Raw genomic sequence first — 144,179 nt, forward strand, 5'->3', positions numbered from 1 at the left:
ATAGCAGGGGACTATTTTATGGTCTCTTTGTGCTGTCAGTGGTGCTGAACGGGCAGCATGCAAATTAAATCCAGCAGGTTTTCATTTTATTTCATAATCATGCACCAGTGGTGTGCTGCAAATATTCCTCTATGAGAGGGGGGGTTGATAACTGTTTAAATATTTTAAAGCAACATAACAGGGGAAGGTGGGTTTCTGGGAGGGAAAGGAAATATACTCTCTATATTTGTGTATATTTGCTGACATTTTCTAAAAATCCCCTAAAGAAATTGTTGAAGAAAAAACAGCAACATAACAAAAAAAGGCCAATAAATACAAATTTAAAACTGAGCATATGCATTTGCATCAAAATAAACTTCAAAATTCATCTTAAAATCAAATCTTCAACCCAAACCAGTTTGAATATTTTACAGAGATAGTTCCCCCTCTACACCCTGCTGCTGAAGCGAGGGGTGTGGTTAGCTGTTAGTCAGTGCGCATCAGGTATCCATCCCACACTATATAACCCTGTGAACCGAGAGGGGAGCCGCAGCAAGACAGGCGCACCATCGGGGTGACTACATCAGCAGACAACTATCCAAAAGTAAGTTCTCTTACTTTTTTGTTACTTTAGAAAAGAAAGGTTTATACGTTTAAATCCATGCCAATGGATGTATTTTCATATAATATTAGAAATAAAGTATTTATGCGTAATTGGACAGAGTCCTTAAACATCCCCAAAATATTTTGGCTTCAACAAAAGTTAATACAAGAGGTTTTTTTAATCAGGGAAAAACTTAAAATGTTCAAACACAATCATACCCTGTTGTTTGTCCTTCTCCTCAGATGGCCAACATGCTGAGATCGTGGATGATGTTTGCAGCGCTCGTCGTCTGCCTCCTCGTGTGTTTGAGCAGCTTCGCGGACGCCTACCCACCCAAACCGGAGAGCCCGGGGAGCAACGCCTCACCGGAGGACTGGGCCAAATACCACGCAGCTGTCAGGCATTATGTTAACCTCATCACCAGACAGAGGTGAGTCAGGTTTTTATTTTATTCATTTAAACCAGACAATGCAGGAATGCCTACAGCGTTAGAAACCACCAGATTCCAAGAGCACACATAGATGAGTTTATTTAAATCAGCAACCTCAGGGAAATATCAGATTTGTGAATATAATCAACTCCTTTATCTGCAAAACATCTCAGGTTTTATTTATTTCACTCCAAGGAATATCAATTAAACTGGTGTATGATAGGATATTTTTAATACTCATGAATATTTGTTTTAGTCTGTAGGGCAATATAATCCAAATTGGTGTTTTTGCAAACAAACTCCTTACACATATCACTTGAAAAAAAAAATAGACTAATGAATGCAGGAAAAGTTGCAGTGATTAAACCCAACCAGACCTGGTTGGGTCAAAGGTAGTCCACCTCCCTTGATGTGAGGGATTAAGTCTCTAACTCAAGGACAAGATGGCAAGGATAGCCACATGGGGTATTGGACCCTCACAGTCGTTGTGTGACTTTGCTCTATATGGGCCTGTTTTCCACCCTAAACAAGACTTTTCAGATACTGTTCAACTTCTTCTTCTATAGTAAGCCAAGGAGGACTCCTCTTCCAATTATACTAACGTTACATTGCTGTGCTTGTTATAAGAAATAATGAGGCAGAGAACAGCAGTCTGGTTTTCCCTCAGATGGGATATAAGCTTCAGACCAGATGTAATGGCTGTAATGGCTCCGTTGTGACCCCAAATCTTGTAATAGGCTGCAACACCAGACATCCTAAACATTTTGCTTTGTTTCTTGCTAGGTGAATATCAAGATTGGATCATGACAGAATATTTAATACTTTAATGGTTGTAGGTTTTCTTTAAGCTTTAAATGCAGCATAGAAGTTTTTTTTTGTTTTGTCTATAATAAAATGTCTTGATTCTTGAATCTTTACTGTTTTCTTATCTGTTACACCTAAAATATATCAAATATTATAACACTGGTTGCAGTGTTTATCAGATAAATAGCGACTGTTACTGAATAGGCTTACAGCATGTATATTTAACAAGGAATTATGTCGTTTCATTGAGGCTCGTGATCTGTAATTACAGAGGCTGTATCTATCATTGAACTCAAAGGATTCACGGTGTAGCCCCTTGTGCCTCAGACAAAGGGAGGTTTACTTCAGTGACCAGGACATTGATTTTAGTAAAGAGACTTCAAAAGACAAAGTCGGAGGACTGTTGTTGTGTTTGTCTTGCCGGATTCTGGGCTGTGAACCTGAAAATTCTCCTTTTCTCTCAGATAATTGCTTGGCTGATCTGTGATTGGACTCTAGAGAGAGACTGAACAGAGAAGCTGTACTGATAAAAACCCAACACGCCCTGTGTGTAGCAGCTAACTTGACTTGTTCACAGCTTGAAAGGAAAAGATGTCCCACGGTTGAAATTCATCACAAGTCTGATGAGGGTCGTACCATCAGAGCCAATGAAGCAGAGAGAGGGGTTTCTCATGCATGAGAGTTCCCAAATGATAGTATTTAGTAATTAGATGCAGTCGTCTCATGCTGGTGTTTGATTTTCCTCAGGTACGGGAAGAGGTCGAACCCTGAGCAGGCGGTCGCGTGGCTCCTGTTTGGGGCTGATTCCAGCCAAGACAATGAACCACGGTGAGACAAACTTTAATCACTTTGGGCTTGTAAAGACTGACATACTAACGATTTTATACAAAAGTTGACAATTGACATTTGTGTTCCTAAAATTAAAAATAATGGAAAAGCCCCATAAATAACTGAGCAAAGAATAATGCCAGTGTTGAATACTTAGCAGTGTGGTATAATCTGTTCTGCCATCTCTATGATTTGAAATATGAGAGGTAACTGGCATCATTACAAATAAAGAAGGAACATGCAGTTTAATGAGAGTGCACTCGAAAATGAAACGAGTGTTTCATCTTCCAATAACAGTTTGAAGTTAACACATTATTATTGCTCTGTCTGCTGTCTATGCCAATTCTTCAGAGTGTAAAAAACATTCCTTGAAAATGCATCTGCCTTATAAGCGAGTCTGTGTGCCTCATTAAAAATATTTACAACACAACCCTGCCAATAATGGTCCAATATACTTTATTGCTGTTTATGTTGCTGTCCCAGAGCTCCTTGTTAATATCACTTCACTCTTCAAATATTAGTATATTGATCATCTTTTTACCTCACTGTGGATTTACACAGAATTTTGACATCATGCTCATAAAAACAATTGTATGTTCCTACTGTTTTTCCTGTCATCGCCGGTAGAGCAGGTGTGTATTTTTAATTAATTAACCTGTTTTTTCTCTTTTCATACAGCTCCGACTATGGCGATCAGTGGTAAATGAACCCAGTGTTAACCCACGCCTCCCTCCAATCCTTCAATTCAGCAACAATCAGAACACAATGAGATTCTCAAGTGACAGCCTGCACTAGACCGTGTGACTCTCCATGTTAATTATTTAATGTGCATGCAAATATCCCCCCCTCCCCTCTCCCTCTCTCTCTCTCTCTCTCTCTCTCTCTCTCTGTTTGTCTTCCTCTCTCAGTAAGCCTAAATCTATTTGCTCTTGGGCCAAAAAATGTAAATAATTTGTAAAATCAATCTTTACAATACAGAATTAAATGAAATAAAAGTATTAAAATACACACAGACAACACATGCTTTAGCATTTCATCATTTATGTTTTAATAAAGCCAACTGTACGTGCTCTGCTTGCCACTAGGTGTCACTATATCACCAGGAAACGGTCATTTGCAAGTTATGTATCTTATTGCTGCTCCTCTACGGGGTTCATATCGACGGCAGCGAACACGCTTCAACTTCACACCCGGGTACCACAGCAAAAAAAAAAAAAAGATAGAGAGAGAGAGAGAGAAAAGACGCATTTGTTATCATAAAAACCTTCCAAGACATCCTTTGGTTAACAGGACCAGTGCTAACATAGCAAGTCAACTGGCTTTAAATCAATGGCGTTATTTGTAAGAGCGCGGGAGCCGTTTTAGGTAAGGTCTCGTTAAAGATAGCAGTTTGTGGGGGTTGTGTTGGCTTCGGTCTTGTTAAAGTGACTGCACAGATTAAACAAAACCTGCCGCCGTGCTTCAACAACTGCGAGCAGACCAGACCGGTGGAGATATTTCAAACCTCTCGCTGCATCTCTCACCGAGGAGGCATCCGGATAAAAGGTGACCAGGCGGGCAGGTGAGCACTTTTCGTTGTTTTTTCACCGACAGTAGGAGGCTGGTGTTCAGGTTTTTTAAATTTATGTATTTTTTTAGGTTGGTGGTTGGTAGCATTAACATCATTTACAGGCAAAGCTTTTCCACAGACGAAGCCCACCTCCGCCACTCGCCAGGTAGATGCTGGCACACGCAGTTAGATACTATAGTGAGAGCTCCTGACAAGATGAAGTCTTATAAATGACGTTATTATGAAACCTCCTGTGACATTTTTCTTCCTTTGACAACGAAGGGACGCACGTTTAGCACGAGACAGCTGCGTGTTACCTTCGCCACGGGCTCGTGCACCGTATATTTGCCTCAATTAAACATTCATTTATTAAACAAGACTAATTGACCTCACGCTATTTGTACTCGATCAACGGCCGCAATTGAAAACAGTCATCGCTGGCAGCCTAAATCCAGACATGATGTACACTTAAACTGAGTGAAATCAAACAAGAATGTTGATAACAACGACGGGACGCACGTCATGTACCTGTTCATGGCCATTGCGCATGCCCACACGTTCGAGGACGTGCACAGATGTTTGAACGCGCATGTGGATCAATAGGGCAGGTGATATGTTGGATAAAAGAAATAGATCCACCCCACGTTACAGTTGTACAGATTAATGAAAGTTTGGGCCAAATAGTCATATTCAGTTAATCAAGTAATCAATTAAATCATTTGAGATTGTCTAAACAAGATTTTCTCACCATTTGTGCACACATTTCCATCCATAGAAATTAAATTGTTTTCTTGTTTGCATCATCTTTTCTATACTGACACTTTTTTAAATAGTCTTTTTCATCTATATGTTATATTCCAGCAAACATAGTTCCATCCTCTGTAACACATCTCTGAATACTATATAAGCAACAGAATGTGACATGGTGCCAATAAGCTGTGTAAATCCACAGTGAGATGAAATGCTAATCAATACTCTCTGGAAGAGTGAAATGATATTAACAAGGAGCTCCAGTACAGCAACATAAACAGCAATGTAAACGCGTCTTCAGCTTACAGCAACAAACGAATTTAACAATGTATTGGACCAATATTGACAGGGCTGTGTTGTAAATATTTTTAATGAGGCACAAACTCTGTATGAGGCAGATGCATTGGTCAGATAGTATAGATAATTCCCAACGTCACTGTGTCTTAAATAATGGTTAAAATGGTTTCCAGATTGACTTTGCCTCTAAAACACTTCTTCTAGGTTCATGTGCAGTATGCAGCCACCATTGTAAGGACTATATTGTCACATTAAACTTATCTTAGATTTAGCCTAGACTAAATCAATTCATGTTTTCTGACAGTTTTGAAACAAAGACAATAAAATATCTGAGACTTTTTGATTTGTGTTGATCCTGATAACTTGGTTTCCATCAATTTTAGTGATTGCAGATTGTTGAATGATCATATTGTCCATGATCTTTCTGTTTTGTGCTTTACTGTTACACCGAGGACATTTTATTGCTGCAGAGAAAGTATTCAAATGTCCTCTGCCAGCAGGAAATTGTATTTTGGGTGGTAATAGAGATGTACTGTCCATTTGTGACCACTCAGGCAGATAACTAGAGAACTAGAGAGCAATGTGAGGTCCATGCTGTGCTGTTTGTTGTCGTGGGGAGGAGATTGGTGGGCCGTTACAGTAATATCTTCAGTTTACGTGCAAATTTATTTAATAACTTCAAGCATTAGACCTCATCAACAAGCTACTTTGAGGTTTAGAATTTGGGGCCAACCTTTGAGAAATTGGGAGGAAATTAATTTTGTCTGTTCAATAAAAAAACAAAAACAAAAACCTCTTACTAGATTGTGTGCAAGACAGCAGCACAGCCATGAATAATATTAAACACAATATGGACTGAGGGAAAATGTTTTCAAATATTGTCAAAGACTGTGCCCTTCATAAAGAGTTTATCTTTTCTTACCATATTGTATCTTTCAGGCAAAAGCATGTCTGCAATAACTCTTTTCATACTGGTATAGTATATATATGTACTGCATATACAGTCCCACTGCGGGATTTACATATCAAACCACAGTCAGATAGGTCTCATTTCAAAGAGCCCTTGACTGGGATTAAGTAAAACCAATCTTCTTATCAGTTTCTGTTTTGGGAGTGAGAGGTTTACCATAATTTACCCTGCTTTTGACAGCTTTGTGGATTGGCTACAAGATCAGCAGGTCTGGTTTCACTTCAACAGAATCACTGTCTAAGCACTTCTTTAAAAATTTAAGAACTCAGCTTGAAGTCAGAATATTTAAACTTCAAAAATGTGTCCTTCACTCTAAATTCTCTCTGGAAGATTTGAATATATTTTGTACGAGACATTCAATTGGATCAAATCAGAGCACAAGTACCAGTGTGGTGTAGACAATGTGACCATGACATGTCTGAGCCTCATAGTAATGCATACTTGACACTTAGTTAATACAAATCCTTTAATATTGGTCACACATTCTGAAAAAATTCAACGAGCTATCCCTATGTGAGCCCTCACCCAGAACTCAATATATTAAATAAGTGAGAAGGCATCCTGGTTATTTGTCACCGCATACTGTTAGTAAGTAGGGATGCACGATACATACCTGAGTGATAGATAGCTTTATTCTTGATGTACTAGACAAAATAAATGGACATTTTAAGTTTGTGTGAAGGCAATTCTGAGATTTCTTTCAAAATATATTAAATATAAAACATAAAATGTGTGAAAAGAACGATATATTACTGGAATGTGGAGTTAGAGGTTAAAACAGCTTTTCGACAGTTTTCAGTCCGGGATTTTTTGGGCGGTCCTAAATGGTGGCTCGATGACACACTGAGGCCACCCTGAGCGTACTCCTGCACCCCTAGCAGAGAGATAGAGGTTAATTAATTTCAAAGTTAGTCATTTCGTTTTCAATAATGCTCATTTTTACCCATTTTTGACACCTAATTTCATAAACATGTCAGTATTTTTAATTATTCAAATTTAGCTGGGTGGTTAATAACACTTTCCTCTTTGGTCGACAAACTCAGAACACATATTTATTCTTACTTTACACAGACGGTCAGAATGGTTCTTAGTTTTTCTTGTGATAACCATAGTCACGTCCGTAAGATTTGCTTAGATCAGAGCTATAAAATATTAAATTATCCATCTTTGCTAACTATATTTTTACATTTCTTATTACTTATTAGCTGAATCATCCATCCCTATTAAGAACACCTTCAGGGGAACCTGACTATGACACTGTGCACTTTTACTGCTCTGACGGACTGAGTGATTAATTACTGCATCAAACAGGAATTCTAATCATCTGTAGCTGGCAGACAGAAAAGCTTCAGAAGTAGGACCCATCCGCACTCAGCTCCACAGGGACATTGTCTGGAGCAGTTCACATAGCCTCAGCATCTTTTTCTCAACCTCTCTGGTGTCATTCATAAAAAATGATCTGCTCATTTACTCTCACACCTGCCACCTCACCCCCCTCGGCACAGATCTCCACATATAGAGACTGTGACGACTGCAGCCTCCCATTTTTATCATTTTGTTTATGGATTTTTAATGGCCACATATTTTTAGCCATGCTAGCAGCGTGACTGACGGCATAGTCGGTCTTTTGGAAATATCTTGACAAGTATCGGATAGATAGGCAAGAAACTTGGTACTGACATCACTTGTGATAACGGACTGCAGTTTAGCCTAGTAGCCTCCTGATTTACAGGTGGGAGCTTTTATAACATTCTGTATACTGATTCTGTGACCCCCATCAGGAGATGTCTTATCGGTCATGCTGACCAGCAGGATTCCTGCTATGCTGAGAAGTGTTGCAATCTTGATGGCTCACGAAATTGATCTTTTCAAGAACCTACCAGTCAACAGAGTGAGCCCGCATGCTTCATACAGCTTTCTCTATCTCTTCCACGTGTCAGTGAGCTCTGAACTTTGATTTACTGTTGGTATATATATATAAAATGGTGTGCTCTCTCTTTGGAATAGCTGTCTGGAAGAAACATTTTCAACACGCCTGGCCACACCAGTTGGCATCATGTTATTACTTTGATTATGACAGACAGTCAGACAGCCGATGTCATACACAACATCATCCTATCTAATTAGTATTTATTTTTCTTCGGCAGTTATCAAATTTGGTGGCTGTAAAACGTAAAATGAAGGGGTGGCTTTAAATTATAGATAATAAATTGTTTATTTAATAAATGCCAATAAATTCATGGGTAAACCAATGTGTCAGTGGTGGCCTAAAATAACATCTAGGCTTTTAACCTTCAGAGTTTCCCTCAAGAGAGATTTGACTGACATTGAACCGGTGACATTCATTTTTCATACTCCATCATGGCAGCTTCTTCAGAAAGCTGTGGACCTTTAATGAAATCCTGGCAGGGTGGTGATTGTAAATGCTCCCCCTAGTTGGCTCTCAGCACTTTGCCTGAGTCCTTTAGCCTCTCAGTGGTATGTGCATGACATTTAATTCTAATTACACTAATTACAATCTCTATCAGCTGAGGGAAAAGGAAGGCCCACAACACTAAGTTTATCCGGTTTTATTAGATGTGTGGTAGGCAGTGATATCTATTGATGGTGCCATTGCAAAGAGAAATAGTTGCTCTTTAGTAATATAATCATACATCCCAAAATACTAATAATTACACAGGAGATAATGAATTAAACTCTTGATTTCTTTCTGTTTGAGTAGCTCATGGGACTGAGGTGGCTAGTGAGTCCCAAATCTGTTAGCTGGTGGTTGATCGTTTACGATTAGGCGGTTCAAGGCACGTTAAGTTTTATTGTTCAATCTGTGCTTTTCAGTGCTATTCTCTCATGCTGTGTGTGTTTATTAATATGCATGCAGGGACTATGATGCATATTTCATTTTCAAAGTAATTCAACCATGCAGCACATGGGTTCAAACTACTATACACTTGAATTAATCCTCTCCTTCAAAAGACCTCCACACTTTGTTTTGATTTGTTCAGGCATCTGTAGTGTATTGGGTGTTGATATGAGCCCCAGAAGGCAAGATTGAATGAACTGCTCTGTCGAGAAAGAGTTTAGTCTGGAATTTAGTTTTCCAACAAGGAAGCAAAAACACACTGATACTTTCTTTAAAGACTTGAGGGCATATACTCAAAAGAAGCTCTTATTGTATTTTTCATGAAGCCTTTTAAGTGACAGTCCCCAATATTTTTATGAGAATAGTATTATTCATTGAATAAGATTAATCTACATCGTTATTCTTCAGTTTTTCTAGCAGCAAAAATGACATTTGAGTCACCTCCATCATCTCGAGATGGCAGCAAAGGTTACTTGTGTGATACGTGTCTTTGTGGTTTGGGTGAACTGACTTCTTTAGTTTAAATTGAATTTGTCACATCCATTCATTTTTATTGTATTTTAATAAGAAACAGAAATTTTACATTTTGATATGAACGAACTTTTCCGATCCTTCGCTTTTCACTAGAAGGAAAAATGTTTAAAATTTTCTTCAGGACATTGTTCACCCTGTTTTGGTAAAGTTGTTCAGGTAAGTGTTGTCGGGTAATGTTTATTTATGTGCTGCACTCAGGTTTGAAATCAAAATTGAAAAAAAATGCTCAACTTCATTATAGACCTCAACTCTGAAATGCCATTAAAGCTTTCGTTTTGGCTGGTGAACACTGTCAAATTGATTTCATGTCTATAGTGTATATGCTACACTCTTTTTTTTTTTTCAACTATGACTCTGATTTTCACATATAGAGCAACTGATTACTGAAGCGTAGCTCAAACCATTTATTGGACCCAGTTTTAGCTCCAGCTTATTATTATTTTACGCATTTTCCCTTGTTGCCATGGCAAAGCGCCGGGGAAAAAGGCGAAGAGCTGCCCATGGTTGTCTTGGATACAACAGTTTTCCCTTGTAAAGTAATGAGAGGAGCTGAACCTGTGGGAGCACAGGGTTATTTTTAGGCCTGACGCCAGCCTGCATGTGTGGATTAAGATTTGTTTGGTTGCTGGTGCGTGTGTGTGTGTGTGTGTGTGTGTGTGTGATGTGAGGTGTGTGTTCGTGCATGTGTGTGAGAGCATGTTTACAGGCTTTAATGCAGCCTCACTGTGGGAACAGCTCAAGGCGTTTCACACTTGGCATAAAAAACACCTGGGTCACCACTTGTGACATTGCTCAAGACCTAAATGTGCTGGAGGAGGCAATTTAAAAAAAAAATTGCATCATCAGATGCAGACTTTATTTGTTGTTATCTGCAAGTACTACTTTGAACTACCCTGAAGGAAACAGGCACATTCCTCAACCACTACTAGTGGGGATCCTTGCTGATATAAGAATATGTGTGATGAAAACGTTTACAACACTACATTGTTTTCAGGCTGTAGTCTCGCATACCACAGATAAAATCATTCTTGAGCAAAGGAGACGAAATTTGAAACCAATAACAATAACAGTAGTGCGTATTCCCTTCTATTTTGGGATATAAACAGGGTCTCAAAGCACTGACCTTTGCCCTCATTACTGGTTATGTAAGACTTGAATGATGCAGGAATTTAAAAGTAGTCTTGTTACTCTGGAAAGGATTCTTTGGTAAGAAACATGAAACTGTCTAAAAATGTGATCATACATCTTTGTGCACGAAACTACACTCACACAAACACAGATACACACACACACACACACGTACACACACACACACACACACACACACACACACACACACACACACACACAAAATACACAAAATACACCCAGCTGGCCTCTTGTTTGAATAGATTGGGGCAGTGTTGAGATGATAGCAGGTTTGTAAATGTGATGTCATGGCAGCTGTGCTATTGAGCTGCTCTCTTCATGCAGCACAATGAGGAAGATGGAGATCTGTGTGTTTGTGTGTGTGTGTGTGTGTGTGTGTATGTGTGTGTGTGTGTGTGTGTGTGTGTGTGTGTGTGTGTGTGTGTGTGTGTGTGTGTGTGTGTGTGTGTGTGTGTGTGAGTGAGGTGACTGAGAGAGAGAGCTTAGGCAGTTGACATACACATGATATTATTGTAGAGACAGACAACTTGGACAGCAAGTGTGAAAAGTTTGACCTCATTAAAGAATAATTTATTTACTTACTTTACTTACTTATCACTTTTAATTAAGGAGACATATTTTAGTCTTGATTGTAGACTAGGTTGTAAACTGTATTGTTTACTGGTTTCAGTAGTTATCCAGGCTGTTCTGCAAAAAATGCTACCAATTACCAAGAAAATGCTGATGAATGCACCATTATTATATCTTAGCCAATTATCCTCCATCAGTAACATAAAATAAGAGCCAGGCAGACTGAGAGCGCCTCCCCACTCCTCCCCCAAACCCCCCAGTGCATCAGCCCACCTCCTGCATGGCCAAGCTCTACTGCAATCGGCTTTGACTTCTTAGCGGCTTTGTGGTTTCTGCATACTTTTAACAAGCTCAAGTCATTTCACAGTGCAAACATGGAATGCCATGGATAAGCCTAGGGGACTGGTATGCGGTATTAAGGACCTAAACCCGTATAGGTCAGACTTTTGCAAAAGCGCTTGGTCCTTTGGCAGCTAGCAATTATAGCTGTTAATCAAGTAAACACATTGTTGCAGAAGGCACTGCTTGGCTTCTGTGTATGTATAAACCACCCTGCCACCTGCCCATCCCCAGCCACATATACATACATACACACACCACTCAATTTGCCCAGTGCCGCCCTCCTTCAAGTCCAAAAAAAGAGTGAAATGGAAGCATTTAACTTATTTAACTTAACTTATAGATGAAGGTAAAAAAAAAAACCCTGAACAATTATTAACCTCAAAAACATAATGAAGTCGCCTACACTCAACCAAAATTGATACACATAGAGAAAGGCACTTGAAAAATGTGACAGCTTTTCTCTGTGAGTCAGTTACACTGAGCTGAAGTGGTGCTATTCTAAATATGATATGACATGTCCGTGGGTAAGGAGAAGTAGATTTATTACATAATGCAAATAGAGGGAATTAAATATAGGAGGCTAGAAGACATGAGCGGGATCAAAACATATGGCTGAGTAAACCAGGTTATTGCAAGAGTTAATGGATGGTGGATAATAGATTTAATGTAACCTGTCATTAGGGTAATGAAGTATTTGAAATATCTTCAGACGGACTCTTCTAACCGATTCAGATGGAAGTACGAGAAGCAATAATACAGGTGTCCTAGATCTTTAGTCCCAATGCATCCCAGGCTTATTTTGGTGGATCAGTATAGATGGATTAATGAAATATGCCCCTCTACAGTGAGTTGACACGTGCCCTGGGGTGTGTTGATGACATGACACAAAACCTGCAGATATCTGAACATATATTGTATTTGCTTATAATTTAATCTCTGCACAGAGAATCAAAAGACATACCACCGGGCTTGAAGGCACCTTCATATTTGGGTTCATTGACAGCTGAGATGCTAGAAAAAAAAGTGATGAAAGTATCTTTTTTATTGAAAGTTGTCACCCAGTAAGCCAGTTTAGAAATATTAGCTGCTCGGTAGTAGAAGAGAAATATGATTCCCTCTGAAGAACGAATTAATTTTTTTATTCAATTTCTTAAATAAATAATGTCAGAAGTCAGACTGCAGCAATCTTTTCTGATGGTGCCCCCATTTGGCCATTTCATGTCATTCCTTCAATTCTGGCACTTTATGTGAAGATTAATTTGATTTATGATGAGGCTGAAACAAGATTTTTTTTATGTTAACACATGCACACATGCACACACAGTGACCCTGTGGTGACATTGCTAGGTTTTAGCCACCACAACACTGGTTTCACCATGGATAGCTATCGCCATGGCAACCAGGAATTAGCATCCTTGGATACCATGGTCTCGTCCTCATCAGCTGCACTCCTTTCTTACTCACCATTGTTCTTGTTTGATCCCCCCTCCTCTCTCTCTCTCTCTCTCTCTCTCTCTCTCTCTGTCTCTCTGTCTCTCTCTCTCTCTCTCTCATGTTCTCCCTCCTGCACCTCCTCTCTTTCTCTCTGATCCCCCACCTTATGTCTCCACCCAGCCTTCCTGCCTGACAATTCCCTCCTCAACCTCAACCTTCTTCTTTTTTTCTCCTGTCTGTTCCTCCTCGCCCTCGTGACTATTGATTCTGTTTATCTCTCCCACTACACCCTCCCTCCTTTAACTCCTAATTGCTATGCACTGTGTGTATTTCACACATTCCACATTACCTGACATGTTTTGAATCACAGGACAACAGATACTCAGTCTCCCAGTCTTCTGTCTGTGATCCTTTTGCCTTTTCGTTCTGCCTGATGTTAAACAGATCAATTAGAATCAATAGAGATCCTGACTAAGCTAATGTTAGCCCGCCATCCCACTCACTCACCCACTCGCTCACTCAACCTTTCCAACTGTTGCTTGTAGTAATCTCCACGGACATGATGGCTAAAACTGTTTAGGGTGTTACCAGAGCAACTGGCTATTCTATTTATAGGTATTAAACAAAGTTATGTACCAGTTGTCGTGTGGGAGCTTGTTAGGCCAAATTAGGAATGAGCTGTATACAAGTTCATTGACTGTAATGTCATGGCTGAATTTTGTGTGTTGAACTTGAAGGGCAACAACAGTTTATAGCTATAACATTTTTTGTTTTTCAAAAAAACAAGCTGTTACATATACAAAACTCTGCTCTTTATAGACGAGCTTCTTCATTCCTTCCCTTGTTTCAGCCTTAATTCAGCCTCAGCGACTAAGGGATTTTACATTTATATTCTCTATCAATACTTCATTAGTGTTTTCAATGCATCTCCCTTCTCTCTCTTTGCACTTTCTTTCATTGCAGTTGACCTGACAAGTTTTGTGGAGGATACTGGGAGGAACTAATTTTCAAAATGCCTGTGGCGACATCCAGCTCCGACTCCGGTAAGTGGCTTGGTCTTGAGACGAGAGTGTGTGTGCGTGTGTGTGTGTGTGTGTGTGTGTGTATGTGTATGTGTGTGTGTCTGTCAGTGAGTGAGAGAGATATCAAGAGAGAGAGAAGAGGGAGGAGATAGTGAACGGTTCGTAGTTATTCTGGCGCTCAGGACATGTATCTCATCTCTCAAGTTCTAATGTGACTTAATGAGCTGGCTAATGGAGCGCTAAAGCTCCAGCCTTAGATCACTCATGCCTCGAAGGATTTGCTGTTGTATCCTTCACGACCCTCCACTCATATACACATGCACGTCATATCTAGTACTAGTAACACAAATGTGCATGCACAATGTCATGTACATTTTTCTTTAAAGGCATTAAGTGAGTCTTTTATTATGGACTGATGACTGATTATAGTACAGTGTGAAACCCAGGGGGTTAACTGCTTTGCAATCATCTTTTGAGTGTCTTGCATGGGTCAGACCTTTTTTTTAACCAACTTTTTGGAAATAAAGATATAAAAAATAGATCTAAAGATTAAAGTGAAGAAGGCTGTGTGTTTTCTATTAAATGTTTTAAACAATTTGCTAATGTTTTTCGTGGTTTTAGACAGTTTGGTACAACTTAAAGGCTGCTGTGAAAGATTCATTTTAAAGTAAAGATTTTGTAAAGACATTCAGTCTGGCACTTGACAACAGACAGCAGGAGTCAGTGCAGTATCTGCAAAAACCGCTCCAAACAGTGCACCATGCCTTGGGCTGTACCCCAGGCAGTCTAAGCTGGTTAATAAACTGATCCAACTGATCAAAATATGACTATGTTTTCCTAAAATAACAAAAGTATTGTACACTTGTGCAAAACTTTCCACAGAATCGCTGGAATCTTAGTCAAATTTTGTGTCACATTGATGGTCTCTTTTTTTGGCTTTGTATCAAAGTGAATTTTTAGATGTATGCCTTGGCATTGATGTCGGAGTTGAAAATGTAGCACAGTGACAGCAGAAGAATTATATTTCCTAGTTTGAGAGCCAAAAAAGGTGCCCACATTAAACTCTAAACTGGCAGATAGCCATGCTTGCTTCCATACATTTTGTCTTCACTCAGTGCTGAGGGCACTTGATCCTGACATATGAAAGATTGAAAAGCCACAGCCAGATGTTTGGGAAATTAAGAGTCTCTAGAGCAAATCTAGAACTCAAAGCTTTATAGCATTTTATGGTAATAAATTGCAGCAGTCAGCTGGCAGATAGAGGGAGAAAAGCGGTTGCACAGAGAGTTAAAATGCATGTGGAGTTTCTGCTTTTTTGCAATGGGCTGTCAGTCAGTCTTGATTTGTACACTAGCCGAGGGCTGAATCTGGATGACTGGCGTTTTTAGTAACACACGGTAAATTCTTTCTCCAAACCAATTCATGTCATGTTTTTAATTTTAAAAAGCAGCATTCTCAGCAAGGCTATTTTCTGCACAGCAGGGTTAGAGAAGGGTCAGTTTTATTTTTATTATTCAGATATTCAGATATTTTTCACCTCCTGTCAGAGAAGGAACTCAGATATAAATTTGCTGGATTCATGAGGAGAAAGCACAAGTATGTATTTCTCAATAAGCACCAATTACTTCCAGCGCATCTACAACCCTGGCTGTGTTTGTACCTGACATGTTAGTAATGGAGGGTCATCACTTATATATGTGTTATCTCTCCACACACCGCCTCCTTTACCGATCCTCCTTCCTACAAGCCAAGCTCCTGCTGCTCTTTCCCCCGTTTAACCCCCACTGGGAAACCTTGAGGGAAAAATAGTCCTGCCTCCTTTTCTCCATCCTCCTAGAGAAAACATCATTCCCTCCCTCTTTCTCCCCCCACCCCACCCCTTCCTTTGCTCATGCACACACACTCTCTCGTTTCCATCCATTCATGCGAAGGGGAAGACGCTCAGCCAGGCATAGCTCATACACATTCACATCAAGAGCAGGTGAAGAGGGAGGAAAGAGCAAGGAGCTGTTTTGGCAGAAAGAGGAGCGAATCAGGGACAGATAAGGAGAGAGAGGAAGACAGAGAGAGGAGATCTCTCAGATACAGTATTGGGTGTGTTACTGTTAGTGTGTGCATTGTGGAGAGAGGTGTTGTTCACCATGGCTGGCACCGTGTTTGGAAGGCTGTCCCTGGAGGAGGGGGACTCGGCTAACTCCCTGGAGGGCCTGGAAATCAAGCTGGGGGGAGAAGGTAAGAACACATCCTTACCTGCTGTTTGTGTGTTTGTGAGGGATGCAGGATGGTTTAGTTCTCCCGCCATGTGTTTTGTCACAGGTTAGGGAAGATAAACTGGATCGAAACTGAGGGGAAGCCAAGATCTAAGGTAGCCCAAATGCAACTCAGCAGGCGATAGTATGCTTATGTACATATTGGCGCTTGAGGACTAGTCGGTGTGTTTTAAATTCGCATTGCACCTGCTCCTGATGCGCTGGTTCAAACCTCCAGAGTGTGATGAAGATGAGCAGAGACAGATTAGAACCCAGGGCAGCATGTGATGTACAGGAATCCGAGGCAGCACACTACAAAGACAGGGAGGGAGAAAAGAAAACAGACAGCAAAGCACAGTGCAAATATAACACATTTTCTTTTATTTAACTTAGAGTGAGAAGCTTTATTGTAAAGCGAGAGCAGCAGAGAGTGAGAGACGGAGGAATGCACTTTGAGATAAGTAAAGAGACTAAAAAGATAAGAAGTGATTGCAAGAGGAACAGTCTGCATTGAAGCAAGTATGTATTTGTTGTTGGAATGATAATGCACAAGGAATGTTTGCTCACACAGCATGAAGTGGGACCATACATCCTATTCATAATTGATGCAGTTTATTAATATTACATGGGAGTTCATACTACACAGTAATATGTTCTGAGTGTGTGTCCATACCTATTTATGAACTGTAATTTGCTTCCCAATTTGATGTTGCCTTGTTAAATTAGTCAAGGCTAGAAGCATCATTACATCATTGCCAAGTCTATCGCGTGTCACACAGTATACCGTGTTGCAAGATATCCTCTGCTCAGTAATGGAGCTTGACAAGACAGCAGTGACAGCCATAATGAATCACATTTTCTGTCAAAGCATTCACATCCTGTCTATCAGTTCAGAGTGCATGTGAGAACAGTGTGTGTGTGTGTGTGTGAGAGAGAGAGAGACAGAGCTAGAGGGATAAAGATAAAGAGAGACCTCTAGTGCATTGTACATTCATGGTGAGTCAGTAGGGGGTCATTCATATGCAACTGTGTTCTGATCAGAGACAGCATGCCTGAAAGTGTCAGACTCACAACCTTCAAATACTCGTGGCTCCCTCACTTTCACTCCCTCTACACACATACACACACACACACACACACACTCCACACATACGCTGTATAACACACAGATCGCTCGCAGTATCAGCGGAATATTCTGTGTGCCTACTGGACTAATGAAGCAGTATTCAAACACAGATGATGGATCACTGAGAACAGTGCGTCGGAAGGATTAGGCTGTCAAAAATAATCGTAGGGTTTCAAGAGAATGGGACAATTTAATTCTGTTCTGGCTGAGGGTATTCGATAATGTAGTGACACTGGCAATTATTTCATCCGTATCACACCCTGATGATCTCTGTTAGCTCTTTCAGTAACTGCCTCAGGGAAAACAGATGTACGGTCAAAGTCAAAATGTTTGCTTCCAAGTGTTCAGTCGATGATTTTTTTTCTGTTAGTTTCCCCCCGAAACGTACGCATAAAACGGTCCCTCACACAGACTCTCTGCAGCCAGCAGGGTGAGGTGTAATGGGAGATGCTGTCCATTCGCAAAATGTCAACAAATATCACAAGTGTTGTCTCCAGTGGTGACCTTCAGCCAGCTAATAAGGCGATCCTGCTCACACTTGTGTCGTGCCAGCTTGGAACAAGCATCACCATGGCGATGTGGTGGCTTAAATGGCAGCTTTAAAGTCCCTTGTTTCTGCTGATTGGCTGCCCAAGATAGAGAGGGGGTCAGGATTACAGTGTTTCCTCTTCAAATATTATCATGCACATGTCATAGGACAGACACATTTTTGCAATGGTTAGAACACGTGAACATACAAAACTCAAGTGAATAGTAGACTAATGAGGATACATTAGGATCACCATTAACCTGACAACATACTTTTACAATATAGTGATGAATGCTACATTAGAATCTGCAGATGATCAGCAGTGCATGTAGGGTATCTTGCATAAGTCAAATGCCCCGAACATGCTGGTGTTTTCAATGATTTCAATTATTTTGATTGCTGATGAGATGTCCTCTAATGACTGTGGGCGTGTACACACTGTGGTTGATTGCATCCTCTCACTCTCACACTCTTGTTAGCTTTATTGAACCTATTAGGGCGGTAAAGTGACCTTCATCATTCTTACGCTGTGTTCACGCCATTGACCGTAATTACAAGCAACAAGTCGAAACAGGAAAAAATGTTCACGTCAGTCCCACTTGGTGAAAGAACTACAGAAGTGTTAACAAATCACACAGTGGACAGTTTTTCACCAAATACAATTTGGGTACTTTTAAAGGGGGTATACATATGTTTTTATTTATTCTGTAACAAACCAGCAATTTAAATGAGAGTCAGGATAACAGTTTTAGTTAACGTTTAATAGCGTTTTCTGTTTTTTCCTTGCCTGGCATTGCCAGACATTCACAGACTTTCACAAATGCAAATTAGTCTGGAACCTCTTAGTTCATTTTCGATCTCCCAGGAGATATTATTAGCAGGCACAGTCAAAAGTGCCTCTGAATGCGATGCACCTACAACCAATCGGAGCACGAAACCTGTGACGTAACATGAAACAACACGCGCATGTTGGGCAAATTGCAGCTAAACAATACTCTAAAAATGTGTTTCCGAAAACATTTGAAAGCAACAGAATCTTTTCATTCATATTTGACCAGCACTGCCCAGCCTGATTTGAGTTTCATGAGACTGGTGCATTGCACTAGATGGACCTGCAGACTCACATCAACCAATCAGAGCAAGAAGAGTGACTTTTCAAATCTTGACTGGTGACCCATCTCAGTCAATCATCATATAAAACCCACCCCATCTTGAATAAACTGTGTGATGCTAGTAGAAGGCTGGTGGAATTCTGTTCGACTGGAAGGATGACCAAGCGTGTCTTCCAGAGCAAATGAAACATGAGCTCACAGACTTATCTGCACTAAGACTGCCAACGTTGCTTGAAATGTTGATCATGATCAGTGCAGAGAGTTCGATTGAGTTCGATCGTTTGTTTGTTTTTTTACAATATTTTTTATAAATCTTTTACTTTTTACAAGTACAGGATGGTTACATGATATGGTTCACAGAAATAAAAAGCAAAACAAACAAATCAAAAACACAATACCAGCTCAAATCCATATAAATAATATCCGGGGTTACAGTAATAATGTGCGGTATGAGCAGTCAATAAAATCCCTGCAGCATGATATTAGAGACACCAGGCTCTACATAGTTTAATAGGGTTCCCAAACTTTATAGAATTGGTCTGTTTTTGAATGTAATATACAAGTAAGGTACTCTAATGGCGTAGTGCACAGAGTTTGTTAACCTCACATAATTCCCAACATTTGGGGTGAGTGACTGTAAACTGTCTACAAAAGCACTTGCACGGTAAATAAATAACGTAATTTCCTGCTGATTGCTAATTATGCTGGGAAATGAGGAAATCTATTTATTTGAAGGCAAGCCCGTTCAAGTTGCACATACACACATATTGACCACACAAGTATATTACACAATGGATATGCCCACACATGCTTCACACAACGTTCTCTGAACTAGTCATGATGAGGCAGCTTGTCAGTGACGCTCCACCAGGAGGATGTTGACTTAATTAAATGTGCAGACATAAACCTGCAGCGTTCTTTAGCTGTAATAGTTGGATTCTGTGTGCTGTCTGAATAGGAGAAGAGAACACTGAGACAGACTGATTGCAGTTTGCAAAGATGTCAAGGTGGAAAAAAATGAATCATGTACCGTAAGCACCAATTAATCCCATACTTCAGTCATAAATGATGAATCTGTTCTGGTACACACAATGGAATATACTCTGATCCAATATCATTCTCCACCACTGTCTTAGACATTCATCTTTTGCTACCTGGGGGAGTGATAGTAATTATATTTTGCTGGAGAGCAGGGAGCAGAATCAAATCTGAGAGCAACCTTAAAGTATTTAATAATGTCTGTCGAGACCCAAGAGTATTTTATTATATAGAGGTGACTTTGGCAATTTGACATAGTTTTGTTGTCGTCAGCAACATGATCTTCTGTCATTTTAACAGAGGGACATAGAAATAAGGCTGCAGTACTTCCAGCAGCGTGTTCAGGAAACAATGAGAATAACAATGAGTTTTTGAGGAGAAAGCTGCCCAGAAATCTGTCCGTATTTTCACAGGACAAGTCACACTGCATGCTGAAAAGCTTAACATTGACCCTATCCATTGACAATACCCTGATTAATCACCACCAGGTCTTTGCCGCAACTGACTTTCCATGTCCCTTCAGTGTAATTCAGAGTGTACAATGAATTTTAAGCACATTTTCCAGGCTGAAATATGTTTTGTAGTAGAATCATGATAACACAGATTTGGTATTAGGTCAATATAGTGTTCCTTGTCGTTTTGTGAGAAGCTTTCTAATGTAGGACCTCTAAAACAACCATTTTGTTTGTGATGAAAATGGTTGAGCTAATCAAGTTTACCGACACTGTTTCAATAAAATACATGCCGCTCTGGTGTCTTCCTCCTTCAGATGTTTACTTCTCATCTAATTATTCAGAATTTGTTTTTATTTAAAGAATGTATATGATAAGAATAAAAAAAAGGTCTAATATAAAAGGATACGTTTGATTATTAAAAGGTCCAGGTTTGAAATTGACAATGTAGCAATTCAGTCCTGGCTGAAAAAACAACTTAATGTTCCACCATGGTAGAAAAGGTCTTTAGAGACATAAAGAGATACATTTTCAGAGCTACTGTCCACTCAATTTATTGTCTCATAACAACATGACACCAGTTACACACATCAAAATAGAATTATGTTATAATAAATTAGAAAGGAAAGCTATAATCAATATTGTAATAAATGTATCAAATGACAGTTTGAAAATGGTCACTCATAGTGTTGAAACTACAGATAATTATAACCTGAACCCTGGACCTAGAAAGCTTTCCTTCTCATCTTTATTGTTTTGGTTCACTATTACCGTCTCATAGTATCATTTTCAGCTGCTGCAGGAATTTTGGAGGCCACTGTAGTACACTACCTGCTCAGCAACATGACAGATAGACACCATTAGCAACTAGCTGCTAAAGAGTCCCTCAGGAGTTGGTGAAAACAGACAACTATGCTGCTCGTTCATGGTTTGTTGATATGTAATTGTAAATTCTTCTTTAAAATACCATGGTTCTTCTAGGAAGAGCATTTACTGTATTTGCAGGTTTTTGTTTATCTCAACAAATTTGAGAAGGCTGCTGTTTTTATTGCCCTATTACACTGGAAATATTCAGCTGCACACTCCTCCGTGTTTAAGATCCTCAGAGGAATCAGCACAGAGAAACACAAACACAATTGCATGTCCCACATCTCTTCCTCCATGCTTCCCCCTCCCTCTGCTCCCTTCTGCATCCTCCTTTCTGTTTCCCTAACCACTGCTCCTTAGCAACAGAGCAACCTTCACTAAGTGCCGGCTAAGAGGTTCATGTTCCCCCCGCTGTACTTTAACCACAACAACAATAACAGCCCAGATTGTTTGTCTGCCTACATGACATTGAGTTTAATTGCAACTCTTCTCTGAGGTGAAGTCACGCCTGGTTTTTAAGAGACAAAAGCCTTTACCTTTAATTTGGCTTCCTTGTGATTACATGTGCTCTGTGCTGTCACCATGGCAAGGAAGCTGTTATTCTGGTAATCATTGCTAAGAGGTGATGTAGGAGGCCACCGGAGTGTATTATTATTGTACTTTGTATTAACTTAAGGACACATTACAGACAAAGTAGCATTTTACCTTTTTTCTAAAGCCATAGTGAAGCTAAATAAATCACTTAAATTACAGCTTTTTTCTCTAGTTGCTAAGCTGCTAAATTTTGTATGCACCACCTGAGTCTCTTGGGAAATTTTGATTTTTGACAGAATTATTTATATACTGTACTGGGACTCCTTTCAGGAGTTTCCCACCTAAATGTAGTAGATGCACAGTAATGAAATCGTGTAAGAACAAGATCTACTGAAGCATGAAAAGAGCTTTACAATTTTTAACATTTCCCTGGAAGAGCGAGTCCTGTAGAGTACATGACGCACATGTAACCTGGGTTAGCCTGTCTTTGCACCCGAGGCCCATTTATGTACTCTTAAGCCTTCACCTGCTAAATGGAGTTTTCTAATGGTATCAAGTTACTGTGTGTAGCTAAGGTCACTGAAGCGGAAAATGACTTTCGCCTGAGTTCTCACCTGTGAAGGCTCAGAGTATGGAGGGAAAAAGTACATTATTAAGTAAATGTCTAAGTACAACTTTGAAGCTGATATGAGACATGAGCAGAAGAAAGATCAATACGGTTAATCATAAAAAGAAATGCAGTTCGGTCCTGGCTGTGCAGTTTTATATGAAGTTTATGCAAGGGAGGATGGCTTTGACAGAGCGGTACACAAGATAAAATACTCCACCTGAATGCTAAAGAGAAAATTATTTTTCAAAAGAAAGTTACAGTTTAAATAGAAAATAAATTCTGCCACTGTTCTAACTTCGATAAAGACACTGCACAAACCCGAAGTGTACATAGGATCATTTTTAATGGAGACTTACATTTCTGGGACCATATTTAACAGATGGAAGCTGTCCTTTACAAGAAAGAATGAATACTTCTGTATCTTAGTCTGACATTAAGACCTTCTCCTGTGTAAACTTTTCTGATCTGCACGGCCTCTGTTGTCCTCTGTTGTCTTTGCTTCATTTCTGCCAGTGAAAATGAATGAAGCAACCCTAATTTATCTATGTGTGTAGAGAGAAGAAGAGGAGCCAGATACAAGAAGGAGGACAAGTTGGATTTTTAATAATTCGTATGAATAATAGAACAAGCCCAAACATTCTCAGCGCTAAGAAAATGGCTATTATTCTCTATTATTACTCTCCTTTCACACCTTGTGATTTCTATGCATTGTCCAAGCTGTTCTAATTACATATGGATATAAGAACTTAAAATTCAAAACTCAAACTCAAAACTGTGAAAAGTAGTGAAACAATGAGAAAAAGTAAAAAAAAAAACAAAAAAAACTCCACACACATCTCGGCAAAGCAGAGTCAGGCTAACATTGGGAAAAGTGCCGATGTGGCAACAACACTGCCGTACAGTTGCGGTGATTAAAGAGAATTATGCAGGACCTGTAAGCCGAGCCTGCTGGTCTGATATTCGGTGCCAGGCGCGAATCTGGCAACTCTCCTGCTGGAGCAGAGCTTCTGTTCAGTAAAATAGAAGAAAAACAAGACTTCACTGCGGAAGACATGTGTAATTATGTATTTAATTAACTTATCAAATTATTCAGAGAGAGGGCGGAAGGACAGAGTAATCATCAAGGTCGTCTTCCTCTGGCCTTTATGGCTTTCTCTCTTTTAGGCTTTTCTCCTTAGTGAAAGCAAAGAAGAGTGTAGCTTCTCATCTTAATAACATACAGTAAGTGTTTATGTGTCTGAATACTTCCAAAACACCACAGAAGAAGAACTAGTTTTCTGTTCATTCTCAAAATATCTATTACCTCATTGCTCCCACTGTGCTCTGCTGAGCAATAGAAGCATAAATCATCTTCCAGTTTCTTGACATACCTTAAATGTTTAGCATCAGTGAACACATTTTTTTATCAGTTTTACTTCCCTGACTTGTGTTTTCTTTTTACTTTTACATAAAAACAAATAGATCTCTCGTTTCACAAGAAAAAGTGATATTCTGTGGCTCGCTGAAAACTTTTATTTACTGTGTGATGTCAGTTAATTGGTTTTTAGTAACGCTAATGGAATGGCTTGGTATATCTTAACAACTGTTGGGTAGATTGCTATAAAATTTTGTACAGACTATAGACTATGATACAGACAGTCATGGTCCCTGGAGGATACTGACTGGTGATTGAGTTTTCTTCTTTGGCCACCCACGGGTTGACATTTCTAGTTTTTAGTCATGCGTCTTTTACAGTTGTTCACACACGTCTTTACAATTGTCATGGATTTTCATGAAACTTGGTTCAAACTGCTTATTACTTTGATGAATCTTTATCTTTTCCTGTCGCACCTTCATCACGTTTATGTACAAATACTTCTCCTCTGCTTTAGCTGTACTTTTTGTTTAGTGTTAATGCCAGCATGCTAAGCATAGATGTTGTATGTGGTAAACAATATACCTTGTAAACATCAGCATGGTATAATTGTAAGCATGTTGCCATGTTAGCGTTTAGCTCAAAGCACTGCTGTGCCTAAGTAATATCCTCACAGAACCCCCTAGAATGGCTGTAGACTCTTGGTTTTTATTGGCTTTTGTGCCATTAGTCACTTTAAATGCATAACTATCTGTATCAAAGTACCCGGACCTGACCATCAATCTCATTTTTCCTGTAATCATGCACATGGGACTGGGATCTTTAAATATGCTAGCTTGATAGCTGGCTCCTATAACTCAGCTTAATAGAAATGAAATGAAATGCTTTTCATATTGGAATAAGCTGTTTCATACATCCATAGAATAAATACTTAGCATGCACCACTAACGGGTATCAGTTCACTTAACATTATTGCCAATTACAAAAAAACTAGTGTTTGTCAGTCATACTATCAATTTACAGCTGTGTATCGCCCCTTGTTGCAGATTGCATTATGCATATTATGCATACTGGGTGTCCGGAGTATACTTCATCCTGTCACTTTCCTTTGCAAAGGCGCTACATGTTTAAAACATGCATAGAATTAGTCCATTGAAAGCAATGGGGACACCGTCTTCTATCACAAAACTAATTAGCAGCCATCTAATTGGGCTAATCACCTCCTTAATGCTTTATTATGCCCTTATTAGGCCATGAGACCTATGAAGTGGGTCGTGCAGGATCTGTGATGGACCATCAATCTGCCTGCTCTGTGAAAATGAATAGCCAGTGTTGTATTTTTAGCTTTGGAAAACAAAAGCGTCTGTGTCTGTTGAGTGAATTACAGCAGGCAAATGTTCCCTGTGAATAAAAATGCCCACTCTTCTGACAGACTTGTCTCCAGTGATTAATGCCCGCTGGTAGGTGATGTAAGTGTGTTTGGTACCTTAATGCATCACACTCCAAGTCAGCAGAGACGCTTTGAAGCTAGACCTTCCCCGACCTTCATCAAACTGTTGACGTCACCTTGCGTCTGCTGATTGATTGGTCATCTTATTGAGTGACGTCTGTGGTTTAGCAGTTGGATTTTACATCTTTGAGATAAGGCTGTGTGTGTGTTTGTGTGTGTGTGTATTTCCTTTTATGGTCTTATCATCAAGGGAGCACCTTGAACAAGAAAAAATGATCTCATACCATTTCAGCCTCTCAAACTATGTACTGAAGTTGATGACTACAAAAAATATTGTGCAAACTGTTAAAAATGTTTATATTCTCTCAGCAACTTTGTTCCTTGTGTGTGTGTGTGTGTGTGTGTGTGAGAGAGAGAGAGTGTATGAACATGTGTGTAGGAGGGAAAGGGAGTTGGGAGTTCTGGGAAAAAATACTGTCACAGAACTAAGAGGAGGGTGACTGACAGAAGAGAAATTGCTTGGGAAAGGATGTGAGACAGCTTGCGTCTCCCTTCCTACTCCCTTTCCCGCTTAGTTTTGCTCCACCTTCCTAGCGTTCAGCCATGTAGTGTGAACCACTGTAAATATGCTCTATCTTTCTCTCTCTCTCTCTCTCTCTCTCTCTCTCTCTCTCTCTCTCTCCCTTACTCTTTCTCTTTCTTCAGTCTATTTCCCATGGGTAACTATATGGAGGGGAGTGGAGGGAAATAAACTTTATAAAACTTTTTTTTTTCTGTGTGTGTGTGTGTGTCTGTTTGTGTAGCCATGCATCAGGCCCTGGACACACTGAGTGACAGCACAAGCTCCACAACTGCCAATGACCTGGACCTCATTTTTCTCAAAGGCATCATGGAGAGCCCAGTGGTGAGAGGAACTTTATATTGTACAATATTAAATGTATGAGAAGTGTTGTGTATGTGTGTGTGTGACATGCACGCTTTAAATTTGACTATATCCAGAGATGGACACACAAATAAGTCAGTAAGAAGGGACTTCAACGTGAACGTAACCAAATCACAGTTACATCCCCAGAGCACAGGCTAGTTATGTTAGGTTGGTGTCAGCGAATCTACAAAATTATGGTTATTTTATGCATGCTAATTTACAATTTGAATACATAAATGTTAAATGTCTATGCTTCTCACTGCATTTTACACACTTCCCTTAACATTAAAGTTTCAGTATCATCATTTGGAAACTGTAATCTGTTTCCTGCATATAACACATAACAAAATGATTATGTTTACACAGAGATTTGCATGCGTTATGAGAAGATTTATTGAAATGTTGTTGCAAAATGGACATTTAATATTCACATTATTACATTAAAAAATTTAATTTCAGCTTGCAATAATTATCCTGAAAAGACGGCTTAAATTCATCAAGTGCGATCACATCACCATGTTAATGGTCTTGCTTCATTGTTTTCTCATAAATTGGAAATTAGTTAAAAGAGAAGTCTGGCATTTTATTTTCAATCACTCAGCACAGGCAGAGAAATTCAGATGAAAACACAAACGTGAGTCAAATAATGGCTCTTTGTTGTTTAGTCCTATTACTGGTACTGCATTCATATCTGGCAATACTAATTCTTTAAGTTGTTTTCTCAGTGATGTGATGTATCTGAAAGAAGGTGTTGGGATAGGAACTAACATTAAATATGCAACTGTAAAGAGGGTCGGTCACTGAAAACATCGGAAAGCACTTTGAATCAAAAAATACTTGGAAATGTATTTTTGGTGTGTGTTTGGCTTATAACAATATTTAGCTGCACTACACAGAAAAACTTTCTTTCTGAGGCACTGTTAACATTTCCACTGTCAGTCATTTTAACAAGGTAATACAATATTTCTAAGGATTGAAGCAGCAATCAGGGAGCAGCGGAGATGACATGTCTGACATCTTGACAAGTGCAGGTGGAGCAGCAGCCTCTGTGATCATGTGAGGATCCAGGAAAGAATGGCAACCATTACGTTTTACGCCTTTTTGAATGCTTTAGTCGAGGATCTTTATTTAGTTCTGTAATAATTCAAATGAAAATGACTCACTTACAAGGATTCAGCCAAATACACACGCCAATAACGCCCCTTTAGTCTACTCAAGGTGGATTAAAAGGGTTGCCATTCTACTTGTCTACATACAATGTCCGTGTCCACAGTCTGTATATCTGTAAGGAGGAACAAGATAAAAGCTCAAATTTCATGTTGAATTTGTACAGATTTCTTTTGAGTAGTTGCCCAGACGATTAAAGCTCATTCTGGATGGAAGTTATTCCAAGGACGTGTTCCCTTCTTCTGGAAAAAGTCTTTTGTTGTTTTAACTCGTTTTGACTGCCTCCCCATATTTTATAGTTTATAATGTGTGCAATCAATTAGAAATTCAGTATTCTCTTGCAGAGCCAATTTAAGTCTGAACTTAAAAATGCTTCAGTTATTTTAATTTAGACTCACTTGTGTATCAGATTGCTTCACTCAATTACAATTAACCATCAGCAGATTTGATGCAAAACTGCGTTAACCTACTAAATGCAATGGCTGCTTTTTTTTTTCTTTATGAGCAGTGACATCCACCACCTGCTATTTCCCCAGTATTTCAGTTTCTGCAGTGTCATGAGCAGTCAGTGTACCTTGGTACTATGTTTATTTCAGTTGGATATTCAAGATAATGAGGACCAAACATGCTGCATGTGTTTTTCTCACACTGAAGACTTGATGAGACTCCAGCTGACTCCCAAAAATGCCACAAAACTACAGTTTCTGCCTTGAAACAAGTATTCGAATACATTTCTCTGTGCAAAATCCTTTTGATGAAACCAATCTCGCCTAGTTCTCTATTTCTACACGGAGGAGAGTGAAGTCACTCCTCCGGATACAGCCTTTTGTAGTGATGGGAGATTGAAAGAGCCAGTCTTTTCAGAGATTCATCGTACTGTATCTCACACTGGTGTCAAAGTATTCCTTGTCTACTTCTCAACAACAGCACAATTTCACAGATGTTTTAAAAGAGTGGAAGACCAGGAAAAAATATACTGCTGCACATTGCAAACGTACACAAGGGGAAAGTGCAGATGCAGATTCACATCATGTACTAAAATGCTGTCAACAGTCATCAGTATGGATTACCACATTTTTCCTCCTAGCATTGCACAAGCACTGCCAGCTGATTTGAACTGAAGTGGAAGATGTTTGTGGCTGTGAGGTTCTTCTGAACAGGGAGATGCAATTGAGCTACTTCTCAGAATCAGACAAAGCCGGAGGTAAAAAGCTGTGTGGTCTCGTTCAGTAAATCAGAGACAGTTGTGTTCAGGAAATTTAGAGATAAACTAGCCACAGGGAGCAGCGGGGAGTACTGCATCAAAAGCCTCCAATACTTCTGAAAACAGAGCCTCTCGTGCTCGCTTCCATCTCTGTTTCTCTCTCTAGCTCTTTGTTTTTGATTTTTTTTTTTCCCCCACTAAAGACTTATTGATTACTTCTGCAGAAAAAATGTGTGTGTGGGTGTGTAATGGCATGTCAAAACTTGACACTGGGGTTGTTTGATCTTGGTGGTTCTTGGTGGTAGACTCCTCGCTGAAGTATGTGAAAAGGATTTCCAAGATAATAGTTCCTCTTGACCCCATGATGGATCTATAAACCTTTAACAAGCTATCACTTAATAGGGTCTCGCTCATGTGTGCATGGCCTGGTGACTTCAGTGAATTGTGCTGATTGCGCCACACTCACTACAGAATGATGCAATCAGCACAACCTGCATTTCTATAATGAATCTGAATGATGATTGGAGCCACAATGAGCAGATATTGACAACAGGAGCTCTCATCATGCAAAAGAGCCTCCGCAGGGCTTGATCATTATCAGCTATGACTGTGGCATTGACTCAGTGCTTGGCTCTGTATCTAACTGAGCAATCAGGAATATTGAGACATTTAGGACATGTAAATGAGCTCACACTTCCTTTTAGACTTTCAGGTATGTACCTTGTGCTTTTAATTTCCAAGCTACCACTTGGTCAGACTGTAAATGAGACTTCAAGGTCTTTGTACATTAACACCACGTGGCTTCCAAAAACAATGACTCCTGGCGCTCCACAAAAGAGCTTGTGCAAAACAATTTAGCGATTATATGACAAGCACAATCCTGTAAATTATCACCCTGTTTCCTACCAGCTATTGACGTTTTAACTGAAAGTGCGTAAACAGGAAATCATGCATAAAAGCTTAAGCACTAATGTAGCACTTAAATCCTGAATCTTCGTTTGGGACATTGACGTGAATTAAGATGCACAAAAAACAAACCAATGAGAAATATTACTGAATGATCACAGCCAAAGCTGGTGTGAGAATTATCTGTACTGTACATTATTTACTGTGTCATTAAAGCAAGCCTTTCTAATTCCCTGCAATGACATCAACTGTCATACAGTTAGTAACCTCATTCACTGATGTCATTTACACTGCAGTATCTGTTTAAAGTAACAGCTAGCATGATAAGCCACTGGTCATAACAGTCCAAGTAAGCTTGTAGCAGCCTCGGTGTATTGGAGCACAGGTGCCTTTTACTGTATTGCTGTTAAATTCAGGTTTTTTATTTAAGATGAGGAATATACTTTTATTTCAGAAGTCACAGTTTTCTATTCATCAGTTGCTATTGATCAACATTAATTGATCAAATATACAGTAGCTATAGTAGCAAGCTGTGTTACATTTTCACATTGGAGACGAGGAGGCTAGCTCACTAAACCAGAGATCCTTCAGGAATGTCTCATACAGATGCAAAATACAATTATAACACTGCTTTGTCAATTTTCTGTTTTGCCTGGAGAACATCAGTGCTCATTAGCCTTTATAGCTGAATTGTCTAGGTGGAGAGAAGGAAGATTAGCAGCATCTTTTGTGGATTTTCAGCAGAGTAATTGTTGAAGTACTGAAAAATGCACAGTATAATAAGACAGTATAAAAACATGCTTATTTTAGCCAGCAAATTTTGTGACTCATGTCCATGGCTCATGTCTCAAAAATCATATAACATAGTGTCCATGCTGGCATGTTGTCTGAGGGCCAGACTCGCTTCATCAGGTTTAAAGAATTCTGCCAAAATAGCAAATGAGCGAAGTCCTGCTGTCGAATCACTGAACAGGACTGAAAAGCTGCATGTGTGTTTGTTTTTTAGTCCGGGTGTGTTTGCTGTGCACGTGATTTGTGTTTATGCATGCAGGCATTTGTGACTCTCTGTGCATCTGTTTGTGTGTACATGCGCACCATATCCTGTCTCTCGGCAGGGGTTCTTCCTCTCACAAGCAACGTGGCTGCCAGACTCGTCGTCTGTCCCTCCAGAGAAATCCTCTGTGGAATGTCGAATTTTCAAATACAGAATGACCTGGCATGCAGTTACAAGTAGCTCTTCTGTATATGAATTAATATTTATGTTTATGTTCTTGGTATTTGTGAGAGATTTTAACTTGTTTTTTAGATTTGATACAAAATGCAGTAGATAAGATAAATTAGTTAATTTCATATCTCTGACACTGGATCAGAGGTTTGGAAGCCATGTCCAATAACCACTGAACCTTGTGTCCTTGGCAGCAGAGGAGGAGAAAATGAAAAATGAATGCTCCCTGAAATATTGATGTTTCACAGCAACACACTGAAAAAAACCCCACAGGGCACAAGATTTGACTCATGTTTGTGCTTAGTTTTCATGGTTTTTGTATCTTTCAGATTAATCTCAGTAGGGGTTAGCTTCAGGTTGCTGTTTTAGTTGTTATCGTGCCCTTTTCTGTATTTGCTGAATCAAACAAACAAACAGTCCGGCAGAACTCTGAAAACCTTTCATCATAACTCAGCAAGGTGCATTAACTGCTCACTGAGAAGCAGCGCTATTACAACTAAATGTTATAAATTCCCTCTCAGAGACTGGACTGGTTTTCTATTCATTAAATCCTAGGCTCACGAGCAGTTTGAGGAACCCAAGCTCGAGGCGGTGAGGGAGAACAATGTGGAGCTGGTCCAGGACATCCTCAAGGAGCTCGGCCCGCTCTCACACAGAAGCCAGGCAGCCGATGAACTGGTCCGCATATTGAAGGAGCCGCACTTCCAGGTTTGAGAGAGGTTTACAGCTCACAGCACGCTTTGATTAACAGGCACTCTGGCTAAACCTTTGATTACTTTTCAAAGTGATGTTCATGCTTAATGATGCATGTTGTGCTGACATGGATTAAATTGATTTTGAGCAGCTACAGTGGTTACTGTGTTTCAGTCCATGCAGTGTCTAACAAAGCTCTGCACAGACTAGAGCAAGAACACCTGATTTGTGCAGTATAGCATGTTCCTGATGTGGAAAAATCCTCAGTCATCAGTGTGTGTGTGTAACTTTGTTTTGCTTACAGTCCCTCCTAGAGACCCATGATTCTGTGGCATCCAAAAACTATGAGACCCCTCCTCCCAGCCCCTGTTCCTTTATGGACGCAGCCCTGAATAACCAGCCTGTTCCCCCAGACGCAGTTAGGATGGTGGGAATCCGTAAGGTGTCTGGCGAGCATCTGGTAAGTCTGTTCACTTAAGGAGGAGGCTATTGGCACCACTGAGGAAGGATAGAGCCCTTCTGTAGACTGTAAAGAGATAAAGCTCCTCAATAAATGATATGATTTGTGTTTTGGGAGCAGCTCATGCACTCAGTATAATGAGTTCTTTTTGTAGCATTGTTAAAAAGAGAAACAAGTCAGATTTATACTGCTCTGAAGCATAAAAGAGAGGTTATTTATGTGCCGTAAGTTGTCATGTTGTTAATTAATACCCAGGACTCAGCGATACCTTTGCCAGATCCTCTGTTGTCTCGCTTATTGTTCTCTACAGTACCTACAAACTCTTACTATAATTGTGTTGCCAACATGTGTCACTAAAGTCTAAATGAGATATATAATAATCACAGACCAACTATATTTTTAATCTTAAATATCTTCTTAATGGAAAAGTTGTATATTGTGTTTTTTGCAACTGGCATCTAGTGGCCATTACAGTAATCGCAGCTTAAGCGTCCATTCAGACAGGGACAAGGAAACTGGACAACATTTTTTCAGTTCATTTCAGTGAGGGTCCTTCGTTAATCAGCTAAATAAAAAGTTATTTCCTGATTGTTTCACAGTGGTTACTTTCAGCAGGTATAGCACACCCACGGCAACCCACCTCAGCTCCCCCCACCGCTGTTTGCTGGTTTCCCTGTTCCTGTCTGAATACGCACTAAGATATATCTGCATTAGCTTTACCAATCAGCCATAGCAGGTTGCTACTTGTTCATACCACACTCACCCTCACTGCCACCTTCTTTTTTTTTGAACTGCTGAGTAACAAAAGATGTTGCGAGACCCTTAATAAAAGTTAGACTCTAATTGTGCTGAGCCCACTTAACAAATGATTATTATATTTCTTGAACTGTCTGTTTGTGTAGGGAGTAACTTTTCGAGTGGAGAGCGGCGAGCTGGTGATCGCCAGGATTCTCCACGGTGGCATGATTGACCAGCAAGGTCTACTCCATGTGGGTGACATCATCAAGGAGGTGAACGGCAAAGAGGTGGGGAACGACCCCAAAGTGCTCCAGGAGATGCTGAAGGAGGCGAGCGGCAGTGTGGTGCTTAAGATCCTGCCCAGCTACCAGGAGCCACACACAGCAAGACAGGTCAGCTGAGGGGAGGGGATACACAAACCAAATACGTACAGTGATTCACATTTGTACACTTAAACACAGTGTTTTAACTCCAACTAACCACCCAGTAAATGAATAAACCCGTCGACCAATCATGCCTGCATATTATTTATACAGATTTTAGTGAGTTGATTCCAGTGGTAAAACAAATATTCAGATCCTTTATTCAGGTAACAGTTCTAATACTCAAGTATTACACAACACAACACAAGTAAACAGATAAAGATAATTCATAACCTTACTTGAATGTGTACTATACTTCACCACTGGTTGATTCTTTATACAACTGCAGTATGCATTACAAACAGTAATGCCAATATATTATGATGACACTGTAACACCTGAGTATGTCAAATCAGTTCACGGCATTCAGAACATACAGCTCATATTTGTGCTTGTTTAGGCGGTTTAGGCACTGACACTCCTTGTGGTTAAAACATTTTCTCCTTGCTTCCCAAATGACCCCTCCTGATCTACAAAAAGTACAAAAAGTTCTGATTAGTATGAAAGGATAGTGTCATTTTCATCACTGTCCTTTCTGGCATTCTCCCAGCTGTCTGCAACCTTGTATGCTGTGCCAAGAATCATATATCAAACTCTACAGCGGGACTTTGTAGATGACATTGGCTATTTGGCTATAATACCTGCATTACAGTTTTGTCACTTATCCAAATGCAGAGTAGTTTTCCGCTCATACATAATGGATCAATAATTTTTGCGAACAAGACAGAAAAAGAGTGATCTCACAGACAGCTCATGACACTGGAGTCCTTGTTTCCCCCCCGAAAGACATCCTTTTGATTTTGTACTTTCCTCCCATGGTGGTAACATCAGAAAGATTACTTCAGTTACATATTAATTAGTCAAGACAGTGTTTTGTAAAATATGGATTTTTTTTTCTTCTTTGTGTTGTCGTGTCTTTCCTTGAGTTATGCCAGCTAATGAACACTAGCTTTCTAAGAGGCAGAGGAGGCGAGTCACACTGAGAAATGTGACCCAGTTTAGATTGAAGGGAAATAGAAGGGTTATCTTGAAGCCTGGTGATGTATTGCCAATAGCACGGGAGGATAGAGTGTATCAGAGGATGCAGCATATACAGCAAGAGATGAGTTAGGCACACGTCTCTGTGACTGATTGGTTTCAACAGTAAAGTAGAGGAACACTAGAGATTGAAGGAGCCGTGCCAAATTCATTCCTTCTGTCTGAAATATACTAAAAAATAATCTACAAGAAAATGATGTGGAGAGGGTTTATGTGCTGGGATTATTCAATTAGACACACAAGTATTTGACTGGATGAGAGTTCATTTTTAGTCATTCAGTCAGTCAGTCCAACGGTTTGTCCAGACTGATGTATCTCTAACTGTAGGATGAATTACCATGACATTTCGTTCAGACATTCATAGCACCCAGAGGATGTCTTCTACTAACTTTTCCTCCAGCAGAAGCTAGGTTGACATTTGTGGTTTTGAGTGAAAATGTCACAACTCTTGGATGGATTGTCATGAAATTTTGTACAGAAATTCACAGACTGAATTGGTTACTCCTGGTTACTTAAAACTTTTTTCCTAGCACCAATGATGTAAAACTTCAACATAGACATTTCTATAAACTATATTAATTGATAATTAGTATATGCTAACATGCTACCATGTTAAATGAAACAATACTAACATACTGATGTTTAGCAGGTATAACTTAGCCCTCTCATTGTGAGCATGCTGCCATATTAACTTTTGCATTTAGCTCAACGTACAACCTCACAGAGTTGCTAGCTCTGCTGTTGAGTCTCACTACATTATCTTTTTGTTGAAGTATTGAAATGAAATGAAAACATGCAAATTACCCAAACTGAAATTGTCAGCTTTACATATGACAGCAGTTGTACAGTAGTTGTTGAGTGCAGCAGCTAAATCTGGCAGAAATACTTATTTTCATGTAATTTTCACTGAAAACAGTGTCCTCTGACTCAGCCTTCTCTTTCGATCATTTCCAAAGTATGAAGACATTTCTACAGGAAATCATCTTAAGACCTTCCCTTTGCTAAAACCAAGGCGTACAAGTGTGCTGTTTTGTTGGCTGTGCTCTCACTGTGAAAAGCTGTGGAGGTGGATGTTGTACTGCACGAGGAGTTGCGATGATTAGAGCTGTTCCCAAAAAGTTCTCTTTGAATGTAATCCAGCTGTCTGTCTTTCACGCCTCTAGCTTGGTCATCGCATGGTGACTAAACTCAACTGACAGCTCCCGTTGGCCAGTTGAGACTGAGTGTGTGTGCGTGAGTGTGTGTGTGTGTTCATTGTGTCCTTACAGGGAGACAAGACAGACACACACACACAAGTACAGTACGGGCTGGCAGCCTTTTTTTTATGTTCATGCATCAGTTCAGTACGAGAAAAGGCGTCAAGTGCAGAGGGGGGAGGGGATGGTTGCCATGGCTACTGATTTTGTCTCCTTCTCTCTCTCTCTTTATTTCTGTGTTTCTCTCTAGCGTGCTCTGTCTGTCTGTCTCTCAGACTCCTTGTCCTGTCAGTGGGGGTTTGGATACAGGGTTTGGTTTATGAGCTGAATCCTGTAGCCTTGAGATGTCAGGAAAGTGAGCTGGGAGATGGAGTAGGCTTTAAGTGTTCAAGGCTATTTCATAGTGATGGACACCCACCCAATCCGTCTACCACAGATCACTAATACAGCACAACAGAGCATTACTGTATTACTGTATTTCCAGGCTGTTTATTCAATTAAATGTGTATTTCAGTCCATTATAGCAGTTTTACAGACATGTTCCCTCTTTTCTTAACATCTTTATCCATTTAGGCGTTTGTAAAGTGTCACTTTGACTACGACCCATCCCATGATAACCTGATTCCCTGTAAGGAAGCGGGGCTTAGCTTCAGCAGCGGAGACATCTTGCAGATTTTCAACCAGGAGGATCTCAACTGGTGGCAGGTCAGTACCGCCCCAAGAATATTTCAACCACATCCAGAGATATTTGACATCATGTGCTCGAGCTAAGACGAGACATTCTTCATGTGTGCACGTGTGTTTCCCTGACAGGCCTGTCACATAGAGGGAGGCAGTGCAGGCCTAATTCCCAGCCAGTTACTAGAGGAGAAGAGGAAAGCGTTTGTGAAGAGAGATCTGGAGCTGGCTACCACAGGTACGCCTCTCAGCAGCACGCAGCAGAGCAGAGAAGCACTTCTCATTATGCAGATTCAACACAGACTCCTCACTGCACAAACACACCAGCAACAAAGACAACATCTGCTCCTCTCCATATCATACAAGCATTTTATCTGGTGCTGGGGCAGCCTCACCCTCCCCTCACCTCTCCTTTCTGTTACTCTGTCGGAGAGCACTGGAGAACTGGTAATGAGCATCAGCGTGACTCAGGCGGCCTGGTCCAATCTGCTGGTTATTAAGCCGCAGGGTCTGACATTCACAGACAGCCCTTGCCGAGAAGGAGCGTTGATTAAGGAGTGGTGATAAGACCTCTAGTAAATACGACCCTGATCAATAGTAACATCTTCTCTTATGAGATGCAGAGTGAAAAGAGGCTGTGTGTTCCTTTAGATTTATCTGCTCCGGAGTCCTCAACAGCAACAAACCAGGTGGTGCGTCACAGCCAGCCACATGCCCTTTACTTGTGGAGGAGAGGAAGATGACAGTCCAACTGTACTGCCCTTGGAACCTGGGAAGGACACATCTGTCTTCTAGCACATTTTTCACATATTATCACAACCGAGAGCATGATTTGAATAAAAAAAACTCTGGTTATTTTTGGGTAGGGTGATCTGAAATTGTTGATAATGAGTAGTGTTTGCTTTGATGTACATCTCTGTTCATTGGCTATATAATCTGCCATGTTGAACAGCCGCTCAGCAGATCGCCTAGTCACAGGTGTCCTCTGGCAGCAGACTGGCTGCATAGACTGTTCAATATTAGTGCACAGTGCCACCTAGTGGTTGTATATGCCTATAACCTTCTAAGACTTTTGATTTATGACCCAGCAATGCTTTCAAAGACATTTCACCTTGATAATACATCATTTTAACAGGGATTTTGTTAAAGTAGCTGTCAGACACAACCACCAAGGTCAGAGGTTTTATCGTGTTTGTGTGTTTCTGTCTGTCTCAGGTCCTTTATGTGCTGGAATGGGTGGGAAGAAGAAAAAAAAGATGATGTATTTAACTACCAAAAATGCAGGTACTTAAAATTCACCACACAAAGTACCAACATCAGTGTCTGTGCTGCAATAGGTGAACAACCCGTTCATTGCGTTTTATTGTCTTCATCTCGTCTTGTTTCTGACTAGAATTTGATCGCCACGAGCTGCGGATATATGAAGAGGTTGCTAAGGTCCCACCCTTCAGGAGGAAGACACTGGTTCTGATTGGTGCGCAGGGGGTCGGCCGTCGCAGTTTGAAAAACAAGCTGCTGGTGTCGGATCCTCAGCGGTATGGCACCACCATTCCCTGTGAGTGCAGCCATTCATCATCACTCTGAAACTACATTCAGTGATACAAAATCCATCTGTCATTTTGTACTGTGCCGCGTTTTTTATTTATTTATTTTTTATTGTTTGTTTTTTTTGTTGCAGACTGTGTTCACGTCAGTTTTGTTGGATGTGTTTCACTGTAGTTTATTTCATTCTGTCATCTTTGTTTCCATTCTCTCAATGTCTCAAAATCTTTTTATCCTTCAGTCACCTCCAGAAAACCAAAGGTGGATGAGAGGGATGGCCAGATGTACTCCTTCATGACCCGCAGCGAAATGGAGTGTGACATCAAAAATGCCCGTTTCTTGGAGCACGGCGAATATGATGGGAACCTGTATGGCACTAAGATCAACTCTATACACGAGGTGATAGAAACAGGAAAGATCTGCATCCTGGACGTCAACCCACAGGTAGAGGAAGCTCACATATGTATGCTTACCGTTCCCTTTTCTCCCATCTAAACTTCTATGCATTATTAGTTTAGTTGCTTGTAGCATTTTCAGACTGAGCACATCATCAATATTTATCAAACAGGATCTCCTAATGATCAGCATTACTTGCTGGAAACATTTGGCTAATTTTATTTACACACATTAGCTTGATAAATTTGTTAGATGAGGATGCCGCGGCGTGTTTTTCACAATCATATTCTCAGTTTCATAATTGCGTGTTAGTTTCAGCTATTCCCATTGCTTATTGTGCTTCAATGCAGCGATTGTAAAAATGACTCATACGTTTGTTTATCTCTCGAGGCTCTTAAAATCCTGCGGACTTCAGAGTTCCTGCCCTATGTTGTGTTCATTGAAGCTCCTGATTTTGAGGTTCTCAAAGCTATGAATAGATCAGCAATTGAGTCTGGAGTGGTTACAAAACAGTTAACGGTGAGTGTGTGTTTTTTTCATTCATCTACTACTGTGACAAAAAGCATCCAACACATACATTTCTATCAAAGTTGGAACAGTTTTTGGTTATTTCACATTAGAGATAATTGTTTCTGCCCTATTGGCTGTGCTCTTGGACTAGTTTGATGTAATGTTTCTAACATGTTTGTAACAACATTTGAATAAAAAATGTAATATTAGTTGGTGGCTTATTTGCTCAAGCTTCTAGGCCACTTTTGATTTTTCTTTAACTTGCTTTTGATTCACATATACTGGATATTACTGAGAGATACTTAAGATTTATACCAAATTTTCAGGGGCAGTAATCCTACCTGTAGAATCAACCTAAATGTTGCATGTTGTACCCTGAATAGTTTACTGAAATGCATCACAAGTAAGTGCCTTGCATTTGTAATTAGATAATCTAATACGTTTAATTTCCGCAGCATAGAGGAACGTTGTTAACAATAAAGTTTCTACCATTTAAATTATGTAAACTAATTTAGCTTTAGTTGTGCTTCAATTTCACTGTTTACTCTGTTCTTTCATCCAAGTAATTGCCTGCTCATTGCCTTTATTTCCACTTAATCGCCTCACTCTCATTTCACTCCCTACAGGACTCTGAACTAAAGAGGACGGTGGACGAGAGCGAGCGCATTAAGCGGGCCTATGGACATTACTTTGACCTCTGCATCATAAACGACGGCCTGGAAGCAGCATTCCGAAGTCTACGGTTGGCGCTGGAGAAACTGTCAACGGAGCAGCAGTGGGTGCCCGTCAGCTGGGTCTTCTGAAAGTCACCAAAGGCTCACCCGCCTCAGGTCGGAGGACGATTTAACATTGGTAGCTCCAGGAGGGGCTCCATGCAGTCATTGGTGGTGAAGGTCGGTGAAGGGCCAAGCGTCATGAATGACCAGCTTCATGTAGAGCGTTTTTGTACAAACTTAGTGTTCCTCTGTTGAGCCTAATGTCAAGTTGTATTTTATTTGTCCGAATTGGAATCCTTTTACTGATATTTGCTGAGAAGGATTTAGAGTTGATTACGAGGTTTAGTGCAATAGTGTGAGTGAGTGTGTGTATGTTATCATAAACGTGGAAATAGACTTAGAGTAAAGAATACGTTTGCAGCTAACAGTGCTCAGTTCAAGGTTTTTGTTGAAGGATATTAAACTTTTTAGCCTTTCCTACTTTATGTAGTGTAATGTTTACATTGGATTGGTAGGACAGACTGGTGAAGGAAAGATACCAAATGTCACATTTGTATTAAATTCTCTATATTTTACCATTTGATTATACAGTATGATTGTATGTGTTCAGAAACGTGCTTTATCTTGTCTGTCTCCACTAATTTGAAAAATGAACAGCAATAGACGATTGAAACAGAAACATATACATGCAATACATTTACTCACACACAGATGAACACACACTGATATACTGTATATGTAAACACAGTGAGAGCAGCTTTTGTTGAGACATTTTGCATTAATCTTGAAGTCTCAATTTGGTTTGTTTCATTTTTTAATGTTGATTACATTGTACATTTGTTGTGTTATGCCGGTAAATCGTCTGGTTTAAGATGATCCAGCTAATAGATCACAGTGCCCGACTATTGCCTGCTTGATTCTGTTGGAGTTGTATTTGTAGCACTGAGAACACTTAAACCCTCAAAGAAAAAAAAGAAAAAAAAGAAACACTGAAACAGTAGCCTACAATATGCACTGATTGTACAACCAAGGCAAATATAATACTTAACATTACAGGGTGGACAATAGATGGTTAGAAGTATCACATTTTGTTATTTTTGATGTACAAACAGCAAAATATTTATCAGTGGCTTCAAATTCATACTTACTTTTGCCTTAACATGGTTCAAAAGCCAAGGAAACACTATCACTGTTCCTTCTTTGAAAACACGAAAAAATAATACTGGCAACTTATTTACTATTTATTTTATTTTCCCTCAAACTTGTAAGTACTGTATTGTAATAAAGAGTATATAGTATAACCTAGAGAAACACTTGGTGCTCTGATGATTCTGCTGGTGTGTGGATGCAGCTGGACTAACTACACTGTAGTTTTGATGTTCATATAAAAAATAAAAATAAAATTGAAAATGTTGAGAATATTGCATCACTGTCTACAGTTAATATTAATGCTAATTATTCTTAAGTTAAAATCAAGATATTGTATAAATTAAATGACAATACTATTTTTCAAAACACACAGAAATGACACAAAGTGCGTCCTCAGAGTTTGTTGTCAGTTAAAATGGAGTTTAGCTGCTAGAAGCCTGGCCTAACCTCTGTGGCTGTGGGTGGTTACAGGTGGTGGGTGAAGATGGTGGGGTCGGAGGTCCTGTGGATGTGCTCCAGTGGGGTGCCAGAGGCAGCGTTATTGGATACATCTCGTAGGCAGGTGGCGCGCCCCCTGGCCATACACAAGTCAGCTTGGGGTCAAACTGCATGAAAGTAAAGTAAAATTATACTACAGTGTATTTCAGAATAGTTTTACAGTGTGTACTTGGTATTTTAAATCGTATATAGTATATAAGTACATATGAGCCTGAATCTCTAGATTACTAACTTTAGAAACAGGTGATTTTGGTAAAGCATGCTCCTCCTACATGTTAGGAGTAATTAATAGACAAATTGTTTGAATCTATGTTTTGATTTGTTTGTAGTGATCCATGACTGTAGTGAGGGCTCACGCACCAGTGAGTATGGTGGTGGGAGATCCACAGTGCTGTACCGAGGAGGGAATCTGTCGTAATATCTGCCCTCTTCTGCCTGATCCTCAGGCAAAGATATTGTATGGACTACTGAAGATGTGCTGCCATGTTGCGTCGTTGGCATGGTGATGTCACGTGTTCCTCTTGTCTTTTTTGTTTTCAGATATAAGCAGAAGAGTACCACAGCTATGGCCATCCCCAAGACTGGGAATCTAGGAACACATTTCCATAATTTCAATGCTTAATCGTTTTGTGTTTCAAGTCAGCAATTCCCCTCCTGAAATGTATGACTTTGACTTTATTTGATTACTTACAGGTATCCAAAGACAGTCCCAAGCACACTCATGGCTGCAATTATGTCAACCTGCTGACATTACTGTGAGGAAAGGAAGACATGGCAGCAGATACAACAATACAATTATGTGAAATATGGACTTTTATTGGCAGTATGATATGAAAACTTATGAGGCAAACCAAGCAATCACCCACAATTGCAAAAGCAATTGATTGTTTTGTTGTCATGGAGAAGCTAGCAATACATAAAATATCAGATTTAACAGTATACAGAATAACAGAATCATACAAAAACAGATAAGCAGTCTTTTCTGAATAGAAACAAAGTCTTTGGACATGTAGACCGAAATCAACAAGTGGGTGTGCGATTACATCACAGGATATGATAATGTGTCAGCCTTTACATCTTAGTTTACGAGAACAATAATGAGACTTTGATTGTTCCAGTGACCCTGCAGCTGTTCGCTAACCATAATGTTGTTGTTTTTTTAACTGAAAATGACTTAGAAGTGTACAACTAGAAATCTTAAATCAAGATGTAAGGAGCTCATGAAGTAGCAGGAAAGGCCGGCATATTGTTTGACTTTGACTATACTGTCTGAGTTCAACAACTGACCATGGACCTTCATCCTGTAAATCTGCTCATTACAGGTGTAAGTAAAACAAATTTGAAACACATAGTTCTAACTTTCGTTACCCCGATGACACAGAATCAGAGGCCAAACAGATTTTATTTAATCATTATATTACAATGAGATGAGTCCTTACCTTATTTAAGAATCCAAAACATACAGAAACTGTCCTGATCTATGGGTTGCTATCAAAAGATAATGTGTCACTTGGGGAAGTAGACAACGTGAAGAGCTTTTACAGCATTATTGTCTTTTTTAAAGACACAGGACTTAGAGGTGTGTTCGGTTCACATTTCTTGTGCATGTTAAACAAAGTCATTCATAAAACAATTTAATTCTTTGTTTACTATAGCAAACCGTTTAAAACGGCATTCCTCAGGGGTCAGTTATTAGACCACTCTTGCTCTGCACTGGCCAAATTCTGGTAAAACATACAAGTGGTTGGTAGATTTGCTTCACTGAGCAATAAAAACAAAAACAATGATCTCCAAATAGGGAATTCTGAATTCATAGCACTGTGCAGCACAAAACTCTCTATCTTTCTACTTTGTTATTGACAAAACAAAACTGAACACTTGTTTGGGTACATTTTATTTGTACTTATTTTATTTAGTAAATTATATACACTAAAAAGTAATGTGAGTAATGAGTGTTATTCAAACATGTAAACAATAAGCAGCTAAATGTGGCTCTTGTTCAAACTGTGACCACAGGCATGCTGTACATATGGAGTGTTTAGTCATTAGTGAGTTTTTTACTGGGTTGTGTTTGTTAGTTGTAGTTGTAATAGTTGTATCAATCAAATAAAGATTCTCCTTCAACATAGTGTATTGTACACATATGTCCCAAATGAAACATATAACCATTAAATGTATGGCAAATGAAACAATCGATCAGAAAACTAGTGTTTGAAAATAATTTCACAACATAATTGCAACGTCAAAATCTGAAAGAAGAAAAAAAAAGAAGAGTATATTTAGGATAACAGGGTATTTGAAGTGGAGGTGGAGGAAGATGAAGCAGAATCAGGGTTGCTCTGAGTACGCTGGGGGGTCTGTGTATGATGGTGGTGGGTCTAGACAGGATGATGGTTCAAGCTGGAATAAAGAGAAGAGGAGATATTTAATTACAGAGAAGAATGATTCAATTTAGATGCCAATGACAACATCTTTGACACATTGTAGAAGATTTTCAAAATTAAGTTGAGCAGAAATAAATTACATATTAAATGTAATACAGTGCTGTACCCTGTATGGAGGAGGTGGGCTGGAATTTCTTGAGGAGTACATTAGAGGATCTCTGTGATGACTTTGAAAATATGCTTCATATATGTCCATTACTTCCTCATCCTCCTGCTCCTCCCCATATATGGGGATGACATATACAGATGGAGAGTTATTGGACCTCAGGGACCAGCCTTCTGCTTCTCTGCGTTTCTTTGCATAACGGCAGCATAAAATCCACAGAACGATACAAAAACACAACAAGGGAATCCTGAAATAAAGGACAGCTTATCTGTACCACAGCATATATATAATGAGGTATAAAAACAAATGTTAACATGCTGAGAACAGCGGAAATAACTTACTCAATCATAAGATAAAACATGACCATGACAGGTATATTTTCACCTGAGGAAAATGAAAGAAGCAAACGATGAGGCCTTGTCATTCAAGAGGACAGATCTGATTTTAAACTGAGGACTCTAACTCTAGCTTATTGTTTGTCATGCAATTTTATGTTGTGTTTTACAATACATTTATACATGGAGAGTTCAAAGGTAGCTCTTTATCTTGTTATCTATCCTGAAATCACAGAGACATAAAAAAGAAGACAGATGTAATGACTGCAGAAAGCTGCACAATCCTATAATTTATACAAAACACAGTAGATTTAGATCTTACTCGCACAGTCAACTTTGTCTACATAACACTATAATTAGTTAAAGTTAAAGTTAAAACTGCACAGGATGCATGTTTTATGAGATGTTGCAACATAACAGGTTATAGACTTGAGTTCGGCTCGACAAACATTTCTATTTTTGATGTACGATGAAGCTGTTCCTCTAGCTTTAGGCCAAGACTGGACAAACATAACAACAAAGAACATGATTAAACAAGTTTGGATATACTGCCCCTGACTAATTTAATATTTTCCATGCTGAAAATAAATCTTACCTTCAAGTACAAGTCATGTGGTGCAGGTTAAGTAGAGTGTAGACTTGAAACAGAATTTTTTATAGCCTCATTGACCTGTTTAAAGTAGCAGAACTTACTGAGGTTACAGTCGGTGACGTAAACAACTTATCATCACTTACCACACAGCAGAATGGGCTAAAGGCCACTCGCTGTTAGGGCAGCTCTTACTGACACATTGTAATAAACAACACAAAGATGTAATAAAAAATAGAAATCACAAAGCAGGACAAAAAAAGAGGATAACAAGGAAACCTGAGTCCTTGTTGCAGCTTGTTACTTAGGAATGCAGTTGAAGTGTTGTTGGAACATGTTGGAAGCATCTCTGTTGCAGCTCTGTTTTACTTTGAAGAAGGAATTTCTGTCCCAGAAAAAAAAACATTTGAGGCTCACACTGTGCCATTCAACAAAAATGAAACAGCTCAAGGTTAAACCACGACACATGCTTTTTTAAGCTTTTATTTATGCTGAGCTATGATCTCACAACAGGCCCGAAAATGTTTCCCATGCGGCACATGTTTCACGTTGTCACCTAGCGCCCTGCTTACATTGTTAACTTCCAGTTATATAAAACACCTGAGTTACACTAGGTAGAATAAAATCATCCAATAATGGGAGCTATAAGGTTACCATAGAGGTGGAGGTGGAGGAGCTGGTGGCACAACACCAGAGGTGCCACTGTGAAGGGGTGGTGGTGGAGGTGGAGGAGGAGGCGGAGAACCAGCTCCTGATACCGATAGAGGGGGAGGAGGAGGAGGACCAGCTCCAGATACTGGAGGAGGTGGAGGAGGAAGAGGGGAACCTCCCACTGCAGGAGGAGGTGGAGGTGGCGGCGGGTACATGCCATTTGACGGAGAGATTGGTGGTGGTGGTGGGGGGAGACATGTGGGTGAGGTCAAGTTGGGTGGAGGAGGGAGGCCAGTGTCCATGGAGGAAGGGGGAGGTGGTGGCGGTGGAGGAGAAGCAGCCATATTGGGGTCTAAATTGGCAGTAGTAGGGAAAGGAGGAGGCAGGTTGTCACTGGAGGGGTTGGAGACAGTTTGCAAGGTGGGGACTGAAGGTGGAGGCACCGCGATCCCAAGATTGGATCTGCATTTTAAGACAAAAGGAAAATATACCATCAGCTACTATCATGACATCCTGATTGATACAACTTAACAAATCAAATATTATATATTAATTAGTGAGCTTTTTTTGACAGAGCCAGGCTAGGTGTTTCCCCCTGTTTCAAGTCTTTATGCTAAGCTAAGCTAACTGGCTGCTGGCTGGGTGGTATGAATCTTTTTGTCTAAGTAAGAAAAAGATTTCACCCAAAAAATATGAAACAATTCCTCTAAAGAAATTCACATTTTGTAATTCTCCTTCTCATTCAATGTAAAGATTGAACACAATTCCTTAGGTTAAGATAGAATATTGCAACATAATGTTGGATATATATAATGCTGTAGGGAGATCTGGACAGAGCGAGGCTAGCTTTTTCCCCTTGTTTCCAGTCGTTATGCTGCTGCTTAATATTTAATAATCAGACGTGATCACGGCATTAATCTTCTCATTTAACTCTCAGCAGAAAAGCAAATGAGTATGTTCCTAAAATGCTGAATCCAAAATAAAGAAACATTCAGACCATCAGACATGATCATAAAGTGTAGTGATGTTAGACATTTTTCCCATGTTAACATAATAATTTGTAGTGTTGTGTGTTTGAACATAATAACAGTATGTGACAAAAAGGACAAAGGAGAACTTTGTCTACATACACAGAGATGTCTCCAATGCTCTGTAAGCTGTCTGCGGTCCCTGCTCTCTTTCTGGGCTCCGGCTCAACAACCTGTTGTGAAAAGATAGATGAAGGTAAAAAAGATGGCATAAGCACATATCTACACCACAGTCAGCCATACCGTACATCACCCTGGATTACACTGGCAATACACAATAGAAAAAGGGGGAATTGTATTATACATCCTTAATCTAATAGCAAATAATGAAAGGTGTGTGGATTCAAACTCTGTTTCCAATTAATCTCCAATTTACCTGGAAACAATGTCCAATGGAGTCCAAGATGGAGAATGATATTGGCACTCTGGCATAGCTTTTCTCTGGCTCCTTGCCTGAAGGTGGTGGGGTCAAAAGCTTGGCACGGATCCTGTTTTTGGTAGTAGTGAAAGCGCCAATCTCTCTCCTGGATACTTTCTCGAAGTGGATAGCTGCAGCCTGAATTAGAGCACAGCATGCGTGAACAGCCTCCATCAACATTAGAAGAACAAGAACTCCATTTTCACATGATTCGTTCCCCTTGAGAGTCTCTTATAAAGATATGGCAAGGAGACAACAAATGGAGCATAGCAACCAAAGTGACCAAAGATAAAAGGTACAACAGATGACCTGCAACTGCAACAAATATAGCAACCGGTTACAGTTAAAGTTAAATACTGTTGTTCAGTAAACAAAGACACAAATCATTTTGTACAAACAACAGAATCTAGTTTCGTTGCCTACAGCAATGACTTTGGTGAAATCAGAAACAAAAATAGCTGGATTTCTTGGATGTCATTCTGTTATTTTATCACTTTTGCTTTAGATATTTTGAGTCACTGTCTTGGGTGATAGGTATTTCTCACCAATGACAGCAGGTTGACTGAGGACTCCATATCTTTTATCTGCATGGCCTGCGTGTCCAGCAGCCTCAGCATGGTGCTGGCCAGACTGTTGATCTGGTAGGTGACACTGGCCAGTGACTGGGCAGCCAAAGCTTTGGACTCTTCAACAGCCTTCGTTGGATCCTCTGCCTGCAGGATTTTATTTATTTATTTACCAAGTTAGGTTATTCAGAAGAAGTACTGAGATCGTTTACTGAATTAGAAGCAGTAATTATATATCTGACTCAAGTAAAAATGTTAACTTTAAAATGTACTTAGCATTAAACATAAAAGGACTCCTTCTGCAAAATATCTACGCTCGTTTTATATATATATATATATATATATATGTGTGTGTGTGTGTGTGTGTGTGTGTGTATGTATGTATTTAATTTAAAGGAATGCATCATATTTTTACACATATCATATGTGTACATGTTAATTTTTATTACCTGATTAAAAGCTATCAACTAAAGCTGATGAATGTAGTGGAGTTAAACTGTTCACTCTGATATGAAATTGAGTTGAAGTGTAGCAGAAAATGGAAATACCCAAGTAAAGTGCAAGTACCTGAACTGTACTCAGAACTCTACTTATGTGCAGTGCAGATGTTACATTCCACCTCTGGTAAAATGCTGATGAAAATCTAAATTTCTCGAAAATATCAAACTATCATAAAGTTGAGCTTTTAGAGGACAACTGTGTTTTATATGAGCATTACTCACCTGAAGGTAATTGTTTTCGCAGTAATCTGCCACTCGGAGGAGGTTGCTGTGGTTATCAACAAGACCCTTCCTGGCAGCTGGAGCCTCTTGTAATATCTGAGAAATAACTTCAGAAAAGTTCTTTTGCTCCGTCATTTCTCCCATTTTTGGTGCCGCTTTCAAACCCTTTAACGATTTACTTGCACAACCTGTGGAGGATGTGGAAGAATTTTCCAAGAGTCTGTCGAGGCAGGGAGGTGTTTGGACGGCGATGAACGCGGAATTACCGCAGGGTAAAGATTTTCACCGCCTCACAGCAGCTGGTTCCAGGGCAGGGCTACAGTAGCTGTAAGACATCCACTGAAGCTGATCAGGTACCATCTGTCTCTTGAGGAAAGATCATTTATTATTAAAATATACTGTTTACATAGACAATAACATACATGATAAATTATAAGATATGATACCAGATGTATATCACATCTCATGAGCGTCCATGACACTTGCATTATTCATAAATACCACCAGGGGTCAGTGCGCTCTAGAGAAAGAACCTTTTTTAAGGCCTGCTGTGTAGCTGAAGCTTATTATACTCTGGATTGTGAATGTTGATGATGAAAGACAGTAGTGTAGCCAACCAGTGAGAGGTTCATAAATAAATTGTAGTGTTTAGATGAACTCAGCTGCACTTGGATTATGTGGAACATTGTTATACATTTACAAAGTGTTGAGGATATTTTGTATAAACAATTTGAATTCCACCATCCTTGATTGTGTCTGTGTGAGGGCAAAGGTTCACCATGGCCTGACTCCAATTTTTAAAGAGGATTTTGTTGGCCATATGCGTAAGCGCACGTGAATGGTCTGGTTGAATGTAATAAATGTGTTGTGCACATGTTTGGCCATGTGTCAGTTTATCAGGAGGCATTTCAGGCTGTCTAGCACTCACTGAATTCAGTCATGTGAGAAACCAAAATAAAATGGTATCTTCTGGATATGGCCCAGTAGTTATACAGGACTATAAAGTAATAAAAGAATATGACTAAGGATCACAGTGGAAACTCTTTCGGGGGGGCATTTTATTCCTCTGTATGTAAGCTGACAGTAAGCAGATGACAGAAAACATGTAGTCAGAGAGGGGCAACAGCAACAAAGGGACAATATTGCAGTTCATGGTTGGCACCATATGGATCACTTGGGCAACCCCTTTTTTCTACCTTTTTAGCCTGGTTTGTGGTGCAGCTCTGACAATAGCAATATTAATCTTTAGTTTATTTGAAATAGCTCAACAATTGGATGGCCATGAAACCTTGCACAGACATTATTGATCCCCAGAGGATGAATACTAAAATATCTTAGCAACTATTGAGTGAATTAAATAAAATTGAGTGTAGGCATGCCCACTATATGTTTAATTGTAGCACTGGTAATCATTTAACTCATCTAGCACCATCACCAGGTCAAAATGTTTACGTGTCCAAAGCTAATAAACTTATAACATCCCCATCAGCCTCAGTAGCACTTGGAGTTTAGTGCTAATTAGCAAATGTTAGCATGCTAACTCGCTAATCTAAGAAAGTGTGCATGGTAAACATTGTACATAATATATAATTCTCATTGTGAGCATTAAGCTTAGAGTAGCACTGTGTGAAAAATAAGAAGCTAAATCTTAACTTAGACACGGCAAGAAGATAACCACTTCAGTAGACTTTTTCAAATGTTTTGCATTTTTTGGAGAAACTTTTTTTATTTCTTCTTACTCCATTAAATGTGGGCACCAAATCTCACTAAGCTTACACCCTAATGATGAAGAAGAAAATAATTAGCTAATGTTCTTTTTAAATGATCTGATAATTGTTCCCTTGAGCCACAGTCCTTCTTTGAAAGTAATCCAAACTTTATCAGGTTTGACATGATTGATAGTATAATCAATGAATCACTGGAAATGGCTGGTTAACAGCACTGTTATCAGCTTATGTGACTTATATTACACAATCATCAGGATCATTATGTACTGAGATTACTTTCCTCTTTCTTTTAGTTCTTTATTGGACATTAATGTTCTCTTTGCTCTGCACAATCTGGAATTATAACTATAATAATAAGATAAGATACAAATAATTAAGCTTTTTACAATATTAATAATGCTGATGTTATAATTATGCCCTTTTGCTACCTTTTGCTTAAGTTGTACAAACCCTTCATTACTGGATTGACTCACATTTATTTTTGTGCATGTCGACACAATTTACGCATCTAGTGTCTTGTATTGTGCAGAAATATACATTCTCTGACAATGACAAATAGCTGTAATTCTGTCCATTGCTTATGTTGTTCTGCATGATTTAATGCAGCTGGTAATATATACTCACTAACATGATTCAACACTCTGTACCCAGAAAACAGACATGGCCTAATGATATAATATACTGTAGAGACACCTACTGTAGAACAATCTATACTTACCTCCCTGTCATCTCACTGACCTCAGACATTATGTCATTTTCTTCCTGAACCTCAAACGTGCCACCAAAGTTTTGTAACCCTCAATCACCTGTTTAATCATCATTCCTCACTCATGTAAACCTATTCCTTTCTTGTGATGCATTATTTATCCCTTGGAATCTCAGTATTGGAGAGGTTACATTTATGGAAAGTCTTTGTTAATCAACAAATTCATTGTGTTTATCCCGGATCGTTTTATCACTTTATCCCTGCTATAGATTAGCGGCATTGAAATCCAATGTGCATGAGTCAGGAAAGCACGAACAGCACGCTGCTGTTTTATGGTCTTGTTTACACAGCCACACTATCCAAGTGTGATACTGTCTGGAAATGCCTGTTGCGAAACATGACTTTTACCCTGAAATAAAGTTATTATTTAGACAAAGGTGTGAAAGACTCTCTCAGATGAAATATCAAACAAGCAGGGTTGTTTTCTTTGTAACCATAGTAAAGACGAAAATATTCTCTTTTATATCTAATTTAACAGATGAACTATCTCACATTTTTAAAAATGGCAGACTCCAGGCCAGACTTATGATATTAAAAATCTCCCTCCAATATAAATGTTGTATGGAGGAGGCTTCATAGATTTTTATTTGTCTTGTCTCGTAAAACCAACCAACCATATTTCCCTTCATTGTCACTGACCAAAGCGCAACACAAAAAACCCCACAGGGTACTTCAAACAAACCCTGTTTTAATATTCTTGGGAATCACATTATTAATTTGAACAAACACAAAGACAGAACAATAATTTATATGTATTATCTTAACTATGGCGAAAAAAGAGAGCATTACACAGGTTCTTGTTAAAGGATAGATGTGTACAGTTTGATTACAGCCTCTGATCTGCTACCAAGATTCACTATTGACTGTCAATGGTCAGGTCAGGTAAATTATGTTTACATTTTGAAATTTATATATCATAAACAGAGCCTATAGGGTGAGTACTGAGAAGCTTTGAATTAACAGTTTGTTGTTACTCCTTAAATCCTGATCCTAAATAGATTAAAGGTCCAGTGTGTACGATTTAGGAGTATCTATTAGCAGGAATTGAATAAAATATTAATTTGTATTTTTTCATCTGTGTATAATCACCTGAAAGTAAGAATTATTGTTTTATAATGAGTCCTTTATATCTACAGTGAGAGCAGGTCCTCTTCCACGCAGTCTGCCATGTTGAACGGCCATTTTGATACAGTAGCCCTGAAACCAAACCAAACCAAACACTGATCTAAATATGACATTTTACCTTTAATGTGAATTGTTCCTACATGCTTAGAAGAAAAACTCTGGCTGGTTGCAATTTGCAGTTTCACTTATAGGTGCCACTAAATCCTACACACTGGACCTGGACCTGAAAAAAATAAATTGAAAACTATCTACCAATCTAATCACTTCTTACTGACTATGGGAATAACTGCTGGTTCTTTTAGAATTATAAACTTGATATATTAAGGGCAGGGCATATATATTATAAATGTATAAATGAATGAATCTAAATTGGAATGTTAGTTGTGTACATGCAGATGAAGTTATTCGAAATGTATGTGAAGAAACTGGACACTGCAAGAGTTAACATGTCATCTTCTATTCTACAGTACACAAACACACACAACCATGTCCAATGATGTGCAACATATGCCTGTTTGTGAAGATTGGATGTTCAGGGCCATCACAGCTTCTCCACACTTCACAGATTTCCATTAAAGGAAAAGCCAGATTCAATTATTGTGCTGGAGACTGCAGGAAAACTACATTGTCAGGCAAACTCACACAGACACGCACACAGGCACACACAGATACAATAAGGAATCAGTTAACACTTTTTGTGGCCAGCTTTATTGTCTCTGGTCTCACACAACTGTGAACTCAATTCCAGTTAGTCTTCAGGCACTTGCTGCCCTTATCGCAAACTTTTATCAGTTTTTAAACCACCAGCTCTGAAAAACATAATAAAAATATCCTATTTCTTTTCTCATCAAAGGTATGAAATTATTTTTGGCATAAGATTATCAATCTGACCTGACACTATCGTGACAAGGCTCGTGTGTCAAGTCAGCAACTTTTCACACTTACCATTACTTGATCACTTCATCACAACACTCCATCCACCCCCATCAGCCCAGCTAGGATATAATCTGTCAATAAGTAGCTAACTCACACAATGGCGTTTCACAGGTCAAGCATGTGCCTTGCGTTTCCACAGAAATCAGCATGTGTGCATATATAAACCTTGGAGATATGTTGGAGATATCCATTATCTCTCTTATGATACGTGGTACATGCTTCGTGAATATCTAAGGTGACTTATCTCAGCTTGATTGAAGCAGATCTCAGATCACAGGGCGTCAGCTGCTGGACAGTGTGGTGTGATGTTAATCTGGTGATCCAAAGCCGTACTCACCGTGACCCTGAACCACTCATGTAATAGGTATCACTGTTTCATTGGGAGGTGATGATGACTCCCCTTGCCTTGACCTGACAAACACCACTCAGTTGAACAAATTGAATCTCAGTTCTGATCAAGCAGAAACTTCAAACTTTAAAGAGATCACATGACAGTCAGTATTTTCGTGTTAATTCACTTCTTTTACTTGTGGAATTTAACTTTAGCATCAAACGTGTTGCAAGGAATCATAATAGGCTAAAGGCTCAACCTTGTGTTAGTTAGACCAAGTTCTCTCGAGTTCAATTACCTCAAAAGTAAAATGTCAGCATCATTAAAATGTCTTTATCTGTTCCAGATAGTCTATTGAACCTTATTAAACCATAAGTATTAAAATACTGCAATCACACAAATAGTTTATCAGTTTATCATTGAAAGCTATAAATCAACATAGCTGCTGATTGATCGAGCTGCAGCTATGAATTTAACTGTCAAACAATTAGACATGTCTGATGTAATGGCTGCCCAATTGTTAGGAAAAAAAAGAAATGCACACTTCAAAGTTATACTGAAAAGGTAAATCAAACTCTCAAGATGAATGTTTTTCACTTTTTTTTAGTCATTAAGATTTATGATCCCCTCCTCATAAAATATAAGATCACTCATTTGAACTAAATGTTTTATGGCCTCATTTAGTCATTCTGAATTACCTTACTCAGTAGCTTAAAGACACATTCATTGGTTTCGTAACAGTGCTAAAAACTGGCAGCTAACTGGCTGTTTTCAAAGTCATCATGGTTCACACTTGAGAATACTTGAATTTCAATATCAGCTGGGAGTTGAAAGGAAAATTTGGTTTTGGCTGTAACAAAATCAGAGAGGAAACTCCAGTGGATTGTTTAACAATGAAGTCACCACAGGAAGTTTACATGTGGAATGATTGAATGGGTATTTGAGGGCTACAAAACCACTGAGAAATAAATAATATAAATACTTTTGTAATTGTTATAAAAATTAGGATTATACTGGGCTACAGATGCTTTAACTCTTATAGAGAGTGTGTGTGTATTCTGTCTTTTGCATATCTCATGTACTTCCCTTATCTGGGACGTGCTCTTCCTTAGAAATTCTCATAACAGTAATTACTCAGAAACATAAATTCTCATTAGTAGTATTATTCCAGGAAAATGTTGTGAGACAAAAATGTCGAACAAGGGGGTAAAAAAACCTTTTTTTTCTGTCATTTGTTTAACTCTTGTTTAAAGTTTAACTCATTCTGCTAATTATAAGCTGATTCAGTCAGAGTCAGGTGAATGATCAGCTGGTTCGCAGTCACAGATTTTAACAGTGTGTGAACATGGTGTCATAAAGGATAAATGGGGTTAGAAGATAAATGTGACGGGAAACAAAACAGATTTTAATCCTTTAAAATCAAAAGTGCCAGTGCTCAGCTAGTCACACTGAGGCTAGACTCACTTGCTCTGAACACAGTATTTGTTATAATGACTGACACCTATAGGATTGGTGGAGCTAACCATGTCCCAGGATCACACTCATGGCTCTGTAGCTCCACAGAATTAGAGAGACATCTGTCATACTGAAACCTTTGACACGTCTGCCAATGACAAAACAGTGTGTAACAATGCCTTCATGTTGTAGAAATTCTAAAAACGCTGTAACAATGGAACAATATATATATGGTAGGGGTTGCTTGTATTGACGAACACGCAGAGAATCATCATCAACTTGTTCATTGTTTTAGTTTTACAGCATGCGATTTTAATGTCACCACTCTCAGTGTTATTTTCAGCTGCAGAACACACAGGTTTCACAGAAATAGCTCTTTAGTCTTTGTAAAGGACCTTTTTCAGTCCTGGGTGATTTGGCAACACCTGTCACCCGTGGCAACAGAAAGTGCAGTGTAATATTACACAACAGGCTACGCAATCTAATTTCTTGTATTTCTCAAGTAGACTAGTTAGGCAATCTGAATCCCACATAGAAAGGGCATACAGGTAAAGCAGAATGGCTGCAGAAAAACCATAAATAAGAAAACACAATGGGATATAATTTTATTATCATCAATCAGTTTGAATGATTATACCTTCAAAAGGTCATAAAGTAATACAGGTTTGAGTATGCCAAAACATACTATATTATGTACAGAATATGATTTATTATTCCTTCATTAAATTTGCTATACCCTCATATAACTGCCCTCAGAGTATTCCAGGAAAATGAGCTAGTGTAACAGCCCAATTTGGGATTAAGAGCGACTCAGTAAATTTGGTTTGTTTACTCAGTAATTATGGCAAGGAAGTGCACACATGATTCTTATTCCCTAAAGTGGAGGAAAAAAACAGCTCAGTGGAATATTTTCCGCCTTACTTTAATGAATACTCCAGTGCTAATCTGCATGTGCAATACACTGTCACTCAGACTGATATAAGATGCGCTATTTGCCCTGACAGTTGTTGTGCAACAGCCAGAGGAATACGCCTATTACATGCTATAGTACAGTGAGTGTCTCTACACTATAGATTTTTACTCTAATGATGCCAAGAATGGAGACAACTTGAAAATCCCTTCAATCCTTGTTCTAAAAAACATTTTGGGGAGGTTTTATTGCATATTTTTGATTCACAATGTAATGCTTTGTAAATTTAATAAAGTGCTGATCTCATGAGAAATACACTGTAATAATTTGATGCACGTTTTCTTGCTTCTGATTAGAGAGAGGCAGATGTGTATAAAAACTGAATAAAAGGCACATGAGCCCCTATCATTGTTTTGTGACTCTATCTCACTTTTTCTTCTAATCTTCTTCTTTCTTCTAATACTATCACAACCTGCATTCCCCTATTGCCTCTCTCTTTCATTTCCCCAGTCTTCATAACCCCCCCTCCTCTCGGTTGTCACTAAGCTGAAGGAGGGAACTGAGAGCAAAGTATGTGGAGTCCCTCCCAGACTCTTCAGTGCTGATTATTGAAGATCCGCTACTCTACAGGCAGGCAGGCAGGCAGGCAGGCAGGCTGTACTCGTGTGTCATATCTTACCTCTTATCTCGTACAGTTATATAAACTTCCATATCATCAAAGATACTGCCAGACATCTGAATCCTGATAGGCTTGTAAACTGAAAAAAGGATGGAGGGGGGATATAGTTGTAGTTAACTGTAGAGAAATATGTCCAGTGCTGTAAAGTGGTAAGAGGGAAGGCTGCAGAGTAAGTGTGGGCTGGGTTAAACTGGCACTTAAAAAGAAGCTCACTTCTGCTGCTGTGCATTTACCCAGCAGCCAGGCTATGAGGCAAAGAAAGGATCAGTGAATGAGTGGATGAGACAAACAGCTCCAGGGGGAAGGTGTACTCTCACTCCATTGGAGCAAGTGTATTTTTAGCTCCCAACTATTTCACTTCACAGTTTTTCTCTTCCAGTCTTTCCTTGGCAGAGGCTAGCCATGGGCACCGGTGTGGACAGGTTTCTGTGGACAGTCCTGCTGCTGTTGCCAGTCTTGGGACACTCTGAGGCTTTGACAGCAAGCTGGATGCCAGGGAATTATGATAACACCACGGCAGAGGCATTAAGGTTTCTAAATGACTACAACAGCACTGCCGAGGAGGTGTTATTCTTCAGCGTCTCTGCCAGCTGGAACTACAACACCAACATAACAAGCCACAACTCTGAGCTTCAGGTAAGACAATTCCTGGAGATCTTAGAGTCTGACACGTTAGCTGAACCTTTCTCTCACAGCTTGCATGAAATTGACCCATTTGGATTACTTCTTGCTGGCACCTCATCACCATAGATGCATGCATGGTCAAGGGTTTCTGTGGAGCTGAGCCCTGCTTGACTTGGAGATCCCCCCTATTCAACTCTCTCCAGAAATACATGCTCAGTTTCCTCCCAGTGCAGCCAACTCAGCTTGTGTGTTACTGAAAATATAAAACAGAGCTGAGTGCCTGTGGTGCGACCGTCCTCAAGTTTTGAATACATTTCTAGGGAGTCTTACGTGCTATTATGTTGGCTATTTATTAGTAAGCCTGCTTTGTGATATTTTCTGCTTAATACAGTTACTCCAGATTGACTCACGCTGCAGGGGGCAGTTTAACACACACTGATAGTCTTTATGGACCGATATGGCAATATTTACAGACAATAAAATACCTTACCTTTACAGGATTTTCAATTGAGCTATTCAGAGTCAAGCTATGACACACTACATTAATAGCAGACTGCAGTGTTTTTCCAGTTTCATCTCACCATATGCCTGAGAAACATTTCAACATTGGAGACAGGGTAGACAGGATACCGGCAATAAAGCAGGAGAAACGTGCAGCCAGGCAGGGCGTTGCAGGAGCCAGTGAAACTGTAGATGTGTGAAAGACTATTGACTTTCCTTTAGGCATGACAGTATACACATTTATATTAACGGATGCATGCAAATAATACAAGGCAAAGCAAAGCAAATTATCCAAATGACGCTCTCAGGGCTGTGTTTATGGTTTCTCCATCTCTTTTTTTTTTGTGTGTGCTTGGACAGCTGCACAAACAGGATTTCAGCGCATTATCCACCCTGTGAACACATTCTCTCCTCATTGAACAGGTGGTAAATGTGACCCCCATTACATGTCAATAGGGTCATGCTACAGTATGTGTACAGGTTATTAAGGTGAAAGATGTGCAGCCTTGTAGTTGCCATGTATGAGTGTATTTTTTTCTGGGCAGTTCAAAAATGGGATCAAAGTGTATCAGAGCACTGTGCTCCATCTGATCTGGCAGCCAGGGAGAGCATGGCAACTCAGCCTGACACAGAAATCTTTGTAATGTTGGCATTCTGCTTACACTGCAGTGTAAATGCACTGTATCCACTGAAATTACAAAATGTACACTCCGCTCATGCATATAAGGCAAAGATGTAAATGCATGCACACGCTTCCTTCTCAGCCCATTCAGCTTCAGAGTGAGGGTGATTTGGTGCAAATGAGACGTGTAGAGGATCAAACAGAACAAGGATCAGCTCACAAGCGTCTAATCATGCTGAATAAAAAGCGATGAGAGTGGATGTCAGTGACTGATGAACCCCAGAATGAAATACTAGCTGCCGTCAAGGGTCACAATCAGACCTGAGGTTCATTCATTCATCTTTCCAGTTTTTTCTAGAAACTTGAATGTGAGGTTTCTACTTACGCTGCAGTGATTTTATTTAAAAAAAATATAAATCCATTTTGGAAACATGTCAGCCAAGCAAATTGTTCAGTATCTCAGATATAAATATCATCAAGTGACTCTTTACATAAATGCTGCATTTAATGTATTTACTTTAACAATCAAAGAGAATCTCATTTTTATGTCTTACACTCATGTTGGATTCAAGTTAGGTATTCAAAGAGTAAATGGGTATGAAGATTTGTTATTGGAAAAGTTACTGTAAAACCTTCCCTCTTTACAAATTACTACACTTAAAAAAAAGACAGCCATAGAGGCCTTATCTTTAGTGTTTCTGTGGTTAAAAAACGATTGTGAAGAAGAGCACAAAGGTCAGAGTTGATACTTCAACTCACTGTCATCACTTTTCTGTAAAGGCTTTAAGGAAGACAGATAAGAAAGGCTTGACTGAAAACAGGAATGACTACTCTAATGTTGGTTTGATCAAGATGTGTCTTGAGCAACTAAGGCGCTGTGAGCGCTAAGTAATCACTCTGTTGTGACATACACATCAGTGTCTGTGCAAACATTTTCTATTTACACAAGTATGACTAACCTGGCTCAATTTATAATAACTTATCATGACACAACGTTTAGAGATACAACACATTAAAACTGTGCACGGGTCACAATGCTGTGACAATACAGCTGGAGTTCATCATATTAAATAGGTACAAATCAATGTGAAACATATGTACCGCTCATGCAATGCACCACAGCAGCCTTGACTCCGTCCATTCTTCCCGCACTGTCATTATATACTGAGAATGCCGGCAGTGTGTCCGTGACCTTCCAGAGTGCCATAAAAAAAGCTACAGAGATTCAGCAAGGACATATATGTGTGTGTACATGAGTGACAAAGGGATTTTTAAGAAAACAACCTTGAGCTAGGGTTCGTCTTCTGTTCTGTCCTTGCTCCCGACAGACAGATAGAGCACTTTATTGCTCCTAGAGGGAGGCAATTTTGTTAAAGCTGTCAAGTGACATATTAAGTTACAGATGAAGACATGTTGTAGGTATAAGAGAGGAATAACAAGTGTGGAACCATGCTGGCGTCTCTACTGTATGAAGCCGTATTGGACATGATTAAGAAAACCAAACTATTAGGTGGTTTAGTTTGTCCAAAATGTTGAATTCATTAAAATTTTGACTGGATGATGTGTGACATTGTGTGGCATCAAAAAACTTTCATTCATGGAATGCATGCACCAAATTTCATTGTAATCAACAATTGTTTAGACATTTCACTGTGAGCTACAAGTGTCAACCTGTTGGAGGAGCTAGAGGAGAAGTCAGTTAATCCCAGTAGGATTGATCCTCTGGGGATCATGAATGTCAACAAAGGTGTCCACCATGTCCCAGTACTCTCATCACTACCCACCTCCTACTCCTGAAACACATCAATATTGCAAAATAATGATCGATGACACAAGAAAAAAATGTTCTTCATCTCTGTGGACCTTGCTTGGTCGTATAAACAAATAAGATTTAAGAGCAAGCTAAATGAAAGACACTAGATATTTATTACCCCTTCTTTGCAGGCCTTTAAATTTTAGATTACTGTTTCTGAGTAATTCCACATTTGAAGAGTTTCAGTGTATCGTTATCACTTCTTTCTCCTCTCTGCTTTAGGTAAATGCATCTCTTGACGAGCAGGCCTTTGCATATGCATGGGGGCTAAAAGCCAGAGCATTCCCTCAGTCCATTCTCAGCACTCTTGAACCCAGTGACAAGAAACTGATGAAAAAGATCACGCTTCTGGGAGCTGCCAACCTGGCTCCAAAAGAAAGAGAGGAGGTTTGTTTCTGTTTCACATTTTCTTTTTAGGAAATTTCTGGTTCAAAGACTGACTTGAAGTCTCTTTTTCTGGCAGTACAACACAATTCTGAGCACCATGGACAATATTTATTCAACAGCCAAAGTGCATCCACAGCCAAACATAAGCTGGAGCCTGGAACCTGGTGAGTAAATATACTATAAATGCTTAATGTAAGGCTAGAAATGCATGAATTATGTGTTACAGATGTTTTGTTATTAGAAAGAAAAAACAAGGACGGAGCAAAGTTGAGGAATATGAAACAAAGCAAACAACATTCTGTGGCGGAAGTCTAGAAAGAAAACAGTTGTAAGTGCTTTCACTCTTATCTGATCTTGTGAAAGTTAACAGGATGGGCAAATGACTTCAGAGGGCTCTCCAAAGGAAGTGTTATGGATGTGCCCATGAACGCTGAGTAAAAAGCTATAGAAACAGCATGTCAGAGGCTTTTAAAGCTGCCGGCATGTTTTGTGAACAATGGCTCTGTGTTTTGCTGCCAAAAGCAATTGTGAGAAATCCTTGCTAACACACACAGCTACAGAGCAATTATTTCTACCTAAAATGAATACTCGTAAACATAAATAAGGTTATTTACTGTTGTTAGGGTGTAGCCCCCATAATGATTTTCGGTTTCTTGATTTTGGAAACATTCAAGTGGAACAGGGTTATTCAAAATATGTGCGCTACATCCCCTCATAAAGAACATGGTGTCATTGCAATAATAACTAACTTTTCCACCATTCATTCATTCATCATGGAATTGTCATAACTCAAAGCTAATCTCCTGGATAATGTGTCTGTTTCCTGCTGAGAGAGCATGAGGTCGTCCTAAACGCCAATACAGCTTGATTGCTTCTAGGAAAAAAGGTGTTTTTTTTGTGTGTTTGTGCAAAGAAAATTCCATCCTTTTCTCTATGGCTGAGGTTGTCTTGTATATTTTCATTTTGCAGAACTCACAGATATCATGGCCAACTCCAGGAGCTACAAGAGGCTGCTTTATGCATGGGAGGGCTGGCACAATTCATCAGGGGTACCTCTCAAGAAGTACTACCCCAGGTTTGTGGAGCTCAGCAACAGTGCCTCTCGAAGTGATGGTAAGAACTTCCCCTTGACCTTTGACATTGAGAACACAAGGTTCATAATTTTCCAAATATGTAATTAATTTAATGACAACATAAAAAACGAAGAACAGCAACAGCAACAACAGAGGACTGATAGAGGAGGGGAAAGAGTAAGAAATAGAGTGAAATAGAGAGAAAGAACACTAACATTTTATCCTGTTTAGGTTTTACAGACACTGGAGATGACTGGCGCTCTTGGTATGAGACGCAGACCTTTGAGGAAGATCTTGAGGAACTGTACAGGACCATTCAACCTCTGTACCAGCACCTGCATGCCTTTGTACGCCGCAAGCTCTACAACCAGTACGGTCCCAAGTACATCAACCTTAAAGGACCCATCCCTGCTCACCTGCTTGGTACAGTGGAACATTTATATTTTGCTAACATACACTATCGGCTAATATGAAACTTAGGACAAAAGTCATGACCTTTATTTTCTAAAAGCTGGAGGATAGATAGATAAGTTTTTCCGTAAATTTATTCTGTATTATTACCAGCATGAGAGCTATGTTTAAGTTTAATGTATCATGCAATTTAAAATGGGATTCTGTAGCATTTATCACATCTGAAGCCAGTTCTCAATCTGTTTATTGATCCCTTTGAACCTGACACTGAATCTTTTTAGGTTGTTATTTAGGTGAATTTTACAGTTATTTCATTTACTTTGTTGAACTGTACACTTAGGAACATTTAATTTAAGGCTGTTCATTGAGATAGCGCAGGTTCATATACATCACAAGTTCATTTGTCTTTCCGGATGCCTGCCAAACTACCTAAGAGAGATTGTGAATGAAAGATTTGTTTAGGGAAATGCTGGCTGCAGAGCTTATCATATCCATGTATTATGTATTACTCATTATTTAATAAAAGCTTGGAATATCATCCATGATTAGGAGACAATACAAGCTCAGTGTATTAAGGTACAGACACACCATGGGATGTCGCTTTGTGTGCTTATATTAGTACTGACTGAATGAGGTATTTCCTACAGTGCCTCTGAGCGGAGTATCACGTAACAAGTTAGAATTGTTGCCTAAGTATGTTTTCTTCCTTACCCTCAGGAAATATGTGGGCCCAGACCTGGAACAATATTTATGGTCTAATGATCCCATTTCCTGAGAAACCCAACTTGGATGTGACTAATGAAATGATCAACCAAGTAAGTATGGGGAAAAGATTTTGTGCCATTGGATCAGATTGATCTCGGTGATATCAGCAATGCAAGAAAAATGCCAACACAAATCTGAAATCTCAGAAATTCAACTTTCTCTGGCTTTAGATTATAGATTGTGACTTGTGTGATTCTTTCCTCTTCACAGCGCTATAATGCCTCGCACATGTTCCGTGTGTCTGAGGAGTTCTTCACTTCTCTGGGATTAGAAAAGATGCCTGATGAATTCTGGGAGGGATCAATGCTGGTGAAGCCTGAAGGTCGAGAGGTGGTGTGCCATGCATCCGCCTGGGACTTTTACAACCGCAAAGACTTCAGGTAAAATGAATTAATTTAGATACAAGTGAGATGTTTAGTAAGTTAAACTCATTTATGACTTAATTCATTGATAATTTATAAGCAAAAGAGAATACAAGTCATTCATTTTACTGATGTTTCATCCTCTGCAGGATCAAGCAGTGCACTACAGTAACAATGGAGCAGCTCTTTACTGTACACCATGAGATGGGACACATCCAGTATTACCTGCAATACAAGGACCAGCCTGTGGGCTATCGTCGTGGAGCCAACCCTGGTTTCCACGAAGCTATTGGCGATGTTTTGTCTCTCTCAGTTTCTACACCCAAACATCTGAAAGAAATTAATCTGCTGGAATCTGCGACATCTGATATTCGTAAGACAAAAACAAATAAAATCCAATCCACTGAAAACAGATATAGATGATTTGCCAGCATTAGTCAGTTAAATGAAGTCTTGAATAACTTATTCATCATCAGATGCTTCATTGTGTTTGTCCAGAAACTGATACCAACTACCTGTTAAAGATGGCTTTGGAGAAGATAGCCTTCCTTCCCTTTGGTTACCTCATCGACCAGTGGAGATGGAGTGTGTTCAGTGGACGCACACCTCCAGAGCGGTACAATGCTGACTGGTGGCACCTCAGGTTGGCTTTTATCCACAAGCTTGAAATAGTTCACATTAAAAGAATAGTTTGACATTTTTGGGAAACTAAAAGCTAACCAGCTAGGAAAACAGCACTGTTTGAATGTTCAGATATGTTGAGAGAATGATTTAAACATGCAATATCTGATTTTTTTATTTCTTTTTGGCCACTTGGGGCAGCAGAAACAAGTTATTACCTAGTTTATATAGCAAACTTTCTAGCAAACATTTGCAGTTGTCAGCAGTTGTAACAATTAGCATTTGCTTGGAGCTGTGTTTCTCCCCACTTGATGAATCAAAGTCCAATATTCATTCATTCATTTTAGCTCTATTTTTGGTCTCCACCATATTCTGGCATGTGGTAATTGTTAAATGCTCCAACTGTTTGGTGCTAAGTAGGTAGTGTAGCTGTGGTTTTAAAGTTTTATAGTTATAAATAAGAATTCTCTCAAGTGCTGCGAGTCACTGTTTTCATATTGTCACATTGTTTTCACATCATCATTTAATATACTGTTATTACAAAAAAAAAGCTGTAGCTGTTTGTATGTAAAATTCATCATTACTGATATTTCATAACTCCTGTACACCTGGTGACTGAACACATTCCATCCCTAAAAGATTAAGTCGAGCTGCCCTACAGTAACAGTAGAAGACTGTGGTGTAATGGCTGGCGTTCACATTTAGTGAGGTGCTGCTGGAAAAAGAGCACACATGCCTAAAAATCAAAGCAGGCTGTATAACTTTCCAGAACTCATGTCTTTGTTATGTAACTCATGCAGGTGTGCTCTAAATCTGTCTCTGTGTTTCATTTTAAAGGACAAAATATCAAGGTATCTGCCCACCGACCAGGCGTACAGAGGAGCACTTTGATCCTGGGGCAAAATACCACATCCCTGGAAACACCCCATACATTAGGTAGCGTTTACACACAGGAGATGAAGACAATCAGCTTGGGCTTTTAATATTTTTATAACATGTATTTTTCTAGCTGTCAGATTGATGTTTTACTCACAAGTTCTTAAAAGAAAGAACACCAAACATATAACAGCTGTAAAGTTTTTAATTACTTAAAATGGGGCCAACACGTGAACCACCGTTTTCATTGCACAAATGAGAGTGTGCACATACATATGAGGGTACCAGGGATATTATAATAAGGTAATAAGTGTATGAACACTCAAGAAGGGCCGGTGAGTGGGGAATTAAGGTATTGTGTGCTGTAATCTGGAGTGAATTACTGGCACTGGTTTGAAACAATACAGAAACCCTACAATCACAGGAAGTTGTTGCAGAGGCAGGAGGCTCTACAAGAAAATCCTCTCACCCCAACTAGTTTCTTTTCTAACAATGTGAGGAATGACGATTAGTTAAACATACACTTGAACAGACAAACACTTTCTACAGCATTTTGTAGTATTGTAGTCAATATGTTTAAGTATGAAAGATTTTAAATAAAATTTTAATAAATTGCCAAAAAGTAGAGAATATACATCTCATTATGATTTCTGTCTTTTTACACTTGAAATGAAATGTTTTAAAAAATTAATAAAAGTAGTCGTGCAAATTCAACTCTTTCTGTCCCCTTGCAGGTATTTTGTCAGCTTCATCCTGCAGTTCCAGCTTCATGAAAAACTGTGCGCCGCAGCCAATCAAACCGGCCCCTTGCACACATGTGACATATACCGTTCCGCAGCGGCAGGGGCCATTTTAAAGTAAGTGGTCTAATTGGGCCTTTATTGTTAATTACACAGAGCCTGAATAATGGTTTAAGGAAGCAGTGAAGGTGTAACTGTTTACATTCATTCTACTTATTACAGGAAAATTCTTCAGGCTGGCTCCTCTAAGCCATGGCCTGACGTGCTCCAGGAAGCTATAGGCACCAGGAAGTTGGATGCTAACTCACTGATGAAGTACTTTGAGCCCATTATTGAGTGGCTGAAAAAACAAAATGTGAATGAGACCTTGGGATGGCCTGATTTTAACTGGGTCCCACCCATCCCTGAGGGCTACCCTGGGGATATTGGTAAGAGAAGACTTGTGAGAGAGCTGATAAATATGTAACAAGAGAAGTATGTAACAAACAAATTGTGGCTATGCAGGATGGATTAGATGTGGTGCAGTGGTGCAAACCATTTTCTTTTGCCTTGGTAAAATATGTCACTGTCTGTTACAAGATTTTCTCTGCAGGCTCACAAACAGAAAAGCACAGTTTTCTTTTCCATTTGAAGCAAACGCCTAAATAAATGAGTAGCCTGTGGTGTTTACGCATTGTCACACATTGTAATTCTGCTTAAGTGTGATAGCATATTTCAGACATAATGACATGGATCTTTATTTACAGTATGCATCCTGCATTCCAACTGACTTGTCCTTCTCCTTGTTTACTCAGACAAGAATACAGACGAGCTTGATGCAAAGGCATTTCTGGCTGAGTACAACAGTACAGCTGAGACGGTGTGGAATGCCTACACTGAGGCCTCCTGGAAGTACAACACCGATATCAATGAACAAAATAAGCAGGCGATGGTGAGACCCTCTGATCGACCGACTCCTCTGAGATCACCTTAACTTTGTTCAAGCACCTCGTATCAGTCAAATACAGTGTAAAAGACTGTTAATGGTGATTTTGTTCATTAAGTCAGAAAATCAATAAAATGACTGGTTAATCAAAAATGTGTCAATGAATCAACAGTTGATTGAATTGCTGAGTCAATAATCAACCCATGTATACATGTTTCTATCTGTCATCCATCCATCCAATCATCCTGCTTCCACTGACCTATAACGTACACAAAATTAAAGAGTATTCATTATTCTTCTTTAGCTTGACAAAAATCTGGAGATGTCAGCCCACACTCTAAAGTATGGACAGAAGGCCCGTCTGTACGACACCACTGACTTCCAGGATGCCTCGACCAAACGCATCATCAAAAAACTCAGCGACATCGAGAGGGCCGCACTATCCTCAGAAGAACTGAAAGAGGTGTGGAGGAAATGGTTGCTTCCAATATTTTAAATTAACTAACTAGCTAACATTAGTTAGTTAGTGAGTAGGTAACCAGAATTTACAGCTAATAATGACACTAATCCAGAGAAGACAAAGTTTGATACTGCATGTAGTGAATTATGAAAACTGTGTGCTTCCCACACAAATAACAGGCAGCACAAGCTGACCTCAGACTATTAATTTTATGATGCATGAAATTCCTGCTGATTGCATTCAAAATGTAACAGGCACAGGACATTTAATGTCTTACATGATAAACTCAGACACGTGCAATGTATGCAAGCAAAACTTTAATCATGGAAGAAGTTACTTATCAGCTACAGGGGTCATGAAAATAGACACATAATGTTTTTGTTTCTCTCTCTCTGAAGCTTTTGAAGCTCTCAGTCTGATACCCCTATCAGCTTAAAACATACAGATTAAATGCTTTGGGTTTGTTTTCAAACCTGTTTTACTTCTAGGAAGGAGCAAGAGTCCGTTTGCAGCTCCACGCCTGTGTTTTTGCAAACTGGTGTTGTTATAGTGAACAGGGAAGGCTCTTATTGGACCAGACACAGAGCTCCAGGCGCTGGGCACAAAAGAAAACATTTGTCAAATCAGCCGACTGATGGCTGGCAAACTCAAAAACAGCCAGTAACTGCAGCCATTGTCAGTTTGTAAATTCAGCATATTTTGCTCAGTGATTCTCCCTTTTACTCATTTCACATGCTCATACCTGAACGTCCTTTATAGAGCTGGCGTATTTATTTACCAAATATCAAAACTAGTTGATTGCTGATGGTTTCAGTTGTATCTCATTCTCGATGCATGTCTTTTCAGTACAACAATCTCCTATCCAACATGGAGACCGAGTACAGTGTGGCTCAGGTCTGCAGACCTGACAAGACGTGCCATCCACTGGATCCAGGTAAGTCTGTGGAACATATACCAATGCTAATATGAAGAGATTGACTCAGTGGCAAATTACTTTTTATTTATTGGTAATTAATACTGTAAAAATAAATACAATAAATTAGCCCTAACTCTAATAACAATGTAAGAGCAATACATACGTGTGCAGTACACAATAGGTAATGTTAATGTAATAAAAATGTTGTGCTGTGTTTCAGATCTCCAAAAGATCATGGCAGAGTCCAGGGATTATGATGAATTGTTGTTTGCCTGGAAAGGATGGAGAGATGCTGCTGGCAAAGTGATTCGCCAAGATTACAAGAGATATGTTGAACTGGCCAACAAAGCTGCCACACTCAATGGTATGACCTTTAAGAGTAATTTTACATCCATTTTCTTTTTACTTTTTAGTTGATCTTAGCACAAAGACTGGAAACGGGGTGTAACAGCAAGTCTGGCTCTGTTCAACAATAACAAAATCCACCTCTAAAGCGAGTGATATCTTGTTTGTTCAATCGATACAAGAGATGAAGCGCAAAAATATTATTTCTTGGTTGACACCAGTAGCTTCCTGTTAGTGTGATACATAGCCACTTAGGATATTTTTGCTTTAGAATCAGCTTTGCTCAAAAGACATGTTTGCATAAAACTCTCTGCATCCTACATTACAGAATTAAAAAGTACACCTCACTGATGTTTTTTATCTCTTGTACTGTCGGTAGGACACTCTGACAATGGGGCTTTCTGGCGTTCCCTGTATGAAACCCCTACCTTTGAAGAAGACCTGGAGACTCTGTGGAAAGAGCTGGAGCCACTCTATCAGAATGTGCATGCATATGTTCGCAGAGCTTTGTACAAAAAGTATGGCCCAGAGCGCATTAACCTGAAGGGACCAATTCCTGCTCATTTGCTCGGTGAGTAACACAAAGGAACTTTTGAACTTCTAGGAGTTGATGCAAAGGTCACCATTCAGCATTTCACTATGGAATTTAAAGTATTTTAACACTCGAGCCCAAACCTTTTATGTAGAAGCACACCACATCGATATTCTGCCGGTGGCTGTAGACACATTTGGGTTTAGGTGAGATTTAATTTGCTTTCAGAGGCACCAAGTGTGAGATTGAATGTGACAGTTCCACACGGTTAGGGATTGGACTGACTCACAGGCAGAACTCCTCCTTGGCTTAACACAGGCAGAGTAGAGGATAAGCTGCCCCCATAACTTTTTAAATATTGAGATATGATATATGCTTGCTGTCTTCTTCTTTCAGGCAACATGTGGGCACAGACGTGGTCTGGCATAATGGATTTGGTCATGCCTTACCCAGATGCCACGCAGGTTGACGCCACTCCAGCTATGGTTGCACAGGTGAATGAACAAACCAGCTTTTGCTTGAACCAGCTGTTGCATAATGATTGCCACATCATGAACAATGAATATCTCAAACTGTTGATACACACAGACTCATAAATTCACTTTTTCTTTTTCCGTTCAGGGCTGGAACCCCATCAGAATGTTCCAGGAGTCAGACAGGTTTTTCACCTCTTTGGGTCTTCTGCCAATGCCACCAGAGTTTTGGAACAAGTCGATGCTTGAGAAGCCGTCTGATGGGCGACAGGTGGTGTGCCACGCCTCTGCATGGGACTTCTATAACAGAAAAGACTTCAGGTAAAATATATTTATCAGCTGATTGGTAGGCTGTTATCCGTGTTTTTACACTGTGGCAGTCTCGCCTAGATTTGACACATAAACATTACTCATAGTTTTTGAAAGAAATAAGAACAGAGACACAGAACAGTCACACATATACAAGCACATACATGTACTATCAGAACCCGTCACAGATTAATACAGATGAAGGTCCAAAATTAAAGATATAAAGATTCAATTCAGACAATGAAATGAGACAACGTTCACAGTCAAGCACATACATGACTGTTGATTGCACAAGTTTTTCTGTGCTTAATTCTGGTAGAAGAAACCTGTTTGGTCCCAGTTGCTCATAAAGTTTAAGAGGTATAAGACTCCTAATCAGTTTCCCAGATACATAAATATAAGATTTAAAGGTACAGTGTGTAAGATTTAGTGGACTGCAGTTTCTCCTTCATGCAGGAAGGACAGGCAGGGATGAGGGGGCTGTAATCAGCAATTCAACTTTGGATGGCAGGAGGACATAATATTTCTGGGCTCTTTGCTGTAATTCTGACCATGTTTCTGTCTACAGGATCAAACAGTGTACTGTTGTGACTATGGATGACCTGATCACAGTTCACCATGAGATGGGCCATGTGCAGTACTTCTTACAGTACAAAGACCAGCCTGTGTCCTTCCGCGATGGAGCCAACCCTGGCTTCCATGAGGCCATCGGGGATGTTTTAGCCCTGTCTGTTTCTACGCCCAAACATCTGCAGAGCATCGGCCTCCTGGACAAAGTAGAAAGCAACCATGGTGAGTAATCATGACACAGTTTGGGTAAAACATAGAGCATTCAGCTCATGATTTCTGATGTTTCTGTCCCTTCCCCTAGAGAGTGATATCAACTTCCTGATGAACATGGCGCTTGACAAGATTGCCTTCCTTCCTTTTGGCTACTTGATGGATCAGTGGAGATGGAAGGTGTTTGATGGACGCATCCCATCGACTGAGTACAACAAAGAATGGTGGAACCTCAGGTAAAGTTCACCAGCACTCTTACATTTACAAAGTAGCAATGTTTATCAAAGTTAAGATAATCATTAAGTGCTGAATTGATTGCATGATAAATCACTGTATTTCTAAACGATTTATGAGATTATAATTTATTGCACTGCAGAATGAAGTACCAAGGACTGTGTCCACCTGTAACCCGTACTGAGGATGACTTCGACCCAGGTGCAAAGTTCCACATCCCTGCTAACGTGCCCTATGTGAGGTAAATATTCATGATTCAGCAGGGTAATTAGGGCACCAGATAACTGAGGACAGAAAGATTGATATGGTAACTGCTTTGGCATACTTAATGAACTAAGAATTGATGAGTATGTGACAGTTCTGATAACAGCACACGTTTAATGTTCTTCAACCAGGTACTTCGTCAGTTTCATCATCCAATTTCAGTTCCACAAGGCTCTGTGTGAAGCTGCTAACCATGTGGGCCCTCTTCATACCTGCGACATCTACAAATCTAAGGAAGCCGGGAAACTGCTGGGGTTAGTACACGCACCTACACACACACAGACACACACACCCACACTGGTGTATTCACACACAACTACTGATATGTATGATTCATATCCTGTGGTGCATTGGTGACATAAAGAACATCAATATAATTAGAAGTTAATCTCTGTCCTCTTCAACAAACAGTAAACAATGCATTAGATTAGATAATGTGTTTTTTTTTTTTTCATAGAAAACATGACTGTAGAACTGATGATGGCAGCTGGTGAAAACATCATGCCATCTGTGTAATTATCTCTAGAACACGCTGTTGCTACTGATCCTCATCTCAACTGACCATCCACTCTGACATGTGTTAATGTTTGCAGTGATGTGATGAAGCTTGGCTTCAGTAAGCCCTGGCCCGAGGCTATGGCCATGATCACTGGCCAGCCCAAAATGACTGCCCAGCCACTCATGCAGTATTTCAAACCTCTCATTGACTGGCTGGAGACAGAAAACAACAAGAACAATGAGGTCCGCGGGTGGCCCGAATACGACTGGAAACCTTTAAGCTCCGGTATGTCTATACACATTCACATACTTTGATACTTCCACAGAAACATGAATAAAAACATGTGCATGTAGGCAGGCCATATTGTTGGAAATGCGTTAAGTTTTCCAGTCTCCAAGCCAAATGTTTCTTGATTTCCTTCCCAGAAAAAAAGGCACAATGCCTTCACACAGAAGCATTCATTTTGTTTTTCTCCTGCTGCGGCTTACAGTGAAATTAATCTCCTGCTCCCCTTGTTGTACTGATGAGATCCTGCTGAAAGCATGTATACAGATTAGATTGATGAGATTCTTAGTAACAGTGGAAGGGAGTGCTTAGGAAGAGATAGTGGGGAAAAAGAGAAGACAGCTGTTCTCATGCAGATCAAGAGGGAAATACAGACTATAGATGCAAAGAAGAATAACATGAGCGTGAAAAGAATATAAACAAGGTGAAAGAAAGTGACTTTGTTTCTTCAGACTACACTGCATCACAAGGGATTAAGTTAGAGTAAGCCTTTTCTTCAGTGTCAATATCATCCAGTTACACAGCTGCACCAGCTGCACTTTCAGACCTATCCAGTCCAAATTGCGCAACAGATCTAAAGAAACATAACAGACAACAGCAGTTTAGAGATTAAGGCATGATGATGTGCACCATCTGTAAGTAGGAAGAGTAATATTTTTGTAGTAGTATCGCAGCTTCACTTTGTTTTCAACTGTTCATTTGGTTGAGGTTTTAGATAAAGCTGCAGCTTGTTAAATATGATAAATACAATCCCTGCATTGTACTTACTTTTCATTTCATCTTTGTATCCAGATCCAGATCCAATTAAGGATAATAAAGTGGACTTCCTTGGCATGAATGTGGATGGCTCAGCTGCCACAGCTGGCCAGTGGATACTGTTGGTCCTTGGCATAGTCCTCTTGGTGGCCACCATCCTATTGGGCTACAAGTATAGGAAGACAAAAAAGCGTGAAAAGTCCTCATCCATGATGGAGCTTAAGTAAAGAAGGACTGGACATCAGTGATGGCTAAAGTAAGGCCTGACTTACTGCAGCTAGCACAGTGCCAACCTCAATGTGAACATCTGTGTTTTTGTGTACTGTACAATGCATCTGATCAAATTTGCTTTTTGTTTTGGTCTGCCTCCTTGTCTAGTCTTGTATATTTATTATATACACTTTGAGTCCAATAATTTTTTTGCCTATGCAAAAGAACAATACAATTTTGTAATTTATTTGCAATATTTGATGGGTTTTTTTAATGAATGTGTGTAGAGTTATTGACTGCATAAGCATTTTTTAAATATTTGATTTTGTTGCTTTTTTGTTGGATTCTTTGCATTTCTACAATAAAGACATTAAAGATGTATTCTGCCTATTTGTTCAAACAAGATATGCAAAGTAAGTTTTACCTGGGCACCTGGTGATTGAGCACCGGCAGTGAACTAGTTTCAAACACTGTAGGACCTGATGTCCTTTATTCACATGGCCACAAATTTTGGCAAAAAATTGTAACCTCCATAAAAAAATAGACTTTATGTATCATCTGGTAGTGTGGAGGTAATGAGGACAGCAATTAAACTGCAACAGTTGTTTTAAAAACAATTTAATTACATTGAAACTGCACAGTAAAGAACAACACCACCACAGAGAACAGAGTTTGTGCATTGGTTTCAGCCTTTCCCTCTATACCCAGAGTCAATAGAGTCTCTGTAGCAGCCACAGTCACAACCTGTGGGCTCTCAGGTAACACAGACTAGAGTGGTAATGCAACACTCAGTCCCACCAGAGACAGCTCAATAACTGTTTTCTTCTGGTCCAGTCTACTTTCAGTGCTGGAGGTTGACCTCAATGGGGGCCACAATGGCTTGGAAACAATCCAAGTGTCGGCTTACTGTCTCGTACAAAAATACAAAGCTCCAGGACAGTGAAACATACAAAGGCTAATGACGTATGCATTCATTCAGTCAATCCAACGTAACTCGTTACTATGTACAATTCATAACGTAATTATCTATGAGCTTACAAGCTCCGGACATATATAACATCATGTATTATTTCATCCAGTGTCATGACTCCCTGTATGTGATATTCTTTTAAAGATAACCAGATAGGCTCTTTGCTGTAATAACACAAGAAAGTATAATAAATAATAATCAAGTGTGCCTCTATCATATCATCAACACATGTTGGCTTATTTTACATACAGACTATTGCTTTTCAACTTGTAGCAGAGGTGATTGGACAACATAAAACTAGCTGGGCTATAAAATGTATCTATAAAAATAATTTTCAGGGACATCATTTACGTATCATATGACGTCAGTGCCATAACTAAAACAGCATTTGAGATGCTAGTCTATGTAATGCTTGCCAAACACTGACATTCATAAAAAGGCACACAGAGTGGATGCTGGTCAGCATATTCCAAGCACACTTTGAAATGATCTCAAAAATGACTGCTGTAGGTTTCAAACCCTTATATTGACTACAACCACTGACCACAAAGTGTTGCCTGGGGATAGACATACACAATCACAGAAAAAATCAATAGACTCATTCCTCTGATTAGAGAGGAAAAGAGACATGGTAGCAATAAACATGATGAATGACCAGTAAGTTGTCTCAGAGGATTCAGAATGGAAAAAAAGAACTGAAAACATACATGCAAACACCAAGTTCAGTACATAAAAACCTGCAATGTAATCAAAAAAATGTACAATTTACTCTTGAATGCAGCCCCGATTCCAATGTACAACACTGCATTCATCAAAAATACTTAACAAATCACAATCTCTGAAACAAAGTGTTCAGTATATTGCACTGAAAAAGTTGAAATCTACTGAAATAAAAAAAAAGTGTTGAATGCACTATCCATAGTTGGTCCATGCATCACAAAGTCCATGTGGCTCAACTGAGCTCAATGTTTTTTGTTTGGCCCGTGTCAACCAGCGTGACGGTGAGTGGCTCAGGGTCCAAAGTAAAGCCTCAGTAGTAGTAATGCTGCATCTCTGTCCAGTTGGTGATCCAGTACTTTTTCTGTGGTTCCTCAGGCTGAAATCCCAGATTGAACTGATAACGTTCAGCCTTGCGAATTTTCACCCCCTGGTGCTTTGGCATTATCCGGTAGTACATGGCTCGCTTGAAGAATCCAAGCTAGTGGGGAAAGAGAGAGAGAAAGAGGAGGTGACATTAAAGAGGATAAAATTACACAGTGGGAGAGCTGGGATTAATGACGGGGTGAGAAGGAGATTCAGGCTAAGAAAAATCTAGTTAGGTAAAAGATAAACCCACACTGAGTAAGATGGAGATGAATAAAGTAGTGAAGACAGACATGAAATGAATATCAGCAGCACAATGTGCAGTAAAAGCCTGAAAGAGAAGTAGAAGTAGTGTTAAGTACAGACAAGTAGTAGAGGAAAGAGAAAGTGGTAAGCTTAAGAACACCCCAAGCTTAGCAGTTTAATTAATAGCATCCAAAAAGGTCCATTTGTAGGGGTGTTGTTACCCAAAAGCCCCACTGGTGTGTGCTGTTTGGGGACCAATGAGGCCCCTCAGTAGTCCTCAGTCAGCCTCTCTGTCTCAGAGGGCTGGATCTTCATCTCAGCCTTCTGGGCTTTGGCTTCATACATCTCCCTTGTGCTGGCCCTCTGGAAGAAGCCACACTAGAGGTGGAGGAGGAGGAGGGTGCATAGGAGGAGGGGGGGGGGGGGGGGGGTAAGTCAAAGGTTAGACTAATGGTTTGATATATAGGTTATAGATCAGTCCGATGAATGACAACAGCTATCATATAATCCAGAGAAGATTGCTGGTGCGAGATTAAAAAAAAAAAAAAAAGTACACATGTCTCCACACGTCTTTGTCTGCAGAGACACACAAGAGTGTAATCAGTGCAGTAATGATTTCTAGTCTCACCTTCCATAGTATTAGAATGATTATTCCCAGAAGTACAATGCCCGCTACAGCTGCAGAGATGATGATCCATAGCTGGAGCTCATAAGGTGCCTCCAATGTCTCCACTGGCTCAATTTCTACTGCGAACTACAAGAAAAGGGGATAGAGTCAAGTAAATTATCATCATCATCATCATCATCATCATCATCACCATCATCATCATCATCATCATCACGCACCGTAGTGATCTGGTTTTCCATCTTGATAGTTGGTTTATCTGTAATGAGCTTTAGTGTGGCTTGACCTTTGACCTGAACAATCAGAGCGTTCAAATAGTCCTGCAGGGACACACACACACACACACACAACATCAATCAACAACATTTTCAAAAAGAAGTCCAGAACTCAGATATTCTCTGATAAACTGCAAAAAACTCACTGACACTATTATATATAAGATTATGCAGAAACATTTTGATGGAGCTGAGCAATAACCGGAGATGCAACAATAAAATATAATAGACGGCTTATTTTTACTTATGAACTTGATGAAATGGCAACAATGCTTGGAAAGGAAAGCGCACGGAAGATGAATACAATAGTTGGCCAATAGGAGGTTTATCCCAGTAGTGCACATCTGCTAAACAAGGCTGTTACTGCAGTGAATGGATCAGGACACAATATCCTGCTTGTAACTCTGATAACATGAAAACACACCACTGCTAAACATTGCTTGGTAATAAATATGCCTATATTTATATATTACTATTGTTGCTCTTAATGCAAAGCAGAAAAAAAGCATGGGCAAGTTTATTACATTTCTAATAACAGAGTGAGCTGACCTCTAGCATTGTGCTGTTCCACAAACGTGACCGGACATAAATCTTGGCTGAATTTGTCATGTTGAGCAGTGGACAGGTAAATGTCACGCACCGTGCTGTCCCCTTGGAGCATTCCTATTAAACACACAATGAGAAAGAACAATTACTATACAAGTAAACAAACACAAACAATTACACCATTTTGCTTTTGCTTTTTTGATGGACGTACACAGTGTTGAAAAGGATTTGACCGTTTAAAAATTGTACTGTGCACTGTAAAGTCTAGGAGCTGTAATGGTTAAAGTCAGTTGTACTGTTATAGGAGTTGAAGGTTTTCATAGACAGACGGTACAGTAGTAGATTCACTTCTGCACTCAGTGATAATATTTTATATTACAGTATGTTGAGAAAAAATAGGGTGGTGATAGTGGTTTCTAGTCACAACAGCAGCGTGACACTACGGATGTTGGTCTGTTGGTTGGTCAGTTGGTCCACCAGACTGAAATACCTCAGCAGCTATTAGAAAGTTTGCCATGACATTTGGTTCAGGTATAAATCATCCTGAGAGGATGAATCGTGCTGACTTTGGTGATGCCCTGACTTTTCTTCAGGCTCCAATGGCAGGTTGACATGTGTGCTTTAGAGTGAAAAGTCTGTACAACTGCATATGATCTTTGTGAACATAGATGACCCTTTTTTTTAGAGCGTTTGATAGGACAAATCCATTTCTTACCAGCAAGTAGCTCTCCTTGCGATGACTGAGCAGCGTGATGGCTGCCTGTGGCTCAATAATATGTGGCTTGGTCGTATCATCAGCATCATCCACCACAATCTGCCGTTTAGTGCGCTTTCGTCCGCTCTCTGACAACTGCAAGACAAGGGAGGGGAAAGGAAAATGAAAGGAGGATACAGAGGAGACAGAGACATGACATCAGAGGTCTCGTGGTAATTACTGGTTTTGATAAAGACATTACTAAATTCTCCTCAGAATAGAACTGTCATTTCCACTGTCTATATCTGGGTCGCACGCATTTGTGACTTTCTATTTGGGGCTCTGTGAGGTTTGTATATGGCGACAGATGTTTTTTCCAAAATGTATTTCTGAACAGCTGTGGTTTGGCTTTGAGACCATTTTCACACAACTTTTCTACCACTCACATTTACTCATGCTGCTCTGCTTCAGTTCATGTCATAATGAATTACAGCACATACAACAACAGGCCTGTGAAGTGCACAATACACTAAAGCAGCAGCAAAGTCAAAGTACATTTAATCTTAATAGCAATCTAGTTTTATTTTTGCACTGGTAGGAAACATCACCCAAAGGTGAGGGCTGCTAAATCAACAAATTAAACTCTTAAGTAACTGTTAGACATGCTGGCAGCATGGCAAAATTGTGTTTAGTACTAACTAGAAGAAATCAGCATGCTATCACGCTAAAATAACAGTGAACATGGAAAACAATAAATAATATTAATATTATGTAATATTTTGTGTCAGCATTATAGAGACTTTGCATTAGCATGTATCTTAAGCTTTGCTGTGCCTCTGTAGCTGCTAGCATGACTGTAGACTCTTAGTCTTCTTTTTTTGTTGTTGTTGGAGGCCTTTCATCAAAGTCAGTCCCATATGTAACCATGTTTGTGGCTTTTCAGTAATGGGACATTTTGGGACGTGCGTATGTCGTGGGTGTGGGCAGAAGTACGTTGTAAAATAAAATAAAAAAATAAAAAAATGAAAGAACAAAAAAGCTTTTGCATAGTTGACAGTACACAGAGATAGGAAAGATTAGATGAGAACAGCATGACATACATGAAATGTCACAGGCTGAATATGAACCCAGGGTGTTTTCATGTGGTTCAGAGAAAGCTGACTCACTGGAATAGTTTCTGCATTTTCACAGTGTTCACAATCTGCACTTTCAGTATCTGTTTCGTGTTTATAGGTTGCCTCAGTCTCAGATATTTAGGCCTAAACTTGACTTGAATGAGGGTATTAAATACACTTCAGTTGGCTCTTTAGGAAAAGAAGTACTGTGGGTCTAAACCAAAGCCTGAAAAAAGAGCCTTACACTTAAATTGAGCAGATTGACAACTTCTCCAGGAGGGTTACATTCCATCTCTGATTCCCCTTTAACAACAATCCTCGTGAGGTACAGCAGCCACTTGCCATTGGCTACCTCAAAGGGCCATTCAAATTCAACAGCCAAGGTCCCCATATCTCCCAGGGGCTGTCCATTGATGTTCACCTAGAAAAGTCAGCAGCACAAAAAAGGAAAACTTCAGTAGAAATCAAACAGATGGTGTGAAATAACAGCCAGGGCCTGACTGTGACTTTGTAGATCCTAAATTTATCCACCACTGGCCATGCTTACACCACAAACCATAGCTCACATAACAATCCCTGCCCCACGCAATATTAAACGTCTGAAGAATAGAAGTTTTGGCTTCAAAGGCAGGGTGGAGATGAGGGAAATGTGGGTGAGTAGCACACAAAGTGTAGATGAAATATACAATCCTGGAGGTCTAATATAGTCTGAGTGGCAGAGGTGACTCACGTTGAAGGTGAACTCCACCAGACTGCCCACGTCACTGGTGTTGACCATGGCTGACTCGCCCATCACTTCCCCACCGAATTGTGTTCGCACCACCGGTTTTGCCCTGGATGAGGAAGATAATAAGAGGTGACACTACCTCAGTATCCATGGGATTTCTGTGCTCTTTACTGTATATACAGTGCGTCATGGGTTGTTAGGTAATGGGACTCACAAGGAGAAGGAGGGGAGAATGGTATTCTCAATCAGCAAGGCCACAGGAAAAGGCTTCAGGTCATCCTGCTCACTAAGACTAAAGATACAACCTTTATTACAACATTGTGTGCCAGTGTAGTATGTTAGAGTCTCTATAACCACTGACAATTAAAATGTAAACTAAATTTAAAAAGGCACAGTTACAAAATGCTACAATGCTACATTGTAGATTCAAAACTGGGACCCAAGTCTTAGATATGAAAGAAATACAATCATGCATCCATCACTGTAAAGCACTTACGTTGACAGAAGCAGCTGGGACTCAATCTCTTGTGTGTACAAATCAATCCCTGACGTCTCAAACTTGATAATGAGTGACACCTGATAATGAAAATATCAAACCAATCTCAACAGAGGAGAAAAAAAATCTAGAAGAGAAAATTGACAAAAACTATTTAAACTTACCTTTTCATTGCCTTTAAGTGGATTCCCCAGGTCACAAATCACTGTGCCATCAAAAGTGCATGCACCCTGGTATAAAAGGAGAGTGAACAAAATCATTTTAGAGTGTCAAGTGTCTAAAGATGCATGTGCAAGACAGAGAATTGAAACAATGCTACCTTTACATATTGATGACAAACAAATAGATAAAAATAATAATTATAATAATAATAAATGGCATGAGGAAATAACTAATTAATGGACATTTCTCAGTCATCTGCTGCCCTCCAGTGGACGTACCACTGGTCTGACGCTGGAGTATCTCAGTGCGTCAGGAATGGTGACATTGAGCGTGGCCTCGTGGGCGTCTTCAGCCAGCTTCCCCTGACCAGGAAAGTTGGTCACCTCCACCATCAGACTTAATCTCTTTATGTTGCTGTTGAACTGAAGTACCTGGAGTTTATCCACCCTGCACACAAGAATACATGGACAACTATATTTATTCACCTATTTTTCATTTATTAATTTCAGCTAATTTATACATCTAATTCATACATCTACTGCCTTATAGTAACTACTACTGCCAAGAAAAGCCACTATGTATTCACATTAAAGAACCATTTCACTGTCTTGCAGAGAGTTAAATGAGAAGCTCAGTACTTGAGGTTGTACTTAAAGGTTGGATGGACTAAACAAACAAGATATAATATGCTATATGTTCTTATAGGTATGATATGATATATTTGATATGCTGATGCTAAGCTTACAGAGAGGCCAAGCTGAAGCTTTATATTTACAGTAAAAGATGAGAGCAGTACCAGTCTTCTCATTAGCAATTTTCAGCTCGAGAACAAATAAGTGCATTTCTTCTTCCTAACTGTTCTTTCACATTAAAAATAGTGTTTGTGACATTTGTCTAAAAGTTTCTGTAGCAGCTTCAAATCCTCTTATCAGTCAGAAATGGATTCATTATTTAGAATTTACCTGGGGTAAGGCTTTTCCTCATTGTCAACAAACTGGGCTGTCACCTTCAGGTTACTGCTACATTTGTTGTCGTCACCACACTCCTTCTGAAAGTGAATCTGCAGGAACAGGAACAAATAATGTGACTATCACATACTCACAAGCTTCACTGCGTATAGTTATGTATGAATGTAATATTGACACCACTCCATACCTCTCTTCTTTTAGAGAGTTTACGTCCCTGGCTGAGAATTGGGAAAGAGTCGAGGTTCTGCAGGGAACGTCTGGATTTAGGTTTTTGTTCATGTAAAGACATGTTGAGAGAAAAGACCACCGGCTCCAGTTTGTCCCTCACAGACTCCTGTAGAATCATCCAAGAATATTATATTTGTCTTAATAAGCATGTCGTTGTTGGACAATAGCACCATCTCAAATAAAACAATTTAAATATCCAAAGCAGTAAACAAAACACACATATGAATTTATAGACACACACGCACACACAATATTGTAGAGAGTCCTTACCACTACAATCAACTTCATTTCATGACATGTGCGTTTGGAAGATGGCAGGCTCAGTAAGTTGGTATATGTGTCACTTTTGTCCTGAAAAAGAACACGTGGGCTTCTTCTCCTGTCCATGTCGGCCTCCACAGTGAAGTTCACCGCTGTACAAATTAGACAAACATACAGTACATTACAAAGCACTGCAGCAGTTTATGTGTTTAGTAATAATACAGCAGCAAGCCAGTATTTCCATACTTTGTAACTACAGATACACAACAGATCCAAAATTACAGCCTTTATTTTATACAATTTGAAATTATTATTTATTTACACATTTCAAAACTATTTTATTTCTACAGTCACTTTATATTTTTAACATAGTTTTCTAACATTTTTATTTCTACAGTTGCTTTCTACTTTTATATAGTTTATGTATAGAAGTTATTTATCTATTTTCTATGCAAATGTTTAATTTCTCTGCACATTTTTTTTACTTTGCTACAAATGTTTAATTTCTCTGTGCATATTTAAATTCAGATTTATCTCAGGTCAACTTTAACATATGGATACTGTGTTATAGGTTAATTCCAATGTATGTTAAATGTAAGTATGTATATATCTATCTTCATGGTTAGTTATTGAAAAAATCAGCAATTTAATAATGGAAGACTACTTACTGATATTTTTCTTGAAGTCTTTGTTTCCATTGCTCAGAGTAAAGGTCATACAGACAGTCGCTGTAATGCTGTAAAACACAAACACAAGAAAAGTGAATCTCTTTTCAAACAAAAATGAATGAGATAATTTCATAATTAGATATTCTGTGGAGACATGTCACCATGGTGTATCCCCAGGACACGTATTAGGGTCCACGATGCGTGGCTCGACCTCGAAGGTGTTAGTTAATTGGATGACAGGCCGAGCCCTGAAAGCAGATAAAAGGAGGCACAAAATGTACCAAAGTTATACAGTTGTATTAAAACATTGTACATATGTATGTATGTACATTTACAATTGAGACACACACCATCAACTGCACAACTGCATCAAAAGTTTCTAATATCTTACATATAATGTAATATTTTGACTCCTGCCAGGTGATTTTCAATTTTCTGGACTTTCTCAACATACAGAGCCTATGGTAATATTTCAGTTTAACAACAACAAATAAGTCAGGTTTGGCATGTTTGTTTAGCCTCTCTCTTATTTCTACCTGAGCAGGGCTATGCGATCATCCAGAGAGCCGACTAAGATGTCAGGATAACTGTTGTCGTCCATGTCCATCCCTCCATTGATGGAGTAGCCAAAAGTATGGAAGCCTCCATTTCCCACTGACTTACCCTCAATCACCTACAGAGGGCAGCAATGACACATGGTAGATCAACACAAAATACATGAAAACTCTTTCAGATAGTCTCAGAAGTCAATCCATGACATAAAGTCAGATGTTACCTGACTGGGTTGTGTTGATATTTTGTTTTGATTTCCCATCCATATGTAAACCTTTCCTGAGTCGTGGAATGGAGCTCCCACTGCAAAGTCTGTAGACAGAGTGAAAGATTGAAAGGAGACAAAGGCAGGCTGCTGAAAAGGAGACAAGGGAGGTCTGTGTGTGGTATGTTTGTCCTCTAGGTGGCAACATAGCACTATTTAATGATTAGTTAAATAACAGCAGTAGAATTTTATACAGCTTTAAGTTGTCCCAAATGTAACAGTAGACAGGAGTAGACTTAACACTATCGATATATCCATAAAATGGACTAAAAGTACCTACAAAGCTTTTCACAAAACACATCATTTTGTAGTTGCTGTAGTCAATGAATCTGCAGTTTTTACTTTGGAAGCTGTATTTTAGTTGCTTTTCCATGAGGTGCTTACTTTCATTCTTCTGTCCGATGGCAGCGTAAAACAAACCTTTTAGTCTTACCTTGGAATCCGTCTAGGTTGACATCACCAATGGCGGCCACTGCAAAGCCGAATCCAGACGTCGATGGACCGTTCAGCATCTTAGTGGCATCCTTTCGGAAAGATCCATTCTCATTCATGAATATATAAACTGCTCCTCCCTTATCCTTCATACGGTCAAAGTAAAATGGGGCACCCACGATCAGGTCATTCCACCTGTAATCGGCAATGAAAATATCCCATGGTATACTTTAATATCCAAATACATGTACACACACAAATGCCAGAAGAGGACATCCTAAATATGACTAAACATTAGTCATAATCATTATTGTGTTTCAGATGTATATTCCTTAAAAGGGTTTCCCTCATGCATTAAGGGAGACACATGATTTCACCATGATGTCACAAGGAACACCTTATCTCAGCTGCTGAAAGCACACTTCATCTCAGCTCATACATACATCAGTGTCATGCATTCTCCACATAACAGGGTAGATCATAGCCACAGAGTATTCGAGCATGAGGCGGCTCAAGAGATACAGTTACAGACAATCCATTGACACATGCAAGCATAACACTTCTGTGAAGTTTGAATTAATAACAGCTTGTGCTTGAAATGTGGCATTACATGGAGAATTATTTACAAAAGAACAGACTGCCAACCATTTATTTTGCTCCACTGTAATGAAATTTTAAATTAATTTGGAGGACATTGTTAAGATTTTAATTTAAAATGACTTCCAATCTGTGTTTGTTCTCAAAGCAAGGACATAATAGATTTTTAAAAAAGTATCTTTGAATGTCAGCATGGAAAAGACAGATTATACTTTCAACTTAATCCTCAGCAGAAGTCTAATGAAGCACAGTGGAGAGCCCTTATTCTAAATGTACTGCATAAGAAAGAAAAAGCTAAAGACAGTATCAATTCTCAGTGCAGTGTTCGGAGACGCACCCGTCATTGTTGAGGTCGGTGACAGCCAGGCTATTCCCAAAGTACGAGCCCACTTGTTCCCCAGGGATGATAAGCGCTGGCTTGAGGTTTTTGTCAGCCTGTGTCGCGATCATCACTGAGCCCTTGGCCTCATCCCTGGGAGACCCTGTCACCACTGTGTAGTCGTCACGGCTCAGCAGATTTTTTGACTCAAGAACTGAATAACCTGTGGGAGAAAAAATTTGAGATTCACCGTTAAGCTGTTTGATCATAAAGACAAAACAGTCTTTTTGATTTAGATGTTCATCCCCCATCACTATGGGGGACTAATTGTCATAAACACATGAATTTGATTTTATAATTCAACATAGTGCATATTTACCCATATAACTGTATCGTCTTTTCAACTGTCCAAAGTCTTTGCCTACAGAGTCCCAGGCATTCGCTGGATCTGGATCTCTCCATGTCACATGAACATTTCCTTTAAAACAATGCAGAATTAGATAACAATGTTATGTCTGCTTCGTGCACAATGAACAGGTTTCCCAGACAGAGAATAATCCCAGTGTTAGACTGACACTAGAATTTAGCAGACTTGCACAGGGTTTAATCCCTGTCTGTGAAACCAGCCCATTATTTCAATGTTAAGTAGCAAAACACTCTTTTCGGTGTTAACTCCTCAGTGCCCACCTTGCCACATGAAGCTGCCTGAGGCGCCAATGTAGACGTCAGTGTCTGTCATGCCGCCTGAGATGCCCATGTTGCACATGCCCTCAAGCTCGTAGTCGTAGTTGGGGTTGCAGGCCTCGTAACTGAAAATCTGCCACTCATCGTTGGGGTCAAAGGTCAGGTCGTTACTTCTGACAAAGCACTTTCCTATCATCCGCCGCTGCTCCTCATTGGTGCCGGCTGAGGTGATCTTCACATAGCGATGCCCGCATGCCTGGACACCACAGGAGAGGGTGTTTTCTAACTTATAAGATGTAAAATCTGGCAACCTCAACCTCTACACAAAAAGATTAATGTCTTACTTTGTACTCTATATATATATATATATCAAAAATAAACAACAGCTAAGAGGGTAAATGAAATGAAATTAAATTACAGTGGTTTTGCCCCTTTTTACTGTTTTTGTGAACCAGATATTGTTTTTTGTTTTTTGTTAGCACAATGCTCCCATATACTAGGATATAAATACACAAATAATATATTATCATCTACTGTATCTATAAAAATGACAACATCCAATTTTGTAAAAAAATCTAACAATGTATAAAAAATCAGTCACTCTTCCCTGGGTGTACATGTGGTAATGTGTAACATCCGTCTGGTGTATGTTTCAGTAAATGTTGCAACAAGCACACAGCGTCATCTGTGACACTAAATATTGAAATATGAAGGGTTTTATCCCACCGTGCCTCCCCTCGGTACTGCAATAAATACAGTTATAAATAAAGTTACCCTGTATTTAATAAGCCACCTGTGACACTGACAAATAGAGTAAAACAGGATGTCATCTCACCAGCACGCGTCCCGCCGGCTGCTCTCTCTGGCTGGCCACTGTCACACCGAGCCACATGCCCTCCACCATCTCAGATGGGCTTGCTGTGGATGGGTCAGATTTCACTCACATTAAAGTTTTTAAAAGGTTGCTATCAAGAAAACAAATTCTACAAAATACAGTTTAAATGGTGAATTATTGAAATATTTTATATTTGAAATCTTAAAAGCCACCTCTTTCTTATTTAACCAAACAAACCAGTATACTGTCCATTGTCAGCCAGGTGCAATTATTCATTATATACTGAATTAAAAAAAAAATGAGGAAAACCCAAACAGTAGAGTTTTATTCAGCCCGGATCATGCCCTAACAAATATGAACCACAAAAATGCAGCAACACTCACTCCAACCTCAACATCAAAAGTGACGAGGAATCCTTTTATTATGGTTCTTACTTTTAGCCTCTGTGGGGCCTTTTTACCTGCAGGTAGAAGAATGCTAAGTCTATCAGTTAATAACCTTAAATTAAAAATGGGTTTGCTTTCATAGGTGCAAGTTTCTTATCCTGGGGCTGATTGTGTAGGTGCAGAAAATGATAGTGAATGAGCATGGAGAGAATTAGACTTGACGTGATTGTTTGACACACTACGTGTCCTTGGTGAATAAAGAGGAAACTACCTGATTATAATCCTGATTATAATTTTTGGGTTATTATTTACAGTTGCTCTCTTACCAATCAGGGAAATCCTCTACAGTAACCTGCACATGTTTAAGGGAAACTCCACTGATTTTACACATAAAGGTCAGTTTACTCATCGTGGCGAGTCAAATTAAGTCTGTAAAAAAAACCCTGTATATTGTCTTCTGTGGCTGTGAGGAAAATTTGATGTGTGTGATGATGATGTGATCAGAGGTATCTTGGCTTGGACTCAGGACCAGAATCATGTGTATGCATCAGGAGGAAGACAGGTGACAGGACGCATGTGCGGAGCGGCCGGGGGGGGTGCCGGCCGGAGAGGAGAAGCGCGACTTCGGGTGAAGCAGCTGGAGGAAGGTTAAGGGCGAAAAAAAGCAAGCAAGCGCGAGCGCCGCTCTCGCGCTCGCGCGTCGCCCAGAGAGAGAGAGATATAGCTCGACTCACACACACACACCACACACAGACACACACACACACACACAATCAACACCACACCACACACACCAATATATATAGATTATATAATATTATATATTATATATATATATATATATATATTATATATATATACACACACACACACACACACACATCATATATTATGGAGAGAGAGAGAGAGAGAGAGAGAGAGGAGAGAGACTACAAACTATCTGCAGGCGGACTACCCAAACAAAGTTTTACCCAAATCACTAAATGGACCTGCGCAGAAACTCTAATACTGCAACTTCGCACCCCTCTGTTAAATACCAAAATGACTAATCACATCCCACATCTTTGCACCATACTTACTTGTGCTGACCAGGTCCATTCTGGAGCAGTCACTGGTGTGTGTTGTAATGGGACAGGAGTAGACAGCACCTGTTTCATTGACATTTCGTAGAGATATGGGTTTCTCTTTGGGTGCTCCTGCAAGAAGCCTGTATGCAAAGAGACAGACGGAAAGAAAGAGATTTTTTAGATTATATCAGTGCTTTGTTATAGTGTTAGACAATACAACATAGTAGACAGTATCAGCAACATAAAAAATCTGGATTATTTCACAGATAATCCTTCTAGTCTAAACATAGATAGGTCTAAAGGTTTAAGTTGTAGTCTATTTGAATGTGATCTTACTTCCATCCAGCATTTAGCAGGAGAATACTTTGCCCAAATAAAGTTATTGAGGATAACACCTAAGATACTGAGTAAGTACTCGGCTCTAAGTGCACACACACACAAAGACTGAGCCAGTTCACATGACCTGTGAACTAAAAAGTGGAAAGAGTGCATGACCCATGACAAGTCTGGGCACCACACACACACACACACACACACACACACACACACACACACACACAAACACAAAGACACACAAACTGTCCTCTTGGTGATGGACCTGATCTTTTTGTCCACTCACCCAGACACTCCCTACATCAGCACCTTTTAACACACCACAGATCTTTGAAGTAGAGGGATCACTCCTTCTACAAGGCTCTGTGCTGGGACACACTGTTTACTGTCAGCAAAAGATTTATTAGCTCCACTTTGTAGGCGAGAGGTGCCGACAAGCTTGTTTACAGTGTGTGTGAGACACATGGCCTGCTGGACTATGGGAACCAAAAGCACGTAGTAGTGTCGTCAAAGTGCAGAATTTTTTTGCTTGTTTTCATTCAAACTTTCAATTTCTGGTTGTATGCTGGCTTGTTACCGGCAGTGGTGAAAGGTGAGTCAAGGTGTTAGTCAAGCTTGTGGGCATAGTCACTGCAAGAGGCAGAGTTCACCTTCATGCACTGATAAGTGAGAATAAACACAGATAATGGGTTAAGACATAAAATTACACTTTTACAGGAAGCTCATTGCGCCTTCAAATGAAATGTCTTTCATGAGTCAACCCTTTATTGTTCTAACCTGAGCAAAGATCATCATGACAGTGTGACACATAGTAAACTAGTATTTCATAGATTTAAAAGTTGAAATATTGCTGCCTGCTCACACATTACTCACAGGTTATGTTGTGGGTTTACACGCTACACAAACACAGTGAAACTGTGTACCAGGCTGTACCACTCCACTGCAGCTTTCTGTATTTATACACACACTTACATAATGCCAGAGACAGACAGACACAATACCACCATTGCAAGCAATCTAATCATGACAACATCTCAGGAGCTCAGACAGAAATATTTTTTATATGTACAATGTGTCACCTGAACATGAACAGTTGCAGAAAGTTTGTCTTTTCTTGAAATCAGTCATGTGAGGTTCATGGGAAACTTGAGAGATGTGAAATGATAAAGTTTCTAATATTTTTTGTTATTGGACTACTATTAATGGGATTTTTTAAAATTTTAGATTAAGGTTGTTTTTACCTGGTCTCCTCAGCTGCCGTTTGTTATTTTGTGTTAAATTGCCTTTCCGTAAGTTCCTATTCTACCTACCTGTCTGCATTTCGGTTCACTCTTTGAACTAAACCATAACACATTTTTTTCTGTTTTCACAACTACAGCTATTTTTCACTGAATATTTTCCACTGATGCATAAAAAACAGACATCCGCCAGCTATGTCTGCATCATTTACTACAGAAAGTGCAATTATCCCTTCTTTCTGCTACAAGATGGGCATTATCACCAACAAATCAATTATCTTGCAACAATGATGACAACCAGGAAGAGCCAAGGTGGCCTCTACGGGCCAGTGGACTAGGAGGAAGAGGCCTAGCTCGGATCAGGTAATCATTCAGTAATGTAGACAGCATCTGAGAATTCCACAGAGGTTTGTAGTAGTTAGTGGGGCTGACAGATTTGTGATGTGAGAATCAGGGTCACGGAGTCTCACTGACTGTGGAGGCCATTTCTGTAATCTACAATATGAGATGTACGTGAGATATACAGAACATGTTTCTGCATACATGAGTTGTCTTCCTACTTCCATAACCATTAAATCAGAACTCATGGCCACCCAAAATGTTTTTCAGCTGTAAACAGTGCGTCTCAAAACAGTCAAGGTTAGCTGCTAGTTCTTGTGGGAAAACCAAGCCAGAGTTTTAAAGCGTTTAAAAAGACCAAAAAGAAATGGACTAACCCAGACAATAACCAAGATTGTTACAAAACACTTGGAGTTGAACTTTGCTCACACAGTAAAAGCAATTATTAAGAACTGGGGCACAGTGCTGATCACATGTGTTGTTATGGAGGCCTTGGTAACCTTGGCTGTCAGAGTGCTTGTTGCAGTAAACATGAGGAAAAGACCTAGTCCAACCCAACGTCATAAACACACTAACTGTCGGCACACTGTCTCATCAGAGCCACATGGTTCACCTGTGTTTGTTGTGGAAATTCAACACCGCATATTGATGCCATTGGGTTTGACATACAGTGATGACACAGCTTTAAACTGGGAAGTGGTGCAAGTGTTATAATTCATAAAGGTAACACTTTGAAGACTGGAAACAGGGGAAAACTGTTCGATTAGCTTTGTTCAAAGGTAAATTCTGCCTATTGGCTTTTTTAAAGCAACATTATGTAAGATATAGACACAGTCTGACACAAAATCTACCATAAAGTGTTTGTTTCTTTTTCATTTTGGTTTTAAAAGGATAAGGACTAGCTATTTCCCCCCTTTTTCAGTTGTTATGCTACAGCCAGCAGCTACCGTACAGACATGAAAGTGTCATCTGGCACTCAGAAAGAAAGCAAATTAGTGTTAAAATTAAAGTTTCCAAGATGTTGAACCATTATTAGGGGACCCTTAACATATCCTGCTCTCCTTGCTATAATAATGAAAGATACTAGCCATTCCTTCATATCATTATCAGGTGAAAACCTCTCTCCAAATGTCAACAAAAAGCAGTTTTTTAAATGAATGACCTCAAGTTTGAAGGGATCTTCTAAGCCTTCTCGATTTATACATAAAAACAACCTAAACTTCAAGATGACTTAGCCATGACAGCACACCTCATATCCTGTCCTGGTCCAACTGCAACAATGTGTGCTCTCCTCCTATCTCCCTCCCTGCTCATCACCTCCTCATAAACAGCCTGTCAAATGCCCAGGAAAGGGAAGAGGGGGGCAACCGGCAGCTGCATTCCTACTCTGAGGACATGTTGAAATTCGCCCCCTCTGCCTAACAAGTGATCAGAACGGCTGGCTAAACCAAACATTTACTGTGGCAAACACGCCCAGCCAAGGTGAGTGTAGCTGCATTCTTGCCATCTGGGAGTAAGAAACTCTCAGAATAAGGGAGTTGGATCAGCTAATAAATATACAGTAGCTCATCTAATATCAGTGGTGTTTAGTTAAACAGCAGGGGTCAACTCATCCAGTCATTTTTATCACTACTGCCCACTATATCTCCTGACAGCTCCAAAAAACAGAGGAGGAGGAAGAGGCTTTGAAAAAGCGAGGGAGTGATTGAAGGGAGGCTAGGAAAAAGAGTTCTTGTCTCACAGGAGTGAAAAAAAGGGAAAACGCTTCAAGGTCTTTTCAGTTTACCAAACAGACATCTGACTCTATGAGACACTCAACACAACACATGTAGCTCTCTGGTACTTCATTAAAATTAAGCCACAGTCTATGAGACTCCCACCCCCCACCTGACTGCTCATGACTCAGAACAACATCAACAGGACTGAAACCAGGAAATCCAACTTAATTAACATGACTAAAACTTTTTATGATATTTTCTCTCCATCACAAAGAGTTTTGCAAGACTAACAAGCAGAGACAATGTGCAGTCAGTCATCTTTACAGAAGAGCAAAATGTCATCGTTTACAGTACATTCATCTTCATCCAGGTCAAGTCTGAACAGGACTGTGGTGAGACACATGATATATGTATAACTGGCACACAGCTCTTCACCCTGCTGGCCTTTGCCTTAAATGTCAAGAGATATAAATATGTAAAAAGTGAAAGAAAGTTGCCACAGAGACCAAGAGGGAGTGCATGCTCAAGTTTTATAGCTGCTATAAGTACGTCGGCCTTACACAAGTGATGGATCATCTATCCAGATAAGGCTTAGGGCAACCTGTTTGTCACAGGGTGCGGCTGTTGCCCTCAGGGCAAAGAAAAGAAAATGCCTTCATGTTAGAGAACCTCAGGGCCAGTTTTTCACTATCAGCCATGCAGCTATTTCAAAAACCAAAGATAGACAAGATAAACATGACACATGAAGACATGATTAGTGAATTTGCTCTGTGAATTGAGGCGCATCCACAGTTGTATGAACGAGCTATGATCCTGTACTTCAGCAGCCAGCTCTACCTCTTCTGCAATTCAAAATGTGATGTGTCAGACTACTGATGTCAGAACCACTGGAAACATGTAGACACGTGCAGATGTTGCCCCTGGTAACAAGGTGCTCTTTGGTTGAGGATACAGAGGATAGGACTGGTGTAAATGAACTGAGGAGACTCAGAGAGATAAGTGTGTTTTTTACTGTGTCTGTGAAACAAACAATTTAAGTAAAAGCCGTTTGTGTGATTTTGGAGAAGTGTTAAGGTATGAAAATATCACATACAGCAGGTCTGGTCCAAGACAGCACAAAACAGAATCACCACCAACGTCACAGCAAACCATTGTTCCCTGTTCAATACTAGCAGGTCACCAAATGGCCAAACAAGTGCAGGCAAGGAGCAAGCACATAAATGCTATTAATCCTCACTCCTAATCTTAAATCCATTTAACTGATACACACACACACACACACACACACACACACACACACACACACACACACACACACACACACACACACACACACACTTATACTGCATCCTCAGCATTTTTCATTTTGCACTACAGGTAACTCAACTATTGATGCCAGGGAAACATTACCACTTAGACCCACTAAGCTAATAAATGGAAATAATATTGAATGGAGTGACTCAATTTGCAGATTGAATTAAGCATCAGCACAAGAGCAGACCGGGGCTGAGATCTTTTTATGCTTTCCTAACAATGTAATGACCGAAAGACGAGAGGATGGTTGAGATGATAGACGTTGGTGTGTTGCTGTGTGGCTTGCTGACTTTAGGGGGACATGAAGTCACGTGATCAGTGTGTGTGTTTTTTCTCTCTGTTACTGCTCGGCACCCAGTGTGGTTTTATTTGTACTACACCAGCACTCTGATAAATCAGTTCTTTGTACTTTCAGGAAACTCTCTCACAAAGCAGTAGGTGGGGGTGAGCGCGCACATTGCTATCGGACTATTCACAGTGAGCACGCCTAGTTGTTAACGCATTGACTGTGTGTCTACACGTACAGGACATGGCTAACAGATGAGTCCTTACTGGACAAACAGTGATACATCAACCTGTTGCAAGTAGAAGAGTGTTGGTCACACAGACCCTCCCTCACAGCACCTGCGTGTCTCAGGAGTTCTCATATTGTTTAAATCTTGAACAATATGATGTGTTTAGAAGCTAGGATGTTAATATTAACTTATCATGGAATAGCATATGTACAGTAAGTGAAAATCATATAAATCATATAAATAAAACAGGCCAAAGTGTTCTTATGTGTACAAGTGAAAGAATTGTTGAACCAACTTACCAATGAATGACTTTAATTGGTAAGTCAGTTTTTTCAAATCATTTTCAAAGCTTTCAGAAAGATTTTGACAACTGGAAGTTGTGTCTAATGATTACATGATATGTGAAAGTGAAATAAAAAGTAGATAAACAAAACATCCAGTCTGGAAAATAACATCTAACCACAAAAACATAACCGTTACAACCATCAGCACACAAAATGTTTCAGGACTTTCAGACATGGAAGAAAGACTACACCTCTTGCATTATGACAAAGCCTCCGATATAACTGACAAAGGGCGTAAATCATTAACAAATCAAACGCTCACACAGTGAAAGGAAGTTAGTGGTGAACTGGGGCATACCTAGCCGACCACGTGCACTCTGCTGAGGCCAGGTGTGGTTAAACTGAAATTTCACAGGAACAGCTGGCAGGATACAGTCAGAATAACTGATCCACTTTTATTAAAAAAAAGTTTGTTTAGTTCAGATTTCTTTAAGCTCACTGACTGTAAAAGAGTTCAGAGCTAAGGCAAAAAGGAAGCGAGCTTTATTTTTTGCCTTGCCCTGTCATCTCTGTCAAGTCTTCAGCCTTGAGGACTCTCGTTTTTTTCTTTAAATAAAGAAACAGACTGCATAGAAATGAGCAATAGAGGAAATGAAATGCTGGCATCATTGTGATGAATGGTAATTTAATCATGAAAACATTTGATGGAAATGTAATGCAATGCATATATTAGTGTTGATCAAAAGAGGGAATGGCACACACACACACACACACACACACACACACACACACACACACACACACGCCAGTCTAACAGGGTATCTCAGCTGGACAAACATCCTGTTTGAAGACCACCATCTGCCATTAGTGAAACAGTAACAGGAGAGCAAACTCATTTGGACAAATTAAACATGGCAGGTCATCCCCTGATAATAAACTAACTCCGTTTTTTCATTAGCAATGAGTAAAACCTTGTCTGACAAGGACAATGTTATTTTGGCTTATGTCTGTAGGTTGATCCGCTAACTATGCCCACCCAGTCAGCAACCCACCCACTGATCCAGATACAGACAGCACAGCACTGCTACACATGATTAACACACACACACAAACATGCTATATACCAAACTGACATGGAGAAATAGACACAAATGAAGGCCTTCAAACAGAAATCCAGACTCACACAGCTTGATTGAGTCTGGACACATGTTTCTCACTGACCCCACACCACACAGGCGCACATCTAGCCTGCAAGTGCACATTGTGCAGCCGTTCACAAAAGACTCACGGTATCAGTGACAACATTTCCATTAACATTTTGACCCCAGCTGTATCTAAACGAGGGAGAGGGGGTGGTTGATTACAGGTGGACTACCTCACAGCTATAATGGAGGAGACAGCAACACTGTTGGCGTGCCTGCACAGCGCCGCGTTTTCACTCAGATATTACTCATCTTATTTAAAAGAAGTGCAGCTGTGTGCCTGAAACATCTGTTTGGACCTGTTGAGGCTGGGAAAACTTCCAATAAAGTCCACTTCAGCAGGTATTTGTCTTTACCTATGTTATGTTTAATCACATCATCTTCATTAATCAGTAAACTATAAGCGAGAAGAACAAGATGCATTTCCTAACATATTTTTCAGATTTTGTATGTTAAAGACAAACAACAAGTTACTTCATTCCCTGACTTCCACATACCAAGTGTAAACCAATACTTGAGGATCATTTCCCCCTCAAAGATGAAAAATGGCATGAAGAGGGAAAGGTATTGAAGCATATAGTTTTTCTAGCTCTAGGTAGCCCTCATTAGCCCGGAGGCCATCTACACCAGCTTCTTTTCCATGCTGTTTGAGGGCATTTGTACAACCAGGGGGAGAAAAAAGGGATCTCTTACACTTTTGTTAAGGAAGAAACAGTCTTCACTGCAGGTATTTCCAATGAAAGCCCCACCATAGAGAATCTCCTCTGTGGAGATTAGCAGGAGGCACGAGGTCCTGCTGGGATCCATTTCAACGTGTTATTAGAAGCCGTCATTCATTCTGCTGCTACACAAAATGCAGCCCAATGCCATTACCAACTGATTGGATACAGACAATAAACACCGTACAGATTAGGGCCAGTCACTATGGACAAACTTGCACTTCATTTTAGTGAGGTCTTGTACAGTTACATTGGCTTTTCTTACACTCTGATAAACTAGAAAGGTCTTAAAACCTTGTAAAACACACAGATTCACAACACACTCTTTTCTGTTTCATGGTTTTTATTGTTGGGTGCCACTTTTAAATAAGGTTTTTACGTTATTAGATTTATTCATTGTTTATTAATCATTTACTCATACTTCATATATCATTTATAAGCAATAAGAGTACAAATGTTGGGTTGCCAAGTTGTATAAAATCTCATTAGGAGTGTGTATGCTCATGGGTATCTCTTACTTTCTCATTTCCGCAGTTAAAATCAATATAAGTCTTTAATAAAAGGTTTATAGCAGTCTTATGTGTTTATAAATAGATTTTTCAGTTTTTACAACCCGAAGGTTGTTCTTATTAATGGCTCATAACTGACCTACAGAGAGACAATGATTTATTAATGAAACTATTACCTACAACTAATAAATCCAGGACCAAGGAGGGTTTAGCAGTAAGTATTACATATACAGCTTTTCATGTAGCTCATTTATATGCATTGACATGGTGAGAAACAGTATTGTGTTTTTAACAAACTCCAGTTATCTATGATATCTGCATGGATACACAATCAGCCACTCAAAGGCGACTCAAGCACACACAAGCAGATTAAGCAGGGGCCATCACAGATATAAAATAAGATTCTGCATCTGCATGTAGTTGCACATTCGAACTATTTGTTTGGATGCTGCCACTGTCTTTCAAAACTTGCAATGCTTCCAGATCACAGGGACACATCAGTAACAACTTCCAGCTGGCTCTTGTGTAAATCATGTATGAGGGTCTAACAGACAACACAGGATTGTTACCTGAAAGTGTTTCACTGTAGCATGACACTAGAGCTCTGATAGTGCTACTTCAGATACAAAGACCACTAGCATTTCTATGAGGGGGAATGTTGGATCACAGCCAGTACAGCATGTCTTATAGAATTAGGTCATTCAGTTTAAGATATATGATACCAAAAATCTGACTTTGAGTTTTACACCTGCGCTGTCTTCACTGACACCACTGTACTTTGGTACACTCAGAGTTCATAACCTAATAAAAAGTCCTGTATTGTGTTTGAAAAAGACCAGACACTGTCACAGTTATTCCAGTTCTATTTCCAATGCATTATTTTCTGTAGCAGGCCTATTCAGAGTTTCTGTACCACACATCATCCTCACCAACTGCACTACTTTAACAAAAAGGTTTGATTTAAGAATTTGATGTTTAATTCCGTCAATCTGGAGAAGGTTTGAAGAAAAGCAGGGCATGGTCCTGTGCATGTTTAAACGTAACATGGGACTGTTTGTGTCTATAAACCTCACAGCAGGTCGACCCATTTAATCTCTACCTTACAGCAGAACAGGGAAGGCCCCACATCAAATTAAATGGCTGACTTTCATGGCCTCGGGCCACTGTAGTCAGACAGTGATGAGCTGGAAGAGCAACGGCACTTCAACTCTGATTAAATATTCATCAGTCAGAATAATTAAATTCTTCTCAGGTCACAGAGGATACCATCTTTAAAATGAAGGAAGCTTTGTCTGCTGAAGGATGAATGATTTTATGTTTTGGATGGCCTGTGTGTGTTCTCCACTTGTCCCCAAAAACAGCATTCTCACTCCTGTCTTGTCTCAACCTGAAACCTGGCAGGTTGTGACTGTGCAGAGAAGGGTAATACATTCCAGGCATACCATGGGGTCAGGGGACTGGAAGAGCCAATAGGTGGCCAGCTGACTGCCCAGTCCCTCCTCCCTGCTACAACGGAGAACAAAAAAAGGTCTCTCAGGAAAAAAAATCTCTAAATGGGTGTTTTAAAGAGAAGAGGGGAGTGGAGAGGTGAATACCCTGTACAAATTGGCCTCAGGTACCTTTTAGATTATTCAGGTGCAGCCTCTCCCCAAGAAAAAGCAATGTTGTTCTACTAATTGGTCATGTACCCACTTAAATTCCAAATACATTTTTAAAATTGCTTTGGCTGAGCCGAGACACTGCTAGATTCAGACTAATTAGATAATAGCCTAGATCTTAAGAGATTAAGCGAAAACTTTATTGCACTCACTTTATTGCAGAAGAGGGAGTGGAAATCCTTTGTCTTGACTTTTATCCTGGACCCTGTCTGACTCATGCATGTGCAAAGAATGGCTACTTTAAACATTGTTCATGTCACGACCAGTTTATATGCCTCGTTCTTGCATTTTTCAAATATTCACACTCACAGTAGTTCGCTTTAATAATGAGGAAACATGTAACAGTCTGTTCTGTGGTGTGGTGAGACAGATCTAGGGGCCACAAAAGAAGCCAGACAACACAGAGGAAACAAACAGGACTGTAAAACCAACCCTAGTCAAACATCGGAAACACCATCAGCACATTGTGATGTGTCTTTACAGATTCACAGTCTATGTACACAACAGAGTTTAAGTTTAGGACAATCTTTACTCAACAGTGATGACTACATCTGAGAGGACGGGGGATAACATACTTGCTAAACAAATGAACTGATACCAAGTGTTTATTATTCGTGGGAAATTCAGAGTGAAAGGGAGATTTTGGCTGTAGGTGGTATAGGTCACAGACTCTCACATCTTCATATTTGGAAACAGACCCCACTCACATGAGACACCCAAACAGACCACAAGACATGGAAATGCAACAGCTATGTATTTATGTACATATTTATTTATCACTTTTTGCCTTAGCTACTTGCATTAGCTAGCAGAGAGGACAAGACACAAGGCCAAATATCAGATAAGTAAAAATTACTTATGAGCCTAAATCTGTCCTCAAATTTACATGAATAGTTTGACATTTTGGGGAATGCACATCGATAACACTCTCATTTCTGAATTATGAAGCAATTATGTTAGCTTGGCCTGTAGTTAGTGAGATTTAGAGGTGCTGATAGGTGGATTTTGTTTTGGACAGGTTGCTATTTCCCTAGTTTCTAGCATTTGTGCTAAGGTAATCAGCTGCTAGCTGTAGCTTCATATTGAATGAGTGGTATAAGGGAAAAGACCCTGGCTTGAACTTCCCCTCTCACCTCAACTCACCAAGTACACACACCCAAAACCTGGCCAAATCCGGGAACCATTATTGAGAGTCCAGATTTGGCTGAGATTTGGTGAGCCTCTGCCAAAACACAGTCAATTGCACCAGTACTTACACAATCAGCCTGATTTATCTAGTGCATCTGATAGTTACCTCATAACACTGTTAAAGATATATACTAGCCAATAAAATATATATTGCAATGTAGAACTGGCCACAGATTTTCTTACAACCCTTATCAAGCAGCAGACTGATGAGACTTTTTACAGTTTCCTGTCCTTACAGGTCTCCAGTCTTATTACCACGGCCATGTGTTCCCCTTCTTAGGTTGCCGTTTGGGGACGGTGACTCCATCCCTCTGGGGACAGGGTCAAGATGGCACATTGATCAAGTGTCAGCAGGACACCATACATTCTATTAACTGGGTAAATCTCTGTAAACACATCCCATTAATCTGCCACTTTGCATGGAGATTATAGGCTGAACACTTTTCTGGAGACAGCACAAAGGATGTAGGCCCTCGTTTGCAAATTTTCTTCCTGCATTTGACTTCAAAGAGGAACAGATAACAGCAAGTTATGAACACACCGTGTGATCAGAGATGCGGAAGGATGAGGGGGCCATTGTAATTGTCAGAGGGAAATCCTACACTAAACAATGATACACTTTAAGGAGCTTACATTATTGAATGATTATAGGAAGAGAAAAGATGTGTCACACACATTCTTTGCTCTTGCATGTCAACAACTGTCACCAACAACTATTTAAACAACAAAGAGCATTTAAATTTGAGTAAATCCACTGCCAACTCTATGTGATTATTCGTACTTGGTAATAACAATCTACAAGTGTTACAGACCAATGAACATCTTTATTGCGAAACACAAACCCACATGTGTCTCAGCTGAATGTAGGAGCTTATAGCCTCGGGATAGGTGGAAAGAAAGTAGAGCAGATTGTGTCACGGCTTCTATAATGTAGCCTGAAGCGGAAAATACACAAATGTGACAAATGTAGGAAAGTGAAAGAAAGTACCACTATGACACATTTTCTATATGCTGTGATAACCTTAAAGGACACTACTGCTTGTGTATTGAACCCCACAGCATAGACAGGTTCCAGATTTCACCTGGCCCAGCTGTAGCTACACATAGGACTGAATTAATGTTAGAGAGTGATTTCTGCAATAATTAAATGACTGAAGGTTTTGGACTCATGTCAACCAGAAAAAGCAACACTGATGTTAAAAAGAGACTTATTCTTATAAAACTGCAACAGCTTGTATTCTCATGATTGTGACTGATTTCCAACGCAATTATTCTTTTTTTTTTTAATTATAATGACCTCACCTCCGTAACACATTCTAAAATGACAAAAAACATAAATATGGTAGGCTACAGCACATAATTCGAGACATTTTTGATGTAATAGAATAAATCTGTTCATCTAAATCGATTCCATGTCTTTTAACAGGTGGTTACCTTTAGTGGAACTACTTTACGTGTAAATAAATTGACGTGTGTGATGCGGATAAAACCACTGGAAGTGTTTAACAAGTAAAGCGCAGTTTATAAACGGGGCGACAGGTGTTAAACACAGTAAACTGTCGACTCCAAAGCGTCATCGCGGGTTTTTGCGCATTAGGTGGGCGCAATAAGGTTCTCTGAGGCGGATAAAATGGTTGTTTTTTTCGTTACGCCTCCTGGTCCAAAGCAGGTGTGTAGACTGTTTGAATGCGGACATTGTTTTAACCTCTAAATAAGAAAAAAGTGGAGTATTTTCTCAGACATGCACAGCATGACAACTTACAGGTACTTTTTGGAGCCCAACGTCTGTTCGTGCAGAGCTACAGAGAATCCAAAGAAGCTCCCTTTGGTCTGTCCCTCTTTGATCACAGGAAACCGTTCATCTATATTAAATCCACTGCAGGTTTGCGTCCCGTGGTACACAGCCAGTACAGCGCAGAGCAATAGTCTTGGAGACATGTTTGGGCTTTTCATCCCTCGCAAGTGCAACGGGATTCACGGCCAGTCCGGCACGGTAGTCTCCCCGCAATGAGCTCCAACAGGTAGGCTGCACTTCACAGAGACCTCCCCATTGAAAGCCTCCTGTCCCCGAGCGCACTCAGTGTTACTGCTTAGGTGTCGGTGTCTGCCTCCCTCTGCCTCTCCCCTCCTCCCCTCCTAACTCTGCCTTCCTTCCTTTCTGCCCTCCACACCCCATTTGAAACAAGTGCGTTCACACACACTGCAGTCTGGTTAGATGTGTGAAACCTCAGTCTCTCGCCTTTTTCTTTCTCACACACGCACAACATTTTTTTTGATTTTAACAAGTTCTGCTTGTCAGTCAGTAAAAGTTGCAAATGCACTTCTTAGAAAAAATCATTAAAGTCTAGTTAACATATCATAACATGCATCACATACAAGGAGGTTTTTCCTTGCCACTGTTGCCAAGTGCTTGCTCATGGTGGGAATTGTTGAGTCTCTGTAAATAATATAAAAGTACTATAAGAGTATATGTTCTTTATGGAAGTGTCATGAGATAACTTCTGTTATGATTTGGCACTATATAAAAAAAGTTGAATATTGACAATAACATCATGGTGCTGTGGCTCTGTGGTATCTATGCAATATACTGTATATGTGACGTGGAATTGTCATTCATCCCTTTGTGAAATCTTAATACAGTGTGTTTTGAATGTCATTCCTATCGCTTCAAAGCCCAGTATGTAGGATTTAGCTGCGTTTAGCGGTGTAGTTGCTAATTGCAACCCTCTCGCCTCACCCTCTCTGTCCTAGCATGAAGGAGAAACTACGATGGTCTGCTGAGAAACGTGGTGATTAAACATAGCAGAAAACACAATTCTTATTTTCAGGTGATTATACACTAATGAAAACATAGTTATGAATATCATCTTTTATTTTTGCCATATTCGGTAAATAGAGGCCCCCTAAATCTTACACACTGGACCTTTAAAAATCCTCACATTTAGTAGGTTATTTGAAAGCCCTGGTTTCCTTAGTTAAACTCCTTGCAGTGTTTCCTGAATTGTGGAAAAAATCACAATAGATATTACCAGTCAGTTTCAAACATACATTTGATATCACATGTATGTTAGTGGAAGTACTCTCTCAACAAACAAGACAGTACAAGATAGTACCATGGTGTCCATGTATCACTAGCAATGAAGGGTATACAGGGGCTTTTTCAGATAAGAGAACTAGTTAAATGCATACAAGTTATATGCGTTTTAACTGTGTTAACTCAGGTTTTGTGTAGGAGTGACTATATTATGAGAGTCAGGCCTCCTGTCAGAACTCCTCCAGCCCTGCTAATAGACCCATGGCCCGCCCTCACATCTTGTGACAGCCACTCTCTGCTGCCTATCGTTCAAACTTCTGGAATCCAACAGGCAGTTCATTAAACCCTTAATCCCCTTAGAGAGTTCATGGAACAAGCCAGAGTTTTTTAAAGTAACTTTTCCTTTCCAATTCCCCCCTCTCCCATTTCTTTTCTGGTGTCGAGAGACCAAACCGCAACTCCATCACCTCCCCATTTGCTTGTACCTCTGGAGAAATGCGCAATCTTTCATCGTGTCTGCTTTATTGGATGACTCCTGGCTAAAATCTGGCATCACTGACCTCCTCTAATTGATGAGCTGAGCTCCCACTCTGCATCGCCTCATGCTCCAGGAGTTTCTCTCACCCAGAGGTAATCTCTACCCCATCCCTGATGAAATAATGCCCTGTATGTAGTGCACTGTGCACATTCCACAGGCTGACTGCGAAAGGTTTGTTTGTGCTTTAAGAAACGCTGCCTGTATTTTGAAGTACTGATGTAGTATGTTCAGGTGTCCAAAGATTCATATGTGTGCGTACTCTCTTCTGATATATCTTGTGAACAAAATGTGCTGTATGCATGTAACACAATGGAGGCAATATGCTGCCATCAACAGGTTAAGCTGCATCGAAATGCAACACAAATCTGCCTGACAATCTTCTGTCTGTCACTCCATACAATTTAGGTGATCCAAAAAAACAAAAAAACAATCTAATCTAGGCTTAATCTTTGTGTTTGTGCATTTTTGTATTATCTAGCAAGTGAATGCTTTTCAGCCAAAAGGTGAGCGAGCAACATGCCAGTGTATACAGTGTCAACAACCTGTCGCTGCCTTATCAAGACGGGCATCTGGTACAGCACCGACACTAAACAGATCCATGCGATTGTGCAATTAAAGAGCCAGCTTGACCATCCTGACTCGACACAAGACAAACATCCTGAGAGAGACATTAGCAGAGAGGAATTTAAAGCCACCAAACCACGACAGATGAGCAGCCTGACCTGCCCCCTTTCATTTTGCTCTATGTGATCGATTCCCATGCTTTTTGGTAATGGTCCTGGAAAGCACCTGATCCTTAACCCCTCTGGCATCTGAGAGATGAAAAGTGTCGCTCTGGGAAAGTGACAGCGGATACTGACAAACTGTGTTTTTTTTGTCAGAAAAAGGTGTGTAATTGCACTGGCAGCCCACTGTTAATCACTGTTATGGCTGCCTCTATATGCATAGTAGAGCTTCCTGGTAACACAAATTTAAAAAGTACAGGAAGCTGCATCTGATAATGTTTGGCACAAGAGCAGTGAGTTCACTTTCGGTCCCTGCCCAGCGGTACAGCAGTGAAAAAATGAGTTCCGGCCTTTAAATGTGTATTCCCCAGACCCAACTGTAAACCAACACCAGTCTCTGTGAACCAAGGGGACAAAGACCCGAATGCAGTTTCTGCTGCCCCCAGAGTCCTCTGCTGTACGACTGGAGACTTGAGGGTTCCAGTCTTAACCCACACAACACACATGGAATGTAATTTGCAATTTATCTCGCAGTTTCCTGTTTTTTCTCCCCTCCCCAAACCCACCATCATCCACCCCCATCACAATACTATCCCAGAAAAAAATTCCCCCCTTCCTCCTCTTCTCATTATTCCTGTGTTGTTCTTTCTGCCTCGTAATATCCATTTAATTGGGGAGGTTAAACCTACATACTTATAACATTTTCCTGCTCAACTTTCCTGCTGCTTCGTGGTTTGTCGTATATTCTAGATGGCTCCACAGAGTCCTCTCAAGGCATCCTTTGAAATTGTGCTGAGGGCTGATATGAGATGGGCTGGGTGAATGGGATGCTATGTGGAGTTCCTGATGTGAATGTGTGATAATATAAATGGACTGGCTATTGTAGAGCAGAGCAAATGTAAAGACTGAGTGCTTCAGTGTGCCCCATAATAGCCCCATTACATTTATCCTCCTGATTTGTTACTGTACTCACTCAATGGGCTTTGTGTAAAATCTTCAGGGAGTAAGAACTGCACAGGACAGACTTGTGTGCATCAAAATATCCAATAATCCATATTAAAATAATGTCAGTGGCCTCAAAATAACTAGATGTCAGGCTCATGTTGAATTTCCATGAATATTAATCCACATTAGCCAGACTGGCGAACATAACATACAGAGCAGGACATTGGTTGAATATGAAACACAGCACGCTCTCACTCCAAGTCCTCGCTGCACAGCGACGACAGAGCCGGTCGTTGCCATGGTGCTGGGAGTTGCTATGAAGCCAGTATGTTCTGAGCAGTGGTAGGAAGACAGTGTGGTCTGTTTAAACTCCAGCCAGGACTCTTGCTGGGCTCTGATGACCTTTCACAGGAATAAAACATGATCTTCTCAGCCCTGTCCACTAAACCAAGAATTCACCACAGACAGATTTATGCAGCACATGAGCACAGTAACACAAATAATATGCAGCATATTAACAATGCCATTCTCTTGTCCCAATGTGAAGACATCAACTTTCACACATTGGATGTTATTTCACACTTGGCTAAATTACAGAATATCAAGTGAACTTTTGCATGCCCCCAGGGAGACAAAAGACAATGCCATATTTCCCTGCTGTAACTTTAGCTGTCTGGCAGAGATGAAATCTAATTTTAGAACAAAATATACATAATACATGAGAATGAGATATCTAATAATATGTCTTTTTGTTTTATATACCAAGCTTTTGCCTGAATAATCTAGTAAATTCCCAGCCACAGAAGGAGATTGCAGTCAATCCACAATGAAAGGAATGTCATATTAGACATATCTTTCCCAACATATGTCCACAGCAGCGGGGAAACAACTGACACTGACTTATCTACCAATCAGTTTTGGTATGAAGGGAGGGATTATACACAGTAAAAATGAGTTATTATTTAATTATCCATTATTTATCCTCCAAAACACAGCACTGTGTAAAGTTCTTATCTCAGTTTCTCGTGAGTTACAACTCATTTTTAAACAACTTGATGTCATACATGATGGAATTGCCATTATCACAGTCCCCATTGGACCACATATGTTCATACTATTTGTATAATACGGAACAACTGGCTTAATGTCATATGATATCTCTCCATACAGTGTTTCTGTATGTTTTATGACTTCTCTAAGTTGCTAAGCATTGCTGCTTCCCTGTTAAATCTTTATATATGGGGCAGGAGAGTAGTGGGTGTAGTGTTTGCATACATGTGTACAATATACACACATTGTGTGTGTGTGTGTGTGTGTGTGTGTGTGTGTGTGTGTGTGTGTGTGTGTGTGTGTAAATATCTGTGAGTAAATGTTCACATTTGTTCATCGAAAGTGCAGGACTGTATGTCATCATCCACATGTGCGCGTTCTTTAAGTGTTTGATGTATGCATGTGCAGCAGGAAGGAAATGCAGCAGGGGTTTGGGACCCACACAAGGTCTCGCTGTTCTTTAGGTCTCCAGTTCGTGCTAAGTGTAGGAATGTATAGCCTGAGGTGGAAGGCGTGGCTCTGAGCACTCTCCCACTGTCGAGTGGCACCTGTTTTTCAGCTTAACTTTCAGGCAGACAGATAGAGCGATGGGAGACAGTGGGACATAGTCAGTGTGTTGTGGAAACAAAGCAGCTGTTACACAAACTCATGTTATAAATACAATACTCCTGGCATAACAATGAACCCTCCACACCGTGTCTTTCTTTCTGTGAAAGGAATATTTCAACATTTTAGAAATAAGCGTATTTGCTTTGTCACTGAGGCTTAGATGAGAAATTCGATACCACACTTCATATGGCTGCTAAATAAACAGCTAGCTTCTAGTTAGCTTAGCTTAGCATAAGACTGGAAACAGATAGTCTGGCTGTGTCTGACATAATAAAATCTGCCTACAATCACCTCTAAAGCTCACAAATTAACACGTTACACAATGTTTGAATATTCCATGCAAAAAAAATATATATATATATATGCAAAAGTGACAATTTGTGACAATTTGTTTATGCTAAGCTCGGCTAACTGGCTACTCTCAATTATGAGAGTAGTATCGATATTCTAGCTAAATCTTCTGTATTCACTAAAATGCCAGTTCTTTTATTCATTTGAATGTGGGTATTGCCTTTAGGGGATGCTCCAAAAAAAACATAGCTGCCTGCAGCGAAAAGTTGAAATATATTTGGAGGAATGCAAGTTGACTTCATGCTGTATTAACCAATCACATAAGCCGGTGATCAGCTGTGTTGACCTTTCCAGAGCTGTACAGTCCTGCCACAAGGAGGTACAAAGATGTTGATGCCAAGCTATTCCTCTAAGAAATTGTTTGGCTCGAAGCAGCTGGTATTATGCCAGAAAGTAATGTACAACAAATAACAGTATCAGAACATTTAAAAAATGTTGGACGAGACGCATTTCTTAGTGGATTGTATAACTTCCTAAGAATGTACTTAGAGCTGAGTAGTTCATTCTTCCTGTAGCTCCTTTCCAGTCATAAGACAAATCACTGGTAGCAAAGAAAATCACAAACAACAAGAACAAATACTCTTTCCAAATCTTTCTGCCAATTTCCTGAAACTTTGCGTTAACAGAAATAATGTGTGAATCGAGTGAATGATCTACTGAGCATGAAAATTAAATGAAAGCACTTGCTGTACAATAGTGCACTCTCGGTAAAGTTTAATCATTAAAAAGGGGAGTCACTCCGTGCAGCATTCCTTTCTCTGCCTGTAGAGACACTTTTGTGTAAAATGAACAATTCTGTGCAAAGGAGTCATAGGTAAAGAAATGTTTGAGGGGAGGCTGGGTTTGATCTGGCTTTTCGCCCAGAATGTTGATAACCTTGGGCATGAGCTCTTAGTCTGAGAGATAGAGGTGCAATAACCATAAAAAATGCCCCATGCTGTACAGTTATTATTCATCCAATGCAGCTTAGGTATATAACTATAAAATACAGATCTCTAAAGGAGTGGGTGGGTAGAAGAGGAATGACACCAGTTTGACCTTTAACTAGAGCTCAGTCATAACAGGATTCTTGCTGTGTTTTTCCTCAGACCACACTAGTTAATAGGATTGGCTGTTGCATGTGTTTAAAAAGGTCAAGAGCGCATGTCACCTTAGTCAAGACACATTAACTCAGAACTTGATACTTAACAACCTAGTGAAGCCCATCACCTGTCTGCAATGTTTACCAATTGAGCGTTTCTCTGTCTCTGGGACCCAAACAGTCCCCTCTTTCAGTGCTACTTAATTTTTATGGGTACATTGCAGAAAACACACACACATGTGGCCACACTTTATACTGCTTAACACAACAGTCCTATCTCTGGAGAAGAAAGATGATGAAAGGATTGGGAGTATTGGTTTACAATTGTCTCTGAAAGTCACATTGCCACATTGACAAACTGGATCTACATTCCCTTTATCCAATTATTAAGAGACCCGCTATTCTTCACCCTGGATAATAGGTGAATATATAGAGCAGTAAATCTGATGCATGGTGCTGTGACCTGGCCTAATGTAATCTGGTGGACAGACCATTGAGTAATGACACAATCTGGAGGGTTGCTGCAGTAAATCTGACCAGCAAACACGATGCTAGCTTGCTCCCACATTGCCCATCATCCCTCCTGTGGTAAAGTGAGTTGATTTACAGTACTCCTTATAAAGCCTCCTTCCTGTCTGCACAGCATAGTGGCTGTCTGTTTGCCCAACCCCTGTGAACTTCACTGGTCATCCCTGAGACCTCCTATAAACACAGAGCATTTATTTTCCTGTCGTCTTTTGATCGGCTGTTTGCAGTAGGTCCTCTGTAACCACATGGTGCCATTTTGTTTGTGACTGTGCTTGCATGGCCTGCAAATGAATGTTGGAACATAAAAGGATGAGTCTATATTGAACACATATGTGTTGGTTTTCAACAGCCAAACCTGTGGTCCATGTCCTTTGTTTGTTGTGAGTGTGCTGGGATTGGCAGATGGTTTAAATTTGATTGGTGGTGGTAACTGCTGTAATGTTAATAAACTCAATGTGTTTCTGTGTGTTCAGGTGAGTTTTAGTAAACTGTAATTTACATTATGAAGACTTTTCAGTTGGTAGAATTGTTTAAATGTTGTTTAAATGTCTTAAACATTATCCAGCGTAGCACTGTAGATAGACTGTTATTGTAAGGGATTTCCGCTAAAGCGTGTGAAAACTGCAGAGCCCATGCATGCCATGTGTGTGTCCAGCCTACTCTCAAGCCACTGTGTGAATCCACTCCGTCCCTCTCTATGTGTGTGAATACAGAGCACAGCCCTTTGTTTCCTACGACAAGTGGAGCTGTGCTCTACAGACCTGCACATTTTCCACTCAATTGAATGGCCCTCTCAGATCATTAAATGTCCATTCATTAGCAAGGGACACTGGCAGGGACTCTGCAGTGAGGCGGACACAGAGAGGCCTGTCTCGGGGCACTGTCCCTCACACTGTGACCTGTTACACTGTGGGTGGTAGTAGCCTTCAAGTATAGCACCTGAGATAACCATTGTCATTTCATTTCATTAACAGTTGAATGTAGATTAATAAAGAATATCTACTAAAAGGTGCTCTAGGCCAGTGGTTCCAACCTTTTTTGTCGTGCCAGATGAACTCAGGTTCCCCTGAGTCAACGCTATTGACAGCTATTTCAACCACCAGTCTTAAGGATATATATGTTAACTGTTTATTTAATAGACAGTAAAACATGTACATTGTATCTGTAACAGCCCCCATAAGTTTCTGAAGAGTCGTTGTGAAACTGGTGGCCCTAGCTGCTTCCATCTTTGGCACTCACTTGCCTCCTGACTAATCGAAAATGGGCTGAAAGTCTAGAATCATCAGTAGACTGAGATGCTCAAACAAACCACCTGTAACAGCGCCTGTCAAAGTGGCCACACTCTTAATTATTCAATTAAGCCTTAATATAATTTCAATGGGTGAGTTATATAGAGATTCAGATTCAGTAGAGTTCATGAACGTGGAAATTAGCTACACAGACCAAATCATTTTTTTGTACCAGGCTGTAAACATGTTTATTTCTGCTGTGAAGTTGGGCATTTTAATATAGGGGCTTATGGAGACTGACATGTTCTGTAACCAGTTGCTGTTCGCGACCTGCAGTTTTTGGCACTTACAAATTGGCTCCTACTTTATGCTTTTTCACAATTTAGCCATTGTTTATCTCACCCATTGAGTTAATTGTTTCAACGGTTTATCGATTACTTTACATTATTTTAACTCCATTATATATAATATCCATTATTTAAAGTGAATTATTTCAACTGTTAATGCTACTTTTAACTTTTTCATACATTGTCCCATTAATCAATTTTTACCTATTACCTTAGCTATCTCTCTTAGCAATGAACTAGCAATTTAACTGTTTACAGTTCTCTGCTTTCTTGCCAGGCACGTTTCATTCATTCATTTGAACACCTGGTATTACAGCTAACTCAATATGTGTTTTTGCTACTCTACAATCTGTACACATACCCCCAAGCTACTGCAAAAGTACACCTGAGGTATACAATATTCCTGGTTGGAAATCACCCATCTAGGTCAATGGTGCCTATCCCTTGTTACCTGGACTACACTTCATGTCCTCATCACTTCCCTGAGGACAAAGGCATGTACAGGAGAAAAGGGAGTAGAGGTAGGGAGGGGAGGTTACTCACCTCCTGGGGCCAAATATTAGAAATGAGAAAATTACTCATGATCAGATGGATTGTTTGTAGACCAACGCACTTTGTTTCAACCTGATTTGATTGACTCACTCTGCCTTGATGGTTTAAGGGTCTGGCTGCAAGTTCATAACATGGAGATGAGAGACCATGGTTGAGATTTTGTGTAAGCTGAGGAGGAAAAAGGGGCAGAACGGGAACTCCCAAAATCTGCCCTGTTCAGGCATGCCTAGAAAAATGGCAGCTCTCTACGCTGTGTTAACAAGCCCACCAAATAACTAGGTTGATGTCTTGCACAAGACCTGTCTGTGATTTCCCTGCCTACAAAAGATTTCCATTCAAATGCATTTACTTATATTTGTTCTGAACATTTGAATTTGGTTTTGTTAAACACCTCAACAAGGATGCTGGATGTCAGGACCTGCCTCTGTATGCTGTGGCAGTTGAAACTATTTAAATTTAATATATATTTTTTAGTATTTCTTTTATATAAAGATTCAAAAATGTCTTACACCTTTGAGTTTTCAGATTGAGCCTAACTCCATGGAAATAAAGACATCTAGCCAACAACATTTGAAGACCATCCTGTTACACATGACTTTCTGCTGTACGCTTGTTTGATCTTACACAAAGTATTTGACAAAGTATTCGATAACGCAATTGCCTCTTGACACCTACTGTGAACACCCGGAAATACATTTAATTGTGTGTGAGATAAAAACTGGTGTCATCCTGCCTGTAGATTCAGTGGAGATAATCAGCAGATAGCAGAGAGCAGTTTCATCTAGTCCTCAGTGCGTTTTGGTCTGAGCCAAAACAAACAAATTTGGATCAGGGTGGAGCTTCCTGAATCCTGGGAGAGGGCATCTCAACCCAACAGACTCAAGGCGAGTCTAGCTGTAACCAAGGCTACATATTCACTCTTCAGTGATAAGCACCAAAAGAGATTGTAACAAAGGGGTGAAGGGTCAAGATGAACTGTGGGATAGTTGGGACTCAGTTAGAGTCACATGAGACTGTGACATTTTCAAATATAGTTTAAATGAGTATGATTTAGAAAAGTGATGTTTGGAAATTTGCCACCGTTGGTTTTAAAATAGAAGCAGATACAAGTATATTCACTTCACTTCAGTACGCTCGCTCTTCTCTCGTGCATTCTCTTGGCTTGCAGCCAACTCAGAGAGTGGCCTTAGTGAATACGAAAGTTTGAGTGGAGAGCAAACAAAGAGGTAGTAATCAAAGAAGTCTCTCTCTTTCTTTTGATCACTCCCTTAACAGCTGTTTCTACAGGCTGCTCTTACTCATCCACTCTGGCAAAGTGGAGCCGAAGGAGAATAGATGCATTCTTGTCAATGAAGCTGGGGTTGCCAGGACGGGACACTTGTACGGATGCCTCTGTGCAGGGTCTGGTGTTTGTACCAGCTAAGAGGAAAAAATGGTTAGGACTAGCAGGAGGTGATGGACGGAGAATCAGAGGGAGGAAAAGAAACGCATGAAACTCCACGATGGAGAAAGAATAGGAAAGAGAAAGTTTAACAGAGGATGTGTCAGATCTTCATGAGGACATCTTGATATTCTATGTATGTAAAAGAACAGACGTGCACTGTGTGTGGCTCTGCTCACAGCCAAATTGGACCGGACCACTCAATTAGAGCAGTGCACTGTTGCAAATGCTGATTCAAGTGGAATGCTGTCAGAGGCCTGTTGTCTCCATCCAGGAGGCTGTTTGTTTACATCCTCTGCATTCAAACATACCCGGCCTACGGACTGAATATTTATATGCTCACATCAAGAGGCCTGATTACAACAACTTCACTCTGTGATAATAATATCACAGAATTAATAAGAATATTTTCAGATATATATCGCAATATGGCAAAATTCACTTCACTAAACTATCTTCTCTGTTCAGTATTATATAAGATGTGCTTATTCTTTACATCTCTCTCTCTCTCTCTCTCTCTCTCTCTCTCTCTCTCTCTTCCCATCACTCTTCAGCTGCTATACTATCAAAACAAAGGCAGAAAAATGTATCTTAAAAAAAGACAACAACAGGAACTGATGCTAAGAGAAGATAAAGAAAGGGGATGTTGAATAAAAAAGGCACAAATGTAAAACAAGCACACAAACATACAAATTCGCGTTAAAGATTATCTATATGAAGGAAGTGCGTTAATTGCTGAGTGTGACTACATAAAGACAAGTGTCATTAATGCTTAATTACAAGCAGAAAGCCAATAGCAGTGACGCAAATAGCAGCTTTTCAACTCACAGGAGGACCAGTGTGGGTGGAAGCTGTCCTGCAGGGGAGCATTTAGGTGTTCAGGATGTGTTTATGTGCATGTGTGCATGTGTTTGTTTGGGGAAAAGGGCATGCCCTTTAACATCTGGCCACATGTGTCTTCCATTAGCTTTTTTGACTCCTTTGGCAGCTGTTGACTCTTGGGAACACATTACCCAGGCCTTACCTGCTTTTTTTTTTCCTCTAGTCCCCTTAAGTGAAAAACACACACACACACACACACACGGACCACTCCTGCACAGTGCACTCTCCTGGTGTGAAGCAGTGAGAAGAGTGAGGCCTGTAGTGGAGCCAACTTACAACACCGCTGGGAGGCTGGAACGATCATTTGTTCCAGAGAAATCCCAGATCAAGACGAGTATTTTTAGTCAGAAGGGATGGGAGCGCTGAGTTGTTGGCCGGTTTCAGGGGAAGCCAATTACTGCAGTTTTTCTTCGTGCTATTATATCGTACATGTTTGGATAATGCATTTTGCAGATCACAAACTTAATGGATATCTGGAAACATTTGGAGGAATGACTGAGAAGGGTTTATTAATGAAAGAGGAGTAGAAGTAAAAAGCATCAGGTGATTTTCCCTGTCTGGCTGTCTGGACGCACAGATCTACATTACACAGATGGCTCAAAGTCCTTGACTCATTGCCATTTTCTCTTTTTATCTCTAATCACGACTGAAGAAGCAGAGAGAGAGAGAGAGAGTTAACAGTTAATAGACTTCCAGTGCTCCCACTCACAAGAGTGCCCCGACTCCCCGACCATTCAATCGGATCAGCACAAACTAGCCAGTGGCGCTTCATTATCTCAAGGAGCTCCACACTGCTGCCTTGAAGTTTTCAAAGGGAGATGAAATTGCGTTGATGGTTGTGGGGGCGTAGGAAGCAATGAGGGGAGTTTGTTTTTGTGATGTCATCGTCCCCCTCATAATTAAAGTCTAAACATCCTCTGCAGTAGGTGTATGTATGTGGGATTATGCACACATTACAGTGCTGCAGGGGATCCCCGCGACTTGTTTATGTGTGTAGGGGATTTAGAATAACACTATTACTGCTGCTATAGAAGTCTTTATGAAGCAGCACGTAGTTGGTTTATACATAAATGTGCGTTCCCCTTTGATGGTCATGTAGGTACGTGGCATTTCTGCATCAAAGCCCAGAACAATCAGCTTTCTATGTACAACCCAGATTGACATAAATACAGAATGCAATGATTTGTAAATCATTTTACACATATATTGAATTGTAAAACTACATAAAACAAGATCTTTAATGTTTAAACTTTATTGTCTGCCTGCAACATGCTCCAAAAAAGTTGGGACTGGGAAACTTGCAGATGTGTTCACTTGAGCACATAGAAACAGAGGGTACAATATTTGTCTTGAGGGCATCATAACTCTGTGTCCAGTCTGAGGGAGAATCAATTCAATCTGGAATGCTGAAGCTGGAATTTTAAAATTGAAAAACCACAGAAGAGCCGCATGAAGAGAGGCACGTCAGGTTCTTGAAGGAAAACTTCTTGATAACGACAGCTATTGTCATCCTATCAAGGTCCTGAAGAAATTGCTCAGCCGGTATGTCTTTAATTGTCCTGATTCTTCTTGTGCGTCATGTCTGAGCGTCACTACGATTAGAGTTGCTCTTTTTGGCCTAAAGGGTCTCCCTTAATTACACTGATGTCTCTCAGGAAGATTTGAGAAGTTGAAAATGGGAAGAAAATTACTTTCTCTGAGGGAAAATGGCTCCATTTGTAATGTACAGTACAAAAGGTACATTTTTTTTCTTTTTCTTTTTTTTTTACCTCGACAGCGATCAGACCAAACCCTAGTTATCCAGTAATTGCTGTTTTTTCTGTGCTAGGCCTGAGCTTTTGTCTTGTATTGGAACCACGCCAGCTGTTCCACTTTTACACACTGCATTAGAAAAGTACAAAACATGTCCCTGAAAGCTGTCTCATGTTACTGTGTTGTGAGGGTTTGATTGGTTGAGTGTAGAGAGTTCATTTGACCGTGTGCAGGATAGATTTTCACCCAAAGATAGATTACATATTCTCTGACAGAAAAAAATATTTGAGCTGAGAAATGTAGACATTTATATCTTGCAGAGGAGCACCTACACCAGACTATAAACCACTATGTCTACGAGTCTAAGCATACAGGTTACAACTGGGGAGTCACTGAGACAAACACTAAATTTGCAGATTAGGGGGTCTGTTCGCTTCAATAACATGGAAGTGTTTCACAGGTGTAACCTGGCGGCAAACAAAAACAGAAATCGGAAACAGCGTAGCTGTAATTCATAGTAATTTCCTAAACTTGACCTACTTGAGTTTATCTGTAGACACAATTCACAGAAATATCAATAAACACTACATCAAGTCAATAGCACATAAAGTCCTTAATTTTTAACCTGTGAAGGCCCTGAGAGGAGTCTGGTGTTTCAGCACCTTTTTGATGAGATAAACACATCAAACAATAATTACACACAAGACCTCCACAATAAAGTGGCAATGGAAAATTATTTATTTTATTTTTCAAACATTTTCATCACATTTCGTTTGTTGTGTGTGCCCTGACAGTTTGAAACTGTCTCCACCACATTGAATTTTAAGACATATGCACCATCTGTTGGAAGGTTTGTGTTACTACATTTACAATCATGACTCTTTCGCAATAAAACAGCAACTTTTTTACACTTCACTCTCAGAAGACTGGACTTAAAATGCTTTGGTAAATTGTTATGCAGTGACAGAGTTTGTTTTAAATATGTAGTACACTGTTATGTCTGAATTGTAAATGTACGTGTGTGCTTATTCTGTCCATACACTTAAACATTTCTATATCATGATCAATGCGATCCGGATCTGTACATCCACATTTACAAATAGTTTGAGACTTGAGAGCTTAATGAAACCACAGATTGCATTTGCATGAAATTCACAAGAGTCATTCAAGGTATGGAGGCAACAATATATTTCTTTGTGACCAAACTTTTATGGATCAAGATGTTCAAAAACTTCCTTGAGTAACATCTAATAAATTGTGTTCTTGCCACAGGAAAAATAAAAAATCATGGGATCAGATTCCCTCCTTTCTTCTTTATTTGACAAAACTATTTGGACACGACATTTACTGTAATTTTTTATTTTTACATTACAACACCATAAGACTACATTTTGGATGTATAATGAAACAGTGAAGGGACAATTGATGACAACACTTACTCCTGCAGGAATCCACAAGCAAACAGCCCACAACAAATTACAACAGAAAACCTTTCACTGCGCTGAAAAATCTTTTGAAATATATTAATTGGCATTTCGAAATTCTAAAATGAATTAATATGTATTTGATTATTTAATATAATACAAAGGCAATCTCTTTGTTTGTAATGGGTTAAAGCCACACAATTTGTCAGTCGGTGCCCCCAAAAGGCAAGAGACGAAATTACATCAACTTCAGAAATCATCTGACTCGTGTCTGGGATACAAGTACTGAAGTCAAGACTGGATACAAGTCATATAAGAGAGGTAGGAACATGTCAAGTCATGTTAGACTTTGAATTGGGCAAACAAAGTGAATATATGGGCTTTCAGAAATACGCTCTCATCTGTCATTAACACTTAGTTTGCCTGAAAGCCTTGCCACTATTAAAGGTGTCATCTTTTATTTTGTTAATTTGGACATTTTTTTCTTTTTATTTTATATTAGATATCTGATTTTTTCCCCATAAAAAGCTAAATTGAATGTATCTGGGTGATTATAGTTTCTGCTAAAAAAAAAAAGTAGGTTTCCCCCTTTGATTAACGTTATTTGGGTGAACTTACCCTTTAAAACTTCATGCGGGTGCTACAGAAAGTTACCAAAAGATGGCGGTAGTTTATCAGACATGAGAGGCTACAGTGATATGTATGTTATATCAGAAGTGTTATTTAAAAACTTGAGATTGTGGTGTGTGAAAAAAAATGTTACTGGAACGATGGGAAATATTGGCAGAAGCCGACAAAACACCGTTTGTACATTTTCAGCAGTGTGTCGCTGCTTGCACCTATTTCATAGGCAGAAAACTAAAGATGCATGTGTGGATGAGCACAGCAGGCGGCGCTGTGCACCGTGCATTCAGCTGAAAGCAAAAGTCAAAAAAATAAAAAATAAAATAAGATTAACAAGCCAAACAATTGTTTTAAACTTTGTTTTTTTCAAAGAAATATATATATTTTTTAATTAAACAATTTTATCTTACATATTGTTCACTGTGATACACTCCTGTTTTTTTTTATTTTTTTTAACATTGTTAAAAATTTGCATGTTGGCACACACACGCACATAACACGGACAGTGCAGAGGAATTTACCCGCAGGCAATATCAGTTGAGTCTTTTACCTATCTCTTCCATCTCTTTCACGTAAAGTTCACTGTCCGCCAACACCTTTGAATGACAATGGGAGTCTGTGGGAGGCTGGCTGGCAACCTTTCAATAGGCTGAATAAAGTGTGATCTCTAGGCACTGTTAAGAAAACATTGCATAAAACACATTAAGGGAATGGTCTGGCTACAGGATTAGGCTCTGGGCTGCTTTTGTCTTGTAACATCTTGGTGCCAGTGAGAAAACTGGACCTATAGGTAGTTAGTGTTTTTTTGGACAGACAGTCTCTGGAGGCCTACAGAGCTGCATGTTCACCCAGTGAACAGGTAAATGCAAATCTAAGGAAAAAACACTCAGGGCTTTGAGGTATGCGTGCATAGGCTCTCTTAGCTGAAGGCTGGGTTTCACCACGAATTCGCCTGAAGCGCAAGAGGGGGGAAAACAGTGGAGCCAATGAGAAGGCAGCCTCCAACCCAGCACTCTATAACTCTGTGTCACACGGGCTGAGCGATGCCACAACTAAGTTTCTACAGCTGGGAGAGTTTCAGTGGACTATAGGCTTTCCAAAGCTGTGTATTCACAGAGAGAGAGGGGGGAGAGAGAGCGAGAGAGAGAGAGGGAGAGAGAGAGAGCGCGCACATCAGTTCTTTTATTGCGATTTTGCTTTGCGCACTCCACAACGATCCCAAGAATCTCCCAGTGGACCTTCTTTCTTCCATCTGGAGGGCTGCTTTCACTATGAGCGCCGGACAGACGTATGAAAAGAAGATTGCGTGTATTTTGACCGATCTACCAGGATCTATGAGTTGCCACCCGAACTCCAAGGACTCTCCTACGCTCCCCGAGTCTTCGGTGACGGACATGGGCTACTACAGCGGACAGACGGCCCACGGCCAGCACGAATATTATCAGAGTCAACCGTACGGACAGCCGATGAACTCTTACCATCATCAGTTTAATCTGAACGGAATGGGAGCCGCTGGAGCGTACGCCACCAAATCTGAATACCCTTACACAAATAGCTACAGACAGTTCGGACATTACAACAGAGATCACCTGCAGGCCTCGCCTCCGAGCTCTGGTAAATATTGTGATAATCATCAGTTATTTATCTGAGATCTGTGTGCATAATGTTATCTTTCATTTATGGTAGAGATAGTCTTGTGAAAGAGCCCTGGCTACATATAAAGATAGGAATCATACTGTGACACCAGCTAGTTTCTTTTCTTTTATGTGTTCTCGTTATTTTATCTTGTATTTTCTTTAAAATCTGTTTAAGTTTTGGGAAACATTTGTGGCAGAAACTAGAGACAGTGTATAAGTAGTGCGACATGCTGACTTAAGTCAAATCACTTGCTTTCTTTGCGCTTCATGTCTCCATAATTTTTTTTACCTCACAAGGCCAGTGTAATGCGCGCTCTCCAGTATGTCTGATTTATTATGTATCTGCAGATTTAAAAACTGCAGTGGTCGTCAAGACCGGCTGCTGTTAATGTCGTGTTTTAACAACCCGCCTGGGAACGAGCCTTCCATTAACAGCTGGCCATAAAACAATGATGAATTGATTAAAGCTAATAATATTCACTCCATCAATTTTTACATGTTACCGCCGGCCTGCCAAATGAGACATTACATATGTTCCACATTGATTCCGTTTGAGGTTTTTGTTTTATGACACTTGTGTCCTCTCAAGGCTTTGAAGTTGCCTTTTTTTTAAATGACAAAATATCTGTAAATAAAAGTATGTATGTGTTTTTACGCAGACACAATTCCCATAGAATCTCGTGATCACATTTCGTCATGATGGTTTCACTTTTATTTGATTTATGTTCAGTGTACTACACTTTAGGGTCAAAGCTTTCTTTAAATTGTGTATTTTATCTAAATATTTTTGTTGTTATTTTTAGTGAAAGAAGAGCCAGAGCCTGAGGTCCGTATGGTGAATGGAAAACCGAAAAAGATCCGCAAGCCGAGGACGATCTACTCCAGCTACCAGCTCGCAGCTCTGCAGAGACGCTTCCAGAAGGCGCAGTACCTCGCTCTGCCCGAGAGAGCGGAGCTGGCGGCTCAGCTCGGCCTCACTCAGACACAGGTAAGCTACCTGACCCAGTGTAACCCCAGATATTTTCAAATTGAGCAATACCGGTAGCCATATTTGAGTCAGCCCTTCTAAATAAGTCTAATATTTGCCTTTAAATTATTCATCGATGCGTAATTACGCATAGATGATTTCTGTGCCTCTCGTTTTATTTGGATAAAAGTTAAACATAAGCTCCATTTTCTCTCAGTAAAATACTGCAGACCTGTGTTTTTGTTAGGTTTAACATTTTACACCTTTTACAGTGTTTTATCTTTGAATGTTCTGTTTCATTATAATTAATATTCACACTCTTATTCTCCCAGGTCAAGATCTGGTTCCAGAACCGGAGATCCAAGTTCAAGAAACTGTACAAAAACGGCGAGGTTCCCCTTGAGCACAGTCCTAACGCCAGCGACTCCATGGCCTGCAACTCCCCGCCCTCCCCCGCGGTGTGGGAGAACAGCACCCCTCAGAACACCCCGATCAGCAGACCTCAGGTCCCGCAGCCGACGCACAGCTCGTCGCCGCCATACCTGGAGGATTATAACAACCACTGGTACCAGCAGGGATCACACCTACAGCACCCGGGCACCGTGCACCACCCAGTCCCGCAACAAAGTGTGGGAGCTGTTTATTAACAATGACTCAAGAGCAGATTTATCTCCTCAGTTGTTGTTTTTTTCTTCTTCTCCAAACGAGGTCTCTCCACAATGACTCTGCAGAGCAAAGGTTGAGTGGACCGGGAGCAGGCCTGAAGTGAAACATTGCTTTTTTTTCTCCTTTTTGGATGATCGAGAATGTTTCAGAACTGTTTTTTTCCCATTCACAAAGCACATAAGGGATTCCTGATCACTTGTGGCAGCATATTTAACGGACATCTGGCGTGGTTTTTTTAAATTATTTATCGCTTCTGTTGTATTTCCATTACTACTTTTGTAAATGAATATGCAAAGTTTTTTTTTTTTTTTAAAACAAGTAGCCTAACCAGAAATATTGACAAAACTGTGCAGTTGATCCATGCTACATTCAGATCATGCATGTGGGTTTGTAGAGAGCGCGTCAGAAAAAAAAGAAAAAAAACTCAGGTCATATTTATATGGATTTGTACAAAAAACGTCGAAGGCTGTAAATATGTGTTTATATGCAGAACCACTATGATCATATTTGTTTGAAAAGGAACGACTGCACCGTGGTGCTTCCAGAACCATTTTCATATCCATGTAATTAGTCCACTTGTTGCCTTCTTGTCAATTGAATAAAGGTGTTACTTGTATGTTGTGTGTCTAGCCCCTTTATAAACAGGCTGCAGCCGAGATACAGGACATTCAGTATAGGGGTTCATAATGTCCACGCCAAGAAAGCGCAAGAAAGTTTTTTTTTTCTTTGTTACACACCTGTGTGAACATTTTTCTCTGAATCAAATGAAATATTTACATCACTCGCTTTAAATCTACATTACTTTGGTTAAATGTTGCTTTCACTGGAGGCTGGTTTATTCAAAATTCTCTCTGCGTGTTCACAAAACACGCTGTAAACCTTCGTAATGGATGTTTAATTATAATCCACGCATCTTCTAAATATTTACTCATCCGTTTTGAGAACAACAGAGCCGTTTTGTGCGAGGATTATAGTTGTATTTGTGTTACAATCAAGATATATGCAGTTAATACACTGTTGTTTTTTAATTTTGGAAACGGCTGAATAACAGAACCAGAGAATACTATTTGTTTTGCAAGATATTTCTGTTGACCTCATGATCAAAAACGTCCAAAAAAAGAGTTGAAAGAGTTGACTGGTCACATCACAGTGAAGTAAACAGTTTTGGCGCTGGGAGCTGCGTGCAAAGCGCTGCAGTAAGAGACAACATACAAGCAGACATGTTGGAGTCACTCGGTTTTATTACTATTCTGTTGCCAGATAACAATAGAGAATTCAGCGCGTTTTACACACCCACACACATACAGAGAGACAGGCTGGTGGGTGGTGGTATGCGGGAGTGAAGCAGGTCTGTTGCCGAAGGGGATCCCACGCACGCACACACGCACACAGGCGCAGCAGGATGGATGGAAACTCTGCCAGATATTGAAGGTACAAGAAAACACAACTCTCTCTTTTTTTTCCTTTTTTTTTTCTAGACTTCGGATTTCATTCTGTTGCATTTGGCAAAGTAGTTGATGATCCAAGACTGCTGATAAGCAGTTTTTTTAAACACTCGAGCACAGTGATCATGCATGTAATGACGCAGATTTTTACCCAATAATTTAGCCAAAGGTTCCACGGTTTAAGGTGAATACGCACTTTAAAAAATGCCCAGTCTTCCAAGGTGATGAAATAGCCTAATGAGAGTGACTGTGACATGTGGAACGTGGGGAATTGCAGTGATATTAATTAACTGAGAGATGATAAATATGACAACTACTGGGATAATGATTGTTTTGACAGCGACAATGAGACATTCATAGAGAAAAAAAAAAAGAAACCTCCCTTCCCGCGTCTTCACAACTAATGACTAATGACAGTGGACAATAACCTTAGTTTGGCCGCATACATCATGCATTATTAAATATTCAGCAGGAAAAAAAACTGCTAATGGCGATTTTATCCACATGGACCACCAAGGCGCCATTACGCACTGAGAGAAAATGTACCCACGGTGTTAGTGGGTTTATAACCTTTTCTCCAGCTTTTAGTAACTCGGATGGAATACGCTCAGGACTGAAGGTACGACTAGATGAAACTTTACTGCGACACTGTGTCATTACAATACTTTGAGAACTTAAAATGTGGATTTATATTAAGCCATCACAGTGTGACCCAAATTTATTTTTTCTTTAAACTGAACATTGATTTTCTTTAAACTAGTTTTTGAATTTACTTCCATCAAATACATACATTAATCTTTTTTTTTAATTGTATAATTAATTAATATTACAGCTCATTCACTTAATTATTACATTCTTTGGGTACAACCTTACATACATGTCAAATACATATCATGAAAATATTTATATTACTGAAGAGTTTCTTTGGGTGAATATTTTTTTGACTGAAGACTGACTTCACTCTTTATTTTATTTTATGTGCACAGGGACATATGGCTGACAAATACACTGGAAATTTTGACTACACATCTTTTATACAACATTATGCCATCCATATGAATAGATATAACTAATATTTTCAATCCATTCGATTTATTTTAAGCTTAATTGTTTTATATAGTCATAATATTTCCACAGAATGTCTTATTACTTTCTTGATATTGTCCTGAATTTAGAATTTGAATCATTTGAAATTATTTTGACATGACCAAAATCAGTAGGATTTCTTTTATGTTTTGATTTGTTTTGGTCACGTTTACCATGAAGGTATTTGTTGCATTTTCAACACTCATGTCACTTCATTTATTCTAAAAAGCACTTTACATATTTCCACCAAACTTCACACAGATTCTTTCAACATTTTGCTTCAAAAAATTATGAATGTCGCACAGCTCTGAAACAAATCTCCCTAATGTCTTTCCTTTGGTTTATTCCCTTGAACTCAACACCAGCTGTCTGTAGCATCACTCATCGTTTCAGTGCAACGTGCTGATTTGACAAAAGCAATATGATTACTATTGCCTTTTAATATCAATGAAATCTCATCAAGAGTACATGTGACCTCTCCTCTGTGGCTCCCTCAGCATGTGTGGCCCTTGGCTGCGGTTGTCAGGGGAAACATTTGTGCCGAAGACAAACGTGTGTTCGCTACAGGCTGTTCTTGTGTGTGTGGGCTGTCAGACATGTCCATATATGTCATCTCTAAACATTAACAAGTGTAAGTAGCCATGGAGGTGAACTATTGAACTTGAATATGATCCTGCAAGGCACAACATCACAGCACCCTAAATAGAGCCGGTGCCCGGGCCTCTATAAGCTCCACTCCCCCTACCCCTCTGTAACAGTGTGATGTCGGCACTTGTCTCTGGGGTGCAGCGATGTGGGTTGAGATGGAGGTCGGGAACTGAAATGCATCCATGGAAATACTTGCAGCAGCTGTCCAACACTCTGTCCGGGCCTGGGCTGGTCCTCGGCTGCATTAGGATCACTCACTCTCTCCATTTTGCTGTAAACTGGGATGAAATGAAGGGAGAAAGGCATCCTTGACAGCTGTGGACTCATGAACCCTGGCTGACCTCAGGCCAGGGCCTGGATTGGGCTGTGTGCTGATGTTTCACAGCCCAGTCATCACATCCTGATAAAAACATTTCCCCGTGGTGAGGGCTCAGTGCTGCTCACCTCACCTTGATCTAGAAAAAGTTACCTTCCGACATGAGAATCAACCTAACCCAAACATTTAAAACTGTGAAAGAATAGAAAACAAACAAAACAATGTAATTCCTGCTTTACATGTACACTGTAATGTGTCTGGCCTGTTTAAATCCAGTGTTTTGAATCTAATTTGACTGTGCGTGCATTCCTTTCTGCCTGCCAAACTGTATTGCATCTTTTAATCCTGAGAGTGTGTGTGTGTGCATGTGTGCATCGTTCCCCATACTAAGTCAAGCCTTCCCTCAGATGAAACCAAATCATGCATTCATTCTCTCTAACAGGGAAGCTGCTCACAATTATCTGAGTTGTCAGATCACTCAAGCTAATAACAATAATCACCCCTGAGACCTGCTTTGCCATTCGCCCATTCAAAGCAACTGGGATTTAATAACAAGCTATTTCCCCTCTTATTGCTATCCTGCAATTAAAACCCATCAGACACCTTGTATCTGATAACTCCGACCATCCACAGCATTGATACAGTCAGACTTGCCTTTATCATTACCCTTCAACCCATCTCCCAGCCTTCCGTCGTCTCCTCTTAGCTTGTCTATTACACGAGGAGCCTTTTCACTTTCCTTTCAATCTGCCTGCATGATAATTGGCCCCCGTTTGAAAGGTCCTACTCTGTCTGTCCAACTCCACAAGCCATTATTCTAATCTGGAGATGTGAAATTGCCTATAATTTTCCCTGATGTCCCGTCACTTGGTTCAGCAATTCTCGCCTCTTCTTTCCCAGGGCCCGCATGTTTAACAAGTCACATAATCATCAGGAATGAAGAAAAGGGCACGAGGGTGTATAGTATATATAAAGAAGGAGATGTTAATGTAACGCAATACTTGATGTTATGTGAGAAAATCAGCTTGGAGGAGTGAAAACACAGGGCTCTGATGTGGCTTTGTTCTTCAGAGAAACACCACTACGGGCTTTAGACCTCCTCAACAAGGCTGCATTTCTCTGACTAAGGTAAGACAGGACTGTGTGTAGCCTGTATGGTTGAATGTTCTGGTGACGTGGTGGTCACGGCGGCTTGAATGTAGTTAGAAGCGGGTATGGAGTGTTATTTTTTGAAATACAATAATATGTGCAAGTATCCTGAGAAGGAAGCATGTTTTTATCTTTCTATGTAATTTAAGTGTATTAAATGTATTGGTGTTTATTGATATTTATTGATTTTTTTTTGCATGCATTGTGCTTGGAAGTGTCTGCTTGAGCAGGAAATGTGGAAACCCTTAAAATAACACCATACACGAAGAGCTACACCTGCAATAGAAATATTCTGTATTTTAATAGATAAAGATCCCTTTTAAACTAGTTATATTAGGGGACAATAGATCCACAAAAACCGAATTTATGTTGTTGTTTTAATAATCACTGTGGGTGTGTGACACCAGACAAATTGCCTGACAGCCAAGACAGCAGGGTGAAGACTGAAGAGAATATAAAGAAGTCACTGGATGTTTTTTTTTACGCAGGATTCGCCTTCATTAATCAGAGCTCAACACCCCAAGAACATCAGCCAAGATTCTAAGATGTGTGTTTGCAAGATATAAATAACTAATTCCCTGTGTTTAAACAGTCTGCGCTCCAGAATGTGTAAATCAGTGCAAACGACTATAAATCAGGCGCTGTTTATTGGAGGAATAGCACGGCCGTTTGTCAAAGTTTTTTGTCAACGTCGAGGTTTGTGTCTGAGCTCACTGGGGACGAGAGTGAAGGAAAATATTGTTAAAATGTTGGCTTGCACGTCTTTTTCTCTTCACGTGTCCCTCTCTGGGACAATCTAAGAAAATAATAGAATATAAAAACATATGTTATTATATTTATATATTATATTGTTTTGATATTATATATGTCAAAATCGTTTGTCCGTGCGTAAAAGGTAACGCTGAAAGCAAACACCGTGCGTAAAAGTGGCACAACGCATCCTTTTGAACCACCGTGCAGGGAAATATTATTCCTTTGAGGAAGGGATGTTCTGTTAGCTTTAAATTTAAAGAAATTATACTGAAACTGGAATTAACAGTGGATACAATATAAACGACCAATAAATTATTATTTTTTCTCTAAACAGTAAATCGATCCCCAGGTGTTTTAATAAAACACGACGGAATGTCGAAATCCAAGCAGACCTGTTTTGTTTTCAGATCTGTTTTCGTCCCAACTCTGAGTTATCACACTGGCTGACCTGTGGCCGTTAACAAAACTCTATTCATCTCCATTAAATTACACTCTCGAGATGCTGGCTACTATTAATCTAGACTTCTGCAAACAGTCAGCGTCTCTTTCACAGTTTGATGAAGAAAATCAAATCCCAAGTTTGTCTCTTGGGATATCTGACAGTTCACTGATAAAACAGCAACCTAAACAAAGTCACAGAAGAAATCATTCATGATAAAGTCAATCCAACTTGTATTTATTTGCACAAGGCGCAGAGCATTTGTTGGACTATGCAGCTGAAACCCCAAGAAAGTAGACCCACGCACACAACATATTCTTTAAAAATGCTTTTATCCATGAGTCTCTTGTTAAAACGGCACAAACAAAGTCCACATTTCAGTTGAGGCCATGCACCAGAATTCGAACAAATCTAAAAAATATATTTGATGCCGGGTCGATTTTCTTTTTTGCATCGAAAATTGAGTTAAAAACACACACGAAATACATGAAAGTCCCATTAAACACACATTTAAACACAAATCAGTTCTGAGAAGAGGCCTTTTGAGAGCAAGTTCAGTGTAGCCCGAAGTGCCCTTCATAAAGGCCCGAGCAGCTGGCCCGCACGACACCAAAAACAATCCACTCACATCATCTGAGGCCTGGGCATCGCGTCCTGATGAGGGTGGTGGTTTGGATACCAGTGACCAAAACTGTTCATGTAATTGTTTGGGTGCATTTGGGCTCCTTTGTTCGCCATGGAGACCTCCCAAAGCTGTGGCAACCCGGGCGAGCAGGGGGAGATGGAGCTAGTGCTGTGGAGATGTTCTCCCTCTGATCCGCTGCCATGCTTCATGATCTTTTTATACTTGGAGCGCTTATTCTGAAACCATATTTTCACCTAAAAAAAGAGAGAATGCACATAATTGTCACTGTGGTTAACAATCAGCAGTGATATAAATGAAATAATACGGAGAAGGGCTTTTTATGAGCATATTTCCCCCAATTAAACTCAATACACTTTTCGGAATTGGCCTGAAAAGTGAACATTTGGGAGCAATAAAAAGGAAAACTCCTCATAACTCTCATCTTTTCTGTGTTGTTTTTGTAAATCCCAGGCCTACTGCTGGGGTATTGTTAGTCATTCAGCCTCACGGCTGAGTGGCACTTGTAATCCATTAAAACTGAGCTCTTTTATTGTTCGCTGTTTTATGAGTCAAAAGTATGAGTGTGACAGCAACAACCCGAGACTTAAAATGTTGTGAAATAAAAAAAAATACAGCCCAAAGCGCGCTGTGATATCACTGAAAAATCTCTGCCGATTCCAAATAAGTTGGCTATTTTAAGTCGAGAACAATGGTGTGAATATTGGAATGGTGTGTCAAAAAGCCAAAATGATCTATAAACATCTAAGCACGAAAGGCAGGGAGAGAGTTGTCGAAATAAATGCTGAGGGATTAAGCAAAATGCGCAGGAGGCAGCTCAGATGACAGAGTCCATCCATCTGTTTATCTGTTGTTGTTGTTGTTGTTTTTCAAGATGAAAGCGAAGGGAGACCTCATTTTTGTCTCCCCTGAGAATAAGTTGACAGCGACACGTGCAGCTGTGAACGTGAAATATACTGCAATATTTGCATTTAATAATTTCACAAAAACAAACTATTAAAGTAACTGCTCCAAGGTATATTTCATGAGAAACAAAAGCTCTGACGCCCTGATTTCGCAGACCTGTAGAAAAAAATATATATATTTTTTTCTCTTCTGATAAATTTGTAACTGCGTAGTCTTGCCCCATTCACTGAGAGCACTTCAAGGACCAGTGCTGACAAAGGAAATACAGCCACGAAATTAAGTATAGTAAATAAGGCATGCATTAAAGGATCGAGTTACAAATCACAACAATTTAGTTTTTCATTTGATCTCCAGAAGCGCAGTGATCCTAAATAATACAGCAGATAAGAGGTTTCCCTTTCCACACTTTCAGCATCCACTTTCTCTCGCTAATATTTTTCTTCAGTTTACTTTAAGTTGGATTAATTAAAGACTATAGAAGATATTAGCCCAATGGGTTTATTTAGTAATCCACTAAATATTAAATTCCGAGGAGTGATATTTTAATATTTGTGGAATTATTATGCACAACCCCCTTCATTAATAATAGGACAATGAAGTGCGTGTATCTTCCTGATCCATTCAGGATTGTTTGGAGGCCCACCTGAGTCTGGGTGAGTCCCAGTTTGGCCGCCAGGTCGGCGCGCTCCGGCAAGGCCAGGTACTGGGTCTGCTGGAAGCGCTGGTGCAGAGCCTGCAGCTGCAGACTGGAGTAGATGGTCCGAGGTTTCCGAATTTTCTTCCCTTTGCCATTTAGACGAAGGTCTCTGTTCTCGATCACCGTGGACTTCTCGCGGTCTTGAACAGAGAACAAAAAAAAAAAGATGACATAAGAATTTTGATTTATGACTTTTTCTGTCTGAGGCTGTGGGTCAAGACTTTCTTTGTTGTTGTTTTCTCTCCCTGATATCGCGAAACAACAAACAAGCACAGCATCTCAAACAACACGAGAGCACTGATAAATGGCTCACTTTAAGAAATTCAGTATGAATAGGAAATATAATAGACACAGCAGCTGACAGGCCCTGCACGGCATGCTATAAACACAGCAGGGCCTATAAGGTAAAAAAAAAAAGTAAGATAACTTTTGCGTCATGAAAGCTTATGGCCATAATATAATTTTATTAAATGTTTTAGTGAGGGACACACGTAGGATTAACAACACGTTAACTGAATCATGATATTACTTTTACACTGCAACAAAGAAAGCCAGAAGAATCATATTTTAAGAGTGGAATGGTGAAAACTCCCACACAGTCACGCAGAGTCCACATGAAAGAAGTGCTATTTTCTGGGATCGTTTTGTTAATGTGCACTAACAATGAGGGTAAAAGTGGGTTCCTGAGGTAGGCCCAGGCTACACGGGCCATAATTGGACTTACCCACAGAAAATTATGGTCAATAAAATTAATGGCACCATCTGCCTTCATTATATAACATGAGTTTTAAAAGTGGGAGAATCCCTGAGAGGCGGTGGTTGAACGCTAGGCCTTGTTTGGACATTAGTGATAGAGCTGGAATATGCCTGCTGACACCCATGCCTTAATTCAACTTTCAGTATGAGACGTTATACATGATGAAAAAATGATTTATTTTTACTAAACCTTCAAGTGAGCTTTTTTTTTCTCACTAGGAGAATGTCAGGCAAATTGGCGCCTTGTGCGTAATTACGCTTAACCATGATGGCAAATCAGAATTTTAAGAGCCATTAATGATACAACAATCCAGTCAGGCTCGATTTGACTTTCTCACATACCTGTCTGCTCTAATCTGCTGTGGGCCAGACTGCTGCTGTTGCTGTGATTGCTGTGCTGGTAGGACATGTATGCAGACGGGGGATGAGTGTTCACCGCGCCGGGGTAGGCGTAGCCCAAAGAGCGGCCATAGGACGCGCTGCCAGGAAAGGGGCTTTCGTGCTGGGAATGCCCAGCAGCATGCAAGCCATGAACGGGATAAATGTGAGACAGTCCGGAGGAGTGCTGCTGGTGCGCCGGGTGTCCGTGGCCAAACTCTAGAAAGGCCGATTTGGAGGGATCTGAGGTATTCAGACTGTCAGGCATGAAACCCATAGACATCATTAGCTAATACGCGAGTCCATAAACCCGTCGCTCTGAATAGGGTTTCATGAATTCTGTCGGGCAGCGAGAAAAACTTGGAACAAATCCACACTTAAGTCCAAAGCATTGCTCGTAAAAAAAACTTCCCGGCAGTAATAAGTTACAGTGTGCATGTTCGCGACCGTTTAGGAGGTAAAAATCGAATAAAGCGAAAGGGATCCTTCTTTACATCATTGGAGGAGCTGACATGGTTCTTCAAACACCTCCTGCCTGCAGAGCCTCAAACATACTGCCTTCCATCTGCGAGCTTTCTGATTGGTCTTCACCAGCCAGCTGTCACTGGAGCTCCACCATTAACTTCATTAACATATGATGCAGGATGCGGCTCGGCAGCCACAAGGAACCTCCTTCCATAGATTATGAAATAATCTCTCATTTTATTTTAGTTTATGTTATGAATCGGGTCGTCTATCATCAAACCAAAATGTATTTTCCTGAAAACGAGTTATATAACTTGCTTAAAACTTGCCTCAATACATTTCTTTTACATTTTAAATTAAAAAATATATATATACATTTGTTATTTCGAAATTCTAGTTGCGTTTTTAGAGGAAAGCTTCGATAATTAGGCCCCCCCAAAAATGCATAATTGTAATTTACGGATATGATATGAAGGTGCAATGACTAATGCATGAGTATAATACAATCTAAAAACATAATTTGATCTGGAGTTAATAACTCAAACAATATGAGATCTGACATGGATTCGTTTATAAATAGTTAAAAACAAAAAAGTAAAAAACAAACAAAAATAACCTTTACAATTCCGTTTTGCAATAATTGTTTTAATAATTCGCTAAGTTTATTAAAAACTAATTGAATAGAATAGATGCCAAAGAGTTTTTTTAAGCATATGTATAAAACATAAATGTCCGCTGTGGCACCGACTAATTAAATATTAATGGAGTTTCTGACACAATCGAATTTTCTGAAATTTCGAATTTTGCACCTTTAATTTTTAATTTTTGATATCGTCTACGCAGAAACACATGAATCAAATATGTTTTATGATCTACAGACAGGAGGTTGTTTCCGCACACCATTACATGAACATGCTTTGTGGCTCAGTGACTATGCTGACACTTGTTTTAGGACAGCTACAAATTTTAGTGTTCATTTAAAACTCCTCATCCCTGGTTTCAACACATAATTTAGCCTAATTAGGTACAGTAACCCTAATTAAAATGATCACCAGTGCAGAAGGATATATGGATATTCAATTACATTTTTTAAGTAGTTGCATAAATGTTTTAATACAAGATTTATACAGAGTATTTCAGCTAACCTGAGGCAGGCAGAAGACTCTGATCCAAAATGATGTTTGATTTAAGCTTTATATGAAACAGAAATACTCAGCCCACATGTCACTCATATTATTTCTAACTAAATGTCAGAGTTCATAAAATAAGTCAAGTAACACAAACCTGCCAAAAAAGTGGGCTGGATTGTGGTACAGACTGCAGAGTCAGCAAAACTCACAAGGTGCATGTGGATACAGTGTGGGAGTTGGGGGGGAGAAAATGGTGACCACAGGCTCAAAGAGCAACCCTGTCTCCGTATTTCAGCGTCTATTGACTCACTCTCAAGCAGAGTAAATCCACAAGGTGGAGAAAAACACAGTGGGAGGAGAAAAGAGTGGATTTCCTGCCACTAAGGTTAGATTTTAAATCGAATCTAATGGAGTCGCCATGTGTTGCAGCACGGTTTGATACAGATTTCACCTCAGCTGAATCACATGGAAGCTGCAGTCAAATTATAAACAGTGTTTGGTGGGTTGAGCGTGGTGCTGAGTTGCTGTCCAACCCCGTCATTTTGGTCATGTCCTATACCCTGCCTGCAACTACTGGGAACCCAGCAGTACTAAAGGCCTGCTGGGGGCTGGACCGCTTCCCGATTCCCCACAGGCCTCAGCCAAGCAGCCAGCCAGAACAAAGCCACAAATTATTATCATAGTAAAATTTCAGTCACAATAAAAAAAAAGAGAGAGAGAGAGAGCTGCTGAGAGGCCAGTTTCATATTGTGGGTGCGAGTTTTTGACTTCACACATGAGGCCTCACAGCTGTAAATCCTCACTGGGAAATTATATCATGAGAGAATGCTGTACTGTGGCTATGTCCATTAGGAATTTACTGCAACGTTATTGGATTACAGTAGCAATATGATATTTGTAGTTAGAAGCCCGTGAGATTTTTTATTGCTACAAGAGCAGGTGTTACATTTGGAGCCCATGTTATGAGTGGAAAAACAAACTTTGTGGCCGTACACACTGCACGGGAAAGTCACACTTTTTGATGGATGAATGGGATCAGGGGAAGCCGAAATGAAGAGACACAAAATGCAATGCTTTGAAGACACAGAGGCCTGTGGGTATATGTGTGCAGCTCTGTTGTGAGGCACTTCTGCAGCTGAATGCAGAAGATTGAGTCCTGGATGAGCATTTCTGTCAAAGCCATGCAAATCCTAAGGTGTGGGTATAAGAGGTGAACAAGGAGAGAGAGAGAGAGGGAGAGAGAGAGAGAGAAGGTGAGGTGAGGAGGCTCTTTAAAGCTTGTAATTATGTCTGCATTAGGAGTGAAGAACAAAGGCAAGCCCTGCGGTCATAGGGCAGGGACGAGCCTTGCCGTGGCTGCACTTAATACATGCAAAGCGATGATGTTAAAAACAGTCACACTCCTGAATGCAACCCAGACTCACTGGCGTCTGCACATGGGCATATACGTCTGCAGAGGTGTGTCTAACATAGGTGTGTGTTCTCAACCCACTCACTCACTCTCACACGCAGACCAGTCAAGTTTGTCCATCATGCAGCTCTGATGCAGAGTGACAGCATTCTTTGTGTACAAACCAAGAGCACATTCCCAGGCAACTACTTCGGCTGTGATCTTCCCCACTGGCACATCATGTTTTACAAGTAACCCTCTGTTGCTGGGGCCTGAGTCGAAAGCCCGTGGACTGACAGTCCACGACCCTGACAGGATGCCAGGATTTATTATCGCAGGCTCAACTCACCACATAATAGACATGAATAAAGACCCACATGTCCCATTTCAGCAGTGCATTATGATGGGTCTGAAGCAGAGATGTGGTTTTACACAATTATCCCACCAGAAATTCATCACAGAATCAAAGTATGGACAAACCGTGAGAAACATGAAAATACCTAAAAAAATAATAAAAAAAAAGCACCACTTTTGCTCATTTATAACCAGATGAAAACCAGATATAGTCTATTTTTATGGAACTTTTAGATGTGAATATTCTTCTTCCCTTCTTTCCTTTTATAAGAATAACTCTGATTAGCCAAGCTTTTGTATTTCCTCCACTGTAAGCAGGTGTCTGTCACTACCACTGTACGAGGCGACTGTTTTCCTAGTCCTTTTGAATCAACAAAGCCAGTGCAAACAATAGGATTTATGCTTTTCTATGACTGCTTTATGCCTCAGGAAAGAGAGGGGATCAGAGGAGGAGTCGGAGCAGTGCAGAGGATGAACGGCCTTAATCTTTCCTGCAGGCACCATCACACAGGAAGACTAATATCTGCACGGCCCAGCGTCTCATTCCTCAAGTGCAGCCACGTTGCTGCTCATATGTGTGCATTGTGCCTGGACTAGCAGCGTTGAGGGCCCAGAGAGTTCACCGGAGTTATATGATCAACTCATGTGTGAAGTTCTTGGCACATACAGATCAAAATGTTTACACCCTGACTAAGCTGACAATTTAGTGCTTTATTTATTATCATGTAGTTCATTCTGTTTCATCTCCTGCTTCTAGTTTCTTATTGTATGTGTCTTAATGAAATAGTTGTCTGATATAAATTAGATGAATTAAACATGTGGTTGACTGAGCTATCATTGGATGTATTAATGTGGACTGACAGCTTCAAGGTGAGTGGTTCATATCATGTTGACTGAATTGTGGACCTACAGAAATACATGTCATTTTATTTATAGACACAGTACTATCTATTTTTAAATAATAATTTTAGTTCAAATTTAAATTTAATTAAGATGTATTATTCTTAATGAATGTATTTTAGGTATGAATTGTTTCATTTTTGTCTAAAAATATGAGACTATAATTAAGGTATTAATACATAAGTACTGTTTACTTGTGAAACAAGAAGGATTTGCTGTTCACTATTGTTCATCTTGACTGTTTTTATTTTATTCAGTTTTCTTTCCATATTTATTGTATTATTATTACTATATATCTGTATTACTTTTTTAAAGCATACGATATGGTGATATAAAATAAAAATCTAGTTTGATTAATAAAATAAATGTGTATGTCCCTCATTTATTTCAAGTTGTGTTGGAACTAAAAGAAAAGTCAAGAGTGCATCTATCTATCCCGTCAAATATTTTCAATGAATCAATTAATTGAACTATGAGGAAATATCAGTCTGATTTTTTTTTTAACACTGTACTTCAAAGTGTCATTTATCCATGCGTATTAATCTTAGCAATGTAATTGTGAAACATTTATTTGGACGCTCCACACCCCGCATGCTTCCGCGGTCACCTGGATGGTTTCTGGAACACCTTCAAGGCGCCAATTAGAAGCGAGAGTCGGATTAAGGAAAATTACATCGATGTAATTAATCAGGTATTTGTCAACAATTAAAAAGAGACAATTAGGCCGAGCGCTTGAAGCTACCTTCGGGCGACAAGGAAACATTTCAACAATAATAAAAAATCAATAATTAAAAAGTGCGTTAAAGTGAAAAACTTGCGTGGGAAATGTCGGAGTGTGTCTGGTCTTTTGGCTCGAGCTTTGAATTCATCATTGGTATAATTGTTGCCAGACAGCGGATGACAGCATCGCCCACTGCCGCTGACTGTTAGACTTAAACTTTTAATTGATTGGTTGAATATAGAGACCCTGGCAACTCGAAGTGAAAAAAAAAAAACGTCTGGAATCCTTTACCGTAATACGCGTATAAGCCATTCTGCTGCAACCTGAGCTCGGTGTCACTCGGGGCATCTGATTTAAATGGCTTCATTTGTAGAGACCAGCGGTCATATGTCTAAATTATACATTGTTGATTTTTTTTTCCTCTAACCTTCCTCGGTCGTCTGGTTGCGGCTCAAATGCGCATTTGGTACCAATTCTGAGTGCGGGCGCTGGCACACACATCCAGTTTACTCTCATTCAGAATCCTGCAGAATCACGCAGTAACCTGTCCACACAGATGGAGCACAGCTCAGCTGATGGACAGGCAGTGGGACAGTAGTGGCAGTGTATTGGGTTACAGCCCAGTGCTTTTGGCTGGAGCAGCGCTAATAGTGAGGGCCTGCTCCACATCTGGAACAAAGAAGCCAGTCTGGGTCTACCCTTGGTGTTTACAGCTCTGTTGTTTTTTCACACTCCTCACAAAATCTTGCCCAAACACACATTCCAGACTCACCAGCTCAACATGGGGGGAAAAAATATACTATATTTTTCCACTGTAAATCTTGCCCCCAGTACCAGGGGAGGCGGATAGAAAAACAAAAGCTGGAAGCTGGCATGGATCAGTGGGGCGACAAGAGGGTGGTAGTGGCTCAAGGAGTGGCAGAGAGACAGAGACAGTTGTCTCTGTGTGAGAATCCTGCAGGGCCTGGTGGTTGAGATGGCATATGAGTTCAGTTGAGGTCAAAACAGCTGGGGGAGTGGCATCATGAGCTGCCAGGGCTGCTGGGTTAACTGTCTGTTTACAAGCATCCGAGGAGCCATCTGACGTTTCATTCCTACAGTATTTCAAAGGACATCTATTGAGGCCATTTGTGTGGAAAATAAAGTATGAAGACTGCACAGACAATGTGTTCGGGCCATAAATCTCCTCTCAAAACAATAAAAAAATATATTCACAGCCCATAAAGCCAGTAGAAAGGCCTATAGGTTTAACAAGCTGCAGATGTTTGGACAAGAAAATCATTAAGAAGTGAAGAGCTTCTATATTTTTTGTTTTCCCTCTCCCTCTCTTAAGGGCAGATGAGGTGACAGATGGAGATGGAAATACTGAACATACTGGACAATCACTTGCCCTTGGGAGTCACACATGCACACCCAATCAACACACAATGACACATGGCTCAGGGTTGCCAGGTTAAGACAGTAGGTCCTGTTAAAAGACCGGTTTACCAGGTCCAAGGATTATCCATCTGAAGTTACCTGCCCCTCTGGGTAACGTGAACCCCCTTTTGTGGTCCACAGGGCAACAGTGTGCAAGGCAATCGTCAGTTTGAGATGCCAGAGGTGATGGAAATGACAAAGACATCTTTCTAGGCGGAAGGGTTGATCGTCTCCAAAGGGTTGCCAGGTTAAGTGACAGGGGGCACACAATTTATTGGCATTATATCCTGTTATCTGACATCAAAAATGTGTCTTTTTAGAAATTTTAGAAAAGAAACAAAACAGGTTTCTAGCCAAGTACTGTCACGTACAACAGCTCTCTTATACATGAATGGAGAATTAATATTTCGCCTGATATAGAGCTTGCACATCCATGAGGTCAAAGCCCTTTCTTTATAGCTCTTCAATGGGAACAACTTGACAGGATCAAGTTCAGCTCCTGACAACAAGCCCCGGCTCTGTCAAGTGTTAAGTTCCATTGTGACCTACAATAGGACACAATGGTCCTGCAGCACCCAGCCTGTACCTGGCTGCCTATCAAATGACAGCGTCTCTCAGAGAAAAAATTGGCAAACTGATATTAAGATATGTGTCTATTGTTTGTATCATTTGTTTTCTTTACATGATGGAGCATGGGAGTATGTTACTTGTGAGTGTTCCTTAGTCAGTGCACTGTAAATGTACATGTCAGAGAATCAGGGATCATATTCTTGACATGTTCAAGTTCAAGAACTCTAAAAAGGCCTGTGTGTATGATTTAGTGGCATCTTGTGGTGTAGTTGAAGATTGCAACCCCCTCCACTCACCCTCTTCTGCAAAAAAACATGGATAGTTAGGTTTGTCCATTCTTGGTTACCATAGAAACATGGCCACAGCAGGCTCTGTAGATATAAAATGCTCCTTTTAAGCTAACAAAAACATAGCTATTCTATTTTTGTAGTACTGGCATTCAATAAGTATTAAAACAGTTATGCATATTATATTCCATTTTTGCCATAGTCTGTAAATAGAGCCAGCTAAATCACACACACTGGTTCTTTAAAATTGAAGTGATTCCAATTTTTGCTTCTTTTGTCTTGTTACAAATGTTTCTAATTAGACATTCTTACAACTGTAAGTAAAGATAATTTATTCCTTTTTTTAATAGAAACTAAGTACACTATGTACTCTGCTTCACTATGATCTAATAAACAGATACATATAATGATATGATGTAAAAAGATAATGGACAGTGTGAGGCGACAGAAAGTTGACAGTGACAATTTATCAACCTCCCGTCATGTAAACCTTTAAATATGAGCTACTTAACCCATAATCATTTCAAAACAAATTGATTACAAAGATTACTTTATGTTGAGAAAGGGTTAGGCTAAGTGGCTGTCAAAAATTAAATATATTTCTGAGACTTTTTAGGAAGTAAAATTAGGAGATAATAAAGAGCCATGAGAATTAAGAGTGGAGTGTTTTGTCTGCCAGATTTTATTAACTTGCAACAGATTGGGTAGGCAAGTAGGCTACATAGTTAAATTGTTTCCTCTTTTGTCTGTTTTAACATTTACACAGGGTGTTTTATTTAGAAAATTGATTCTCTATTCCATTATTCTGTTTGACGTCCTGTCAGTTTGGTCTTCTCTGGGCTATTTGGCACAGCTGGTTGTATTTTCCGTGGGGCAATGAGGAGATCCAGTGGTGGAATCACGAGCATTGTCTAGGATGGCCATGATCAGCTCCGGTGGCTAAGTCACACTCGTGCCCAGTGGAATCAAGTGATTAGTCTAATATTTATTCTCTTTTAGCTTGTCAGGTAACTTTGTCCTTCTGCTGTTTAAAGCTTTTTTCATTGCCTACTGTGTTTATCAGAGCAGTGAGTTGTTAATATAATTAATTATCTTTCTAATGAAATTATGTTTGCATGTAATTAAGTTAATATAAAAAAATCTGATATTAGCAGCTTTAATTTCTGTTTTACCAACTTTTAAACTTTTTCCCCTTCCCCCAGATGAGAGTAAGCTCCTGAACAAAGAGGTAACCTGTTGTGTAAAACAAGCATGAATAAGTGAACAGTCACACTAAACCACTAAGCCGCCTGGCGTTTTAAGTTTGCTCCCTTGACCCGGCCTTCGTCGTGACCATTTTGCTGCAGTGCTTCAGGTGTTTAACCTTGTCATATTAAAGCATTTGTCACTGGAGGGCTAGACGACTGGGGCCAGGATGGGCCAGGGATTTAAAAAGGCTTGTGCTCCTAGCTCATCAGATTGTCAGTTTCTGTCTGAAGCCTGCCAAGAAACATCAAAGCCTTGAAGACTCGCTCATATCATCTTTGAACCTCACCAGAACACGCCCTCTCTGCCTCCCTACCTGCCTGCATTTCTGGCCTACATCACCAGTTTCTTTTTATAATAATAATAAAAAAAATTAGAGTTAATACACACAAGAATAAGGTCAAGTGGAAAATGAAAAAGAGCTACACCTTTGAGGTTTTATTGTGGAGTGATGTGTGGATGTCTGACATGCCATGCCAGCGCTCCGTCAAGGAGAGACAGTCTCAGTCTGAGCAAGCCCATCCTCAGAGGGTGCAGCCTCCCTTCAGCTCCTGGCCAAGATTGATGGCTATGAAAGAGCTACCTGAGGCAGAGATCAAAGTCAGACAGGATACATACGCCTTAGTGTTTAACTCTTTCATCTCCCACCTTTTATACATGAGTCATGACCCTTCACCTGTCTATCAGTTGACCTCTGGATGATGAATAGTATAGGAGGTCCGGGAGGCTACCGTTTTCTTCTTTATTGGATATAAACAAATCAGATGATGTAAAATTTATGAAATGTAAAAGTCTCATATGGCAAAAGGACAGAAAACAGTGTTGAGGCAAGTCCGTGTGTTTTATTAGGCACATTTTTCTTTTAGTCTTCACCTCAATAAATAGGACCTTGGTTTGTCAATGTGGGGCTCTCCTCACAGAGGAGGCCAGTGGTGGAGGGCTATTTGCATTCCAGCAGTGAGAGTGAGGACAATTAAGCCATTTCCCCTCCAATCTATCTCCCTCCAGCCAGCCATCCAGTCAGCCCAGTAGATCAATGGGAAGTGCAGCTGCACAGCCCATGTGTGCCAGGCTGTGAAGAGAAGATTGGGGTTAAAACCCTCCTGGCCCTCAGATTGGCTCCATACCTGAGTCAAAGCACAGATGAACCAACAGCTGTTGCCGGGCAGAACTGGGAAAGAAAGGTTCTCGCCCCATCTGTAAAAGCATTACACGGTTTCTGGCTTTAGGTCACTGTTTATTTTCTTAATGATCTGAGCTGAGATGTGTGCATTTTGTATTCCGCAACATTTTGTACCTGAAAGGAGAGAGCTCTAGTAGCAGCAGGTTGATTTCACCACCTGTATGTATAAAAAGGAAGCACCCACCCAGAGGCTTCCATCACAGTCCATCCCTGTGCTTTTTTCCCCAAGGCACTTCAGACTGGCCACTCCAAAATCAATTAGCCAAATCACATTTCACAAAAGTAGCTGAGTTCTGCTTTCAGTGTCCAGGCCCCTCAGGTGTCACAGAGCCGGCTTAAAGGTGCGGGCAGTGAGCCTTGGTTTAAATTGTGTGGGATTAGACCAAACAAAGAGCAATAGATATCTAGCTGCACCTGTGCAACTTGCTCCTCAAGGACTGCTAATAGGGAGAGTCTTTGGTCCAAATGGCGGGTGCTCAGAACTTAATCTCCCAGCTCTCGGGCCATTGCAGGTATCTGTTTCCACTGTTCCCAGCAGCAGAAACTGTCCTGAACTTGGACATAATCGCAAAGCCATCGTGTAACAAGGACTTCCATCTCTGCTGCCTCTGCCAAGTCCAGGTGATCAATCATTTACATGTGTAATTAGGACCGGGTGTCAAAACAGAAACTGTACACTCGCTTAGGGACCCAATGTGCAAGCGGGTTGACATCAGACTTGGCAAGTGGTGGGTAAACAGGGTCAGAAAGAAAGAGGCTGAGAGAGAGGAAGAAAAATGAGATGCTGAGATGTGCAGGTTTTCCTGACACTTTTAGCTTCTTACCACCCAGGGGGTGAACGGCTCTCCAGCATATCAAATTATGTAAGAGCATATCACTGTTTATATGGTGGCTTTAGTAATGGTGTGTGTCTTTAATCCTTGGTGTTATTGCACAACTGAATTTCTTTAGAAAATGAAAACACCTCAAGTCATGCTTAACCATGCTTATTTATGAAGGCCTTACAGCGTCAAAGGGAATACCGGAAAACAGAAAATGATGGGCAAAATGAATTTTCTTTCAAATGAGCAACAAACACAAACAACTTATCACAGATCCGGTTCCCTAAACAAGTCAAACTACTTTAGTCAAGTGGCTCAATAGCCTCCTGAGTGCCCAACCAGCCATTCAACCCATTTGAGGTCATAACAAGGGATTACACTGCAACAACAAACACATGCTAGTGTAAAGTGATGCTTTGGATACACAGGATAAAAAGACAAGGGATACTAAGTGATGCAATGAATTTACTTTGATTTTTATTATTATATCATGAAAGTTCTCATCACTTTCATAATGTTATAACCGGTGCACAGTTTGAGTATAAATCACATAAATCACTTCACAGTAACAATCTGATATAGAAAATCTCGACAGATCTTAAGTCACGTTTTCCCACGGTCAACACGATCGCCTATAACTGGGTAGGAGAATGCAGAAATACCAATGCCCAATAATCCACCTGTCACCTGAGGGGGATAGGTGTGGTGCTGCAGGGCTAAGGAGGGGATATGTGCACGCTACCGTGACTTATGTGGACTCATCCAGCCAACACCTCAGTGCCCAGGGGGTGAGTGGGTGTTTAAAAGAGCCTGTCTGTGGCCTACGTTTAGAGTTTCCCGGTGCAGAGTGGACGAGCTTTGAAGAGGCAGGTCCAGTAATGAATTAGAGTATTGTCTGCTCGGAGGGGGAAGCCTCTGGGTGGGACATCAGATCAAAGGAGGTCCTACTTTATTACTTACAGCATCAGTTCAGGTATGCAACTGGACAGAGCAGAGGGCAGACACACTGACCCTTAAAAAAGGTGACTGTCCTGACGTATACAGGTTCAGGCAACGATTTGGCATATACATATCAATTTCTCTAATATTTCTTGACATCTTATGTGACAATATATAGATGATTAATGATTTTGGTGTTGTAAACACACATTTGGGTTTGTCTGTTTTCTGATGAAACCCACAGTAAGGGATTTGATGATTTGTCTATTCAAACCAAGTGATTTGAATAACACAGTAATGTGCCCGCTCAATTCAAACTGGCTGAAAAGCAGTGCAGTGCTCAATAACACGATAACAGCCAGAGCATTCTCAGTAAAGATGTGACATCTAAATGAAGCAAAGTTATTAGCTTTCTTGATTAAAGATTGATAGCACTCTCATGTCTGTACAACCAGCAGCCAGCTAACTTAACTTGACTCTGTCCAAATGTAACAAAAGCCAGCACAGCACCTCTAACGCTCACTAATAAACACGTTATGTCTTGTTTGTTTGTCTTGTACAAGAACCAAAAAGTAAAAATGTCAAATCACAGTTTTAGTACACTTGTGCTGGGCTCAGGGCCAGCATCATCCTCAATAACCAAGAGATATTCTTCATATTTAGCATACAGTCAAGAGAGTGGCAACAATCTTCTCATCTAGCTTCAGGCAAGAAAGTGAATGTGCGTATTGTCTAACATTTCCTTTTAAGATTTTTCAATAGTTAACTAATATTTTATGTCTTAAGAATAAGGTAATTTTGGTCTTATGGCACACATGGCTTTTGCAGTGTGACACACCCAGCAGCTCAGAGGTGACCATGAAACAAATTATCTCTCAGATATGTGATGGCTTTTTGTTCAAGCATCAGGCCACTTTACAGGCTGAGTAGAGACAGAGGAATGCACTGACCACTCCTCTCAGGTGGCTCCACATCGTCCTGAGGCTGGACCAGCCTCTCGCAGGGTCATTCTCCCATGACATTCTCCTTAGCGTGAAGAGGGAACAACACACCTCTGCTTTGATGTCAAAGTGGTCAGGTTTAGACGATGAGGCAATGACGCGAGAGACACAAACACCTGGATGGAGTGGAACTGAACAGGAATGCTGTTTGGATGGTGGAGGAGCAGATGTCATATCTGAAATCATATATTTATATAGAATATTTACAGCACTTAAGTATAATATTTGACACCAATGTATATAATAAAACAAAACTATATAATAATATGGACAGCAGAACAGTCGAAGATACAGATAAATAGCTATGAAGAACGAACAATTATTCCACAGAGAAACCAGCAAAAAAAATAATCTTAAAGCATGGTGACTTGTACTTAAAAAGCTAAAACTATATTAAAAAGTTTGAAAATCGTACAGCAAAAATAACACAAACTTTGGCTATTTTTTTAGTCATGCTAATGACATGACTTCAGAAATGGTAATGTCATTTTATTGGTTGATCTGTTGGTTGGTACACTACTTTGGTTCAGAACAAACATTTCTAGTTTGCAGGGGATGAATCACACTGCACAAAAATATATATCTATCAGTTGTCATCTTCCATTTCTTCATTTCATTCTGAGTCAGTGAAGTGGATATAGACAGCCAGATAGGCCAATCCACCCTGAAACCTTTGTTTTGATTTGTCGTGTTGCAGACTTCTTTCTTTCACTTCGCAGAAGCCAAAACTACCAGCTAAATTACTTTTTTTTCATACACTTTACAAGCTCTATTGGCTCACATGTCTATAGTGATACTACTTGGTTGTCAAGAAGTGAAAATAAATTCCTTCAAAAATGTAAATTACTGGGGAAAACACAAGCACCAGCAGGCTGCTCTCAGATCACAGAGTCGGTGAGTTGGATACAATCTACACTGGTGTTTTTTTTAAAAGTAAAATCTGTGTCTGATATTCAGCCTGACAAGTCACATTTATGGCCCTGAATGTTTTGAATGAAATTGAATGTGAGATTTTATAATATGATACATCTTTGCTGAGACAACTGGAATCAAATCGTTACACCCCTGCTCCCATCGGAGCGGTCCTGCATTACAGATGAACACAGAGCTTAGTCTCTCTATGTGGTGGATTGCTTTCCTATGGGAAATGTCGTTCTCTGTTTGCCCATTCCTCCCTTCTGTTTCTCACCAGCTGGGACTGCTGCTCAGCCACCCAGCCATAATGTCATAATTGTCCTGTTTCTCTGCTCCTCTTCAGCCACCAGGATACAATGCATGGCAGCTTAGGGCGGAGTGTGAATAGGGGCCACGGCTAACTGTGGGCCCTAGATTATTCCCACACCTGCTGCTCTTACCTTTGCGCTATGAATGATTGCGCCACAAGGAGGGAACCAGGTAAATCTTCTTTGGTTGGGAGTTTTGTTTTAATTATGTGCAAAATCACAGCCTTACAAACACCTAAATTATTGTTGTCTTCTTTATTGGTAAAACATCCAACAGGGAGCGTGCTACACCACAACACATTTGAAAACCAACATCCTCCTGCACTGGAGCTCCCCAGGTCTCAATTAGCCCTGATGACTTGCCTAAGGGGAGCTCGTGTTTAAATCAACCAAGGAAATTATTGCTGGAGAGGCATAATAATTGATTCTGGGGCCCCAGAACCACAAAACAATTACTGATGACTTATTTCTGTTTGTCAGCTATGACAACTGAGGTTTCAATAAAGCAACAGAAGGGGAAAACAACTCCTCACATGGGACCAGACCTCACGCTGGAAAAAGTGGAAGTGCAATCAGCTTCTTTATACCTTGCGTAGAAGAAAATACATGGAGAATTTTCAGTTCAAAACCCAATGCAGATTTTCTGTCCTTTTTTTGTATATATAATTGATTATAAGAGTTAATAAAATGTAAAAGTAAATAGATTTTTGCATATAAAACATTGCCACTCATTAATAATCCCTTGCGAGTAATACACAGTCTTGTAAAAACATGAACACAAAAACAAAACTGGGCCCACAGGGGACAAGGGAACAGGTGTTCTGCATATACTGTATGTCACCCCATCAGTTGAGGTAAATGAAACCACAATACCATCTGCCATAATCACATGTATCACCTCTTATAGTTGTAGACACACTGAGAGAAATAACACTGATTTACAATGTACACATAAGCACAATAAAATGATTTAAGTGCTGACATTTAAAAAAAAAATAAACTATTGAGTTTTAACTCAAATGTCCTGTCTTCTCCAAGATTTCCTTATAAGTCACTGTAGCTCATTTCTGGCGGACGTGACCAGCGTCGACAGTGATGTGCTTCCTGTGGGTTTGTCCCTCAGTCTGGAGCAAGGAGAGATCTCATGATAAAGGTTTAAATTGGGGCCTACTCCTCGCCAGCTGCCTCCTCTGGTCACATTAACTTGGACCTCATTAGTCATAATCTGCTCCCTTGGGCAAGCCTTGAAAAATCTCTGCCTGGCAACTTCATACTGTAGAAATGCTCCAAGCAAAATGTTCCTCTAATGTACATGACCCAAAAAAACAAAAATGGTTATCTGATGGTTGGAGCTTTGGCGGTTCTGCCGCTCGAATGAGGCAGAAAGAAAAGTCTCTTTCTCTTAATGTGGAACTTCAGATAACACACATAGCTACTTTTTAAAATCTGCATGTGTAGACAAATATGTCTTGTGGTTGGCAGACAGCTAAGTAACTGCACTGTTTCACTTTTGTTATGAGAGTTTACCGAATTCATGACCGCAAAAAGAGCTAAAATCACGCATCTAAGAGCCACAAGTCCACCATTAGCATACTTGTTTGTGGCTACACAGTGCAGAGAATATCTTTAGAAAGGCAGTGACAGAAACTGAGGAGCAAGCAATGACCTGAGGATAAAAATCTGGGCTGAGGAATTTAGTCGAGCTTTAGCAGATGTGACAAACTGGTAGTGATAACGCCAGCAGAATGACTGATCCTGCTCATACCCAAACATGTAACCTCTTCGCTGGCTGTGTAGGAGCGAGCACTTCAAACACGTCCATATTTCAGTGACAGAAGGCTTCAGGGTAGAACAACCCATTTACCTGTAATCTGTTTTAAAAGCAGCCTAGGAGGAGTGAGGCAGGCCTGTAACGATGGGAAAGCTATCTGAGATCTGCCTTGGGAGACTGCGTCAAGGGTTGAAAAGTAGAAAGACGTGGACCTAGTTGAAGCTCCAGTTGACCAGAGCTTGACCCCATTAACTTTGGTTATGTCACTTCCGGCAAACTAATGACTTTTTTGTTTTGATGTTGGCCATTTAAAGGCAAAATTTTAAAGCATTTTGACAAACCAAGCTTTCAGATGAGCAGATAGATAGTTTGAAATAAGGGAACTGTGCATTTACTAGGTATATACTGTATTCAGTAAATCTTTCCTCAGGTGACTTTCCTCAGGTCACTCACGTTTTCTCTGCTTATTTACTGTCATTGTCATGCAGTTTTATGCTCAAGGCCCTGAAGGCCACAAGGGCCCAAAACGGCTCAGGGGGTTCACCTTCCATTGTTTCCCATAAGATTTAAAAACCCTCCTGTTTTGTCGTCTTTCCCCCTCAATGCTACCTTTCTCCAGTACACACTCACTGCAGAGCCAGGAGGAAAGCTGTATTAAGTCTGGTCAACAATGACAACAAAAAACATCAACAAAAGCTGAAGGGCCGAACCCGACTAAGTTACCTCCCCTGGCCTTACAATGCCCCTGCTTACCTCACCCTGCCCCTCCATTTTAACCCAACCCTTGCCCCCCTGCCTAGCCAGGAATGCTGAGGGACAGCGACCTTTTCACCCAAATGTTCCACCTTGGTTTCTCAGGAAGATTAGGAGGCGGTAGAGGAACTGGGAGTGTCCCATGAAGCTAGCCGTTGATCCCAGTTGGAGAGGATTCCAGTTTTTTGGAAAGGGACCAGATACTGGGTTTGGAAAGCGAAGTCTTGAATTTCATGCTGTATTGCAACAACCTTGTACGCTTTTTATGCTTCACTGGTTTGGCAATTGTTCAAAAATGTGAAACCAATGCAACTGCACCACAGCAGTTTTCTATTACTGAGCCGTCCATTATGAATAACTGAGCGGAGCCTCATTAAAAGGGCTTCTCCTCAGTGGCAGCAGACTGTTAGCAAACATAAAAGTGTGATTGGTGATTTTATGAGCTTTGCTTTCAAACTTGGTTTCCGTTGACTTTCGTGTTGTTGTTGGAGCGCTGCCCAAAACCGACGTTCCAGCCGTCTGCAAGGCTCCCAAGAGAACATAACCACAGGGAGCACCATCAGGTGTGTTCATCATGCTGAGCTGCTCGTCAGGTGGCCTGCTGCTCCTCAACAGCTGTCTGGGTGGTAACAGTGGCCCAGCGACATGGCCTCCACTGGTTACAAAGGGAGCATGACAGCATAAGCAGAGCCTTCAGAGTCTGTATGTCGAATGAAAATTAGCGAACTGAAAATATAGATCATATAGATGTAACATACAGATTTGCACTCTTTGTATATGTTTTCACCTATTTTTGCCAGCATTGTGGCTCAAGAGAAATGAAATGACATTCGTGGTCACCAGAGGATGCATCCCACTGGCTTTTTCTTTTTACGCCATCATGTGATTAATATTCCTGGTTATCATTAGATGGGTTGGCAAGAAGAATGGTCCAGATATTAATGCCCATTCATTGGGATGAATTGTAATAACTTCCCCTGACCTTTCATCAAGCACCATCCACCATCCAATTTTGAATTTTGCTCAATAATTTGGCTTATGGCCATATGTTTACATTTACTAAGACAAGGAACACGGTACACATTATACTTGCTAAACATTGCAGCATTGTGAGCACGTTCTGACATTCTGACATTAACTCATAGAGCTGCTGTACTAAGGGAGAAACTAACAGAGCTGCTAGCATGTGCAAAAAATCTTTTGCAAAGACATTTGTTCCTTGTTATAATAAATATGGAAAAGTCTCTTGAATGCATCTCTATAATCAAATAAACTGTCAACATATTATTAGAGTTAACAAATTTATGTCCGGAGAAGTGATGCACACCAAAGCAAAATGAACAACAAAACAAGTTGGTGTAATGAAATCTACTGTACATCTGCACGGCACATTTAAGGATTACCTCAACCATATAAAGTCACACCATGTTCCACAGTGTTGAAAAGACAAACAACAGCAATAGTGGCAAGAAAAGCTCCTGACGTGCTCCAAATAATAACATCTCTCCAACAGCTGGGTGTTACCTCAGCAGACCAAACCAAAAAGAACAAGAGTTTTCCACAATTAAGGCTTTCACAAAGTAGAAAGTTTGAGATTCCAACACTAAGATAAGAACGTAATTCACATCATGCAGTCCTGATAAACCGGGTTAGCAGCCATTACCACAAAATATTACCACATGCTGCCACAACATGTTCATCAGTCAGCAGGTTA

General features: G+C 40.0%; 7 protein-coding genes across 11 annotated transcripts; 4 read left to right on the forward strand and 3 right to left on the reverse strand.

Annotated features, from left to right (window-relative positions):
* The first annotated feature begins 313 nt into the window (after positions 1 to 313).
* Positions 314 to 3,646, forward strand: pyyb (peptide YYb). The gene is made up of 4 exons (XM_010736293.3): positions 314 to 583; positions 826 to 1,013; positions 2,565 to 2,645; positions 3,324 to 3,646. The coding sequence occupies exons 2-4, from the start codon at positions 826 to 828 to the stop codon at positions 3,346 to 3,348; spliced, it is 294 nt and encodes a 97-aa protein (XP_010734595.1). The 5' UTR covers positions 314 to 583; the 3' UTR covers positions 3,349 to 3,646.
* Positions 3,647 to 3,770: 124 nt separating this feature from the next.
* Positions 3,771 to 40,233, forward strand: mpp2b (MAGUK p55 scaffold protein 2b). 2 transcript variants are annotated; one of them, XM_010736294.3, is made up of 13 exons: positions 3,771 to 4,206; positions 14,064 to 14,143; positions 26,247 to 26,347; positions 31,426 to 31,578; positions 31,868 to 32,023; positions 32,926 to 33,153; positions 35,991 to 36,122; positions 36,231 to 36,333; positions 37,311 to 37,379; positions 37,489 to 37,650; positions 37,879 to 38,081; positions 38,424 to 38,552; positions 39,170 to 40,233. In XM_010736294.3, the coding sequence occupies exons 2-13, from the start codon at positions 14,113 to 14,115 to the stop codon at positions 39,344 to 39,346; spliced, it is 1,644 nt and encodes a 547-aa protein (XP_010734596.1). In that variant the 5' UTR covers positions 3,771 to 4,206; positions 14,064 to 14,112; the 3' UTR covers positions 39,347 to 40,233. The 2 variants fall into 2 exon arrangements, with proteins under 2 accessions (XP_010734596.1, XP_010734597.2); XM_010736295.3 differs by lacking the exons at positions 3,771 to 4,206; positions 14,064 to 14,143 and adding an exon at positions 16,032 to 16,354.
* An 852-nt stretch (positions 40,234 to 41,085) lies between these two features.
* abi3b (ABI family, member 3b) lies at positions 41,086 to 48,060 on the reverse strand. 3 transcript variants are annotated; one of them, XM_027289480.1, is made up of 8 exons: positions 47,766 to 48,060; positions 47,023 to 47,190; positions 46,436 to 46,615; positions 46,162 to 46,232; positions 44,387 to 45,493; positions 43,798 to 43,840; positions 43,457 to 43,703; positions 41,086 to 43,306 (listed from the first exon to the last, which is right to left on the reverse strand). In XM_027289480.1, the coding sequence occupies exons 1-5, from the start codon at positions 47,907 to 47,909 to the stop codon at positions 45,031 to 45,033; spliced, it is 1,026 nt and encodes a 341-aa protein (XP_027145281.1). In that variant the 5' UTR covers positions 47,910 to 48,060; the 3' UTR covers positions 41,086 to 43,306; positions 43,457 to 43,703; positions 43,798 to 43,840; positions 44,387 to 45,030. The 3 variants fall into 3 exon arrangements, with proteins under 3 accessions (XP_027145281.1, XP_027145282.1, XP_027145280.1); XM_027289481.1 differs by lacking the exon at positions 43,798 to 43,840 and having other exon boundaries at positions 43,457 to 43,561; positions 44,527 to 45,493; XM_027289479.1 differs by having other exon boundaries at positions 43,798 to 45,493.
* A 7,570-nt stretch (positions 48,061 to 55,630) lies between these two features.
* On the forward strand, positions 55,631 to 71,847 carry ace (angiotensin I converting enzyme (peptidyl-dipeptidase A) 1). The gene is made up of 25 exons (XM_010736297.3): positions 55,631 to 56,330; positions 59,477 to 59,641; positions 59,718 to 59,805; positions 60,611 to 60,754; positions 60,946 to 61,137; positions 61,843 to 61,940; positions 62,101 to 62,270; positions 62,402 to 62,625; positions 62,751 to 62,895; positions 63,711 to 63,809; positions 64,484 to 64,606; positions 64,712 to 64,917; positions 65,284 to 65,420; positions 65,719 to 65,877; positions 66,721 to 66,808; positions 67,011 to 67,154; positions 67,515 to 67,706; positions 68,064 to 68,161; positions 68,289 to 68,461; positions 69,018 to 69,241; positions 69,321 to 69,465; positions 69,606 to 69,704; positions 69,859 to 69,981; positions 70,321 to 70,511; positions 71,304 to 71,847. Exons 1-25 carry the CDS (start codon positions 56,097 to 56,099, stop codon positions 71,492 to 71,494), a joined length of 3,852 nt encoding a protein of 1,283 aa, XP_010734599.3. The 5' UTR covers positions 55,631 to 56,096; the 3' UTR covers positions 71,495 to 71,847.
* A 232-nt stretch (positions 71,848 to 72,079) lies between these two features.
* itga3b (integrin, alpha 3b) lies at positions 72,080 to 98,873 on the reverse strand. 2 transcript variants are annotated; one of them, XM_019261521.2, is made up of 26 exons: positions 98,458 to 98,872; positions 85,691 to 85,818; positions 84,226 to 84,308; positions 83,394 to 83,646; positions 83,086 to 83,184; positions 82,725 to 82,929; positions 81,792 to 81,985; positions 81,317 to 81,405; positions 81,078 to 81,214; positions 80,703 to 80,789; positions 80,542 to 80,609; positions 79,883 to 80,025; positions 79,572 to 79,718; positions 79,379 to 79,476; positions 78,695 to 78,863; positions 78,419 to 78,484; positions 78,255 to 78,334; positions 77,973 to 78,050; positions 77,762 to 77,864; positions 77,276 to 77,452; positions 75,938 to 76,072; positions 75,226 to 75,339; positions 74,623 to 74,721; positions 74,405 to 74,530; positions 73,998 to 74,154; positions 73,515 to 73,645 (listed from the first exon to the last, which is right to left on the reverse strand). In XM_019261521.2, exons 1-25 carry the CDS (start codon positions 98,646 to 98,648, stop codon positions 74,044 to 74,046), a joined length of 3,180 nt encoding a protein of 1,059 aa, XP_019117066.2. In that variant the 5' UTR covers positions 98,649 to 98,872; the 3' UTR covers positions 73,515 to 73,645; positions 73,998 to 74,043. The 2 variants fall into 2 exon arrangements, with proteins under 2 accessions (XP_010734600.2, XP_019117066.2); XM_010736298.3 differs by lacking the exon at positions 73,998 to 74,154 and having other exon boundaries at positions 72,080 to 73,645; positions 98,458 to 98,873.
* A 15,657-nt stretch (positions 98,874 to 114,530) lies between these two features.
* Positions 114,531 to 117,182, forward strand: dlx3b (distal-less homeobox 3b). Its single transcript, XM_010736299.3, has 3 exons — positions 114,531 to 115,421; positions 116,248 to 116,432; positions 116,744 to 117,182. The coding sequence occupies exons 1-3, from the start codon at positions 115,079 to 115,081 to the stop codon at positions 117,056 to 117,058; spliced, it is 843 nt and encodes a 280-aa protein (XP_010734601.1). The 5' UTR covers positions 114,531 to 115,078; the 3' UTR covers positions 117,059 to 117,182.
* Positions 117,183 to 123,012: 5,830 nt separating this feature from the next.
* On the reverse strand, positions 123,013 to 126,971 carry dlx4b (distal-less homeobox 4b). The gene is made up of 3 exons (XM_010736300.3): positions 126,258 to 126,971; positions 125,106 to 125,299; positions 123,013 to 123,792 (listed from the first exon to the last, which is right to left on the reverse strand). Exons 1-3 carry the CDS (start codon positions 126,577 to 126,579, stop codon positions 123,538 to 123,540), a joined length of 771 nt encoding a protein of 256 aa, XP_010734602.1. The 5' UTR covers positions 126,580 to 126,971; the 3' UTR covers positions 123,013 to 123,537.
* Between the last annotated feature and the right edge of the window lie 17,208 nt (positions 126,972 to 144,179).

The sequence above is a fragment of the Larimichthys crocea genome, chromosome XVI (assembly GCF_000972845.2).
Source record: "Larimichthys crocea isolate SSNF chromosome XVI, L_crocea_2.0, whole genome shotgun sequence".
Taxonomy (NCBI): Eukaryota; Metazoa; Chordata; class Actinopteri; family Sciaenidae; genus Larimichthys; species Larimichthys crocea.

What these genes read in the sequence shown, in the direction of transcription:
- pyyb (XM_010736293.3), top strand. Translation starts at nt 826, where the DNA reads ATGGCCAACATGCTGAGATCGTGGATGATGTTTGCAGCGCTCGTCGTC. An exon ending in AACCTCATCACCAGACAGAG is followed by an intron (nt 1,014 to 2,564) that starts GTGAGTCAGGTT and finishes GATTTTCCTCAG; the next exon opens with GTACGGGAAGAGGTCGAACC. An exon ending in AGCCAAGACAATGAACCACG is followed by an intron (nt 2,646 to 3,323) that starts GTGAGACAAACT and finishes CTTTTCATACAG; the next exon opens with CTCCGACTATGGCGATCAGT.
- dlx3b (XM_010736299.3), top strand. Translation starts at nt 115,079, where the DNA reads ATGAGCGCCGGACAGACGTATGAAAAGAAGATTGCGTGTATTTTGACC. An exon ending in GGCCTCGCCTCCGAGCTCTG is followed by an intron (nt 115,422 to 116,247) that starts GTAAATATTGTG and finishes TGTTATTTTTAG; the next exon opens with TGAAAGAAGAGCCAGAGCCT. An exon ending in TCGGCCTCACTCAGACACAG is followed by an intron (nt 116,433 to 116,743) that starts GTAAGCTACCTG and finishes TTATTCTCCCAG; the next exon opens with GTCAAGATCTGGTTCCAGAA.
- ace (XM_010736297.3), top strand. Translation starts at nt 56,097, where the DNA reads ATGGGCACCGGTGTGGACAGGTTTCTGTGGACAGTCCTGCTGCTGTTG. An exon ending in CCTCAGAAGAACTGAAAGAG is followed by an intron (nt 65,878 to 66,720) that starts GTGTGGAGGAAA and finishes ATGTCTTTTCAG; the next exon opens with TACAACAATCTCCTATCCAA. An exon ending in GAAGCCGGGAAACTGCTGGG is followed by an intron (nt 69,982 to 70,320) that starts GTTAGTACACGC and finishes TAATGTTTGCAG; the next exon opens with TGATGTGATGAAGCTTGGCT.
- abi3b (XM_027289481.1), bottom strand. Translation starts at nt 47,909, where the DNA reads ATGGGAGAAATGACGGAGCAAAAGAACTTTTCTGAAGTTATTTCTCAG. An exon ending in CAGTCAACCTGCTGTCATTG is followed by an intron (nt 46,616 to 47,022) that starts GTGAGAAATACC and finishes GCTCTAATTCAG; the next exon opens with GCTGCAGCTATCCACTTCGA. An exon ending in AGCATTGGAGACATCTCTGT is followed by an intron (nt 45,494 to 46,161) that starts GTATGTAGACAA and finishes CTTAAAATGCAG; the next exon opens with ATCCAATCTTGGGATCGCGG.
- itga3b (XM_010736298.3), bottom strand. Translation starts at nt 98,648, where the DNA reads ATGAAAAGCCCAAACATGTCTCCAAGACTATTGCTCTGCGCTGTACTG. An exon ending in AGGCAGCTTCATGTGGCAAG is followed by an intron (nt 83,185 to 83,393) that starts GTGGGCACTGAG and finishes ATTGTTTTAAAG; the next exon opens with GAAATGTTCATGTGACATGG. An exon ending in AAGACGATACAGTTATATGG is followed by an intron (nt 82,930 to 83,085) that starts GTAAATATGCAC and finishes TTTCTCCCACAG; the next exon opens with GTTATTCAGTTCTTGAGTCA.
- dlx4b (XM_010736300.3), bottom strand. Translation starts at nt 126,579, where the DNA reads ATGATGTCTATGGGTTTCATGCCTGACAGTCTGAATACCTCAGATCCC. An exon ending in CAGCAGATTAGAGCAGACAG is followed by an intron (nt 125,300 to 126,257) that starts GTATGTGAGAAA and finishes TCTCTGTTCAAG; the next exon opens with ACCGCGAGAAGTCCACGGTG. An exon ending in TGGGACTCACCCAGACTCAG is followed by an intron (nt 123,793 to 125,105) that starts GTGGGCCTCCAA and finishes CTCTTTTTTTAG; the next exon opens with GTGAAAATATGGTTTCAGAA.
- mpp2b (XM_010736295.3), top strand. Translation starts at nt 16,264, where the DNA reads ATGGCTGGCACCGTGTTTGGAAGGCTGTCCCTGGAGGAGGGGGACTCG. An exon ending in TCTGGAGCTGGCTACCACAG is followed by an intron (nt 36,334 to 37,310) that starts GTACGCCTCTCA and finishes TGTCTGTCTCAG; the next exon opens with GTCCTTTATGTGCTGGAATG. An exon ending in GTATGGCACCACCATTCCCT is followed by an intron (nt 37,651 to 37,878) that starts GTGAGTGCAGCC and finishes TTTATCCTTCAG; the next exon opens with TCACCTCCAGAAAACCAAAG.